The sequence below is a fragment of the Pyrus communis genome, chromosome 5 (genome assembly GCF_041283825.1).
Source record: "Pyrus communis isolate YQ-2024b chromosome 5, ASM4128382v1, whole genome shotgun sequence".
NCBI lineage: Eukaryota > Viridiplantae > Streptophyta > Magnoliopsida > Rosales > Rosaceae > Pyrus > Pyrus communis.
The window spans coordinates 14164984-14307720 of NC_142569.1; the positions used below are offsets into that span (position 1 = coordinate 14164984).

At 37.8% G+C, this 142737-nt stretch overlaps 11 protein-coding genes, 3 long non-coding RNA genes, 2 other non-coding genes and 1 pseudogene across 24 annotated transcripts; 6 read left to right on the plus strand and 11 right to left on the minus strand.

The window, feature by feature from the left end:
• The first annotated feature begins 3894 nt into the window (after positions 1-3894).
• LOC137724377 (tetraketide alpha-pyrone reductase 1-like) lies at positions 3895-5778 on the plus strand (annotated as a pseudogene).
• A 4603-nt stretch (positions 5779-10381) lies between these two features.
• On the plus strand, positions 10382-21236 carry LOC137724574 (phototropin-2). Of its 5 annotated transcripts, none has more exons than XM_068463339.2 (24): positions 10382-10796; positions 11192-11775; positions 12415-12597; positions 12744-12835; positions 12918-13206; positions 13349-13565; positions 14214-14284; positions 14574-14680; positions 14898-14947; positions 15050-15154; positions 15658-15717; positions 16001-16090; positions 16521-16597; positions 16795-16879; positions 17126-17206; positions 17918-18021; positions 18783-18832; positions 19172-19278; positions 19360-19482; positions 19831-19882; positions 20109-20221; positions 20369-20509; positions 20682-20800; positions 20962-21236. In XM_068463339.2, the coding sequence occupies exons 2-23, from the start codon at positions 11213-11215 to the stop codon at positions 20796-20798; spliced, it is 2877 nt and encodes a 958-aa protein (XP_068319440.2). In that variant the 5' UTR covers positions 10382-10796; positions 11192-11212; the 3' UTR covers positions 20799-20800; positions 20962-21236. The 5 variants fall into 5 exon arrangements, 4 of the variants coding, with proteins under 4 accessions (XP_068319440.2, XP_068319441.2, XP_088550623.1 ...); XM_068463340.2 differs by having other exon boundaries at positions 10405-10824; XR_011067459.2 differs by having other exon boundaries at positions 10428-10796; positions 19769-19882.
• A 312-nt stretch (positions 21237-21548) lies between these two features.
• Positions 21549-23385, minus strand: LOC137724575 (AP-1 complex subunit sigma-1). Its single transcript, XM_068463341.2, has 7 exons — positions 23247-23385; positions 22774-22860; positions 22515-22606; positions 22298-22406; positions 22178-22213; positions 21899-21985; positions 21549-21817 (listed from the first exon to the last, which is right to left on the minus strand). Exons 1-7 carry the CDS (start codon positions 23247-23249, stop codon positions 21746-21748), a joined length of 486 nt encoding a protein of 161 aa, XP_068319442.1. The 5' UTR covers positions 23250-23385; the 3' UTR covers positions 21549-21745.
• Positions 23386-31336: 7951 nt separating this feature from the next.
• LOC137724576 (putative L-type lectin-domain containing receptor kinase S.5) lies at positions 31337-34035 on the minus strand. Its single transcript, XM_068463342.2, has 2 exons — positions 32525-34035; positions 31337-32419 (listed from the first exon to the last, which is right to left on the minus strand). The coding sequence occupies exons 1-2, from the start codon at positions 33810-33812 to the stop codon at positions 31617-31619; spliced, it is 2091 nt and encodes a 696-aa protein (XP_068319443.2). The 5' UTR covers positions 33813-34035; the 3' UTR covers positions 31337-31616.
• A 2418-nt stretch (positions 34036-36453) lies between these two features.
• On the minus strand, positions 36454-38897 carry LOC137714834 (uncharacterized). The gene is made up of 3 exons (XR_015962781.1): positions 37847-38897; positions 36831-37204; positions 36454-36708 (listed from the first exon to the last, which is right to left on the minus strand). It is a non-coding gene; the product is annotated as an uncharacterized LOC137714834 (long non-coding RNA).
• Positions 38898-41087: 2190 nt separating this feature from the next.
• On the minus strand, positions 41088-42157 carry LOC137721107 (protein VACUOLELESS GAMETOPHYTES). The gene has a single exon (XM_068460223.2). It carries the CDS (start codon positions 42008-42010, stop codon positions 41285-41287), a length of 726 nt encoding a protein of 241 aa, XP_068316324.2. The 5' UTR covers positions 42011-42157; the 3' UTR covers positions 41088-41284.
• A 1464-nt stretch (positions 42158-43621) lies between these two features.
• Positions 43622-47391, minus strand: LOC137726256 (protein FAR1-RELATED SEQUENCE 9-like). The gene is made up of 3 exons (XM_068465153.2): positions 47174-47391; positions 44694-46201; positions 43622-44214 (listed from the first exon to the last, which is right to left on the minus strand). The coding sequence occupies exons 2-3, from the start codon at positions 46182-46184 to the stop codon at positions 44047-44049; spliced, it is 1659 nt and encodes a 552-aa protein (XP_068321254.2). The 5' UTR covers positions 46185-46201; positions 47174-47391; the 3' UTR covers positions 43622-44046.
• Positions 47392-51442: 4051 nt separating this feature from the next.
• On the minus strand, positions 51443-55785 carry LOC137725646 (protein FAR1-RELATED SEQUENCE 5). 4 transcript variants are annotated; one of them, XR_015962782.1, is made up of 5 exons: positions 55442-55785; positions 52978-55250; positions 52587-52762; positions 52031-52117; positions 51443-51863 (listed from the first exon to the last, which is right to left on the minus strand). XR_015962782.1 is itself a non-coding variant. In XM_068464404.2 (4 exons), the coding sequence occupies exons 2-3, from the start codon at positions 55174-55176 to the stop codon at positions 52589-52591; spliced, it is 2373 nt and encodes a 790-aa protein (XP_068320505.2). In that variant the 5' UTR covers positions 55177-55250; positions 55442-55785; the 3' UTR covers positions 51443-52117; positions 52587-52588. The 4 variants fall into 4 exon arrangements, 3 of the variants coding, with proteins under 3 accessions (XP_068320505.2, XP_088550626.1, XP_068320504.2); XM_068464404.2 differs by having other exon boundaries at positions 51443-52117; XM_088694500.1 differs by lacking the exons at positions 51443-51863; positions 52031-52117 and adding an exon at positions 52167-52309.
• An 18130-nt stretch (positions 55786-73915) lies between these two features.
• LOC137725594 (uncharacterized) lies at positions 73916-79339 on the plus strand. Of its 2 annotated transcripts, none has more exons than XM_088694502.1 (13): positions 73916-74098; positions 74346-76092; positions 76194-76233; positions 76667-76719; positions 76957-77002; positions 77109-77189; positions 77377-77502; positions 77603-77654; positions 77737-77812; positions 77922-77988; positions 78074-78124; positions 78319-78411; positions 78991-79339. In XM_088694502.1, the coding sequence occupies exons 2-13, from the start codon at positions 74372-74374 to the stop codon at positions 79093-79095; spliced, it is 2511 nt and encodes an 836-aa protein (XP_088550628.1). In that variant the 5' UTR covers positions 73916-74098; positions 74346-74371; the 3' UTR covers positions 79096-79339. The 2 variants fall into 2 exon arrangements, with proteins under 2 accessions (XP_088550628.1, XP_088550627.1); XM_088694501.1 differs by having other exon boundaries at positions 73964-74098; positions 77728-77812.
• A 245-nt stretch (positions 79340-79584) lies between these two features.
• Positions 79585-84825, minus strand: LOC137725593 (cellulose synthase-like protein D4). The gene is made up of 6 exons (XM_068464329.2): positions 84059-84825; positions 83504-83890; positions 82464-83268; positions 81580-81987; positions 81003-81370; positions 79585-80876 (listed from the first exon to the last, which is right to left on the minus strand). Exons 1-6 carry the CDS (start codon positions 84520-84522, stop codon positions 79910-79912), a joined length of 3399 nt encoding a protein of 1132 aa, XP_068320430.2. The 5' UTR covers positions 84523-84825; the 3' UTR covers positions 79585-79909.
• Positions 84826-90914: 6089 nt separating this feature from the next.
• On the minus strand, positions 90915-91011 carry LOC137727195 (small nucleolar RNA snoR27). The gene has a single exon (XR_011067765.2). It is a non-coding gene; the product is annotated as a small nucleolar RNA snoR27 (small nucleolar RNA).
• A 47-nt stretch (positions 91012-91058) lies between these two features.
• LOC137727194 (small nucleolar RNA snoR26) lies at positions 91059-91147 on the minus strand. Its single transcript, XR_011067764.2, has one exon. It is a non-coding gene; the product is annotated as a small nucleolar RNA snoR26 (small nucleolar RNA).
• A 2210-nt stretch (positions 91148-93357) lies between these two features.
• LOC148696839 (uncharacterized) lies at positions 93358-95084 on the plus strand. The gene is made up of 3 exons (XR_015962026.1): positions 93358-93426; positions 94109-94178; positions 94322-95084. It is a non-coding gene; the product is annotated as an uncharacterized LOC148696839 (long non-coding RNA).
• Positions 95085-98482: 3398 nt separating this feature from the next.
• Positions 98483-100234, plus strand: LOC148696840 (uncharacterized). The gene is made up of 3 exons (XR_015962783.1): positions 98483-98524; positions 99292-99353; positions 100036-100234. It is a non-coding gene; the product is annotated as an uncharacterized LOC148696840 (long non-coding RNA).
• A 46-nt stretch (positions 100235-100280) lies between these two features.
• On the plus strand, positions 100281-101186 carry LOC137724836 (fructokinase-like 1, chloroplastic). The gene has a single exon (XM_068463511.2). The coding sequence runs from the start codon at positions 100366-100368 to the stop codon at positions 101011-101013; it is 648 nt and encodes a 215-aa protein (XP_068319612.2). The 5' UTR covers positions 100281-100365; the 3' UTR covers positions 101014-101186.
• Positions 101187-101860: 674 nt separating this feature from the next.
• LOC137724837 (O-fucosyltransferase 19-like) lies at positions 101861-103996 on the minus strand (the record flags this gene model as incomplete). Its single annotated transcript, XM_088693385.1, is given in 7 exon segments — positions 101861-102455; positions 102565-103041; positions 103129-103361; positions 103453-103465; positions 103467-103580; positions 103693-103781; positions 103910-103996. Coding segments are annotated over 7 exon segments (1269 nt in total), but the record flags the coding sequence as incomplete, so codon positions are not given.
• Positions 103997-118206: 14210 nt separating this feature from the next.
• On the minus strand, positions 118207-123646 carry LOC137726269 (cellulose synthase-like protein D4). The gene is made up of 6 exons (XM_068465170.2): positions 122949-123646; positions 122249-122635; positions 121180-121984; positions 120313-120720; positions 119736-120103; positions 118207-119611 (listed from the first exon to the last, which is right to left on the minus strand). The coding sequence occupies exons 1-6, from the start codon at positions 123410-123412 to the stop codon at positions 118648-118650; spliced, it is 3396 nt and encodes a 1131-aa protein (XP_068321271.2). The 5' UTR covers positions 123413-123646; the 3' UTR covers positions 118207-118647.
• Between the last annotated feature and the right edge of the window lie 19091 nt (positions 123647-142737).

Consider the following 142737-nt stretch of genomic DNA (forward strand, 5'->3'; position numbering starts at 1 on the left):
TGTTGGTTCATCAGCAAGAAGCGAAACGGAAAGAGCATGATGGAGAGGATACCGAATGGAGCCATCATTCCAAGTCTTGGGTTTCCGCGTGCCGTCTTTGGATCGGGTGACTATGGGATGGGAGGGAAACATATGTGGCGGTGGCTATAACTGGGCAGTGAGAGGCTGCGCTGGAGACTTGGATGCAGGAGGTGGAGGACTGGGCCCAGTGTCGTGGGGCATGGACGGGCTTGCAGAAATGGGAGAGCCCACGGGGTTAATAGTGGCAGGAACGGGCAGTGGGTTACTTGGCGAGGGAGCAACGACGAGATGAATGTCGAGCTCCACATATGCATTTGGGTGCTGGCCGAGAGGAGTGGCAAATGGGAAAACTTCTTCGTTGAACACCACATGACGAGAAATATAGACACGACCAGTGGCACGATCAAGGCACCTGTAACCTTTATGAGAAGCATTGTAACCCACAAAAACACACTCAATAGAACGTGGCATTAGTTTATCATGAACATAAGGCCCAAGGTATGGAAAACATATACATCCAAAGGTACGCAAGTGGGAGTAGATGGGTGGGCAACCAAAGAGAAGAGTGTAGGGAATGGACCATTGAAGGGTAGATGTGGGAAGAAGATTGATGAGGACAGAGGTGAGCGCGGCTTTAACCCACAAGGTGAGCGGGGTAAAAGCTACGGCAAGCAGTGTGCGAGTCATATCAGCAATATGACGATGCTTACGCTCATCAAATCCATTTTGTTGAGGTGTGTGTGGGCAAGAAAGATGGTGTTAGATACCTAATTGGCGAAGAAAAATAGAGAATGAGTGATTAACATATTCAGTGCCGCCATCACTTTGAAAATATTTAATGGAAGCATTAAACAGGTTGTGAGCCATTGCAACAAATGTTTGAAAATGGGTAAAAACTTCAGACTTATTTTTCATGGGATATATCCAAGAATAGCGAGAATAATCGTCAGTGAATAAGACATAGTAACGAAAACCAGAAGTGGATGTAGTAGTGGACATCCAAACATCAGAATGTATAATAAAAATGGGAGAGGTAGTCCTTGTATTATTCAATGGAAAAGGAAGTTGTGTGGACTTGCCTAAAGCACAACTTGTACAAAAATACTTAGAAGAAAGCGACTTAGAACCTAAACTAGAGCTAAGACGAGACAAAACCGATGACGAAGGATGACTGAGACGTTGGTGCCAGAGTATGGAGGATGACGCAGTAAGGGCTTGGGGTGATGGAAGCGACAATGGATAATGATCATCTATACATGGGCCCTGAAACAATAAGGAACCAATGAGTAAATCATAAATACGATAGAAGAAAGGAAATAAACAAATAGCAACATTGTTGTCATGTGTAAAGCAAGCAACAGACAAAAGGTATCTATGGAGAGACAGAACAAGAAAAACATGACGAAGAGTAAACAGAATAGAGTTGAGAGAAATAAGAATAGTACCAGTGGATGTAATGTTAAGAGAATCACCATCACCCAATTGAATGGAATTAGGACCACGATGAGGTTGAGGATAGAGGAGAGCTTTGGGATCGCCTGTCATGTGGTGGGTAGCGCCGGTGTTAGGAAACCAAGTATTGGGATCTTGGTAGTAAGCCACCTGAGAGCCTGCAAAAGGAGGAAAGGAATCTGGGCCTCCATAGCGGTGTGGACAGTGGGTAGCGTTATGCTGCGAGGTGGAGCAAGTGGGGCACCACGGGCCGGGGCCTAATAAGCCTGAGGTGGGATGACTAGAGAAGCCACGCAGGTCGGCCCAATGGTGTTGAGCAGACGGCCCAGGCCAGGATTGCTGAGAATGAGGAGGGGGTCCATTCCAAGGTTGAGAATTACGGGATTGCTAATTGCGGCCAGGACGCCAGCCGAGTTGTTGACCACCGAAGTTGCGTTAGGAGCGATTGGTCCAAGTGCCACTGCAAGTACCAGAAGGTTGAGATGAAGCACGAGGTTGTTGGGTTGTGATGAGTGCAGTTTGGGTAGCGGTAGGAGTTGGGGAAGGGCGAAGGTTTTGAAGATCAAAGGCTTCAATTTTGGAGTGCAACTTTTCAAAGGTAGGAAGAGGAGTGACGTTGATGATGGCAGTGGTGAGGGTAAGGTAGTCAGAACCAAGGCCACGGAGAATGGCAGTGATGAAGTCCTCAGGGTCGACGGGACGACCAATGGCTGCAAGTTTGTCAGTGAGGGATTTGGCATGTTGGAGGTATTCATTAACAAGCTTAGAACCTTTGGAGAGATCAAGAAGTTGATAACGCAGGGCAGCGAAGTTGGTGACAGAGCCGTGAGCAAAGCGTCTTTGGAGACATGCCCAAACATCGTGAGCTAAGTCATGGCCAACGGTGAGAGCAAGAACAGGCTCCGTCAAGGTGACGGTGATGTAGCTGATGAACAATTGATCTTGTTGGTACTATTGGGCGAAAACAGGGTTGGGAGTGGTGGAAGCAGTGACAACCGAGGAACTGTCGGATTCAGAGGCAACAATGGGATGATGGATAGTGACGGTAAGGGTAGCCGCCGGGGGTGGGTAGGAGCCATCAACAAATTTCCATAAGTCATGGCCAATGAGAAAAGGGCTTGATTTGGCAAAGCCAGGTGAGATAGTTAGAATCCTTGAGTTTGAGAAATTGCGCTACAGCAGGGCCAGGAAGCGAGAAGGAAGAAGACATGAAGAAAAGCAGGATCGAAGAGGGTGGTTAAGCCGGGGAAAAGGATGATACCATGTAGAAATATATAATAAGAGGAAGAACACAGTAAGTATAGAATAATAATATTGATGGAAGTTATATTTTTCCACTGCTCATAATTAGGTATAAATATACAAGATATGCTGACGTTACATAGAGTCCTACAAAGACTGTATAACATCTAATACAAGTCCTATCATGTTTACAAAATGTAAAGATAATCATGCATCCTATAACTAAGTTGAAGTCAGAGATGACTCTGTATTAACAAGGTTTTTTAACACCGTGTTTCTTTTCAAGAAATTCAATGCCGTATCTACATATGGTATAATGGCAACAACTATCATTCATGAAATTTGGACTTACCATATTGCCTAACAAAGCTCATAATATGTATTATGAAACAAAATAGTCATCAAAGGTAAAGAATTTGGAAAGCTAAATAAATGAATTCAGTTTCATTGACTAATCAACTTAAAAGGTGTTGCTAGAAACATCTAGCATTTAGTATAGGGAATTGTTATTAGCACTTCAAATTTCTCATTCTACACTCTAAATTTTATATATTTAGAAAGAAAAATATACTTGTGAGGAGTGTAGAATGAAATTTTTAGAGTGCCAATAATAATTCCCTTTAATATAATAGTATTTCTCTCTCTAATATTTAAAAGAGATTTTGAGTTTGAATTTTGTCAGTCAAGTTCAAATTTCATTTTCATCTTTAATCTAAAAAGAAAGTGCCCCAAGAAACATGGGCCTCAGAGCAATGAGGCTTCGATATGCCTTATTGGGTAGATGAGTTTGGTCTCAATGACAATATAAGGTCAGGCCCACAGAATGATTTTTGGAATTAAAGTGGACCTAGTGACAATTTAGACATTTGCTGTTGTGGAAGAGGACTTACGTAGAAGGTATACAATTACCACCACGTGTTGTGCAAATCATACAAGTGTAAGTTTTTCTCCATATAACGTTTGTGATTAGGACTTTTGCATGACTTGCCTACTACTAACCATAGCTCAAGCTAAAAATCATTTCCCTCATGGCATAGGATGGCTTACCTAAACATTTCTTAGTGAGAAATCCTAATGCACATCCCATGTATGTTTACAATGTCAACATTTATACGTTCCTTATAAAACCTAGTGGCCTGGAATGCAACTGGACTAAAACACTGCTAAATTTGAACAGAGATGGATTGAAAACTCGAATCTAAAGGCAAAGTTTGCGTTACGGGGGCTTCTGGATTTCTGGCATCCTTGCTTATAAAGCGGCTTCTCTTGTCCGACTATCATGTAACGGGGACTGTAAGAGATCCAAGTAGGTACCGTAACCCCCAAGTCAATCTACTTGAAGTAGCATTGGATTCATTTTTTCAACACAAAACTTATGCGGTTTTCTCCATGAGTTCAAAGGAAACGAGAAGAAATTGGTGCATTTGTGGAGGTTAGAAGGAGCTAAGGAAAGACTAAGATTGGTGAAGGCAAATTTGATGGAAGAAGGCAGCTTTGATGATGCAATTTTTGGGTGCCATGGCGTTTTCCACTCTGATTCCCCTGTTTTAAAACCTTCGTCTGATCCCAAGGCACGTTGCATGTTTAACTTTTTCTCGTCAAATATATAATATGTTATGTTGTCACACCATCAATATAGATCATACATTTAAACAAAGTTTCGGCATACTAATAGCTGAGATTGATAGTCTAACACAAAGCATGCGGGACAAGAGAACGTTTTGCCTAAAATTAATAGTCTTCTACAAGAGTATTGCCCTTAACTCATGTCATGCATACACAGACAGAAATCCTGGAACCGCCTGCTGAGGGCACATTGAACATGTTGCGTTCGTGGAAGAAAAATCCGTCTCTAAGGCGCGTGGTTCTCACCTCATCTTCTGCAGCTGTAAGGGTGAGACCAGATGGGGATTTCACCTCCAATGTACCACTGGATGAGTCATCTTGGAGCTTGGTCGAACTCTGGGTGACTCTTCAGGTCTAGGTAACAATACTCTCCCTCTGTCCTTGTTAAGGTTTTTGCGTTGGTACAGATTGTTTGCTAACTGTAGTGTGTAGTCTAACCAATACAGATTTGTTCGGTGAATTCAGCATAACTTTGAATGCATCCCTTCTCATATATACTAATACCTAGCTACAAACCAAAGCAATGCCGAATTTTATTGATATGTGCTATTACATTTCTTAAGCTCAATGTTTTCTTTTTCCATGTGCATTATATATAATCTGTCCAAACCGTTTAACTGACAAATTATGCATCTGCACCTATTTCACTAGATTTGGTACCCTATGTCGAAAATTTTAGCTAAGAAAGCAGGATGGAATTTCTGCAAAGAAAATGGGATTGATATGGTTACTGTCCTACCCACCTTCGTGATCGAGCCTTGTTTGCCACCTGAGTTGTGTTCTACTGCATCAGATGTTCTTGGCCTGCTTAGAGGTACTACTACTACTACTACAGATTTATATTCATGATTTTTCGCGCTAGTTCTTCGTTTACTTAACTTCGATTTTAAGCACATTGCATGGTTATTTGTTTGAACAATCAAGCAGGGGAAATAGAGAAATTTAAGTGGCATGGAAGGATGGGATACGTTCACATTGATGATGTTGCACTCTGTCACATCTTAGTTTATGAGCATGAAAGTGCTCATGGCAGATATGTTTGTAGCTCAACAGTTATGGACAACACTGAGTTGGGTTCCTTATTATCTACAAGATATCCTTCCTTGCCTATCCCCACAAGGTTTGATATTTTTACAAGCTACAATTAATTAAGCATAATTTATTAGTTCGTGCTATGGGCCGATCCATTTTTTATGCTCCTAATTCCCTAAAAAAAAAAAAAAAAGCGGCATACGCTATGCGCCTCAGTTATATCAATGACTTTTAATCAAACTTTACATGAGAATTTTTAGGTTTGAGCAACTAGGGAGGCCACATTATTATGAGTTGAACACCTCAAAGATGGAGAGTCTAGGGTTCAAGTTCAAGAGTATCCAAGAGATGTTTGATGATTGCATTGCCTCTTTGGTGGAGCAAGGCCATCTTCCTGCATTGTAGTTAATTTATGCTCTGTGATTCTTTTGCCATATTGGCAAAGGCTGAATAAATTAATTAAGAACTTAACTAAATGTACCACCTAATCAATGGTTTGGATTCACACTATAACTACGTAGAATGTTTGGGCAAAAAATACTTCCTTTTTTTTTTTTTGGCGATACAAGCAATACTAAAAAAAAAAGAGGGATTTAAACTCAAAACCTCATACAAGCGATACTAAGGAATACCACTCTGTCTGGTGTGTACAGATGTTTGTTAATGCAGGGTCATTTTCAACCTTCAAAATAGTGCAAGCTAGGAAAAAGGCCACAAAAGGCCCAATAAAAGTTAAGCCCAAAGAAGAATAAGAAGCCCAAGGCTTAACAAAATTAAGGAGGCGGATCCCTCACTAGCGTAGTCCGACTGACCAACATAAAGTACTTTCCGACCCCCAGGACACGTGGGATGACCGACAACTTTATGGTACAAATCTTTAGGAGCAGACCTACTTAAGCACCACTCAGAGCACATGTCAAAAGTCTACGACGAGACGTAAAGGTGGTTAGGTTGCTGCTTGGAGTGACATGGTTGGCTAATCAAGACCGAGTAGGTTGCTCAACACACATTGATCTTGAAGGGCGTGCAATTCCGATTGAGCAAGTGTCTTTTCACTGCTGAATATCGACTGCTGGTCAAAAAGGTTCTTAGCACGCTAGCTGATGTGGGTGTCACATTAAATGCTAGAAAAATAAGACTAGGTGTGCCCAAGGCTTTATGAGTTCATGGAGGGCCTATATAAAGGGGTCGGAATCTCTTGTAAGGGGGTCAAACAACTTAAGGGAGATAGAATTCTAGTATTTAGCCGAGCGCTATTTGTAAACTTTGAAATCAATATAATCTGAGCAACACAGGGGATGTAGTCCTGTTTTGGGGTGAACCACTTAAATCCTGAGTCCATTTCATTTTAGATTCAATTCCAAGCCTACCAAGGGCTAATTATTCTACTTTTTGAGCTTTAACAAAGTGTCAAATGGACATCACGATTTCAAGTTGGAGTATGCGTGTTTGAGTCGTGCTTGAGTTGGCCCACTTAGTAAACAAGTTGGGTTGACCTGTTGGGCATAATCTCGACCTTGCACTTGTTATAAGCTAGGGCCACTTTTAAATGAATTGGGCTGATGATGCCTTAATTTAATGAGTTGATGTTGGCCTATTCGTTTGACACTTTTAAATGTATATGTTCTTACACCACAATTCTGAGCATGATTGAATACATAAAGATTCAACAACATAACATGCTTGAATGTTTGACATGAGAAATCAATCTCTGTCTACATATTTACTAATCATGAACTCGCAATTAACTAATAAGAGGCTTCGGTACTACCCCGGTACCGAACCGTGCCCAGGCCCATAAACTCAATTACTACTGAGAGCGAGAGGGAGGGGAAATATTTCCTTGAGATTGTTTGTTGCAGGAGTTGGAATGGACCCTCCCACCCCAACCCTAGCGGGTGGTGGATGAGGCCCCTTACAGCCACCACAAAAACCATGGTAGCTCTCCCGACCGACATTACGACACGAGTCCACGTGATCCTTGGGTGCTCATACGGCTGCAAATGCTGCCACGTGTCTCGTCGCTGCCCCACGTGACATGGACCTTCCGTTCCAGGCACACTACACTACATTACATGAAGTTTTGCTGTTGTTGTTTCCTCTTCGCGACGAGGCAGAGTGGAAAACTTGTGGAAAGTTGGCTAAAAAAACATCAAACGTGATTGGCTCGATGATAATTTGACGTATCTATCGCGTTATGTTATTAATTAATTTATTATAATATATGGATAGTAATTTCATATTTTTATAAACAAACATGTATTTTATAGTATGGTTAAATTTATAATGCAACGTAAAAGTAGTTGTGGTCACATTAAAAATATCTCGATAAATCAAACGAAACCTTCTTCTAAATCCTGCATTCACCAATAGGCACAACATGAGTTGCTAGACTTATAGATTTCAAACAACCGAGATATCAACAATGTCAAACATGAACTCATATCAGAATCTAATTTTTATTTGGTATACCGTATATACAATCATTTGAATTTCGTTGTTAATTTATAAATTTTTTAATTTAATAAAACTTGAGGAACATAAAAAGTTCATTCTAAAAAGTAATCATGCACTAATTTTTAGGATGGACATGAAGGAGTACACTAAATTAATCTAAATTGTAAATGTAGAGGAAAAAACACATTGTTCTAATCAACTTAATAAGAAACTTTATTTTTGTAATTTCTTTGACACTTGATTGGATGTGAATTCAATGTATTAATTCCTAAGCTATATATCCCTAATCATTAGTCAATTCCTTGACAAACAATAAGTCTAGACAACACCAATTTGGATGGAAATTTGTAATCAAACTAATTAATATAGCTTCAATGACTTATTAGTTCCAAGTCACATTGAGCCGAGTTTGTGGGTAAGGATTGATATGACAGAAAAATAAATGAAATGAGAGATATTATTTCATGTAATCAACCATACTGTTATCTTTATATTTCTCATCATCAGAGCCGGCTTTGAGGGGTGTAAATGGTGCCATTGTACAGGGCCCTCAAATTGGAAAGGCCTTGGATTTTTCAATTTTGCATGCATATACGTATATATAGTAGTATGTGTCTTAGTGCAAGTGGTATTATTGCTTCTTTACATTGGCCTAGGGGATGGGTTCGAAACTTGTGTCCATTTTTTTTTCAGATTATTTTTATTAAATGCATAAGCTTCCACAAAATAATATAAAAATTTCACACAATAACATGAAAATTCGAACACTGACCCTCTAGGAAAAACAATAAGCCACCTATCCACTTGTTGATTTGTTAAATTTGTTTGTGCTATTAGAATTTACAAAAGCTCAATTGAAAACTAACGTTTTTTTTTTGAACAAAAAAATTAACTTAGTACTTTGTAGGACCTCCAATTTTCGCGCATGGTCCCTGAAATCTCAAGGCCGGCCTTGCTCATCATGTGATCCGCTCACGTTATAATACATTAAGAAAAGAGAGATATCCCATTACATCCAATTTTTTTTTTTTTTCCTAAAACGGTTTTATATCCCCATGTTGTATCTCACTCTTAATATGAGATATAAGTCATGTGAAGAGTTGAGATGTGCGCGTACAAAAATGTTACTCTCTTATGGAAAACAATATGCTCGCTTTCTTTTTCCCTACGCTCATTTTCTTTTCTAGTAGTTAGATTTAATAAATTCAAAAAAGAAATTAAGAGACAAAACAAAGAAATAAGTGCAGAAAAAGAAAACGTCAGTGCTAAAATGATTTACTTTTTCTCCTCATCCGAGTCAACGTGTGGACTCGAATACGTGTATTTGTGGGTGCGTGGAAGCTTGCAAGCCCGTATTTTATACCGTGGTCCTTGGCTAGTTGGCGTAGCAAGCATTCTACGATGCCACACATTTTGTACACGAGCAAGCAAGACCACAAACAAATTTATAAAAATGATGGCGAAATATGTATATCCTTGGAGTACTATCTACACATTATTTTTTATCTTCTACTCGCATTTTTCAGTGTTCGGTTGTATGATCAAATAATTAAAAAATATCAAAAGATATAAATTAACAGAAAGTGTGTAAAAGGTAAAAAAAAAAAAAAAAAAAAATGTATGGATAACACTATCCTATCCTCAACTATATATAATACCTCAAAATTGGTCTGGCCCCATATTTCTTCACCTCTCACTAGCCTGTTCCCATCTGCATTTATCATTGAGGTCTCCGCGCATTTATAGTCTTTTACCCCACAAGGAAGGCAAATCAATTGTGACAAATCAACTTACATGTAGAAAAATGATTGGATAAATGGGAAAAAAACCTATGGTCTCTACACAGTCGTACACATATCCAAACTGTTCATATTGTGACAAAGTATTGTTAATCCACATGTTACGATATAACTGATATTTTATGGAAAAATTATATTATTAATAAACAAGGAAGTGATTTCTGAACGCCTTTGTTATTCTCATACACAATCATGTTTATTTTTGACATTTTAAAAAAAATAATGAAGGATCATAAATTTCAAAGATTAGAAACAAACAAAGGTGCATTAACGGAGAAAAATGGTTTCCCATAAAACATAAATGTGTTATGACACGACTAAATTGGTAATACTAAGGGCTGGTTTGGTATTGCTGTGCTTTGAAAAAAAGCTGCTTCTGCTGTGCTGTGAGAATAAGCAGCTGTGAAATAAAGCAGCATAGTGTTTGGTAAACTTTTTTGTAAAAGTGCTTTTGAAAAAAAAAAAAGCAGTATTAGAGTGTTTGGTAAACTTTTATGTAAAACAGATGTGAAAAAAAGCCGGTTTTTCAAAGCTAGGTTTTGCAGCTTCTTGTTTTTGGCTTTTTTCATCCAAAACTGTGAAAAAAAGCTGAAGCTGAGTGTTTACCAAACACAAAAACAGCTCCCAGCTTTTTTTGATAGTAGCTTTTTTCAGAATCACCTCAGTACCAAACCAGGTATAAATAGAGGTGTGAATATTAATAATTAAATAATATAAATGAAATAATAATATCACGTGACGGTATAAGTGTTACACAATAAAAAACAAAAGATGTAATGAAAAGCAGCTATCCAAGATCTCACCATATGCATGTTTGATACGGTTTGGGAAATTTGGGGGTCAGGTCCTTATTGAGCGATAGCCTCGGGACAAGAGCTCTATCTTCCTCTCTGTCTCTTTTCCTATCTTTGCGGCAATGCACCAGCCCCATATCTAGAAAAAAAAACCTACCACAAGTACGAACCTTTTTAGTTTTTACGCTATATCTGATACCGTACGGTAGAGACGATCGCAGAGGAACAGATCATGTAATTCATCAGGACTGGTGGTTCTTATGAAATCTGCCATTTTTGTTGATTTGTTGGAACTGGGCATGGCTGCCTTCATTGCTGTCAAAGCTCAGTGAAAACTTTCTATTCTGAGACATCAAACTCGATTTTCGAGCAGGTCCTTCCATGCAAAGTTTCCTTTTTCAGTTAATTTCTTTGCCTGCTAATCTCTAGTACTTTGAATTATGGTAATTGATGAATGATGAGTGATGTTCGATTGTTTTCCAATTCATTCTTCACTTGAAAAATAGCAAGTTCTTGATGAACTTTGGTTGCGGATTACTTTGCTAAAGTTTGAACAGTTTGACGCTGTTTGTGAGAAACGAGTTCATAGATTACGTTCTTAACTTGAGCAACTTATGTAATTTAACATTCTATTTGTTAACAATTTTTTTGTTGGTTTGTAAATTTTGTAAATTGTGAGTTAAGTGATATATGGTAATGATTACATTTACAAATTTGGGGTGGACCATTCTCCAACAATTTTTGAAAATTTAAATTAAATGATGACAGGCGGTGGATTTTCTGTTTCCAATGGAGGTCTTGAATCTGAAAGATGTTGGAGCAAACCCTAGCAACAAGCAAGCTGCTGATGTTGTGGAAAGCGGATCAGGAAGCACTTCTGCTCCAGCTGGTAGAAGGGATTCCATCAACAAGTGGATGGCATTCGGAACTGACCAGGCTTCGGCTGATCCTAAAAGCACTTCTGCCACTGATTCAAATGGAGGGTATGCTTCCAATTCCGGCAACAACCAGATTATCACAGAGAAGGAAACAATAGCAGCAAGAACAGCTGAGTGGGGTGTGGTTGTGAAATCATCAGCCATTGGAGAAGGAAGCTTCACGGGCATATCCGGAAGAAAAACTTCATCGGGGAGATTTGATTCATCTGCAAGGAGTTCTGAGGACTCAAATTATGGGGGTGAGATGGGAAATATTCCAAGGGTTTCTAATGAGTTGAAGGCAGCTTTGTCTACGCTTCAGCAGACTTTTGTTGTTTCTGATGCCACAAAACCTGATTGCCCAATTATGTATGCTAGTAGTGGCTTCTTTGGGATGACCGGGTATTCTTCGAAGGAGGTCATTGGCCGGAACTGGTAAGCTGCTAATTTTAGCACATTTTGATTTGCCCAGATGTGTTGGATAATTAAACGCTCACACAATCTAACATGTTATGTTGTTAAATTGTTAATTTAAACTACTTTGATAATTATGTGGTAATATAGTCTGATATGCATGGCCGAGTATCAATTTGGGCCATTTCTTGAATATATTATTTTTGTTTCAGTGTACGGTGATTTGACAACATAACATGTTGGAATGAGTTACTCTATAATTAGTGGTGGTGATGATAAAAGTCCTCCTATGGTTTTTTTTTTTTTTTGGTGGTGCTACCCACACACCACTCTTTAATATTGAGAGCGGTGTGAGGATAGAACCAACATTTTTTTCCGGGTGACTGTCATTTATTTCTTGCACCCCGGCCATCGTTTTGGGCTAAACCAAACAGGTGCTATAAATACACAGTGAGTTGAAATTAGGACATAATTACCGCGCAACCGCACTTCTTTCAGTTCATCCCCTTCTGTAATTTTAGGGTTTCGTTCAGTTTCGGTCCAAATTTCTCGTCCGAGTTTCAATTAGCCACGATGTGTGGCTCCACCTTCGCCAAGAAGAAGAGATCGAAAAGAAAGGAAACCAATTGGCGCCCTAAAATTGTGATGTTTTGGGTGCAGCCGATTTCTTCAGGGACCGGAAACGGACCGGAACGAAGTGGCGAAAATCCGAGACGCAGTCAAGACCGGGAAAAGCTACTGCGGTAGGCTCTTCAACTACAAGAAAGATGGAACTCCCTTCTGGAATCTTCTCACGATTACCCCAATCAAAGATGAGCAGGGAAACACCATCAAATTTATTGGGTCAGTCCCCAAACTTCTGAATTTTATGATTTGTTTTGTAATTTGAACGCTACATATTGATTTTAATAAGTTTGTTTGTTTGTTTTTTTTTTTCTTTCGAAGAATTTTGAGCATTCTGGTAAACAGTTTACTTATTGATTTTGCAGAATGCAGGTTGAGGTCAGCAAGTACACAGAAGGGGTGAATGACAAGGCACTGAGGCCGAATGGATTGCCAAAGTCGCTAATCCGCTATGATTGTAAGCAAAATTGGTCAATTTTCGGAGTTTTATATGGTTTTCTTACTTCATTTCTAATGGAATTGTGTTGTTTATGGATCAGCTCGCCAGAAGGAGACGGCGTTAGGCTCCCTTACGGAAGTTGTCCAAACAGTAAGACATCCACGTTCTCACATCCAGGATGTGAGTCATGATACTGCCAGCATTCATGAGGAGCAGGACAGCCTCAACCCTGATTATGTTCTGCCTAAATCTGCTGCAACTGCAAGTATGAGCACAGCTGGTAGACAAACTCCTCAATCGGATGTGAAAGGCGATAAATTTCACAGCATGAGCTCTCCTATCGATGCAGGCAAAATATCTCGAAAGTCAGGACGCACTTCCTCTATTGGGTGAGTACATTCTATTTTCAAATCCAAATTGTAATTGTTCACCAGTGTTTAATGCTATATTCCCCTGTATTTCAATATTTAAAAGTTACATTTAAAGTCAGTTTGACCACCATTTGATCAGGTGTTTGATGTTATCATGCAGATTTAAAACACGGTCTCTAAGCTCTGCAAGCAGGCATGAAAAAGAACCTATTATTGAACCGGAGGTTTTGATGACCACAGATATAGAGCCCTCTGACAATTGGGACAGTACTGAAAGAGAAAGGGATATACGCCAAGGAATTGACTTGGCAACCACATTGGAACGCATTGAAAAGAACTTTGTGATTAGTGATCCTAGAATTCCAGATTGCCCCATTGTAAGAATAATTATTTTTAATATGCAACTTTCTTCCAGTCTCACTCTCATTCAAATATATTCCTATTTTCATTTTCCACCTCTCTACATTGATGTTGCACTACCATATGAATGCACTTTGCCGAGGATCCCATATTATACAACCTCATGTAACCACTTAGAGCCATAACTAATGATTTTTACTCACATAGAGTAAGTTCAGTTGTTGATTTGTTGTTTTCTAGCGCCACCTTTTTCGGAATTTGATCTACAATTTTCTTGTAGTTTCTCTATCCAACTTATAATGCATCTTGCAAGCCAAACTCAATTTCAAGCATATAAGAGAGCATTTGAGTTGTGTAGTTCTTTTATTAAGATATCTAGCTGCAGACTGCGGATCACTGCATATGATAGGTGATAGTATAGTTACTTCATTTTACTTGCTTGCTTTCCTGTACTGGTAATGCGTGCCGGAACAAGATTGCTCACTGTCATTAATACTAATATTCCCAAGGAAGATTCAGTTCACATTTTCCTTTATTATGCACTTAAGAAGCATCATGATTTTCACTGAAAAATTACTCGAATTAAAGTGTATGGTTTATGTTATGCATGGTGCATGTTATATTTGAAAATGAGTTTAATAGTCCTTTGACTCTTTTCTGTGCAGATATTTGCATCTGATAGCTTCTTAGAACTGACAGAATATACCCGTGAAGAAATTTTGGGAAGAAATTGTCGGTAGGAAGTGTACTCTATTTATGCATTTTTCTTAACAAGGTCATTTACTTCCTGCTGTTTAACTTAAGCATGTTATATTGTATTCTTGTTATCCGTTTATAATTATCAATTAGGTAACTTAGAGTCTTAGTCCAATTTCCTCTATCTAACATGAATCGTATGAAATTAGAATTAAGACTTATTTTTCATTGTTGCTTTCTATTCCTCCTATCTAGTATATTGTTCTTGTGTATGAGAAACTATATTAGAGATGGCAATAGGAATTTAATCTTCTTTCTCTGTTTCATAGTTTTCTCCAGGGACCTGAAACAGATCAAGCAACTGTCGCAAAGATAAGAGATGCCATTAGAGAACAAAGGGAAATTACTGTACAGTTGATCAACTATACAAAGAGTGGTAAGCAGCTTTGGAATTTCTGATGCTGTACATATCTATAATGCCAGTTAATTGAATTGCTGGTTCATGCCGGCTGGAAGACAAGAATATAAATGACATTTGATTGCCAAGTGCCATGTGGTGTATAAATTCTTTTTCTGTTTAACTTGCTCCGTTTGTTTTGGAGGTTTTGCGTTACATCTTCGTTTCCTAATGGTTATCATTTCTTTAATTGCAGGAAAAAAGTTTTGGAATTTATTTCATTTGCAGCCCATGCGTGACCAGAAGGTAACTTTGTGATTCTTATTGTAGGTTCAAACTTGTTTCTGATCAAATTCTCCTTCATACCTTATTTTGGCCTTTATGTTGAGTTGATTTTAATTTTTATAGGGTGAACTTCAATATTTCATTGGTGTCCAACTGGATGGGAGTGGTCATGTGGAACCTCTGCGAAATCGCCTATCAGAGAGCACAGAGCTAGAAGGTTCTAAATTGGTAATTATTTTCCTATTATTTGGATACTGTCAATAGAACTTAATTATTTATGTACTGTTGTAGTCATGATGCTGATGCCTTCCTAATGTGACAGTTCTAAATAGTCAGAAGAATATCTTTTCAAAGCAATGCCAATTATTTTGGAAGTTGGCTAGAAATTGAATATATATTCCAATAGCCTGATCATTCAGCATATGGCCCAATTAATTGAGGGAGATAAAAAAGGAGAAGTAGATTGCTAGGTAACAAACTTGTTTTCACCTTTCAACATACACTGCATTTTAGAAAAAAAATACTTACGGTTTTGGGCATTTGATATCATGGACAAGATGAGCAATAAATAGATGCTTTTAAAACTGATGAACCTTTTGTTCTATGCACTCACATCAGCAAATTTTCAATCCATGTTTGGCGTACTCTTATCACTGGTCTCATTGATATATATTTAATACCTTTTTCATGTACTACTGCTGATGTTTAAGTGTTTTTCTCTATATTATCAGGTCAAAGCTACAGCACACAATGTTGATGAGGCTGTCCGAGAACTTCCTGATGCCAACTTGGTAAGGTACTCTTTTTGCGCTGAGTTAAAATGTCCAATGAGTTGATTGGTTGTATTTTCTAAATTAAATAAACATTTAAATATATTCTATTGAGATATTTCAGATTCAGATTTGGTTAATAATTGGTATTGAAAAATAATGTAAAATATCTGTGATTTTAATAATTTACACTTCATTTCATTTTTGGTTGCTACATCTTTTATGCAATCATAGGATCTAATATCTTTACGGCTATAATTTGGAACTATAGCTGATGCAACTTTTATATTATACAATTATTTAGAAACCAGAAGATTTATGGGCAATTCATTCTCAGCCTGTCTTCCCAAGGCCTCACAAAAGGGAAAATCCTTCTTGGACAGCAATACGAGAGGTATCAATCCATTTTTCAAATAATATTTTTGTGTTAAACTTCATGTACTCTAGGTTAAGAATTTTATTAGTCTACTTAAACTGGCTATCCGGATTCATATTTATAACTTCCTTTCTCTTGTAGCTGAGGTAATAGAAATACAGGCAATTTAGAATTAATTGTCAAGTGATATCACTTGGAGTGTTTTGACTAACATCGCTATTACTTATATCCAGCATTCAGATGTTTTAGCTTTCTTATTTACCATTGCGTTGCATTGTGGTGGTGTTGACATCTATTTTAGTTTCTGTAGTCTCTAGGCCACTACAAGTTACAGTTACTTCTTGATTGTGTTGAGAATCAAGATATAGTGTTTATGAGCTTCACAAGTTTTTGCATAAGCTGTCTCCATCACTAATGCCTTTTTAATAATCTTATTCATTTTCTATAGATTACTGCTCGTGGTGAAAAAATTGGTCTACATCATTTTAAGCCCATAAAACCATTGGGATGCGGTGATACTGGAAGGTACTGCAATTTTTCACCTTTGATGATGTATGTAATTGAGTGGTGTTCAGCTACGGTTATTGTTGTCATTTCTTTGTCTAAAATTGTATTTATATTCAGGTTATTAGGCAATTGTTTATACAATGCATACAAAAAATATTCATTATCTGGCTTCTGGATCTCTAATTTTCAGTTACGTTACTATGGTATTTTTGCAGTGTACATTTGGTGGAACTACAAGGTACAGGTGAACTGTATGCTATGAAGGCAATGGAGAAGTCAATAATGTTGAACCGTAACAAGGTATGTAAGTGAACAGCTGCATTCTTCAGCAGTGAATAAGCATACATCTCAGCAGTGTCCACAAAAGGAGCTTTGCAATTTTGTGCATGAATGTGTCACTTGCGCGCCTTTGCATGTCTGGCTCTTGATTGCACATGTGTGGTTTTTGCACGCATACACATATGGATGCCCATTTTTGTTTGTGCATAACCAGTATAACATCTTTATATATCTCTGAGGGTCACATATTGCTATTTTATATTACAGGTTCACCGAGCATGCATTGAGAGGGAGATAATTTCGCTACTCGACCATCCTTTTCTTCCCACACTGTACACCTCATTTGAGGTAATTCTGCATGTGAATATTTTGGATACATCCATGCATGCATATGCATGTGCACTAATAAGCATAGACATATCTGATTGGGAGTCAGTTCAATCCTCTACATTATCTAAATCAAATATATCTTCTTGTTAGTGAATACTATCTTAACCCCAAAAAGCTAAACCTATGTTGCGGCAACATTAGAGGACAGACAGACACTGTTCCTTCTAATGATTGTACATGTTTTACAAAGGAATTATTCTTGTAGAATTCAAATAAATGAAAGAGGAAATTGGATTTCTCTTTTTAGTTGGAGGGCCAACTTATACAGTTCATTGAACTTACAAGGCCAAGTTTAATAACATATCAGTATTTCTTCAAGGGGATTTTCATACATACAACATGATTTTTCTACTATTTTCGAATTGGTGTCTGTTATACAAGTAATCCAGCCATGACCTGTCATATGCTTGGCAAGCATGACAAGTAAAAATAGATATCTGGACTCCGTGTCTCCAATTCTACAATCGTTTATGGACTGCATTTGACTTTTAACTACGTTGGTGTTGGTTCTATAAATCCTATGGAAAAGAAGACCAAACAGGGTTCAAAGAGAGTTGTAATAAGTTGGTTAATTGTCTTCAAGCTTCATGTACGCAGCTTGAAATTTTCTAATTTACTGACTTATGGTATAAGTTCAAGTATACTGATTTTTTTTTTTCATCTCCTCAGACTTCCACGCACGTTTGTTTGATATCAGACTTTTGCAGTGGTGGAGAGTTATTTGCTTTACTTGACAAGCAGCCGATGAAATTATTTAAGGAGGAATCTGCGAGGTACTTTTACTTTTGTACTCTTAACATCTCTTGGTACCAAATTAAAGCTACCCACTATTGATTGGATTTAATGATAGGAAAACATTAATCTGATTTTGCTACTTTAAACTCTTGCTTGTGTGGGATTCAACTACAGTTCAGTAATTTCTAGGGAGAGATGCTGTGCTTTGTGTTGATTGACATTCAACATGAATCCAAATGCGGTTGTGTATGCTTTCTATTTTGCTAATGATGAAAGTTAATGATAACTATTGGATTTGTTTGTGATATAACTAAGGATCGAAAGTTTAGCTGCAGAAGATAATGATCCATGTTTTCTAGGAGATACATTGTACTATTTGGTTGATGGAAGAGATTTATTATAATTTCAATTTCCTCTTACGAAGTGGTACCAGTCATGGAACAAAATTTTCAGCAGCCTAAAACCTTACTTAGGTTTAAAATGTGACAAAACCATATGCACCCCAATTCTGTTAAGGTAGATTTCAAAAGATGGGTGGAGACAGGGCTACCCTTGGGCATAACCGTGTCCACCACTGCTGGTAGCTAACACTTTTATTCATTGTTGTGGACGGTGGACCTATGGTCATGTGAAGCAGAAATTGATGTTTGGTACATATGAATTGCAGACTTTTTACTATTAGGTTGATTGCAGACTTTCTACAGTCAATTTTTTAACTATCTATAAAGTAGATGTATTCTCATCTATGAAGTAGATGTATTCTCAAAACATTATTGTTTTAACTTTCATTATATGCCAGGTTCTATGCGGCAGAGGTGGTTATTGCATTGGAATATCTTCACTGTCTAGGTATTTTGATTAAATGATATGAACATTTTCTGTGCTCCACTTCTCTATTCAATATTCTTTCTAATTGTTTTCTAGTCTAATAAAAAATGGGAAGAAAACCTCGTGAAGTTATTGGTGTTCTTCGCAAATCCTGTGGTTAACATTTACTGTTTAGTTAATTTTCCTGACACTAACTATAATCAGATGGAACGTGAGTTATTCCCTGGGTATAAGGATTAGCATTTGAAGCATGGGAATCCAACCCAGGATTGACTGATTATAACATATCGGTGTCATTTATGATGAAGGACATCTCAGTCCTCTTGCTTTTTTGCTGACTATGCCTGTGGCTTCTTACAGGAATAGTATATCGCGACCTTAAGCCTGAAAATATTTTACTCCATAAGGATGGGCATATTGTCTTAGCAGATTTTGATTTGTCGTTTATGACATCATGTAAACCCCTGGTACAAAATCACAATCCTCACTTCTCTCTTTACAGACGTACTCTTCTTATTTGTTATTGTATAATTTTTTCCATTGCACAGATTATAAGGCATCAATCGCCTAACAAGAAAAGAAGATCGAGGAGTCAACCACCACCAACATTTGTTGCAGAACCAGTCACACAATCAAATTCATTTGTTGGAACTGAAGAGTACATTGCTCCTGTACGGTGATCACTTTCCATTATGGTTTTAGGTCATCCTACTTTCAATATTTTCATTAGCGTATTAGATAGAGGGGCATGCCTTGTTTTCGTATGGTTCCATAATATTGGTTAACACCTCAGAAAACATTTTCATGCATAGTCACTACATGGAACTCAGGATCAAAACACATCATGAACTTTTCATCAACAGTAAAATGTATGCATGTGCTTCAAACCATGCTAACTGGCGCTGACATTTTGTATGTCATGTTCTGAAATACTTGTATTACTACAAATCTGGTCAGCTATATTGTTACAGACTACAGAGCCTATATATTTTCAAAGTTCCTAAGGTGCTTGATTTCAGGAAATTATTACTGGTGCAGGCCACAGCAGTGCTATTGATTGGTGGGCTCTTGGTAAGCATTAAATTTCACCGAAATTCTTACTAATGCTTATGAAGGAATCAATTTTTCAAGTACCACTACTTTGAAAATTACTTTGGTATTCGAAAGTGTGCATATAATAAAAATTTCCAATCATGTTATCATGGAGTTATTCCCGCCCTACTGGGTAGCTCCTACTTTCTTTGTAGAGCTGCAGTACATTTTATCACCAATGCTTTTGTTTATGATTGGAATTCAGGTATTTTGTTGTATGAGATGCTGTATGGCCGTACACCTTTCAGGGGTAAAAATAGGCAGAGGACATTCACCAACATCCTGCACAAAGATCTCACGTTTCCAGGCAGTATTCCGGTATATCTAAGATTGAACTGTGCATCTATTCTGTCATTTTGGACCTTGCGATCTAAAGATGGATGAAGTTTTAATATTGCGTTTGTATAGTCATTATTTGAAGCTTTGAGCTAATTATGCACCCGCTAACATTACTTGATGTTCCAGGTAAGCCTTGCAGCACGGCAGTTGATAAATGCATTGTTGCAGAGAGACCCAGACGCACGTTTAGGATCCAATACTGGTGCAAATGAAATCAAGCAACATCCTTTCTTCCGTGGAATTAATTGGCCTTTGATTCGTTGCATGGTAGGGATACATCCATCATTGTTTGATGATAAATTGAAAATACCGGTTTCTAAATACCAATAGTGATCTAGAGAGCCCATCCAGGATTTGAATTCTTAGTAATCTGATGAAGGCATTAAGTTCTAGTTTTCCTGTCAATTACGTCTTGAAATTGTGTGTTTTCTGAACGCAGAGCCCTCCGCCATTAGAAGCACCTCTTCAACCTATTGAAAAAGATCCAAAGGCCAAGGATATAACGTGGGAAGATGATGGAGTCCTTGTAAATTTAGCGGATTTGGATATTTTCTAAAGGTCAGTTTAATATCTCTTACATAGATTACGTTTTTCTTTACTTGCTGCTGATTTAGTATAATTTTTTGTTAAGCCGTCACCGCAGACCTCGCATTAAAGACATCGGATGTATGGTATCTGGTTGTTATTACACTCTCATTTGTTTACTTTGAACTTTGCAGGACAAGGTCTTTTTCCCCAGTCTTCCTGTACAGCAAACCTCTCCTTCGGAGCATGAAATTCAAATCTTTCAGGCGGAAAGAAACGGATAAGAGAGTTCGTGTCTGGGATGGGTGCAGTAGAGTTGTATAAGAAACCAACAGAGAAGTAGAACTTACAACAAGCGAGCATATTTAACCGCGAATAAATGTTGTTAATTAGTTCAAAATTAATACAACTTAGATACGATGTTAATATGAATGCATGCCATAAACCCAGAAGTTCATGTTTAATTGTATATTGGACTCCATTTACATTTTAGTTTTCAACCCAAGGAAACATGTGAAACGTTGGCCTTCGTACTTCAGCCACTAGCATATCACAGTGACCCTGTCAATGCATACCATTGTCTGAGGGAGACCATAAACACAAGTATTGTGAAATTTTAGGGCCTTTGGTAAACGTTTCGTTTTTAGTTTGTCGACAAGCGATGCAAAAGAAATGTATATATTTTTCCTCCATCTCTAGTAAAAAACAATTGGGATGGATTTTGAGAAGAACGTAAGAATGTTCATCTCTAAAAAGCACAAAAAATACCTCAAACAGAAGCTATGAATAAACCATCCACGCAGGACATATAATCAACGACAATTCGGAGAACATTTCATTGTACAATCCTTAAACTGCATACGTACCCAAAAACGCACATCAGTTATTACAAAAAATTTCAAAATAACGATAACAATTTTAATACAGAAACACTTCAATGTGTATTGATACAACGGGTGACCATATGCTTGTTCCTCGTTACTTGGTTGCCTGCGCGATTATATTACTTATCGAACTAGCTTGCTCTTTTGCAGTCTCCACCAAAGAATCCTAGAACCAAGAAATATGATGCAATTAGCGAGGATGGAAACATTTGACAACAAATGGCACCGATCTAAGAATAACCTATACCTGTGCAGCTATCAATCGTGCAACTGTTTTCTTGCTCGATTCTTGAAGTTCACCAGCAATCAAAATTTCATCCAGTATATAGTAGGCCTACCATGTTGAACAGTAGCAAATGATCAAGCCAGATATCAACATAAATCAGAAAAATGTCGTATGAGGACTCTGGCAAATTTTAGCATTGGTATGGCAAACATGTGGACAAAAACAGTAAAAACCAACTTCTTTGTAATGCAATTCTGAAAAACAGAAAAGGCGACTCTTAGACAAGCACTAAACACATACCTTGTGGAAGTTAAATATCAAATCCAGTTCACAGACCTGTAAGTATAAACATATTATTAGTACACGGTACAACAACATCCTTGATCAAAATGAAATGAAGAATATAATGCAATCACTCACACTGCCAAAGTATCGGTCGAGAATCTCAACATAATGATGAATCATTTCAAGGACCTCTAATTCGTTATCTTCTTGATCAATACACATGCAGAAATACAGACTGGCATATCTGCAAAACACGTTCACAGAAATTCAGTAGCGGAAGTCGAAGACAGGCCACTCACTAATAATTCTACCCCTAGAAGAGCAAAAACAAAATCACATCTCTCTGCATCACCTTTTATAAACAACTTTGTATCCTCTCCAATCCACAAAATTACAGAGTTTGGGACCTCGCGCAAGAATTACTCCACTGAGCTCACGGAGAACCTTATCAAGATGCAAGATCATACACACACGGTGATAACAATGTGAGAATCGAAAGCAATTCTCATAACAAGAATAAAAAGGTGTTCATGTTGCTATTCTTCTTGGAATTATAAATTCTAGCGACGATTAAACAACCCAAAAAACTAGATGAGATTTACTGACAATACCTTACTTCTTTCCTTTTGGGTATAAGGAGAATACCATTTTGTCAACCTCACTTTTCCTTGTCTGCTTATTAGAAGCACAAATTGAATCTAACAACATAAACCATTATCAGATCAGTAACTAAACTAAAAACCCAAATAAAATTTAATCAATTTAACCCCAGTAATGCTGCAAAATCACAAATTTCTTACTGAAATACAAATTCCAACAAATTTTGCATCGTTTTGAGTAATGGCATGGCAAAGATGGATCACATAGTAATTTTATACAACTATAAAAACCCATAATTTTTTCATCACAAAACAAATCGAAACACGAAAAGAATCCAGATTAGTAATGATCGATTGCTAATTGGACCCAGATCTGAAAATTCTAATTTCTTGCAACCCAATCTAGGAAATTGAAATTTGAGGACGAGAAAAGGGAAAACAACTAATCGGTACATTGCGAGATTTGAGAGATGAGTTAGAATTACCATGGCTGCGTTCTCTGCGGCGATCGATTGCTTGCCCTGCTTCAAAGCTTGAAGATTTCACCAAAACCCAGCTCCAAGCTTCTATTAATCTCTCTCGCTGGTCTCAGGAAAAAGCGAGGCAAAATTCCAGGTTGGGCTGAAAACCAATTTCTGAGGCCCAAAATGCCCATAATAAATTCTCTTGCAATTTTAATATACAAAAAAAAAAAAAAAAAAAAACCCATAATATTTCAAATTGTAAATTTTGTCTTGTATAAATGTGTAACGGAAAAAATATATGTGGAAATCATTTTTCTATTGGAAACCGTTTAGTCATTTGATTTATATTGTAAAATTTTACTGCTTATCGATAATACTGTGACTGGTACCAAGTTGATAACTAAATGTTTCAACTACAACGATTTTTCATAAAGATGGCCTTTCAATGATGACCAATTGAAAATACGAGAACCAAATTGACTAGAGGGTAAAACATGGGGACCATTTCAATATACCAATGGCTACATGAATGTACAAAGAAACTTAGTAAACTCATGTATTTGTCAAAATGGAGTACACATAACATTACTAATAACACAAGTGTTCATAAGAAAGTTATTGCAATGCCAATTAAGAAAATTTTTCTTCTTTCAACTAATGGAAAACATACCAAACAAATCTTAAAATTACTTTTCCTTTGCTTACATTTTGTCGCGCAGTTAAGATAAATGTTTTTAAGTAGAGCATTTATAATTACTTGAGTCACAAGTCATGTTGTTAAAAACGTAATATGTTGTTAGTTTCTTTTCTATTGGAACTTTCTTTTAAACCCCCAGCACCAGCTGAAGATTAAAGCAATATATCCCTTAAAAATGTTAGATAGTTTTCATCTGCATCTAATCATAGAAATATTAAACCTAACAGTATTCTTTCAATTGAAGAAAATAATAATAGTTTTATAAATTTAATTAATCCAATAATTTCAATGGATTATTTGGTTGCTGAAAGATTCTTCGATTTTTCAAAATTTAATTGAACAAATTAAGATATATGCCTCGTGTTCTCGTGGACCTCAACAAAACATATAGCGTCAGATGCCTATGCATTTTCCAAACTAATTTTTATTGCCAATATTACATTTAGAAAGAAAAAAAAAAATCAAACAAGCAACAATAAGTATATGAATTGAATTATTGAAAGTTCGAGCAATGTGCTCAAACTTTTTATTTAAGTATCCTTGCAGTTAGTTGTAGACTTGTGCTTAGTTAAGTTAGTTGAGCAGTGTGCTCAAAATTTAAATATTTATTTATGTAGTTTAGATTAAATAAAATTATCGTTTAAATAAAAACAACTCATCGGACTTAGTCAAAGTGGTAGGGAAGGAGGGCAAGGGGTTTTCCAGGTGTAATGGTTCTCACCCCTATAAGGAATGGTCGACTCCTCACACCTGACCATTGTCGATGAGCTAATCTTGCTAAATCCTTCTTTATGTTTTAAAACAACAAAAAGGTATTAGTAGTTTATCCAAGTGGTAGGAAAGATGAATCAACGAGTTAAAATTATGATAAATTTAGGGTTCATTTCCCTCTACAAACAGAAACTGCATTTGCTTGATTAATGGTTGATGTTGCTTACTGGTTTTTCATTTCTTCTGCACTGTCTTATAAATGATTAATATCTATATGTATTTTTACATGAAATTAGAAATGTATTCATATAATTAACAGCCAATTACATGATTGCCTCCCTTTACATCCCCAGATCCTCTCTCTTCGAACAAAGAACTACTAATTACTTAATTAATCAAAATCAAATAACTAATAATACCAAGAAAAACCACCATTAATGTAGGAGGAAGAGATATTAACTTCCTCATCCAGTTTTGCATGACAAGTTTTGACCTTGAAGAACAGTGACCTGCAAACTGGGCAGGTAAAGTGACTGCTCTCAATCCACCTCTCAATGCAATCCACGTGGAAAACGTGTCCACATTTTCCCAATTGGCTCACCAAATCCTCCTCCTCAAAATCCACCAAGCAAACTGAACATGTCTTCTCCAAAACTTGTCCGCACCTTTTGGTACCATGAGCCTGCAAGTCCTGGAACCTAGCCACTGGAAGACTCGTACACTCCTCCTCTTCCTGCTGCTGGAAATGAGTGAAAAATATCACGCCAAAAAATAATCTGCCCAGAAACTTCTTCATCTGGTGAAATGGGATCCAGAAACATGTGTAGAAAAATATTACTGCCATGCCCAAATGGGACTGAGAAGCCATTAGACATATCATTTCCGGCAATCTTCGAGCTCGTATCGGAAACAAAAACAAGATCTTCAAGCAAAATTCTGAAAACCCAAGTGCCAGAATTTGATATTTTGTGTTTGTGAGTGCAATGAGGCTGCTAAATGTGTGAGTTACATGGAAGAACCCCATATGTAGCTGTTTATATAGGAAGAAAGTTTTTGAGTGTTATTTTTCGTTGTCTTATAAAAATAAAATTTAAATGTAGTATTATTTTCTTGGTTCTGACTTTTTAATTGTGTTATTTTATTTTGATATAAACGTGTTTGATATTTATATTAGGAAATTTCATTTTAATCCTTGTCAAATATGACTTTTAGATTAAAACCATGAGTAAGATCAAAATCTAATTTTAGTCCCTTAATACATTAATCATCTTATTTATTAATTATATTTTTGATGTTTTAATTATTTCTTTTTTCTTCCTAATTTTAATGTTTTAACTTTATTTCATTATAATTTTCATTTTCATTTCATTCATCGTAATATATTTTATTGTAAACATTTAGATAAATTAAGTTTTATTACTTTGTCTTCTTCATTTAGGTACATTAAATTCATTATAATACATTTTGGTGCATACATTTAGGTACACATATTCCAGTACATACATTTTGATACAAACATTTAGGTACATTAATTCAATATAATACATTTCGGTACATTAGTTTAATATAACACATTTGGGTACAAACATTTCGGTACACACATTTAGGTACCTTAGTTTAATATAATATATTTCGGTGCATATATTTTGGTACTAACATTTAAATACATTAATTCAATATAATACATTTCGGTACAAATATTGAGTTTTTCAAGTTTGAAGAATGTTAAATAAAATTAATAAATTAAAAAACAAACTTTTGTTTGGTCAAAAAATATATTAAAATGTGTACATTAATAAATTTAAATATTTAATGGGAGACATTGAATAAAATACACATTAATTATTTTGAATTAAAAACACATTAGAGGACTATAATCAATATGTAATTTAACATCATGTTTATTTTAAATTTCAATCCCTCTTCAAGGATTAAGGTTATAAAATCCTTTTTTATATGGTATGGCAAGTCAGTGACTTTGAAGTCGGCGGAGGAGGAGGGCCGGTGCCAACCCCACATCGTTAGAGTCTTTAATTAAACATAATTTTACTACTTAAACAAGTACAACTTGTATCTAATTATATTCAATAGTAATTAGTATATACTTAAAAATTGGATCAAACAATAAGTAATGGTTTTGTTTTGATTTATGGGAAAGTTGTTTGAAGCGCGAATAATGGTTTTCTTGTGATTTAATTAATGTCCGGTTAAGGATGCAAATGCAGGTTCAATTCGTTAGATATTGTTTATATTTAATTTTAAATAAAAATTCTAAAATAATTTTTAACCGCATGATGTACGATGAACGGACGCGATTAATTAATCCTTTGACTCCCCATAAATAGATTCGGATGGGATCCTATTCCATTGTTAATGGCATTGATTACTATTTGTCTAGCCTTCAGACCATTGCATAGACTTGTTAGAGTAATGTTAGGAAGACTAAATTTGTAGACAAAATATTGTAAACTAAATGACATGAAAGTTGATGACTAGATTATTACGTAAACATTGATAAATGTGCTCATTCTTATTGGTGACACATAATTTAATTTGTAAATTTTGTCTACAAATTTAGTCTCCCTAATATTACCCAACTTTTTAATATATGTTTTTAGATTCATCATTTACTTATCAAACAACACATCTGCATAAATTCCAACTCATGAGTTTTAATAAGATGATCACCACTCTATTTATTACTGTTAGATGAGTTTAAATTTCGAGATTTGTGTATTGAATATATACAAATTTCAAAATTTAAACTAATCAAATGGTGATAAATAGGGTAATGAACATTACCACTTGAGGGTGGTGAGCAAAAATTCATCCTATTGGATAGAACTAATGTGGGGTCGGGTAAAACCAAATACAGAGTCTTAGGCTTTGTGAGAGTTGTATTACAAATGACATGATGAGACACCCTTATCTAATTTTTTCCCGAATGTTCGAAAATTAATCAGAAACGGAATTTCAAGTATTTATAATGTTAGGAAAACTAATTTTTTAAACCAAATTCGCAAACCATGTGATATGTCACCAATTGAAAATAAACACGTTAATAAACACTTAAGTAATAATCTAAGTATCAACAATCACGTCATATAATTTATAAAATTTGTTTTCCCTCACGTTACTCCTAAAGAATTTGCTGATGCACGAAGTCCTATACCTGGTATTCAAAATCGAGGCTAGTCCCTCTGTTTTAATACCTAACAAAAGTACACACAAAACCAAAACGAAAGCTCAAATGACTCCGTAATCAGCTCCTTAACTCAGGTTGAACTTGTTTCGATGTTAGACTAGGTTAGTCAATGATTATCTGCACATGATCAAGTAGGAAGTCCTTCACAAACAATATTAAGAAAAAAGCTCATTAGTTGTAATCTTGAAAAGTATACACATAAAACAACTTAACAAGTTACAAAGCAGATGTTTCTAATTTTAATTTAGTTGCATTAACCCCAAGTTGTAGCATCCCTATATCTATATCTATTGTTTTCACATGCACAAAGCAACAATCGTGGGGCCTATTAAACACCATCACCATAAAACAAAATTAAAACAACATACTCTCACTCGAGAGACTACAAACTTGCACATCAAACTTGTTGATACGAAATGAAATGCTATCACATAAGTTGAAATATGGGGTTAAACGAAACATGCTACATGTAACCCCACCCTTGATGGGACAGTTCCCTCTAGTCTTTATCCTTAGGAATGACCACATACTACCACTACCTTAAAATCTAGCATACGATATGAATAAATAAAAGCCGACCAAATCACAAAGATCTTATAGATAACAGGGATTTTTTTTTTCTTTTTTTTTTTGTGGTTGCCGCCCCCGCAGGGGGGGGATGGGATTGGTGTTTGGCATTTAAATTAGAGAGTTTTAATAAAAAGCTCGCAGTATTGTTCATTTTAACGAAAAATTATATTTTTACACTAAAAAGTGAAACCTGATATTATTCACTTTACCCTTTATTTTGTCCTTATCGTTAAAACTCAGAATTTTCAAGTTTTTTTCATTAGTTTTCCTTTTAAATTAATTAGGAGCTAATCCAAAAAGTGGGTTTCAAGAGGAGATGTATGATGCATCTCTTCTTCACACTTTGCAACTCTTGGAGGAATAAACAATAACCGACCAAGGGAGAACGCCAAGTCGCCAACCCCCAATTCGCCTTCGGTTTTTGCCATACGCGGTTGCATGTTTTGAGGTTGTCCAATTGGCGCATACACACACTACTGCTCCTTCCCTCCACAAAGGCTTTGCGTTGTTGGGTTGGCCACAAAATTTAATACCACCAAGAGTATAATTGAAGCAACATATAATGTGAACAATGATCTTTATATTCTACAAGCTTGGGAGCCTTTGGGGACCCAAACAACAAGACAAACTTATCTATAGCACGGTCTATTACTTATGGTCATGCTAACTTTCTCACATGACAGTACATAATTTGTAAGACGCTACGCTGACATTTTTGATACATTAAAAGTAATTTTTCTAAAGAATATTGCTTTAGCTAACATGCATGTACAATAACCAACTTACCAAAAATAGATACCAACATTTAGTTTGATATACGGCAACAAATAGATACCAACATACTATATCACTTGGAAATTATACAGAACTTGCAATGTTTACAAACCATATTATCACGGTTCACTATCGAGCTTACTGACATAAGTTTTAACTGGCTCCAAAGGAAATTGTACCTTGCACTCAGAGAAAGGGGCGATCTCAAGCCCACAAGGCTCCTGACTTTGCGACGATCACCGGGGGTGGGTGTCATCGTACGAAGCCTTACCCTTACTTTACAAAGAGGCTATTTCCACAACTTGAACCCGTGACTTTTCAGTCACAAAGGAACAATCTTTGTTTTGACAGATTGAAAAAAAATACCACACAAGTAAATCAGAGTCAATAGAACCTCGTATGTCCATCTACGATCGAGCTTCCACAAATTTAAAAAAAAAAATAAAAAAGTCGACCACCCTGTACCGTTGCAACTCTAACACAGACTAGAAAACTGCACCAATTTATTAGGATCACTTATCAAAAGCTGTAGCCTCTACAGAGGGGAACTATCCTCTAGACACCTATGCAGAACCGTGTCAATCTTCACAATGCTTCAATTAATAACGTAGCAAATTCAACGAGTCAGTTTTATGTTTCACCTATTCAGAATATGGAGATCACAGCCATTCATAAAGGTAAGTCAACTAGGAGCGCTACTAATTCCACGATCACGACCTTAGTCACACCCTTAGCTTCACTACCTCCATGGAAGCTAATCTTCAAGTCATCGATTTACATAATTCCTAACTCTTAACGTAGAAATGTGTTACTGCTATTGTTGCTCTGCTACTGATATTAATACTAACTCATTCCTACCAATTATAACCCCTCAAGCCACTGATAAACTTTACTACTGCTGTCGCAATCTTTGTCTTCTCCTCTAGGCATTACCCACATGTACTACCTCTATCACAATCTGTGAACACACAACTAACACTAGCACCGGCATCTCCCGACTCCAGCCCTATTGTTCCGTCGGAAAGAAGAACCCCATAATATCCTACTCCGCGCTGAAAGAAATAGTGTTTAACTAATGGGAAGTGCCATGATAATGACCATGGCAAATGTAAACTGTAAGAAAATACAATAAAATAAAAAACATTTATGCTAACAGAATCTAGAAAACCATATAAAGCCCAAGGAATCGTGATCATTATCGACAGAGTGAATTTCCAAGGGTCTCATGCCGCCCCTCATGCAATGGGGCAACACACTTATGTAAAAATCTAGCCCAATTAGCAGGCTTATACAAAAATACTATTATTTTATAAATACAAAAATACTATTATTTTTTAAATACAAAAAAATACTATTATTTTATTGCTTATTGTCAGGGCTATTCAAGTGCAACGGTGGAGATGCAAAAAGCAGTTACTGTTCACTAGGTGGATTGAATAGTGAATAGCCTGGGGCAAGGGCTCCCACGTTGGAGTTGCTCTAACGGCTTTCGTGTCTGGTTATCCACCCATTCTGATCAAGAGCATCCACAACTCTTTAGAGCCGAGAATCAGGTACTTGGTAGAGGTAATGGGAAGACAAATTGATGAAGTCGCTGATTATCCTGACTTCTTCCGCCATGGTTTGAAGAAAAGAGTGGAGCGGCGACACAAGCTTTTGAAACAGACAACAACTGATTGTAGCTTGAGTGAAATGCTGGACCATAATCAAAACAAGTTCGTAACGAAGTTTGGTTTGGTTTGGTTTGAAGAACAGGCTCAAGGTACTTAGAGTTTCATTTTTCTATCCTTTGATATTCGTTTTCTTGTATTGTAGCTTAGTTTGGCATTGCATTTTCAATATATTAGGTGAATTGAACTTAAATACGGTTCAATATATAGTTTTTCTTCTATCAAGTGCCATCTGTTAGAACTTAATATGTTGTTTCATTTCTTCGTTTAGGAACCGAAAGCTACAAAATTAGGCCATAGTTTTATTTCTGCACGATTGATGAAACCGGTCCTCAGTTAACAACTTTTTTTGCAGCTTTGGCTGAAAATTACCTAATCTCACGGGTATAGCACTATTGATGAGATTAATTGAGAGAGTTTAGGTTCTGAAGGAACAGTTGATGCTGTAATTTTATTGATTTCAGGTAGAATCTTTAAAAAATTGTTAGCACAATTAGAAGGCTCGTTAAACAGAATATCATGAGGTATTCTGAACAACGGACTTATGTAAAAATCTAGCCCAATTAGCAGGCTTGTTAAAGAGAATCTTTAAAAAATTCTTAGCACAATTAGCAGGCTCGTTAAACAGAATATCACGAGGTATTCTAAACAACGGACTTATTTAAAAATCCTCCAATCTTAATGCTATGGCTGGTTAACCCCGCCTTCCTAGGACTTAAAAACTAGTCAGGGGATGAGCTGAAGCCATTGCAATGCTGTTACATTCAATGTTCTTCCGTGATTGAGGAAGACACTGTAATGCTAGAAAGAATGATGTTAGAAAGTGTACACGCGGTCTCAGTGCTGCTGTAGGCAGTAGCCATGGAAGACCACGTGAAAGCGGGCTTGAATGGAGGTACACTAGGGGCCGGCATGGTTCCAGATATGATCTGGCAAACCGCCTGTGTTTGAGGCCTCTCACTGGCAATCGGATGTGAACATGCCAACCCGAGAAGTAGAAGCTTAATTGCTTCATCAAACACATAATCGTTTCTGAGCAGCTCATCTACTGCTTCTTCAATACGCCCTTCTCGATGCAACATCCACACCCAATCGACCAGCGAATACTGCTGGTGTTCATGAAGAATCTTAATCCCAGGACTTCTACCACATACAATTTCAAGCACCACTGCCCCAAAGCCGAACACATCAGATTCTGGAGTAGCCTTCCCTGTGTGGAAGCACTCTGGAGCAACATAGCCCATGGTGCCCGGGACTCCAGCTAGTTCTAGTTCAGCATATGAGTTCCTCTCTTGATCCAAGGCTCGGGCAAGGCCAAAGTCTCCCAGCCGGGCATTGAAGTCTGAGTCAAGCATGATGTTGCTGGCTTTGAGGTCCCGGTGCACCACTTTTTGGTCGTACTCATTTTGCAGGTAATGCAATGCTGATGCCACACCAGCTAGGATCTTGCATCGTTGTTTCCAATTCAGTGTATTCTGGCTGGAAGCTTCGTAGAGGTGTTTATCGACGCTGCCATTTGGCATGAAATCGTAGACTAAAAGAAGTTTCCCTTTCTCATAGCACCATCCTGTACGGCAATACTTGTATTAGAACATGGTTTTCATTCATCTTGATTGAGCTGCATATGCAACAAAAAATTTAGGAAAGGCAGTTAAACTTGAAAATTACATACCTACTAATCGGACAAGATGTTTGTGGCGAAGGCGGTGAATTATGGTGAGCTCAGCCATGAAATCGTCTTTGCCTTTGATGTTGTCCCGAGAGAATTTCTTGACAGCAATTTCTACAGAGGTGTTGGTATTTGCTTGATCTTTATCATGCAGAGATCCTCTGTAAACAATGCCGAATCCGCCTTGCCCCAGTCTCATGCTCTCGTGGAAATTATTGGTAGCCTCCTTGAGCTCCTTGTACTTGAACTCCCTAGGCATCCCTGGCAACCTCTTCAGTTTCCCGAGAACATTGGACTCCTCCATCCTGGTTCTTTTCCTTTTGTTTGAATATCCGACTCCCAGCCAAACTGCAGAGACTAGTAGCAAACTCGTTACTGGGACACCAAACCCTACAGCAATCTTCAACCAAGTCAAATCTTTTGTAGGGTGAAATTCCTCCACCTTCAGATCCCATTTCAAAACGCAGTTTAGCTGAACTGCTGAGGTGCCCGTGGAACCAGCAAATCCGAAGTAGGACTCCTTTTTGAGATACTCCCTCAAGTTTATTGTCTCCCTTAGAAGTGGTGTCAGAGGCTTGGCTGCTGGGTTTGTCAGAGACTCATTAGCCATGTAGACTTCGAGGACTTTGGAACTACCATTGTAATCCACCCAAACGTTGTAGTAGGTGGGTGTCTCCGGCGATATCTCAATGCCCAAAGGTTTGAGAGAAACAGTCTTGTTTGATTTTACAGAGTTGATGTTGAGTCCAATGTGGTTGCCATCAGGATCGAAATCTTGCTTCTCCGTGTCGAATTCAACAGCAACGAAGTGGTTTGTGGCTTTACCATCGGTGCTGGAATTCGTGAGGCCTAGCCACTGCCCTTGACTTTGTTCAGGTACCTGAATATCCGAAGCTATAAGAAAAGCTAACCCCTCACCAGCGTCCCACTCTTTCTTGCGGTAGATGTTGATGAGGAAAGTTGAGTTGAAGGAGGCAACAACATCATCGTCGTTGTAGATGTCAGAAAGCCATAGTCTGTAAGGTCTCTTGTACATAATCCGACCAGACTTGTTTTCTTTGGGGTCTTGCGGGTTCTCGCTGTCTGGGGTTAACTGAAGCGCCCCCTTATCAATGGAAGAATGCTGGGTAAAGTGGAAGGCAGTTGAGTCAGTTTTTTCATCAAATTTAAGAAACGGGAAATCTTTCAGCTTGGCTCCTTCTGCTGCTGCGGCGCCTATGGCAGCATAATGCAGCTTTATGGCAAAAGAGGCAACTAGGAAGGTGATTAACATTCTTTTCGAACACCTCATTTTCTCGTCGATTTTGATTTACAAATCGGGCGCGGTAACAGGAAGATTGAACTAACGAAAGCCGAGAGGAAACGGATGCACATTAAATGCTTTTTTCTTTGCTTTCTACTTCCGTACATCGTAGCATGTATGTACTTATATACATACATTTGTTGACCCAGGAATCTGATAGGAAATTACCAAAATTAAAGAAAAGGGAATTTCAATTTTCCATCTAAACTGGAGTTTAACCTTATCTTCATCGTACAATGTTTCTATTTTGGTCTTCTTTTGTATTTGCAGGAAACTTCTCAGCACCATGAGTACCGTTTCATCTCAAAATAGAACCAGAAGAAGTCACTGCAGAAGGCGTCAAGGATTTTCACAAGGAAACTAACGAGGTTTAAAATTCTGAAGTAAGGAAATATTTGGTATTCAACATGGGCCGAACGAGCGAGTTTTTCTAGATTTAACAATGTTAAACAACCAAGATCAAACGTCTAGTTTAAAGCAAGGTTCTAAAAGACCCCAGGCGCTAGTCGGACGGCGAGCTAGGACCTAGCACCTAGACGTGGACTAGACGGATTTAAATAAATCCATTGTATTTCGTGTAAATAAGTGTATGTTTATATTTAAAATATATATAATTTTATCATAAACTAGAAAATAGAATGACATATACCTGAAAGCCCAAAACGTTTTTGGTCTTCTTTTGTATTTGTAGGAAACTTTTGGAGAACATGAGTACCGTTTCCTCTCGAATTAGAACCAAAAGAAGTCACTGCATAAGGCATCAAGGAATTTCACAAGGAAACTAATAAGGTTTAAAATTCCGAAGCAATGAAAAATTTGGCATTCAACATGGTCCAAACGAGCGAGTTTTTCTAGATTTAACAATGTTAAACAACCAAGATCAGACGTGTAGTTTAAAGCAAGGTTCTAAAAGACGTTAGGTGCTAGTCGGGCGGTGAGCTGGGACCTAGCGCCTAGGCTCGACTAGACGGATTTAAGTAAATTTATTGTATTTCGTGTAAATAAGTGTCTGTTTATACTTAAAATATATATAATTTCATCATAAACTAGAAAATATAATGACATATACCTAAAAGCCCAAAACATTTTTGGTCTTCTTTTGTATCTGTAGGAAACTTTTGAGCAACATGAGTACTGTTTCCTCTCGAATTAGAACCAGAAGAAGTCACTGTAGAAGACATCAAGGAATTTCACAATGAAACTAACGAGGTTTAAAATTCTGAAGTAAAGAAAAATTTGGCATTCAACATGGTCCGAATGAGCGCGTTTTTCTAGATTTAACAATGTTAAACAACCAAGATCAGACGTGTAGTTTAAAGCAAGGTTCTAAAAGATGTTAGACGCTAGTCAGGCGGCGAGCTGAGATCTAGTGCCTAGGCGCGGACTAGACGGATTTAAGTAAATTTATTGTATTTCGTGTAAATAAGTATCTGTTTATACTAAAAATATATTTTCATCATAAACTAGAAAATAGAATGACATATACCTAAAAGCCCAAAACATTTTTGGTCTTCTTTTGTATTTGTAGGAAACTTCTGAGCAACATGAGTACCGTTTCCTCTCGAATTAGAACCAAAAGAAGTCACTGCATAAGGCGTCAAAGAATTTCACAAGGAAACTAACGAGCTTTAAAATTCCAAAGCAAGGAAAAATTTGGCATTCAATATGGTCCGAACAAGCAAGTTTTTTCTAGATTTAACAATGTTAAACAACCAAGATCAGATGTGTAATTTAAAGCAAGGTTCTAAAAGACGTTTAGCGCTAGTTGGGCAGCGAGCTGGGACCTAGCGCCTAGGCCTGACTAGACGGATTTAAGTAAATCTATTGTATTTCATGTAAATAAGTGTCTATTTATACTTAAAATATATATAATTATTATGCAAATAGAATGACATATATATTATGAAGTATTGGAACATAATGAAAACATGGGGAGCAAACATATAATGTGTGTTTATTTAAGTGTTCAATAAGTCTCTTACAATTTATTGGAAACAATAAAATGCAAAAGGAAAGTTATCTATTTTCTATCTAAGTGATTCGCAATATAGGCAGATGCCTAGGCAAGTCTGGGCGGATGCCTAAGCAGTCTAGGCGCCCTTTCTTAGTTTTCAAATGCCTATGCATTAATCGGGGCGGTGCTCATCCACCTCGTGCTTAGGCAACGCTAGACGGGGATTTTTAGAACAGTGGTTTAAAGTGATTAAGAATATTCATCCCTCAATCGAACTTCTATGTTTAATTCATGCTCCTCTAATATCACTATTGTCACTTGAATGTAGGAGTCCTTTCAAACTTTTCAAGCTCCCTTTTTTAGTTCCCGACGTTAATATATTGGACTAAGAAAAGATAATTCGCAGACCTGAAATTAATCAAGTTGGCTAGAGCGATATGCTCTCTCTTCTGCACCTATGTTTAATCTCTATCTTGATTTAGACGAATTTAGTATAAAACTAGAAATCAATGCCGCGCGTTGCTGCGGGATTAAAAATTGTATGTAAGATTGTATTCCAAACATATGAAAGATTGTAAGATAGAAGATTAATACTATTTACATTCAAATTGTTAGAAAAAATTTATATACAAAATATTTAACAAATACAATCCACATACAACAAATCGTAGATTTTTTTAATATTTTCATGCATTATGTTTGATATATAGACAATACCTAACCTAAGTTCCAGATATAAGATGTGTATATCGAATCTAAATGGATCTTAATCTGTTAATCCTTATAATAATTGGGGTTACTAATATAGTGTCAAGAAATGATTGGATAGAAGAACATGGGTAAACCTGTGACAAAAGACATACTTACAATAATTCAGCCATCAATCTTAAGGTCTTTCGGATCGGAGAGCTGAATCTTAATGCAAGCTTTCTGCAATTTTCCAGAAATACAAATAAAAAGTTAAAATCCAAGTCTAAAAATTAACCGATATCCCAACTTTCTAATAAATTGTGATGACAAAATCAACAAAATAGAATGAAAACATGACTTACACATTAAAGGCATGCTTGAATCTTGATCTAAAGTTGGTGATGAGTCGATTGGTTGTCACCAACTCTAAATGAGAATTCATCAGAACATAGAAATTTAAATAAAGAATTTTACAAAATCAATATTTACTAAAACCCCAATTATTTTGTTTATGATGTATTATGGCTTGCCAAAGACTGAAAAATAAAAATAAAATAAAATAAAAATAAAAGCACAACAAAGAGTCAAAACTCAAAGTCAAAAATCCATCTTCAAAGTACTATTAAATGCCAGCATTTACCCAATTTTAAGAAATTGAATTGTTAAAATTTAAATACCATGATCATTTCACCTTCCTTAATATTTTCTAAAGTTTCCTCGCCCCCTTCTTTAACCGCTGCACAAAAAAAAAAAAAAAAAAAAAATAACCATATTACTCTTTAAATACTAAAATTGAAGATCTTAAATTCATAAATTATCCAAGACTCAATAAGCTCGTCAAAATAAGCATCCATCATAACAATAGCACTCAAATCGTGCTCCTTTGTTTCCCAACATTTTCTCATCAACCAAGCAGAGGAAAATTGTGTTCAACTAAATAGGTAGCAGTTGTGAGTTGGGTTTCACCTCTTTAAATTCATAATATTTTTAACATGCATGTCCATCATTATTTCTTTAATTTGCTTTCGAAATGGGGCAAGATCATGTTAGTTTAAAACTACTGTTAACATGTTATCATTCAATATAGTATAACATGGATCAAACAAATAACGTTCATAAACCCAAAAAAAAAAAAAAAAAAGATGAGAAATTAATGGAAAAATTATTAGTCTGACATGATAAGTTGCAAAACCTACATCACCAAATCGTTTTCGCTCAATGCTAATAAAAGCCTAACATGACTAAGTTGTAGTGCAAAGAATTTTAAGTCTCGACTCCCCTGAATGATGAAAATGCTTATAATCACAAAGTTCTCTGAATTTGCAGAAGATATATACCACATAATTAGACTGAAAAAAACTGATTTTCAAATACATACCAAAGTTGAACTCTTTCTCCAACCAGTATCCGATGACTAAAAGGCTCAACATATTAGCCAATAAATAATAAATAGAAAACACCCCATGTAACCAATTGCAAATGATGAGAAGCCACCCCTGGTGCCTGTCACCACCTTCTTTAAATCCAAAGCCCCCATCTTCTGCAACCTAAACCAACCAAAATCCAACACAACACCATGTTATACTTGTAATCTCTGTCAACTAACAAACTTCAGAGCAAAAAGAGTCTTCTCCAATTAGGACTAAAAACATCCACCAAATGATTTCAGATCAGTCCCCAAACTTGTAAAACATGTTTTTATGCAAATAGGACAACGAAAAGTACGAAAAACTTAAAACCAACCAAGTGGTTTTCTTAAAGCAAGAAATTGGAGCTACCACAAACAGAATGTATCAAATTAACAATATGCAATCAATGAACTATTTCATAACAAAAATAGCTAAAGGCTTAGACCCAAATGAGATTAAATGTTAGGAATTCAAAAAACAAATTGAAAAATCTAATTCCAAAATTCCAAACACCCACCAAATGGTTTCGGATAAAGTTCTAAAGTTGAATACATGTTACCCATACATCAGGGTACAAAAGAATGAGAAGTAAAGTATGAAAATTTTAAAACAAAGGGCCAATCGTGCTCTTTGGCAAATTACATTTTGAGTTTGGCTGTTTTTCAGTTTCACTCTACCCTTAGATTTGTTCTTCTTTATGAGTAGACCTTCCAACCCAACATCTATTCACATATATAATAGCCCCTAGCTACACCAACACGAATCCAAAATCACATGTATTCTCTAATGTAAACTAATTCATAGCTAATTAACATGTTCAAATCCTAATTTTCTCATATGATTATGTACCAATAGGATTAGGCGAATATGAAGAAACCCAAAATTTCCAGTCAAAGGAAAATTAATACAACCTCTGGAAAAAATAATCAGGGGATAAAAACTCAAATACCAAAAAATAGAATCAGCAAAATAATCATATAAATTGTGATTTGGATGAAAATATAGGAGGGTAAAGATTGGAAACGCACAGAGAGGGAGGCCTTGTATTTCTGCCAATCTGAAATGCAATCCTCCTTGTCCCATTGGCCCTTGACAAACTTCTTCGATTACCACCTACACAAAGAAACAATATCTCTTGAACCCTTTTCAGAAAATGAAAAATGGATTTGAGAGAGAGAGAGAGGAGAGAGAAATTAGGGTTTAAGAGCTAATTAAAGGAGATTGCATTGTGTTCATTTTTTCTTTTGTTTTTCTTTTAAAACTCACTCTTAATCAGGATTTCCTCTTTATCGTGTTTATAGTCTTTATTGTATATTATGCCTACATTATATCCCCATTTCAGTAAGAAATTGAAATCGGAATCAATATGCTTTTTGAGTAAACATGGTGTTTTCATTACATCTTTTTCATTAAATCTTCCATAGATTAATACACCCATGATCAAAATGGTCTACACGAATAGCCAAAGATTGACACAATTCACGTCCTCTCTCTAGCTAAAGAAAAACCTCTATATTTTTCTTTTAAAAGCTCCAATCACATTATCCAAAACAATACGTAAAAAAAATTAGAAGGAAAAAAATTCCAAAATGAATACAGGTGAACCACAAAAATAAAAACTGAAATTCAAATACTTAGAAACAATGAACTACATCCCCCATTCATGCACATAATCCACTTCTCTCTTTATCTCCCCGTCAGACTAAACCAAAACCCTCAAATCTCTTTTCAATACTGCAATAACATAACTCAACATAACATGGAATGAAAATCATTTACAACTTAGAACAAAAGAGACTAACTTATGCAACACCACCTAAAACACATAGAAAAAGGAAACAACATTCTCCAAATACACAAAAAAAAATTAAGAACAAATGGATTTGCACAGATTCAACGTTCACAATATACAAAATTCAACCTCCACAATATACAAAAAGTAAAAACTTTGTTACACAAAATCCTCAAAGGAAGATACTAAATTATTTACGTTGTGGACAAAGGGCTTCGAAGTCTATACACCAAAGCCCAAAAACAAACAGCAAGGTCTCCTGATCATACACCCAAGCTGGACCTGACAATATAAACAAACTCTCAAAATCACAAAATCAAAATTGAAACAGAAAAGCCATCTGTAAATTCAAAACAACATGCAAAATCACAAATACAAAATTCAAACAAAAAACCCATGTGAACATTGAAAACCACATAAACAAAATTCGAAACAGCCACACGGAGAAGTCACGAAACTCACCAGAACATGCTAGATTTCGTGGGTAAAAAACCGATCCTGATCGAATCGAAAAATTGATGAAATAGTCGATGAAATCTGTAGCCACCGAGAGGTTTTAAAATCACAAAAATTTGAACAAATAAAAGAAAACTAAAAAACAATAAGCTGGAGAACTCACCAGGAAACCCAAGGTTTCTGCAGGATTGACGATTTCCTCAAAACCATGCTTTTCTAGGTTTAAACTTTCTTCCCGAAGGCAACGGACCTAACATTATTTGGAAAGAAAATTCGATCACGAATTGAAAAAAAAAATTGAGAGAGAGAGAGAGAGACGAACCTGAGCTCGAGAGAGATCGAGAAATCCGTGGAAGCAAATGGAAGATCCCTGATTTTCCATCTTTCTTCCGTTCTTGGATGAGCAACACGTGTATAGCAGGAAGAAAATCCAACGAAAAGGCACACGGATGAGGACGCGTGGGCAACGCTGTGCACAGAGAAACAAAAAGCAGAAAAGCGAACGAAGAAGGCGGAGCAATGAGGGACGCATAGGCAAATGAGGGCAAAACCGCTTTTTTACTGTGAAAAAAAGCATAAAAAATGGCACAGAAAGAAGCATTTGGAGGGCGTTTTCGTCTGCACACTGTCCGTGAACAGTGCACTGGCGTTTGGGTGTTCTTGGATGAGCAACACGTGTATAGCAGGAAGAAAATCCAACGAAAAGGCACACGGATGAGGACGCGTGGGCAACGCTGTGCATAGAGAAACAAAAAGCAGAAAAGCGAACGAAGAAGGCGGAGCAATGAGGGACGCATAGGCAAATGAGGGCAAAACCGCCTTTTTACTGTGAAAAAAAGCATAAAAAATGGCACAGAAAGAAGCATTTGGAGGGCGTTTTCGTCTGCACACTGTCCGTGAACAGTGCACTGGCGTTTGGGTTTTAGTATAGAAAAATGTCGCTTGTGTAAAGATAAAAACAATTCAAATCTAAATATACGTTTTTATTTTTCACGGATAATGAAATATGCAGATTTGGAGGACACAGTCCTAATCATTCACACAGTACGTAAACTTAACATGTAACAAAGTAAAAGTAAAACAGAACAACATGACGAACAGATATAACATGTTAGGTGACATACTAAACATGTACTTGTTTTCCATTTTCTGCACTTTTCTATTTGGATATGAAACCGCCAACAGCGGCGCCTATTAGGGCAGTAGGATCTCCGAGTATGGCAGAGATAATGACGCGAACAGCGCCACCAGCTATCTCGCAACACTTTCTTACCTTCCCTCCTCTCCCTCCGCTGTCGTGGCTTTTCAGCGTCCCCTTCAGGCTGGGGATCCTCGTCTGCATTTCCCTAACCTTGTTCTTGTCCACGTTGAGATACTTGGCTTGCCAGCTCTCCACAAGCAGCTCCTTCACACATGACACATGAAGATTATACGTCTTGCATTCTGACCTATAACACCAACCATGCCCCTTGCCTCCACACTGGTGACAAGCGCTCGATAACTTGAGGTACAGGTAAAAGTTGCGCTCCCCGTCATCCAGGACTTGTGTGAGGTTTGCGCAACAAGGGTGCAGATCAAAACCACACCTCCTGCAGTGGTACACAAACCCTACAACATCCTTCCTACACGCATCACACACTCTCCTTGCAGCGCCCGGCGGGCTGTAAAGAAACTGAAACTCACATTTGTTGTAGAAGGGATGGGTGATGGTTGGAGAAGCCACAGCGCATGCCTTGTGCAAATCAAATTCACATTGCTTGCAGTTGTATTTGAGGCCAATTCCGGCTTCTTTGCACCCGTCGCAGTAGAACGGGATTTCGGTGTATTCGATCTTGAGCTTGTGTTTCAGGTGGATGGGGTGAGAGATTTCCTTGTCAATCTTCATGGTCTTCCCCCCAAAATTTTCTTGGTAAATCTCAAGTTTCTATGTTAGGGATGCTTATATGGAGATTAAAAGGGGGTTTTCAACAGTCTTGTGGCTAAGGTAAAGATTCTTTGCTTAAATTTCACAAGTGGAGAATAACAAATTGGTCACCTTGATCAAATAATTAGGGTGAGTTGGGACTTAGAGGGAGGGATCAAAGAAAGCATTCCCTTTGGAATCTGGTTCTGTGGAAGGATGCTGTTTTGGCTATTGCCTAAATTATTGGATTACGATTAGCATTCCTAGTAATGGAGTTTATTGACTTAAAACCCTAACAATATTATTATAAGAACACTCATCCACTCCTTACATGTAAAGAATCATTTCTCTTTATCATTAAATCACAGTCTGACACATATATAAAGTAGTTCGTTAAAACGGTTAAAAGACAAAATATGCATACACGTCAAACTGTGATTTATCTTCAACTTAAAGATTTAAAAATTGGTGCCTGAGAATAGGAAACTTGTAAGTGGTTTTTCACTTGGGGGATAATAATTCTAGAGTATCAAGGAATGCTCTTTCTTTCAGAAACTTCAAAAGAAGCAGAAGCATGGATTTCTATGGAAGCTTCTTTATTTTTATCTTTATAAAGACAAAGCAAAAAGAAGCAGAAGAAATGTGGACAAGTAGAACAACTGTCACAGGTGGCGTGGCCACTGTGATTTACATAGTTACGGGTCTTGTGAACATTTGTAAAAGTTGAAGCTGAGCTCGTCATTTTTGATATTCTAAATCTAAAACTTCTTACTTACAATTAAGTAAGCACTTACAAAAGTTATCAAAATCAAATTTCATTTTCAAAGTTCAAAATCCAATCTAATATGCCTCGCAGCACATAGTGTTAGAATATTTATAGGTATTAACATGAAGTGTTTAAAATATTGGTAGAAATATTGATATGCATATTTGTAAAAATATCGATGGATATGTCAATATAATCGATATTGGTTGCTTTCCATGAAAATGACGAAAATTTAACATGAAACTTTAGGTAATGTCAAACACTAGTTTAGACGAAATATAAGAATTTCTACGATATTTAACCTATATATCGAAAATAACGAAATCTACCGATTTTAGTTGAAATTCAAGAGTTTCTTCAATATGAAGTGAAGTTTAGACTTCACCCTCCCTTTCATATCTTTCTCCGATTTTTTCAGTTTTTAACACGGAAATATCAACATGGAAATATTGATCGTGTCGAAGAAATTTCAAACACTAATGATATAAGACTAACATACTTTTTTTTTTATTTTTTATAATTGTTAGTAAACGCAAAGGAAGTCAAAAATCAGAATGATTCAACACTCGAATAAAATGGTTAACTAGGAAGCAATCGACTCAAACTCAAACATCGCCACTTGCTAACTAAAGGCAGCAGTGCACGGAAATTCTTGTTGTGTTATGTAAGCCTCGCTTCTAGCTTTCCACCTTTCACTTTCATTTTTTTTTATTCCAAATTCTCTTTATTCGTTTTTCAACTTTATTTTCTCAATTTGTTTGTTCGTCCCTCTACGATCGTGGAAGGTTTAAATTGAAAACAGTACAAAAAGAAAAAGGGTTTCAAAGTTCAATTTAAAGTGGATGATTATTATCCAAAATCAAAATAAAGCAAGAATTTAAGAACTGTCACAAATGACTAAAGACAGTTAAGACCTAATGTTACAGCTTCCTGGCATTGACATTAGAGGATGCTTACCCGTGGCTAAGATGTTAATGAATGATCTTTTCCCGCAGCTAATGGCAGATCTTCGGTGCACGGTCCATCCAACGAAATCTCAACAATACTCAAAAAATTCTAGGGTGCAAGAGTAAGAGAAAGTTTCGGATACAACTACTGCCCACATCCGAGGGCAACCGGCCTCTAGACCCATCTTCCCGCTCTCTCCAAGTGACTCCTGGCAGGCCGGATGGATAAAAAGATGACAGTGGCTGAAACAGCAGGGTCTTGAGAAGGGAAGACAGAATGGCAGGGCTTCACCTGCAAATAGCAGTCACTCCTTCATACTTAGCCTTGCACTTTGAACCTTCACTGAAAGCTTCATCTTCTGCTCTTCCATATCTCGTAGAACAGCAAGCAGATTTGCTCGATAAACTTCACAGCGTTGGTTGGTGTTCTCCAACTCAGCAGACAATTCACGGATTTTCTTTTCCTTCTCATCCTGATGAAAATAACGAGTAAAGGATGAAAATAACAAGTAAACAGAAATAATGGCGTAGTATATCACTGTCATACTGAAAACACAAGCAGCATATATGTCATGATCAGATTCTAAGTATCATAATTCAAATCTGGGCCTCTCTGGCTACAGACATGAATCAACATGATGAATTGCCACGTTTGGAAGTTTGTAACCAGGGAACATGCAAAGATGCATTATTTCTTGATTTGTAGAGTTCAAAACCTACATGCACCTAAGCTACTGAATAAGCAAATAATTCAGAAAATATATCCACAATTTCCAGAATCCTGATTGGCAATACAAGATTTTGCACTTCTCATTATTCTATTCCATGTTCAGAAACTTCCCAACCCCGGTGTGTGTGAGAGGGAGGAAGATATTCTCGTAAAAAACAATAATTATAACCAAAACAACACCAACAACAACAATCACACCAGATTTTGAAGTGCAAGATTTACCGTTGGTTGATACCCTGCCATTTCATTTGCTTCAGTCGCATGAATTTCTTGGCTACCTCCATTGGCCAGCGAACTACCCTGTGTAGCTCCAGAACCTTTATTCTTTGTAGCAGCAACTTTCTTAGCAGCTTCCTGTAGAGCATTCATTGCTACATTGTATATGTGGATAGATTTTGCTCCCTCTTCTACATATTTGATTGCTTCCTGACGTAAATTGTTATACCCAACTGTTATCAATTCTCGAGAATTCCTTGGTGATTCAGAAGCACGTTCATCCAGCATAGCTCCTCCAGCTCCACTCTTAGCATTTCTTGTCCATCGCTTCAATACATATTGAGGAGGAAGTGTTAGAACATTCTCTGCTCTAAAAACTGCTAGTATGTGCCTACAGATTATCCCCGAATATTCAAACATTTGACAACTACAACTAGCTTTCATCTCAACGGAATTGAAGCTAACAGCATGTGCCTTGTGGTCTTCCCCAAATTTGGCCACTCGATAGGTGGCAACAGTTCCTGAGTCATTAATTTTGGTTGCAGGATTTGCCATGGTCTCAACCAACTCCTCCTGGAACTTCTTAAATACTCTCCTCGTATAGAGGTTTGCAGCTTGTTTTTCCATAGGAGACGGTGTCTTCAGAACTGGCATGGTATTAGTAGTGTCATAATCTGCTTTTAGTTCCATCTCATGCCAACTAACTAAAGCTTTCTCATACTGCTTAAGCAAAACCTGCACGGTAGTGGCTGCATTCACAAACCCATCAAAAAACAAGGCTAACCTTTCACTTCCCTCATTTACAGCAAACTCTCCAAAAAAGGTGTCCTTCATGTAAACTGGGACCCACTGTTGCCTGGCATTGTACATGGACTGAAGCCACTCATTATCCATGGTGTAGTATTTTCCAAGCAATGATTGCCAATGTGACTCAAACTCATCAATTGTCTCGCTCTCATTGATGCACTTCTTAAATTCAGTTTCGAAAGTAGGATGAGAATGATACAACTGAGCCAGCTTCTCTTGCGTTTCTTTAAATATGGCCCACTTACAGAAGCGATGGCGGGTTTGAGGAAGAACTTGCGCAACTGCAACTTGCATGTGCCTATCTGGATCAGTGGTGAAAGAGACAGGGAGGCGTCCAGCCATTGCATGAAGCCAAGTTTGAAATAGCCATACGAAGGAAGACTCAGACTCATTGAGAATTAACGCACAGCCAAACAACACCGGCTGGCCATGATGATTAAATCCAGCGAATGAGGCAAATGGTACCCTATAGCGGTTTGTCCTGTATGAAGTGTCAAATATAACGGCATCTCCAAAATATGTATAGTTCAACCTGGCTGTTGCGTCCACCCAAAATATATTACCACCAGAGTGATCACTATCACCCTGAACTGCATAAAAGAAAGTAGGATTGTCTGCCTGCATTCGTTTTAGATAGTCCAGAACATGCTGACCCCCACCCCCAAGGGTCTTTTGTCTGATGCCACTCATGTAACTTCTAAATTTATCTGTAATCAAGAAGGAAGAAAAAGAGTCAGAAATGGTTCCAGCAAAGTCTATGGTTAAACACAGAAGGTAACTCACACAAAGCAAGGTTCAAAACTTCAAACTAAAACTAAAGCACTGTATTCTGCTACAATCAGTGCAGTTTCACTAAAATTAAATGATAATCCTCACCGCCATCATCATGACCACACTCATCCGGACATTGCAAAAGTTTTCCATCCCTAATAAAATTCTTACAAGAAAGTCTTTAGCTTTATTCAGTAGAAAAATGCCACGATTGCATAGTAAAATTTATATTGGCTGTAAAAAGGCCACACTGGCCTGAATTTACAATGTTAATGTATTTAGAAGTTGGGAATTGTTATTAGCACTCCTCCCTAGCTCACTCTATTATTTTCTTTCACTAGGTGGGAGTGCATTGTGAAATTTTTAGTGTCAATAACAACTCCAATTAGAATTCAAGCTAGTTTTCAACTGTCAGTGCACGGATGCGGTATTAAAGCTGGATATATACACACACAAACATGTAAAATTATAAAATCAACCATTTTTTGTCAGAAATAATCAATTTACCTTAAGCATGGTTTTTTTTTTTTCCCCAGCAATCAGGAAACTTCAAAACACTATAAACAGTCCCAATCTTTGGAATTGCTTTCAACCAACATCATTAACATTACAGTTACTAAAACAGGAAAAGTAAAATCTTTACCAGTTAACACCAACCCGCAAACTATTTCACAGCACAGAGAAGAAACTGTAAATTTGGTGAAAATAAGCAGTTGGGTGGTTAAAAGAAAGATGCTTTAGCCTTTACGAAGCGGAAACTGCAACTAATTGGGTGTCCACACCCACACTGATCAATTTACACATAAATTTTATTTTTAAATCATTGGGCTTCAAAAAAATGCAGAGAAATCTGGAAGAAGATGAACAAATTGAAGCAAAATTATATGTAGGGGGCAACTGAGACTTACCCGAAACTGCTATCGAGCTCTGCTACTTGGTAGGAGTAGTGGGCCTTCGTCAAAATCAAAGGCAAGTCCCGATCGCCGTCGTCCTCCGGCGATTGTGTTTCTTGAGAGTTGAGAGTTGAGAGTGATGGAAAGGCCCGGGTAGACGCTCTCCCCCTTGTTTTTATTGGGATGAATTGAAACGACTTTCGAAGCAAAACCCGATCCTAGTGAATAGTGATACGATGTACTGTGAATTTAGTCTTTAAATTATCACCTTTCTAAAAAATTAGATTTCTAAACTATTTTTATTTTTCAGAAAAAGCAGGCATTAAATTATAAAAATTTGTTAATTACATGCATGATATTTTATTTGAAGCTACTATATTCAATTTTCTGTCAATTTAAGTCACGTTACTTGCATGTGATACACATTAAAGGGTAGATTGGAAGTTTTTCATAAAGAAATAATGTATGAAGTTAACTTTGGAGGATAAATTAGTGGTTTTCATAAGAAATAGTGTAAGTTAACTTCGAAGAGTAAATTAAACGTTAGATTTGCAACTTATATGAAATGTTAAAGGTTTATAGCCGAGAAAATGCCGGTATTACACTCTAAAGTGTGTCAAGTGACTTAAGTTGACGAAAAATTGGATAGCTTTGAATATAATAGTGCGGATGAAATTAGCAACTTTTAATGAATTTAGGGACTTATTTTATCAAAAAAATAATTCATAAACCTAATTTTCACTAACCTGATAGTTCAGAGACTAAATCAGCACTTTACTCTAGTGCTATAACCTTTTTTTTTTTTTTACATGGATTCATGAGTAGGGTTTTTCAAAATGCTATTTTAAAATTACATAAAAAGTCGTTTAATATTACGGTCTAGCGGCTTTTCTTCACCTATATAAAAAGTTCTCGACTATCATGTACATATATTGAACTTATAATCTATAACACTTGTATTCTTTACCAAATCTCACTTTACCGCCTTCACGAAGAAGTTGAGGTTCCACCATAAAATCAGTTGATAATATTAGAAGTAGCCCAACTATTTATAAGTACATGCAAGGTCCCTCCTCTCATCAATGTGGAATTCATTCACAACACGCCCCCTCATGTGTGGCGAATTTTCAAGCTTAACATGTGGACAACACAACTCGGGTGATGTGGAGCATGCATGGCAATTGGGCTTCAGACGTGGGACAACCTGCTCTAATACCATGAAGAAGTTGAGGTTCAACCATAAAACCAGTTGGCAATATGAAGACTAGCCTAACTATTTATAAGCACATGCAATGTCCCTCCTCTCATCAATATGAGATTGATTCTCAACACTTTATTCTACATTGTCTCACTTTACCATATGCACTATTCACTCGTGTTCCACTTTACCATATACACTCTTCCTAAACACCGCATGTGTGCGCAAGCCCTAGGAGACCTTTTCTTGGGCTTGCCGCACCTCCCTTTGCCACTAAGCTTTAGCCCGCTTCGCTCATATTTTATTTATTTAATTAATTTGGTAATTTTTTAGAATGATTCCTTATTTTATTTTAGTTCAAACAACTAATATAAATAGAAGCTCCAACCAATTAATCAAATATAAAATAAAACATTTAATATAAACAAATTATATTAAATTCAGTATCCACCGATTTTATCTTTCAATATCATGATATTGTATGTGACCAATGGATAATTTGGTTAATCTAATAATCTAATTTTACATAATTAGAAATCATTCTAATTCAACCTTGTAGGAATATCCACAAACCGAATAGTAACATCTAGCGGTGATTATCGATTACCTAGATTAGTTAGAATATGTTTGAATTTATACAACAAATATTTAGAACCTTAGTTATGTTACAATGCAATTATGTTCCATAGTCTACTATATTCCGATCATATATTATAAAGTATGGAACTATTGTCAAACTCTACATAGAATCATGTACGTTGTTTTGACCAAAGATTTCTAGAGATAGATTGTTGAGAGGCTTCAACAATATCTTCCTTCATGATTACATAGGAGGTGGCAAATTCCTTGTTGTGCATTCACATATTCCATATTAATGCATATGATCCTGATTCTCACACTAAAGGGTCCATTATCGTTTGAGAGCTTCAAGATGAGGCCAAATATCACATTTACTAACATGAGATAACTAGTGATGCCCAAGGTATAAGAACTAGTTGCATCCATAACTCAGAATTGTGATACAATTGACAAGTAGATAACCTTCCAATTATACAATTCTATGGTTGGTCAATGTTCAGTGAACACAATCTTATAGTCGCCTTTATGTCTATTCCACGTCACTACATGCTTAGTCTAAGACTTACTACTAAATACGACACAAACCGGCATTTGGGAACGTTCAATAGTCTTTTCAATCATCCGATGGCTAGGAACATAGTTTAAGACTTAAGATTTGTAGGGTACGTATCTTAGGATTGGAACTTATTTGCAATACTATTCCTACAATTCAAGGTATTCCTTGGTCTCATCCTAATCAACAAGGAACTTTCCTAATCCGCTATTAGGTCACGTGCTCGATTGACGAATTTGCTCATTTGCCTTTTTCATTGATGACTAGACATTGGGTTGCCATGAATAATCAATTACGTGTTGCCACGTCAATTGCTTTTTGGGTATACTCCAACAAATGAGAGATGGGTTAAACTCAAACTAAGCTTGATTTCTCCAGATTAAAATAATAAAACATCAGAAGAGAAGGCTGAAGTATAAGAAGAGAAGGTTGCATTTCAAGATTTGCGAATCAATTTCAATGTTTTCGGATCCTTTTGCAAAGATTCTTAGGGAGAATTTATACCTCTATTGCTTTCCTCTTATTTCTTTTTCTTAATCTAAAGACATCAAACCCTAGTTTGAGTTTAACCCACATCTATGCACTCATTGTTCGCACTACCATAGTTGAAAAGGCTAAACTGTCCATGCCATGTTAGCACAATTAACGGCTATTTTTAACTTATTTGAGAAAATAGGCCAAAGTAGGACATTAGGAAAGAATGCATGTGTTAAAATAGGACAATATAAAATATTAAGGTAAAGTGAGATACGGAATAAAAGTGCATGTGACAAAGTAAATCAATATATAAGATAGGGGCTAAAGTAAAAATTAATGAAGAGTATAGGTATCATAACTAAAAATAGATCTTTTCTCATTTTAAACCCCATGTAGCCTACATGAGCACCCATTAGTTGTTAGTTATGTGCTAATTGAGGTGGTGATGGATATGGTGGAGTATTCATGGGTATCCATTGCCAATCTTGAGGGTGAACTCTTCCACGCGGCACAACCTAAACGGCACCATCACAAGAGGAGTCACATGCGGGCCTTGGGGACGCACTCCCACCCAGATTTGTTATTTTCATGCAGGGTAAAAGACGGTAGTTTGCATAAAACAGGAGAAGTTTTGTTGAATTTTCGATAGAATTAACCTGTAATATTTTGTCCCTCGTGACATCAAGCATAAAATGGTTGCATCACGTTTAGGTGTCTGCTAGTACGAAGTTGGGGCATGTCAACACTAGGAGTCCTTAGTTTTGTGTTTGTGGTCGCATGAACAAGGTCGGATGACGACTATAGGGGATCCATAGGTTTCTCCTTCTCAAACAAAAGAAAAACTTCACCATGGAAGTGGGTCAGTGGGTCCCTATCTTGGGACATTTCTCTCTCAAACCTTGTTCCACTCGTGTCAGCATGATAATTTTTTAGTAACTTACCCTAAATGCTCGGCCAAATAACGCCTTTACCCAAACTTATCTCTCGAAATTGTTCGAACCCCGTCGAGATTCCTCCAACAATGCTTGAACAGTCGAACTCCCTTCGAGTAGCTAAAACTCTTCAACATGTCCAAACTAGGTTGTTTTTCAAAACTTGGTCTTTTTATAAAGTTCGTTTTTTCTCACTTCAACATTTTTAGAGAGGGAAAAATCCTCATCCTTAAATTTTGATTTCTTGAAACTTGAAAGCATCTCAACTCCAACAAGGTCGATTCTTTCCATTTCTTCAATTTGTTTTTTCAGTTTCAGTTATGTTGTGTGTATGGAAAAGCAACTCACACAACTAGACTTAAATTTGCAAGTCATATGTTAGATGCTCAAATCAAACAAGAATCTATAACACTTGGGGTCAGAAAAGTATCAATTGCTCGTGTGAAGGATTGTTAGTCGTCGATTGGATGGTCCCACATAAATTCACAATTAACTACCATTGATGATTACGACTGTCGATCACCCGAATCGTAGATTGAACTCTATTTAGGAAAATCATATCCTACAAAGTGTATACACAACATAAGAATATCACATTACATATCTCGCTCCAACAAAGGCTCGGAAGAACATAACATTCCATCCCCACTTTCCCACTCACCCGAACTCAAGCTTTCAGTTTCGGTGTCATACTACACCGTATTGCTTTCAATGCCAATAAAATGGGAATCAGCAAACTCCAATAAGCTTAACCAGCGAAATTGTTTACACATGTAATCAATACCGAAGAAACGGGGCAACGAAAGCCTAAAGATCGAAGCACGAAAAGTAAACAAAGTGTTGGTGCAGATACACTCCAGTGAAACTGTATTAACCTTCCTAACAGAAACCGCAGTTAATAGGTTCTGTACAGCCAATTTGCAAGGATGAGTGGAAGATGACTTGTCAAATCAAGGATGAATTTACCTACAAGCTTATACGAAAACTTAAAATTGAAGGTATTATTCGACAGGCACAGAAAATAACATCTGATTATTACCTTCGACAGCAAACAATCACCAAACGAAAATATATAAATACACACACAATGAGAAAAGAGCTACCGAACGATTTCAATTGCTAAACATCCATACCCCGATAAACCCTTCGGCTCTCATGCCTGTCTTCTTGTGCAACCATTCATACAATGATGTCTCCTCCCAAAAAGTTACTGTTGCAGACTAGAAGATCACAAGATTCACAACCCATAAAATGTCAGAAAAATATAAATCGTTTTAAAATAACATAACTATTAACTAATAACAAAAAGAAAACAAGTCTAACGAATCTGCCAATACAAGATTTACACATGAGGTATCAAGCCTGTAACGAGTCAAATCCGCAGCCAAGATCCATGATTTACAACATGGACCCTGCCAATTTCCCACATAAGTGGAGGTTATTTTCCAATTGATGTCAGACACAAGGCCAACTATCAAGTATCTGCATAGATTTTGGATCGTACAACTATAAATGCATAGCATTATACATCTACATAAATTCTATTTCCACATAGAACAACATTCACAGATTTCCAATTTCTACACCAATCATAAGTGAAGGAACAGCCTTATCCAAAGGGCATTGTGAAAGTACACCGACTAAAAAGCAGTCAAAAATAAAAGATAAGTACATGAGACTGTATTGCACCTTTATAGGCCGTCTTTCATGCCAATTTTAATGTTTTGTACTTTAATTGACAATTGTGACTTATGATCCTCTATATCTTTCAAAACTGAAAGCAGGTTAGCCCGATAAACTTCACATTTCCGATTTGCGCACTCCAGCTCATTCGTGAGTTCTCGAATTTTTTTGTCCATATCATCCTACACAATAACACCCATAACAACAAAGTTACAACAGGCTTGAACAAATCGTATAAGCAAACAGTCAAACACCATTTCATTAGTCAAACTATTTGACAAACATCAGCAAAGAAAGATTGTGTCAACATGGAACGCACCATCAAAGGTAACAAAAAAAGGCTAAGGCCTTAAGACAAGTAATCAAATAAATAAAAAATCGGAAAAATGACTCTAACCTCAGACAAGTGTTGGCCAGAACTTCCTTCATGATCCCCACTAGCACAACGTGCTGCCTGACTTGCCCCACCAGCCAAGTTCCCCCTGACATGCCCATTCACCATGGATTTCCCCTCATGCTTTGTGGCATGAGCTACTTTCTTTCCAGCTTCTTTCAAAGCTTCCACTGCAATGTCATAAGTTTCTGAAGACCTTGCTCCATCTACAAATTTAAAGGCCTCGTGACGTAGGGTATTGTACCGAACAGTATGAGATTCTAGATAATTGGTATATACATCACTAGAACGTTCTTCTAACATGACACTGCTCTTGGCATTTCTAGTCCATCGTTTCAATATGTAATGGGATGGGAGAGTCAGCACATTGGTCACTCTAAAGACTGCCAATACATGTCTGCAAAGAAGACCTGAGAACTCAAACATCTGGCAACTACAAGTTGCCATCATCTCCAAAACATTAAACTTAACATAGTATGCTTTATGGTCCTCCCCAAACTTAGCTACTTGATAGGTGATGATCTCCCCATCATCATCACCCTTAGATGCTGTGAGAGTTAGCGTTCCAACTAACTCCTCTTGAAACCTCATAAATATCTTTTTTGTATAAAGCTCGGATGCTTGCTTTTCCATTGGAGATGGGGTTTTCAAAACTGGGGCAGTGTTCATAGTTTCAAAATCTGCTTTCACTTCCTTCTCATTTCGACTCTCTAGAGCTTTCTCATAAAGCTTAAAGAACTGACTCAAATTTGTTGAAGCATTCACATATCCATCAAAATATGAGTTCATACTGTCACTTCTCTGAGTAATGGACATTTCTGCAAAAAAAGTGTCCCGCAGATATACAGGGACCCACTGCCTGCGAGCGGAGTATACCATTTGAATCCATTCATGATCTCTGAGATTGTATCTATCAACAAGAGACAACCAATAAGACTCAAATTCTTCTATGGACTCAGTCAAATTAACACACTTGTGAAAGTCTGCTTCAAAGGTCGGATGCTTAAGAAACACATGGGATAGCTTCTCCTGACATTTCTTAAAGATGTGCCATTTGCAGAAACGGAGCCGGGTCTGCGGGAAAACCTGCGTGATGGCTGACTGTATCACAGGATCCTGATCAGTTGTAATTGACACTGGGGGCCGGCCTGACATTGCCATAAGCCATGTTTTGAACAGCCAAACGAATGATGCTTCAGATTCATTTATCAGAAAGGCACAACCAAACAAAACAGGCTGACCGTGATGGTTCACCCCTGTGAAAGGTGCAAAGGGCAAACGGTACCTGTTAGACCTGTAGGTAGTGTCAAAAGTAACAGTATCACCAAAATAACTATAGTTCATCCTTGCCTTTGGATCAGCCCAAATGACATTTCCCATGGACTGATCGTCATCGCCCTGCACAGCATAGAAAAAGTTGTGATTATCAGCTTGCATTTGTCTCAAGTAATCCAAAAGCATCTGAATGTCCCCATCTAAGCTCTTATGGCGATTATTCCTCATGTAATTCCTACAATCCACCTCTGTAAATCCGACTTTGCTTATCCCACCATATTCCTTAATCAGCGCTGACATAATCCTCCTGGGACCCATTCCAGCAGCCTGCAAGGTATCAATCAAAGTCTTAGCAGGACCAGATATTTGCCTGTGAGAACGAAGACAATGCACCTGATCTGGCGGAACCAACTCATGATTATGATCCTTAACAAAACCAGACACCACCCATTTCCCCGAATCTTGCATCTTTACAGACAAGGATGCTTTGCACCCTACTCTAGTGATAGTCCGAGGGCGCTTAATCTCCCTATCCTTGGTGCGCTTCTCATTCAAATTCCGGAAACCCTCTTTAGCACAAACAAACTGTCTCTGTATGATTGCTCCATCGCGCCTGGAACGACGTGAGGAGCTGACACGAGTACTGAACCCAACCCGCCGTGCATACGAATTGTAAAAGGCCTTGGCAGCCTCTTCAGACTCAAATTCCATGCCGTCATATGGCTCAAGGTCCAAGAGATCCCCCTCAGGAAAGTAAATTTCACCACCACCGAAAACAATACCACCGCCACTGCCACTCCGCAGAAGAGGACTATCAACCATTTCCTCATCATCAACAGGATGCTCAATGTCTACAAAATCATCATCCCCATCCCGGCCTCCCCCTCCTCCCAACCCAATATCAAACTCAATCACCTCGTTATCCATGTCAAAATTTTGAAACGGTTTCAGATCAATTCCAATTGAATTATCTCAAGACCCAAACCTCACACTGTTATAATCTGTATAAATATAAAATGAGTATTATGTCTGTATGTATGTGTGTGTGTATATATATATATATACACACCCATATACAGAATCACTGATACATAAATAAGTTCATCTACAATCTTAGCGGGAAAAAAAAAATTGAAATTTCAAAGTAAATTCTAACAAATTTGTAAAAATTCTATGAAAAAGAAAGACTGACCCAGAAAGATATAGACTTTCACAAAGACTCGCATAGTCTTATTCCGCTGAGAAAGTGAACTCTTGTGAATCTTCAGCAATATTCAACCTTTAGCTTTAGCCAGTGGAGTGAGAGAAAAAAAAATGGCAAGTTTTAATTAGGGTTTTCGGAATAGCATAGAAACCCTAGAACCTTGGTCCAAATTTTAGTGGGATTAGGAATTCAGATTTAGGGTGTTGGATTCAAATTGATCGAATTGAAGGAAATAATTGGGAAAAATACGAATAAAAAATTGGGAGTACAAGGAAAGTGATGATGAAGGTAAAAGAGGGACGGGAGCTTCAGGAGGGTTGGGTAGGCTGTTCGTATTCTATTCTGACCCGGTTCCTGAGGCTCTGATCAACTACGTCACTTCGTCACTTTTACGAGCGCTCCTTCACCGTTGGATGTAAATGATTGTCATCATGCAATATGAACCGTTGATTGCAAGGAAATTGAATATTAATATCAATTTATCTGAATTCCAACTTTCTGCAGTAGACTTTTTGTTTTTGTCAAAATTTCTGCAGTAGACTTGACAGTTTAGATGATTTTAATTTTACAGGAAGGGATCCCTTCCACCTAAGCCTTATGATTCATAAATTCGGATTTTTGAAATTTAATCCAACGGTTACAAATATAGAATTTCATTAAAAGTTAAAATAATTTTAGCCGTTGAATCAAATTTCAAATATCCGAATTTGTAGCTCATGAAAATTCGGTGGAAGGGATTAAAGAGGATCCCTTTCCATTGTATAGTGTTTGTCCATCCACTCGGAGTCGGAGCCATTCAATTATTTCTCATCAAATGTCATTCGATTTGTTTTCTTTCATTAATCTAGTTTTCTTGTTTGGACTAATTATGTCTATTCAAATACGATTGTGGCCCTTTGCAAAATCAGTTCCAAACATACTCTTATGGAGATTATAAGGTACGTTACATACAGTCGAAAACAAAAGTGTATATTATATACAATGGATTAGTGGATATAAAATGGCATTTGTCTTCTTTTATGTTTTGGTCCTATAAATTAGAAAGCCTCAGTAGCGTGTAGACTGAATAAATATGATCTAACTACGTTCTTCTTGTGAAAGTGAGCGTGACAACTTGCAACTGAGCTTGGTACAAGTATAATGGAGGTGATGGTTGTGTCGGATGCACTACTTACTCTATATCGAAACGATTATGGTCGAGGAAGGAAAACGTCTTGACCTTCTGCTTTAGAACTTGAAGATAAGGTTACTGGATTACTGTAAAGTTCACTAATAAGTTCGGCTTTCGTTGTGCCAAACAAAGGATAACTGGAGAACACCTCACTTCGCCGAAGCTAATGAGATGACCTTTTGAGACAAAAGAATGAAGAATTCCATCCGCCAAGACTTTAGATGGATAACCAACAAAGCTAACCCTGAGGACGTGCAAAAGGTGCCACCGCACAGGCCCCCAATTTTCTTTACATGTAAATAGATATACCTTATATATATAAATGTGCAAGTTGATAATAATTTTAGTGCCAGTGCTAGTGGTGTAAGGCTTCAATCTTCTTGTACATGCCTGGGTTCAAGTCCACTATTTTAAAGTTGTGCAAATTTATTAACTTAAAAAGTTACAGGAAACACTTGTGTCCACTCAAATAATACTTATAATTTGTTGCTCAAATTTGTAGTATTTAAATTTTATAAATACAAATTGAAAAAAAAAATAACAAATAAAATACAGTATTAAAAAGGGTAAAGTACAAAAAACTACCTCAACTATTGGGGTCACGACAGTTTCATACCTCATCTTTTAAAATTGATAATGTCATACCGCATCTTACGAATTTGTGACAATGTCATACCTCCGTCAATTTTTCTATTAGTTTTTCTGTTAAGTGTTGACGTGGCAAGAGATTAGGACCACTTTCACCCCCCAGGAGAAGGAGGAAGAACCGAAGAAGAAGAAGGAGGAAGAAGAGGAGGAGGGAAAAAAAAATGGAAACTCCAACCCAGAACAAAAAGAAAAAAAAAAAAAAAAAAAAAAAAAAAAAAAAAAAAACCAGAAGAAGGAGAAGAAGACGGATAGGGGAAAGGGTCCCCGCACCCTTAGGAAATTTTTTTGTTTTATTTTTTTATTCTTAATTTTTTTAATATTTAATTATTAAAAATATATTTAATTATTTTTTAATCCAGCTGGATTAGTGAGTGGTCCTGTCTTTTGCCACATCAGCACTTAACAGAAAAATTAACAGAAAATTTGACGAAGGTATAACATTGTCACAAATTCGTAAAATGCGGTATGACACTGTCAATTTTAAAATATGAGGTATGAAACTGTCGTGACCCCAATAGTTGAGGTAGTTTTTTGTACTTTACCCTATTAAAAAAGATGAAGGGCCTCCGTCTAAATTTTGCACAGGGCACCTAAATTCTCAAAGCTAGCCCTGATAACCAACTAAGTGTTGTCATAGATCTAAACTGAATGTTCTTCTGAATTGTTTGGTTCTACCCCTCTAGTGTTGTTAATCCAAATTGAAGATGTTACAGGTTGTTAGTCCAAAGTGAAGATGTCGCAAGTTGTCAACACATTGTTGTTTACTTGTCCAAACTAAAGTTGTGTTGAATGAAGATGTTGCAAGTTGTTAGTCTAAACTGAAGATGTTGCAGGGTGTCAACATAATATTGTTTACTTGTATGAACTGATGATGTGTTGACGGAAAATGTTAGGATAGTTAGTGTGATTTTCGCTTAAAAAGAATTTTCGTGTAGATAATTTTGAATTGTTTATTGAGTTAAAGGGCCCATTCACGTTGTAGATCCTCATGCTAAATAGGCCTTGGATAATCAGTTGTCGACGCATCTTTGATTGCACCACGTCTCTGAAACTCTGGGGGCGTTTGTTGCGCTGGACTATCTCGGACTGGATTAGCTTCAAGGACTAAGCTGGACTGACTTAGACTAGACTAAACTGGACTAACTTAGTGAAGCGTTTGGTGCAGTATTGGACTAAGAAGCTGGATAATAACAAATTCTAATATTATATTATTTAATATTAAATTATTAATATTTTATTATGATTTTATCTTTTTCTCCATCTTTTCCTACCATTTCCGTCCCACTCTCTTCCTCTTCTCTCATCGTCCCTCCCTCTCCCTCTTTTTTTTCCTCTCAGACCTCTCAATTCATGTCTCTTTCTCATTCTTGGTCAAACTCCTTATTGATTCCAGTCTCTATTTCTCTGTCCTCCCTCCCTCTCTAACTATGCGTTGTTCGAACGGAACCTCACGGCTCCAATTTTCCCGACGAGTTGAAGGTTTCCCGATGTGTTTTCCAGCTAACCCTCGTTAAATTGGATGAAGTTAGTACCGCCAAAAAATTCATCACCATCCCTGGACCGAGATCTTAGCTTTGCATGCTCGAATCTGTCATGGATTTGAAGAAGCCCAAACAGCCCGAGACTTCCAGGCCATTTTCCGACCACATTTTGGCCTCGATTCAGGTAAAATCGTAATCTTCTCACTCCCAGCTTCAATTTGGTATATTTTATATGAAAGTTGGTTGTGAAATAGATCTAAAAGAGAGTCGGAAAGTTAATGATTGATCTAGGTGACCGGAGATTGATGCGAGTTTTATACGCGCACAAATTAAACCCTCTTTTTGTCAAATTGTAGTATAGGTGCAAGTAGGGATCGTTCTGGACCGGGGATTAGGAGGGATTGTTAATCTCTTGGAAACTGACTTAAAAACGTAAAAACAATATAAAACACTAAACTAGGCTCAAGGAATTCAAAAATACTTTAAAACATAAACTAAACAGATTCTAACAAGTTCAAAAGACTCAAAACTCTTAAAAACACAAACTAAATTGATTTCTAACTAATTTGACATTAAAGTAAAGGGGGATTTAGGTTTTGACAAAATTAAACTAAATGAACAAATTGCAATTAAAACAGAATGTAAATATGAATGTGAATAAAATATGGATGATGAAATAGCCAAGGGGTTCTTCTCCACACATGTTACACTTGCATACAAGATTGATTCTCAGTTGGTCTTTCGATAAATTATGAAACTCAACGCCCCGGGTTAATTAGGTCCGCTTAAATTAACCGTCAAGTTTTCCTTAAGTTAATGAATTGGATGGGTTAGCGCAACGCAATTCACCACATTCTCCAAAAGTCCTTTACGTGAACAGCACAATAAAGATACAATCAAAGATCATTAAGCATTATGAAAACTATAAGTGTTGACGAGGCATTTGTTACTATGATGAGCATGAAACTCGTGCCAAGAATTCATTTAACGCGATTGTTTATAAGCAACCTCCACTACTTGTGAATATAAGTTCATAACGATTAGGTGAAATTCACTTATATTCTAGCGTCATATTTATGCATGAAAATTAAGCGCGCATTCTTAATAAACATTCATAAATAAGTTATCAATCAAACGGTTAAACAAATTGAATCCACAACTTATGAAATTCCAACGAAAGTTAATCAATTCATATTGCAAATATAAACATAGTTTCGAATCACCCCCTAGCTAAAGGGGGTTTAGTTCCTCATAACTTTGAAATCAAAGAAACACCTAAACATTCCAACAACTCAAACTTGAATTGTATGAACGTTTAGGCACTCTTCTCTTCCATTCCTCATACGTACAAAACAAAGAGAATTGAATTTAAACTTTGAAATCAAAGAAACACCTAAACATTCCAACAACTCACACTTGAATTGTATGAACGTTTAGGCCCTCTTATCTTCCTCGTTGTTGTAGCACAAGGTCTAAGGTGAGGTTTGGGGGATTATGGAAATGGATGAGGAGTGGTGTTTGGATTATAAGGGAATGGATGGGAAGCTCACGGCTAGGGAAGGGAGAATGTGTTTGTAATGTGTTGTGTATGAAAATGAGATGTGAATTGAATGCAAGGGCATTTATAGGAGTAGTGGAGGGAACATATGGCTATGTCATTTGTAGGTGAAGTAGGTGGATGTTGTAGGTGAAGTAGGTGGATGTTGTAGGTGAAGTAGGTGGATGATATGTTAAGTGATAAGTGATAAGTGATAAGTGATATGATATGTGGTTATGATATGATAAGTGGTTAAGTGGTGATGATAAGTGATAAGTGATTAAGTGATATGATATGTGGTGATGATAAGTGATAAGTGCATGTGGGTTAACTAATGAAGGAAATGCATGTGCAATGACAATGTGTTAGAATGGATGTGTGTTATGCATGGCATGATTGGGATTAGGAAAGGTTCTAATGTCCTAAAACTAAAGAGAACAAGGTTCCAACACTTTGGCTCCAATTAGGTCTTCAATTTCGTCCAACACTTTGGCTTCAAGCATAAGCTATCCGTCCTTTAGCCCAAAAGTGCTCCAAAAGTCTCCAAAATGCATCTTTTTGCTCCTTTAGCCCTTTGGACCTACAAACACACGAAAATAGCTTAAAGTACTAAAATAACTAAAGAAACATAACGTAAATGTACGAGAACAAGCCATTTAAGTCGCATAAATATGCTCCTATCAAATACCCCCACACTTAGCTTTTGCTAGTCCTCGAGCAAAACAGAAAAACAAAACAAAAAGAACAAAACACAACCTACACCTTCCAACAATCGTATCAGGGACTTCCAATGCACATGACAAGTTAAAAATCATTATTCTCACAGATTTGAGCCATCTTTACACTTAAGTACATTCTTAATCATAGTCACCACATACTAGTTCACAATTAAGCATTTAAAACACATTTCGAAAGTAGTAACATGCCTTTAGAGAATTTCCTCAATTCCTTACTAGAATGCACTCTATTTTCACACAGATTTTCTGACTACACACCCTACACTAGTTATATGTGAGAGATTGATGTAAACATGTAGACGAACACTCACATATGTTATAATAAGGAAAGCATTTTCTGGAGTTAATAAGCATGTTTAGATATGATCTCATGAATGGAATGCTACTACTTAGACGCGAGAACCAGTGACACCATAAGCTCATACCAAGTTCAAACTCCACAATTGAAATACATAACACTCAAGATAGAAGTCAAGGGTTGTAACGGGGCTTGGGGTATGTGGATAACAAAGAAGGGATATGGAAAACAAAGGTTTTTAAAGAAATAGTGAGCAAAGCATTTGAATCAACTTAGAATTCACTTTTGAATGAAAACTCAACTTTTGAACAAAAAGGGAGAGTTTAGATAATTTACACCCAGAATTGGTGTTTTGGAACCTTTCTTCAATCACTTATTCTTTCATTTTTTTTTTGTCTTTTTTTTTTTTTTTTTTTTTTTTTTTTTTTTTTTTTTTTTCTTTTGAATCTCAAAACATCAACACTTAAACATTCTCTCCCCCACACTTATTTTCTTTCATAATGTAACTCAAAAGGAATTCAATTAAGTCATGCTCACTATCTTTTAAGAACAAGGGTGGGGATTGTCCTAAACTAGGCTAGGTGAGGAAAATGTGGGTAAACAAAGAATAAAGGCTAAACAAGGCTCAACGGGGTTAAAACTTACAACATATACGAAGTATGGGAAGTAAGGCTATTTGGCTATGGTGGTGGTCACTACACAACTTCTTCTTGAATATGTGTTATGCAAATCAATAACATGCTTTGAATGAAATGGGCATGAGTTCTAGCATTTGGAACTATATGATGAAACGCCTTCTAAGTAGCAACCAAGCAAGGAATAATGAGATCATGCAACAACTTTAGAAAACAAAGAATCACAGAATATAACTCTCCAAAGAACGTTATAGGCTCAAGTCTCTCAGGGTTGTAGCGTTTGTTTGAGTTCCTTCCTTCAAGCATGTTACATAACTAATTTTTTTCTTTTATGATTGCATGTGAAGTCATACATTATAACCATAACCAAGCATATACCAAGAGTAAATCAAACTTTTCTCTATGTTTATAACTCTTTTTAACAGTCATGCAATTAGAAACCAAATCCTTATCATTGTGTTGGAAGGTGACCTACGACACAAAAACGACTCAAAACACTCTTTTTAGGCTTTTCAAAACATGTTTTTCAAATTTTTATGTGATTTTCGAATTTTTAAGTCAAAACACACTAAACACGCTTAAAAACACTTAAAAACAGCAAGAAACAACATGTGAAGTAATGGGTGATAAAATCCCACGAATTTAAATTAACAACATTAGTTACCCCCCCCACACTTAAATCAAACATTGTCCTCAATGTTTTAAGCATAGATTCACACAAAACATAAGTAAACACACAAAAAGCACTTAAACATACTAAACATGACAGGATGTAATTAACAAAGAGAAGAGTTTAGGGACGCAAATCTGGTTATGGAGTGTAACTTCCATCTTCTCTTTGTTGATTGCATTGAGGCTTGATCTTGATGATTCCACAAGCTTACTCTCGAACTGGTTGCCACCCATCGTTGATTTTCCTTTGTGCTACTCTTGATCTGGGCAGCAGGATTTCCTTTAGGGTCTCCCCCGAAGGTCTGAGCTTCCTCCTGTTATCTGTTTCTTTGTTCAATCTTTGCAGGAGTGGTCCCTTCTCTGGAAGTGTAACAACCGTTGAAGATGACTACTCGAGAGCAACGCTAGGTAAGCAATCAGGAATAGATTCCAGGCAGTTGGCTCCAGATCGGAAGACTGACTCCAAGTGCCGGCTGATTGCTTCTTTTACTTTGCCATGCAAGTAAGAACAAGGACAAAGAAAAAGACAGGGAAAGAGCATGATATGAGATACTTTTGCTTTTGACCTTGATGATATGAGATACCTTTGCTTTGAAGAAGCGGTGAATGAATCAGCACATGCTTCAATCCGCCGTTTCCTCCTGGGTCATATGTACTCCAGGCATCTGGTATCATATTTGGGGAAGAAGAAAGAATTGAGTATTTTGAAAGGCTTTGCTGGGAGTGCGCCCTCAGAGGTGAGGGAGAGTTGGGCATTTTCTTCAGGTTTGCCCTGCCATAAAAGACGAAGGTCGACATATATAGAGATAATATCAAGTGGTGGTACTTTTTACCCTTGTCGACAAACGTTTTGATCCCGCAAATCCGGCTCTTTGAAATAGTGGCGCCTCTTCGATCTTTGAATACGCCTCTTCGATTTCTGAGCAGGCGCCCCTTCGATTTCTGAACGACGCCCCTTCGCTTTCTGAACGACACGTGGTAGTGCAGATGCGGCTCTTTTTGACAAAGCTGCACGCGTCTTCTGAAAAGCAGAGAAAGCGTCGCCGAACATTGCGCTTGTCGGCTAAAGATGTGTAGATGCGATGATGGCCTCCACGTGTTTTCAGCTTTGTCAGAAATCTTTTGACAAAGTTGAACGCGTTTTCTGAAAAGCCGAGGGAGCGTCGCCTAAATTACGCCGGAAAATCCGGCTCTTTGAATCGGTGGACGCGTCGTCTTGGCTTTTTATAGAGCTATCAATCACCCCAACACACACACTCTGAAGATTTCCCATTCCTGAAACTCGACTCCGGCCCTTTGTGAAATTTTAACTCCATCCACCCCTTCTCTTTGAACACTTTTGAAAAAAAAAAAAAAAATGGCAAACTCATCGAACCTTAGCTTAGATTTGAGCCTTAGCAGTGATACGGGCGCGCCGCGTCAAGGTAACGTATGGCGCCCTTCTTTCTTTTCTTCTAACGGTCCTCTCACAGGTGAAGACTCCGTGATGCAGGACGCCACAACAGCTACAATAGTAGCTAGGAACCTCCTCACTCCAAAAGATAGTAGGCTGCTGTCAGGATGGTCCGATGAGTTGGCCGTTCAAGAGTCCATCGCACTTAGTGTTCAGTGTGCGAGTTCTGTGTCCAACATGGGCCAACGCCTGCTTGCCCGCTCCCGTCAGGTGGAATCATTGATGGCAGAGGTGGAAAGTCTCAAGCAGGAGATCCAGCAGCTTAAGTATGAGAATAGAAGTTTGCATGTGCTTGCAAATAACTATTCGTCGGGCATGAAGAGGAAGCTTGATGAGTTGCAAGAATCTGAGGGTCGAATTCACAATGACCGTCAAAGGCTTGCGTCTTATCTCCAGAGGCACCTTTTTCCTGGGTCATCCAGCGCTTGGCCAAGTATTGAGGCCTGGAATGCTCTAGCTCCGATGCCTCCCGCTCCGATGGCTTCCGCTCCGATGCCTCCTGCTTCTATGCCTCCCGCTTCTACGCCTTCCGCTTCTGCGCCTCGTAGTGGGGCTTCACGTAAACAACCTTTGTGAAGCTCCACTTTTCTCCATGTTTAGTATCTTTTTTTTTTTTTTTTTTTTTTTTTTTTTTTTTTTTTACATAAATAAAATCAAACGGCATGGAATTTATCTTTGAATGGGCGGTGATACTTGAAATGATCCGGTAATAGTTTAAATTCCAGATTGGGTGCCTGAATCATTAACCACATGTTAGTATAAAAGAAAATTGAAATTCGGGGAGGCGGCTTACCTGTGTGCTCCAAAATGAACTCCAGAATAAACACCCCTTCGAAAGTTATGACTTGTCCCGTGTCATAAAATCCAACTTCCTTGGGACTTGTGGTTTCAAATATGTCCTCTTTGATGCCTTCTACATCTTCTCCAGCCACTACCTTCTCTTGAATCATTCTTCTTGGTGTACAAAGTCCTTTGAAGAATTCAACACCATCTAAAACTTGCTGTGTTGCACCAAGAATTTGAATAACATTTTGCTCTTTTGGGAAGGCTTCCACGATGTCCTTTTTACTCTCTTCTTGGTTGGGAATCAAAAACCTGCTAGGAAAAGGGACATTGGGTGGAATAACATCAGAATAACATGGAATTGGGACGTCCTTACTGGTGGTGGGTGGTTTAGAGGGCTTAGGAGGCTGCGGCAAGGGTTGTTCTACCCTTGCCGTGTGCATGTCTTCTTCCTCCTCCTCAATTAACAGCTCTTCATCCACTTCTAGGCTATGTTTGGACATTTTTAGGTCAGCTCCAACCTCCATAGCACTTCCCAAAGTGATAGCATTATGGATTTCAAAATCTTCCTTCGAGTTTTCAATAGTTGAGTTGGAAAGTTCACTTTGCTCTTGAATTTGTTTCATGAACTCCATAATCTGCCCAAATTGCTCGTCCAATTTACCCAACTTCTTGTCTTGATTTTGTTCGTCCTGCGTCAAAGAGGTTAGTAATTGAAATTTTTTATCATTATCCATGGACATACTTGAACTTGATTGGAATTGTTGTGGGGGAGGTTGTGGTGGCTGCATAGGTGTTGTATTAAACTCCTCATATGGTTGCCAATATGCTTCTTGTTGAGCCTCCTTGGCTTGATTTTGTGACCCCTGCGCCAAAGAATTTATTTCATTAAGAATTTGAATATAATCTATTGGCGAACTTGAATTTAATTGAGCATATTGCATATGAAGTTGTGGTGGCTGCATAGGTCTTGAATAGAACTCCTCATATGGTTGCCAATATGCTTCACGTTGAACTTGTTGATCTTCCCACCATATAGAGTTTGAATGATCCCTCCAATCTCTTTGTGGACATTGATTGGCTTGAAATCCTTGCCTATATGAAGCACCAAATGTAGGGACACTCTGCATTGTGGTCCTTTCGGCATACGGCGACAATTTAGAAGTAAGATTTGCCAATTGAGCTTGAATGCTAGCAAAATCCATATCTTACTTCTCTAGTACCTAAAATCAAAGAAAGAGAACTAAATCAAATATCAAAAGTAACAACAAACAAAGAAAACAACACTAAGTTTAGAAACTAAAACGAAAACAACTAAACCAAAAAAAAGAAAAGAACCAAGGGATTAGCAAAGTTGCTAATCCCCGGCAACGGCGCCAAAATTTGATGCGAGTTTTATACGCGCACAAATTAAACCCTCTTTTTGTCAAATTGTAGTATAGGTGCAAGTAGGGATCGTTCTGGACCGGGGATTAGGAGGGATTGTTAATCTCTTGGAAACTGACTTAAAAACGTAAAAACAATATAAAACACTAAACTAGGCTCAAGGAATTCAAAAATACTTTAAAACATAAACTAAACAGATTCTAACAAGTTCAAAAGACTCAAAACTCTTAAAAACACAAACTAAATTGATTTCTAACTAATTTGACATTAAAGTAAAGGGGGATTTAGGTTTTGACAAAATTAAACTAAATGAACAAATTGCAATTAAAACAGAATGTAAATATGAATGTGAATAAAATATGGATGATGGAATAGCCAAGGGGTTCTTCTCCACACATGTTACACTTGCATACAAGATTGATTCTCAGTTGGTCTTTCGATAAATTATGAAACTCAACGCCCCGGGTTAATTAGGTCCGCTTAAATTAACCGTCAAGTTTTCCTTAAGTTAATGAATTGGATGGGTTAGCGCAACGCAATTCACCACATTCTCCAAAAGTCCTTTACGTGAACAGCACAATAAAGATACAATCAAAGATCATTAAGCATTATGAAAACTATAAGTGTTGACGAGGCATTTGTTACTATGATGAGCATGAAACTCGTGCCAAGAATTCATTTAACGCGATTGTTTATAAGCAACCTCCACTACTTGTGAATATAAGTTCATAACGATTAGGTGAAATTCACTTATATTCTAGCGTCATATTTATGCATGAAAATTAAGCGCGCATTCTTAATAAACATTCATAAATAAGTTATCAATCAAACGGTTAAACAAATTGAATCCACAACTTATGAAATTCCAACGAAAGTTAATCAATTCATATTGCAAATATAAACATAGTTTCGAATCACCCCCTAGCTAAAGGGGGTTTAGTTCCTCATAACTTTGAAATCAAAGAAACACCTAAACATTCCAACAACTCAAACTTGAATTGTATGAACGTTTAGGCACTCTTCTCTTCCATTCCTCATACGTACAAAACAAAGAGAATTGAATTTAAACTTTGAAATCAAAGAAACACCTAAACATTCCAACAACTCACACTTGAATTGTATGAACGTTTAGGCCCTCTTATCTTCCTCGTTGTTGTAGCACAAGGTCTAAGGTGAGGTTTGGGGGATTATGGAAATGGATGAGGAGTGGTGTTTGGATTATAAGGGAATGGATGGGAAGCTCACGGCTAGGGAAGGGAGAATGTGTTTGTAATGTGTTGTGTATGAAAATGAGATGTGAATTGAATGCAAGGGTATTTATAGGAGTAGTGGAGGGAACATATGGCTATGTCATTTGTAGGTGAAGTAGGTGGATGTTGTAGGTGAAGTAGGTGGATGTTGTAGGTGAAGTAGGTGGATGTTGTAGGTGAGTAGGTGGATGTTGTAGGTGAAGTAGGTGGATGATATGTTAAGTGATAAGTGATAAGTGATATGATATGTGGTTATGATATGATAAGTGGTTAAGTGGTGATGATAAGTGATAAGTGATTAAGTGATATGATATGTGGTGATGATAAGTGATAAGTGCATGTGGGTTAACTAATGAAGGAAATGCATGTGCAATGACAATGTGTTAGAATGGATGTGTGTTATGCATGGCATGATTGGGATTAGGAAAGGTTTAAATGTCCTAAAACTAAAGAGAACAAGGTTCCAACACTTTGGCTCCAATTAGGTCTTCAATTTCGTCCAACACTTTGGCTTCAAGCATAAGCTATCCGTCCTTTAGCCCAAAAGTGCTCCAAAAGTCTCCAAAATGCATCTTTTTGCTCCTTTAGCCCTTTGGACCTACAAACACACGAAAATAGCTTAAAGTACTAAAATAACTAAAGAAACATAACGTAAATGTACGAGAACAAGCCATTTAAGTCGCATAAATATGCTCCTATCAGAGATGACGAGGAGTTTGTCGGGAGTGGTCGTTGAGCATGACGAGGACGAGAAAGAAAGGATAGTCTTAACTAGTCCCATGGTTATTGAGGGGTCTCGCTAAGACCTCTTAGTGAAGGGTTTTGTCCATGCTAGTCCCCTTTAGTCTCATTAATGTTAGTCCCAGCATGGAACAAACACGGTATTGGACTAATAGCTAGTCCAGTCCAGTCCAGTCCGACTTAGTGAAGGCAAACAAACGCCCCCTTATCTCATTTTCTGCATGTGAATTATCCCAGGCTAATAAGGGACGACGTGCAAACCTCTTGATGTAATCCTATCCTTACTTTACGGGAAAAAAAAAAAAAAATCTTTATCCAAAAGATTGAAAAGAATCCTCATTTGAATAACCAACAACAGAATGTTGGCATTCAATCCCAATTAGGCTTCCAATTAGGTGTATTTTATTTTGTTCCAACCGACAGCCTACCATTCCGAATCAATCGTAACTTATTAGTATTATAGTTTAGTAGTATTTCTCTTCATTTGTAAGTGAGAGATTTTAGTTTAATTCTTACCAAGGCGAATTTGATCCACATTTTTGTTAGCCCATTGTGAGGCTTAGTACTAATTTGATATTAAGGTGTTTTTATAAAAAATGGGTATCAAAAAAATCTGAGCTAAAAAAGGTGTTTGGTAAACACTTAAAACAACTTATTTTCATAGTTTTGGGTGAAAAAAAAGTGAAAACGTGAAGCAGCAAATATACGCTTATTCTCAAAGCACAGTAGAAGCAGTTTTTTTTTTCAAAACACAGCAATTCCAAACCAACCCTTAGCCTACCCCCTTCCTTTTTGTGTAGATAATATTGTTTGTTCCAAAATTTAAAAAAAAAATGATTGTATTCAAACATTTTGCCCAAGTAATTATCAATAAAATATCAGGATAATTCCAATTATTCGGAAAATAATTAATGGGGCTTTTAGATCCAGGTCCAAAAACATAAATGGTTTTTAGGAGTGAGTCCGATTACCTAATTATATGTATTTATTTTTTTAATGCTCATAATATATTTTCTAAAAATATTAAAAATCAATTAAAATCTTCTAATATTATGAATTTTCAACCCCAAAAAATATAATTAATTTCTTATAACAAAAAAAATAATATATTGACATAAATCTATCTGCAAATCATTCTACCCTAACTCAAGTAACAAATATATGAATGTATATTATACCTATAAGTAAGATATGAAACTTAACTAAAAGGTAGAAAAAAAACATAATATATCTACAAGCAAGACACATGAATCTTACTTGATTATAAAAAAGAATCTGTCATATAGGTAGATAAATATAATTAACCTATGATATAGGTTGATTATAAAAATAAAAACTAAAATCTATAAATGGGGTTTAAAACGTGATAAAGAACAAGAAAGAACAAAATAAATAAATAATCAAAGAGATAATTAGGAAGAAATTTGATTTTTATGATAAATCTTATCATTTAAGAGATAATTATTGATAATAAAATAATAAGATTTAAGGAATTGGACTTATTTTAATAAATTGGACTATTCCTACTATTGGCTCAAAAAATTGGACCTATATCAAGTTTCCCCATATGGTTATCACAACAACAGAATCTAAAATAATTGGAATTATATTAATGTTTTACTCATCAGACATTCTAAAACTTTGTCTATTCAACGATCTTAATTACTCAGATTGGTGACTTAATTTTTGGTCCAATCACATTCAGTTACAATATACAATATTGTTGAAACACATTGGTCTTCAATTATCTTTGTTTATGCTTTCTCTCAATCCTAGCAAATATCATATAAAAATATTTAAAATTAAATAGAAAATTTAAGTTATACCCAAGGACGGAGCTAGTATAGCCCTAGGGGGCGGATGCCCCCACTAAGGGTGGCGGTCATCTAAATTTTTTTGTTGTATAGTTTTGCATTCCAACCAACCCTAATTAAACTATAATAAAAAAAAGGTAGATAACTAAAATAAGTCTAGCTTTTTCATCCCAATGCCCCTCACAGGATGGCAATTAAATTAACAATTAATTTAATTGAAGGGCGTTATGCATTTTGGGCAAAACGGAGGGGAGGGGTGGCGGGGTTTTTGGAGTGAGCGAAGTTAACAAAGTGAAAATCTTAGAGGGGGTTATCAAATAAGTGAGCTAGCTGTCCATGACTCTTCAACCTTCAACGTTCAGTGTGCGAGCTCTGTTTCAACATAGGTCAGCATTTGCTTGCCCAAACTCACGAAGTGGAGTCACTAACTGCTGAGGTGACAATTTTTAGAGAGGAAATAAGAGGATTATAAGGAGTTGCATAGACTTACCGCAAATTACTCCACATCCATGAGAAAGAAACATGACCAATTACAGAATCCGAAAGTTAGATTCATAACGATCACCAAAGGTTTGTGGCAATATTCCGAAGGCAAACGGTACCTACTTTCTAGAGCCGCGAATGTAGCCAGTGGTGAGGCATAACTGCTGCAGTTTGTTGCCTCGTTCATTCAATTCTTTAGCTCTAGCCCTGCTTCTACCTATTGTGCATGATTAAAACTTTGTAGGTAGAGCGTAGTGCACCTAATTTAAAAGGTCTCTTGCACCCGTGGAGCAAAAAATGCAAATTAGGAGGGGCCTTAAGCCATACAAAAGAAATTAGATAAATTAATTGCAATTTTATTGAACGGGAGAAAAATTAAAGGTTTTGTTTTTTGTATTGGCATGAAAATTTTTAATCAAACAAGATTGGTAGAGCCTAATTTTTAGTATTGACATGATTATATCATAAGAACAAAACTCGTATATGACTTTGCCAAATAAAATATTAATACATTAGATTAAAGCAAAAAAATTTAAGTCAAGACTTAAAATTAGATCTTGTTCTAGATTGCATAGGTTTTTTATTTTTATTTTTATTTTTTTATATCAACTGGCCAGAAAAAAAGATTTTTTATATGGTAAAAACATAAGGCTTATTAATGTAAAAAAAAAAAAAATTAAAAAAAAATGTGGGCTTGGTTTTATAGGGTAAAATAGAAGGGAAATAAAAGGATTGAAAAAGGGCCTATTATCGAGTTGTTATAACTGAAAACAAACAACATGTGTAAAAAAAGTGGGGAATTGTTATTAACACTTTAAAAATCTCATTTTACACTTTAAACTTTCTATATTAGGAAACAAAAATACACTTATTACGAGTGTAGAATGAAATTTTTAAAGTGCCCAAGAAAACAAAATACTAAGCACCATAAATTACGGTTTGGATCTATTATGTCGAACCCAATACTCTTTTTTACTCTACTATAGAACAGAATAACATAGGTTGCCTTTGTTTGGCCGGTTCGATGATCTTTTCTTTTCACTTGTCCACTCCAAGGAGTTGGTAAAATTTGAACCACAATCAGGAACTATATGTATATTATCTTGTCTTCATCTCTCTCATCACGCGATTCACGTCATAAGAAAAATATAAACACATTCGCATCAAACTCCTAAAAGGTGGCAAAATTTAAGGCACATTCGCAATATATGAGTATATTATCTTGTCTCTATTTCTCTCCTATCACGTGACTTAGGTTATACGAAAGATATAGATACTTTCCCATCACTTTTGACCACTCTTGGAAGGTGGCAAAATTTGAGGCACAATCACGACCTATGACTATATTCTCTTGTCTCTCTCATTGCATAACTCATGTTAGGAGAAAGATAAAAATCATCACTTTTGCCCACTTCTAGCAGTTGGCAAAATTTGTGGCACAATCATGACCTACGTATTTACTCTCATTACGTGACATGACCTACTTTATTAAAAAAAAAAAAAAAAAAAAACTTTGAGATTTTTTTTTTTGAGATTTTTTTTTTAAATGGGAATTAATTGTGAAGCCCACATCACATCGAATTTCAACGATCTGAATTGTCTAATTTTAAGTTGCACCTTATAGATCATCCTTACAAAATATTAGTCAAATTCGAATATTTGAGGCATCTAACTGAGTTAAAAGAAATGGGTTATTATACAAAATGGTCTTTGAGATTTGCATGATCAATAGAAATGATTGCATGATCAATATAAATGGTTGTCCACTATCCATGATTTTGGTCATTCATTTAAAAACTCTTTGGTCAATTTTCAAAGCTTCGTAACTCAATCGATTTTTAACCAAATTCGACCCATAATACATAAAAAAGAAGATAAGAAAGTGTCGAACAAGATTATACCTATTTGGAAGTCCAATGATTGCCGGAGATGGGCAGAAAATAGCTTGAAAAGTGACTGGTCCGCGGGAAAACTGAAAAACTAGCCGGAAACTGGGTAAACTTTAAACATTCATAACTTCTTCAATACTCAACGAAATCAAGTGATTCAAAAACAAAAATCATACTTCTCGACGAGATGAAGAGAATGGTATCTTTATTTACTACTAAATCACCGTGGTTTGGCTGAAAAACTGCTCGAAAGTGGCTAACCCGAAAATGGTTAGCCACTTTCGGGCTGTTGTCCGACCAAACTACGACGAGTTAGCCTTCAAAAAAGGTATCATTCTCTTCGTCTTGTCAAGAAGTATTATTTTCGTTTTTGAATCACTCAATTTGGTTGAGTATTGAAGAAGTTATGAACGTTTAAAGTTTACCCAATTTTCAGTGAGTTTTCCAGTTTTCCGCGGATCAGTCACCTTTCAGGTTATTTTGCGGCCATCGCTGACAACCATTAAGTTTCCAAATAGGTATAATCGTATTCTACACTTTCCTATCTTCATTTTGATATATTATGAGTCAAATTTGGTTAAGAAACGATTGAGTTACAAAACTTTGAAAATTGCCCAAAATCGTTTTTAACTGAAGGACCAAAATCATGGATGGTGGACAATCTCAAGGACCATTTCTATTGATCATGCAAATCTCAAGGACTATTTTGTATAATAACCCAAAAGAAATTGATGAAAACTATGTTATAAGAAACATTGAAATTTATCGTGACAATTAAATAAGTAAATGATTTTAGATTGAATTGAATATGTACAAGAATGATCTATAAATCGAGATTTACAAAATGAATGATTTAGATTGTTGAAATTCGATATGAATTGGATTCCACAAGTAATCCTCATTTAAAAAAAAAATGGAGATCATTTCTCTTAAAGTGTATGTATAAAAAAAAATTTATCTAACATTCCAATCACATGATAGAATCTCCCATAGAAGTTACTAACAAAATCTTATCAAACTTAAGAGTTAAGACTCTTATATGCCTAAAGAAATTCAGCCACACCATCACCTAACCTAAAGTACCCACCCCACACCAATGACATCATATCAAGAAGTAAAATTAAGTAAAAACAATGATGTTCAGTACGATCTGGTGGTACTTCTTTTCACTTGAAAGTGAGAGGTCTTAGGTTCGAATATCTTAGATGGCGAATTCAATACCAAATTAGGCTGCCTATTGGGTGGTTTAGCCGAACTCTCCTTATTCTTCGTATAAAAATATCAATCCACTCAGAAAAAATTAAAAAACAAAAGTTAAAAAAGTAAAAACAAATAAATAACTACGTTACTCTATTTTTAAAATAATTTTTTTAAAGCACGTGACAAGAAAAGTAAGCACGCTGCCTAGAATCAATGGTAGGCAAAGAATTACTCATCCTGACACGTGAGAAGATAAAAAAAAGAGGACAATAAGAAGTCTTTTTGTTTTTGGTCAAAAAATAAAAAGTCCTAAATTTGGACAAACCATTTGCAAAGAGAGCAGCGGAAGCAACCGGCAGCCCAAAGCGTCAGATCAACCATCAACAGCAGACCACCAGAGGAAGAAGAAGCACAACGCCGGCACCCACCGCCACTTCACCATCCCTGTCACCAAAAACGGCAACTGGGTAAGCCTCTCTCCACGTCGTTTCAAGTTGTTGTTTTTCTCCCTCCTGGTTATAATACAAGCAGAGGTTAAACCACTGCATATGATACTCATTTTTGTTGTTTTTCATAACATTCCCACTTTCTATTTGTTTTCATTTTCTTCAAAATCCGTGCTTTCCTTTTGTTTCCGAGTATTTATTAGTTTGGATTTTGTTTAAAGTTTGGATTTTTATTTTATTTTTCGTGTTTTTGTTTGAATGTTTGAAGAAGGAAAGAAAAATATAGGGAAAAAAATGGAGGATGTAGAGAAAGAGGAGGGAAAAAGGGTTGAGGATGGAGAAAACAAAAGGGGGGCAGATACCCATGTTCCTGCACGTGTTGAAGGGGGAGAAGAACCAAACCCCAAGACCTTTGATGGTGTAGAAATGGAGACCCAGAAGAGCGTTGATGAAAATGGTGTTGAATTGCCTGGTGAAGACATTCCGGGTGCGGTTGATTCGGTTCCCTCTGTCCCTGAGACTCGTGAAGATGCTAACATTGCTAACAAACCATGCAATGAACTAGATTCCCGTAATGAAACTGATAAGGTTGCGAGTAATGTGGATTCTGGTGTGCATTGTGAGAGTGAGGTTTCTGTGAAGATTGTGAGAGAGGAGGGTGGTGGTGTGAAAGGGGAGGCACTGAAGGATGATTTGGGCAGCAAAGTTAACCCGTCTATTGAATTGGGTGCCAGTGGCAAGATTGATAGTCTTGTTGGTGGTGGGTCGCCTCACACTGAGGACCCCATGGAGATTGAAAGGGAAGTTCATGGTGTTGAGGAAGAAAAGGCACTGAAAGATGGGGTGAGCAGTGAGGCCAACCCTTCCAATGAAGCAGATATAAGTTATAAAACTGATGATGTTGCTTGTGAGATGGAGCTTGATATGCCTCATGATAGTGAGGCTGCAATGGAGAAACTTACAGATGAGGCGACCAGCGAGGCCAACCCCTCCAGCGAAACACGTATCAGTGATGAAATTGATAATATTGTTTCTACAATGGAGCCTGGTATGCCTTGTGATAGTGAAGTTGCAGCAGAAAATCTGATAGATGGGGAGAGCAACAAGGGCAAATCCTCCAATGAGCCAGATAGGACTGCTGAAACTGATAATGTTGTTCGTAAGGCGGAGCTTGATACACATGATAGTGAGGTTGAACCAGAGAAACTGAAAGATGGGGTGACCAGTGAGGTCCCCAATTTCATTGCTGAAGATGATAATGCTGCTTGTAAGGTGGAGCCTGGCATGCCTTGTGATAGTGAAGTTGCAACAGAAAAACTGATAGAACAGGCAAGCAACAAAGCCAAATCCTCCAAAGAACCAGATAGTAGTGCTGAAACTGGTAATGTTGTTGGAAGGGTGGAGGTGGAGCCTGATATGCCTTGTGACAGTGAGTGTGCAACTGAGAAACTGACCGATAAGGTGAGCAGCGAAGTCAATCCCTCCAGTGAACTGCACATCAATGCTGAAGCTGATAATGCTATTTGTAAGGCGGAAACTGATAAAATGTCTCATGATAGTGGGGTTGGTATGAAGAAACTGATAGGTGGGTTGAACATCAAGGCCAACCCCTCTAGTGAACCCCATATCAGTGCTGAAACTGATAATGTTGTTAGTAAGGTGGAGCCTGATATGCCTCGTGATAATCAAGTCGAAGTGGAGACTGAATCTGATGACGATGGTGAGAAAGTAGAGGGACTGAATGGTGGGGTGAGCAACAAAACAAAGTTTTCCTTTCATACTGACATAAACGAGCAACTGCAGAAACCCATATTTTATGTTGGGCGTAAGGTTGGGATGAAGAGCTTAGAACCAAAGAAAACCTTTCTCTTGGATCCAGGTGCTGATGAGGGTGGTGAGTCAGGGACTGAGGAGGAGCAAGCATCATTCACGAAGGAGGTGATAAATTTATATAAAGAGAAGAACTTGGAATTCAAAGCCCCAAAGTTCTACAAAGAGGAATTAAATTTGCTCAAGTAAATTCTTGGTGATTATATCTCTGTTGAATTTGCATAAATTAATTAGTTAGAAAACATTTTGGCTCGATGTTAACTTTGTTGTTTCTTCTTAAAATCAGGTTATGGAGAGCTGTGATCAAACTTGGTGGCTACGACAAGGTTTGTGTGGGATTGTTTATCTCTGAATCCTGAATAGTTTTGAATAAGGATTAGTAGATTAGGTAGTATTATGCACAGCTGAGAAAGAATCCCTCAATTCCCATATTGGTTAAATAGCATAAGACACAACTCCACATATATATGGATTATTACAAATTCCTATGCCGAGGGTACTATATTCACAAGTTGGGTGGCACACCTACTTCACCTGACCTCTCTTGTATGTGTATACACTTAGGTACCTAAAGCGAACAACTGCATTATTTGTTTCTCTGTGCAAATATGAAAACTTATCAAAAAGGAAGAAGAGAAAGAAAGAGAGAGAAAGCAAGCTGGCTGATGCACTTGCATAATGATTATCTTTTGTTAGACTGATTTTACTATATTGTTCTATTTGGTTTACTCCGCTTGGTGTTTCTGTGGGAACATGTAGGTTACTACGTGCAAGTTGTGGCGGCAGGTTGGAGAATCATTCAATCCCCCAAAGTAAGCAATACTGCTTTTCTTTACTTGATATCTCTCTTTAAGCTATCTGAATGATTTACCAGGCCCAGAAAATAAAATAAAAGAGGAAGACAACTTATTTTGTGGCGGTATCCAAAGTTATTATGTATATAATTACAAAACACTCCACCCACTCACCAAACAGAAATTCCATTTGTTTTGAGTTTATTATTCTTTTATAAACTTACATTCCAATGGCTGTTTTTTCATGGTGCACAGAACCTGTACTACTGTCTCTTGGACTTTTCGAAATTTTTATGAGAAGGTTATTCTCTACTTATAATTTTTTGAGTTTTTACTTTTTATTGTCGTCTTTGTGTTTGGTCTGTTTACCTGCGGGTTTTGGAGTCCCTAATTATTATTTTCTACAGGCATTACTTGAATTTGAAAGGGATAGACTGAATGGTGGTGAACTTCCTCTTCCTGCAGAGCCTACTAGAGTTGAGAATCGGGTAATTAGACTTAACTGATCATAATATGCTGCTAGTTGCGGTTCTGTATAAGGAATTGGAAAGGATGCTCAATGTTGCATGAGTAATATTAGTTTCTGGCACTGGACCTGCACAGACACAGAATTTTGGTTCTTTTTCTCTTTTGTTCTTGTGTTTCTTGGTGTCATCCTCTTGGGTTTGAATGCAGGCTGATGGCGGCCAGACTTTAGGTTCAGGCAGGGCGCTAAGGGATGCTGCAGCTCGTGCCATGCAGGGTTGGCACTCTCACCGCCATCATGGTAATAATGGTGAGGTTGGAGATGCAATTAATAAGGTCTGGAGAAATTTTAACCTCTTTATGTTTATTTGTTTTTATTCTCCGTTTCTTTTGCCATTTTCCCTCCCTGATGATTTTTCTTTTGTTCATGTATTAGGATAAGCACCTGAGTACCATGCCCAAAAGTGACAAACAACTAAAAAATTCTGGTATGATGGCTGATGAGTTTAAATTTTTGACATTTTTGCTGCCATAGTGATCTTCTCTATCTTAAAAATTTAGTTAACTCAGGTTTGCTAAAGCGGAAAAAGCCATCTCATATGGATTCTGGTATCCAAGTTGCTGACATGAAAGCTACAAAACCACGGTTACTACTTTCTCTTGGTCCCCTAGTGATTTTCCTGTGAATCTGTGATAATAAAGAGTACCTTTGATATTATTCCAGCTCAACATTTTTGCTTTCACCTTGTTTACAGAATGGATACAGTGGTATTTGATATTGGACCCCCAGCAGATTGGGTAAAGATTAATGTGAAAAGATTTGTAAGTTCCTCTCATCTCACTGTTCGGACTTAAAAATATTTCTACTTATTAAATCCATTTAGAACTGAAACTTGACCGTATACAGAATGATTGCTTTGAGGTATATGCCTTAGTTCCTGGGCTTCTGCGCGAGGAGGTTAGTCCATGAACTAATTATGTTATCATTGTTGTTTATAAGTTTGTCATTTTGGTTTCATAGCCAAGGTCGGTAGCTCTTTTCCATGGGTTTCAAATAGGCATGCTGCTTTTATGGTTTCCAAGAAATTATATACTGATTCTGCTAGTTATATTCCCTGTGTGTATTTGTCGTTAACAATGATTATGATTCAGGTGCATGTGCAATCTGATCCAGCCGGACGCTTGATTATATCTGGCCAACCAACACAACTGGATAATCCTTGGGGTGTCACACCCTTTAAGAAGGTGGGCATAACTTTATAATTATGAGATCGTTTCATAACTTGGACTGGAGTGGATAAATCATAAAACTCAAGATATGTTAGAGGTTAATGATTTTTCATTTGGAGGGGATTAGAAGGGGATTGCTTATTGAGGTAACTTTTCCCTTCCAATTTGAAGGGGGGAATTTCCTTCATGTCTAATCCCATTTTAATCCCCTCCAAGTGAAAATCATTCACCTCGATTCTCAACATCCATTGAATTTTATGATTTATCCACTCCATTCTAATCCTAGTTACCAAATGAGCCCTCATCTGTAGTTCTTTGCAATTTTCGCGGCATGTTTAAGCCACGTAGTCGGTGGTACTGTCATATTTAATGGACCTTAACACAGTTCATGTTAATTATTAATGACATATGGATAACCTATCTGAACTCTTGCATAGTTTACCCTTGCAGTTGTATCAATTTGTTTTCTGTTCAGTTGATGGAGCTACAATATGTTTTGCGTCTCACACCTTCATGTTCAAATCAAACTTTTGTTATGTAGTGTGACACTATCAAAGTATAACTGCAGGATTATTAAAGTGGTTTTCTTTATAGGTTGTCAGCCTACCGTCGAGAATTGATCCACATCAGACATCTGCTGTCGTGACCTTGAACGGCCAGTTGTTTGTGCGCGTTCCATTTGAACAGTCAGATTTCTAAACTGTAGTGACTAATATCGTGTGTCCCAGATGTACAGTGAGCAACGGTTATTCTTGAGAAGATAGAATACTGATAGTTTTGGTTTGTTCATACTTACACTTGTAGCTCCAGCCTATGCAGTTGGACGGATCTCTGATCGACCAACCAATAATTATTGTTGTCAACAGTTATAGTTAAAATGATTAGACTCGTGTAATGCAAATGATTTGGGTCCCCTGTTATAAAGATTTGATCCTCGACTTTACGGCTTCCCGCTTTCTGTTTTAAACATAGAGCTTAGAAGTGAATTCTCCTTCCGATTTTATACATAAAGGAATGAAACGATGTTCGATTAGCATTTCTCACTCGTTGCCTGCTAAGTCAAACGACGAGTGAGATAGGAACAACAGATGGATGCACTCGTGACATGAAAGTTTTTCTCTTTTGCTTATGTATATCCTCTGAATCCGTATGTTACATGCCCTGTACACCAGAACGACGCGGATTGATTATATGAGACACACAGTGAATGTTCACAGAAGGAAAAAATACGGTCAGTTTACAGACATTTCAGCATAACTCCAGTAAAAGATATACAAACTCCGCCCAGTACAATCATAGAACAAAACAACCTTCTCCCTCAAATGGCGGAGGACGAAATCGAAAGGTACCTGTAAATCCTTCTAGTTTATATTTCTACAGTTTCTTGACCCTAAAACTCTATAATCCAATCCGATCGGCTACGTCGTTCAAATGTTCTTTTCTTTTCATTTTACTTTCATATCAAAGATTTGAAAATCAAGGTCGTTAAAATGTAGTCAGTAACCAGACCAGCTCACGGAAATTGGAACCCGCCTCCTGCAGCACCAGCGACAACACCAGGGGCTGGCGGGTTAATGGCGACCCAGAGCAAGGAAAGTGTAATGGCAATGAGACCTGACCAAACAAACACAATGGTAGGCGTCTTCCTTCTTCTTCCCATTAAACCCTTGGCAAAAGGATACAAGTGAGCCAAAACCCAAAAGCTGAAGAAGGCACCGCCGATAAACCTCGCCCACTGAGGATTCAGAGCATAAACCTCCCTTGAAAATGCGACGATTATGGCTATTATGTTCACCATTCCAATCACAATTGGAGGGATCATGAGGGAAGTCCACTTCACAAGGTAGAGGTCAGCATATATATCATCGTTGTCCTCTCCAGCTGACTTGGCTGTCAAGGTAAAGGAAATTTCAATCCCTGCCATCACTTTTAGAAGCCCTTGCACCACAGCAGCCAAGTGAGCGCTGGTTCCGGAGATGAGCCAAAACTGCTCGTTTCGCCACCAGTCTTCCAACGCGACTCCCGACCACCTCACCTCCAGGAGGGCCAGAGCAATGAGGCATATGGTGATGGTTAGCAAGTAGATCAAAAACGTGATGTTGAGATTCGCCACAATGAACTGTCCAGTGAAGAGCGAGAGTGCTGGGAGGAAGCAGTACACGATGAGAAAGATCGAGGTGAAAGGGTAGACACCGACATTGACGTAGGCAAGGCGCTGTAGTAATTTGAGGCGCATTGAGGCGAGGAGGGCATTGTTCCGAGAGAAGAAAATTTCGACAGAACCTGTTGCCCAACGGAGCACTTGGTGAAGTCGATCAGTGAGATTAATGGGAGCTGAACCTCGAAATGCGTCACGCTTGGTAACGCAGTACACCGAGCGCCATCCTCGGTTGTGCATTCTGTACCCTGTCACCACGTCTTCTGTCACCGACCCGTAAATCCACCCCACACGGTCTCCCCATTCGGTCTTGTCCTCGTACCTGTCACGGAATGTTAATTTTATGCAAATGTACATTGCTAGCACTTAGATGAAATTATTTTGAGTGATCATATTTGAACTGATACATCAACTGTCACATCATGTTGTCAGTTAATTATATACATACCAGCAAGAAATGGAAGACACGGCTTCAGCAACAGTTGTGGCATCTAGCGGATCACGAGGAGCTCTGAGAATGCCTGGAGGCCGTCCAAATTTCACTGCGGGATGATCAGCTAGGGGTCGGCCTTGGTACTCAGCAACCGGTATGGATTCCGCCAGCATTGTCGAATTTCCAAAACGCTTGGGAAGTAGATTGGTGTCAAGATCCGCGTCAAAGTCACAGGCTGTCAAAGGTTCTGTATTCGACTGTGTCAAAGGCTCTCCTGGTGTCTCAGTATCCTTCTTCACCGGCAGCTTGTCAGGATTTGGTGGATCAAAACCGTACAAGGCAAACCGCCGGAACATGGTCCCCGTTCCCACGTACATCGGACCCTGCAAACCAATGATTCATGCATACTGATTGTATGTACATAATATGTGTGTAACTTAATCTCCAAGTTACAACTTGTATCACATGTGCACAAATCGAACTGTTCGCAATTTCCATATCCGAGTACAGAAAAGTGAACCCTTTAAAAATATTGTATGTCACACGAGTTTGTAACATAGAAATTTTCTTAGTTTCGAATTGATTAAGGTACCTGCAAACCATCAAGCGCACGCATATTGCCGTCGAAAAACACGGTGTTGTGATTGGCATAGCGATCAGAGGGATCAATTCCTTCGAATCTCTGAGGAAACTGAATGTAGCAGATGTTTTCACCGCCTCTGTCCATCATGAAGCACATCCCTTCACGGATAGCTTTGCAGTTGTTGATATAGTGATCACAGTCAAGGTTGAGAATGAAAGGGCCGTTTGACAAGATGGCGGATGCTCTCACCAGCGCATTCATGGCGCCAGCTTTCTTGTTGTGATCATAACCCGGCCGCTTTTCTCGCGACACGTAGACAAACATCGGCAGGCGTATATCCACATCTGTGAAATCTATGAGCTTGTCATCATCGGCACTTCCCAATAGTGAGTCAGGACTAGGAGGCTTCAACATCACCTATGCACAATGCGGCATCAAAGTTTGAGTAATATTGTTTCTGCCGTATTTGCTGACCGCATGCTTATCAACAACACTCAGGAGCTAACCAGTTAGTAAGTTAATATAATGCTAAATATTCGTTTGAATCCATTCCACAATATTCCCATGATATGAACTGATCATAAGTCATCATTGAGATTATCCTCAAAAAAAATTCACTCTAGTTGAAAATCGTTTAGCCCTTTTAACAATTTTCGATTAGGTTGAATTAATTTTGTGGATCTCGAACGAAGAACTACAAATTCAAAAAAGAAAAAAAAAAAAACTACAAAATCAACTGTTGAAGCCGAATAGTGGAGTGCACCCAAACAATGGTTAGAGTTGTATTAACTTACTAAATGGTTAGCGCTTGTGTGCTATATGATAGAGAATTTGAGAGGTAATCGGTGACCATGCAAATAGTTTTATTCGAATTTGTGAGAAGCTAATGTTACCTGAAGAATTCCGGAATGGTCACCTTTGGCATGGTCATGGGAAGGAACAGCCCAAGTACCAGGCCAATGTGTGCCATCAGCCATCCATGTAGCCTTGGGGACTTTGACTTGCTCCAAAGGGTCAGTTCCATTCTCCCTCATATTCTTCAACTGCTTCATTTCCTCCCTGGCATGGAAAGCATCAGACCGCCTCCTGATTGAATCCGGAAGCCCGTTGATCCTCACCTTGAACTCATCATACTCCCTCTTGATCTTCCTCCTATCCTTCACAAAGTCCAGGCTACTCTTGTTCTTTGTTGGGTCAACTTTCAACGCGAAGTAACTGTCAGGATTCCTCGGCTCAATGTCGTGCTTCCGGCAGAAGGGGACCCACAAGTCCGCGAAACTAGCAGCCTCCGCCATTGCCTCGAAGGTGAGGAGGGCACCTCCATCATCAGATATGTAGCATGCTATCTTTTCAACCGGGTAATCAACGGCTAGGATTGAAAGGATGGTATTGGCAGTGGTGAGAGGTGGCTCTTTGTCAGGATCAGCAGTCGATACATAGAAATCAATGCCAGGGAGGTCAGACCGGCCCGTTGGATTGGATGGTGATGGCATGTCAAACTTGTCGTGGAGGACTTCAAGATCGGTCTGACGATTAATGGGGAAAAACTTTGGAGTCTGATCAAGAATCCAAGAGATGGCGAACCATATTTCGCAGATAATCGACATGAGCCACAGCCATCTTGCATCATTGTTTGGATTGACTATTCTCCAATGCAGGAAGAATGATAGCACGATTAATCTAACGAAGATCAGTAACCTACAAGATGATGATCAGCATGAAATATATTTTAATTGTTAGTCATCTTAATTATAGTGCATAATAATACAATATGAACATTATCACTTCATCTTACAATGTTCTTATTGTCACTATAACTTTTGCGAAGCTTGTTCTATTGCGGAAGTACGATTTATGCATAACATGTTTTGTTTGCGTGAACAAATGCAACATGTACAAACTAAGTACTGAGCGAATGAATTTTTATGCTGACCTGTAGGGGCTGATAATGGCAGCCGGGATTGGCAATATCCTGCTGAGGGGCTTCCAGGGCTTGTCATCTGCATCCAGCGAGCCCCCTGGGAAGCCATCACCACCGCCATCACCATACCCGTCATCTTGGGGATTGAAAGCATTGCCAACACCATAAGTCCCCTTGGTCTCAAACAACCACCTATTGTGATCAAATTCTCCCGTTTGGTTCCTCTTCATCACAGACATGTTATCCCTTTTTCCGTCAGGACCAGGCAATTGCAGCGTTCCACTGTTGTAATCCGATGGCTCATCATATTCGTCTCCTACTCTGTATTGCTCCTTGCAGCCTGGACAAAGGCCAGTGTCCTTCTGTGCATCCAAATAGCAATCTCTACAGATTTTGAACCTACAAAACACAATTCCAAGAAAAAGTGAATGCGGAATTCCTATCCAAAGGTACTAGTTTATTTTTTATTTTTTTGGATTTCTGAGCTTGGCTTAGTACCCGAATATCTTAAGATCTTATTAGCATAGTAATCAAACTAGTAATTAATTCGAGTATCGTAGCTCATACCTGCAATCACAAGGGGTTATATCAACTCCTCTCTCATCCTTCATCACCTTACCATCACAAGCAGGCATCATGCATGCAGAGCCTTTGGCTCCAGCCATCTGAGGATGAGTCACCTCCGAATCAATCACCTTATCCATGAGATGTGCACGTGTCACGCTATTGAACCCTCCGGTAAATAAAGAATTCGAAACATATTGCTCCTCTGCCTTGACAGCCACGGATGTGTCCATGGGCTGGTTATCCGGGGTGGGTGGAATATGAACTGTGTAGTTCATATAGTCCCCAGATAATTCCCCGGACATATCAAGGTCTTCTCTTGACAGACTCACATATCGTCCACTTGAAGTCCTTCGCGCAAACTTAACAGTTTGGCCACTCGAATTAGTTTTGCCTTGAGAGCTACCAGAACCCCCAGGGCTTTTTATCGCCTTCTTCGACGGTTCTCTATTCTGGGAAGTTGCCATTGTCTCGCTATACCAATCTCTCTACTTCCCTTTCTTTTCGATTACCAAATTCTTCGATCCCTTTTTACAATTTTCGATCACCGTCGTATACAATGTAGCGAAACGAAATGGTTTCTCAGGAAAATAGTAATGTAATATGCCTCCATTGAATTGGAAAGGGCAGAAGTGTGCCCAAAGAACTGGATGAAATGGTGGGAGACATTGTTATTGGTACACGAAGAAGGCTGTGATCGAATGCCTCATGAGATGGGGGGTGTTTTTTTACTCCAATTAGTTAGAAGGAACAGATGGTTTTTGAGAGAGAGAGAGACCGGGTCTTTGCTGATATGCCGTTTTAAGAGAATCGCGTTACGAGTTTTGAGGAGTGTGTTTGTGGAGGGAAAAGGAGGGAGCTAGCAGCTGAGGTATTATATTATAAGTTATAACCATATAACTTCCTTCATGTCTACCTGGTGTGACTATAACGTTGTTATATAGTATTACCAATATTCTATTTATATATGTTCATATGTATAACAAGCGTTATCGTAATGTAAGAACTACCCATTACGTTGGAAGTTACTGGTAATATGGTTGGTTAGTTACCATTGACATTTCATACCCTTTAATTAACAAAGATATTTCTCTAAATATATATATATATATATATATATATATAATTCAATAATGCTTCGTTTAGGTATAAATATTTGAATATTTATACATTTATAAGTGGTTGAATTATTTCTCATATTGTTGATTGGTTTTTTTTTTTTTTTTTTATGAAAACACACTTGTATTTATTTTTAGTTTTTTGATTGAATAAAATAAAAAGAGTTGTGCAGGAAGAGAAAAGAAATGTGTTTAAACCAATTCTCTTTTATAAGGCCTTGTTTGGCAAGCCGTATTGCAAACTGGATAGGATAAATAGTACGGACCCAAGTGTTGGTGTAGTTTTGCACTAAATAGTATCCGGATTAATCAAACTAGACCCACATCCTTATACGGTATACACCTGCTAAATTATCCAACCCAAAACCTTTGTACTATTAGTCGGGTAGGAAAACCACGCTGTGTTCTCCCTCTCTCTCCCATCGCGTCCCTCTCTCTTGCATCATGCACAAGACTCATTCCCGTTACCTCGTTCAGCTATCGCCTCCGTCAAGATTTATTCTTCTTCTTCTTTCTGTTTTGCTCTAAATTTTTGGTGAAGTTATAGTTCCTTTCAAAATTAAGGTTTTGAACCCCAGAATTTAAATTATGTGAAATTAATTAGGGTTAGAAAAAAATTTAAACTATGTGAAATTAATTTGGGTTGGAAGATGAAGCTTCTTGGCTCAATTTATGCGGTTGCGACGATCCACCACGATGTAAATTCAACTAATCGATTTCCTTGACAGGATCTGCCCGACGACCTGCAAGTCGCATTTTCACCAGAATTTGGACCGGGATCTCACCGTCTGCGCTTGATTCTAATAGTGAAGATATTAAATTAGTTCAAAATATAAAGGAAGAAATTACTAAACTTAAGGCATTAACATTACCATTAGATAATAGTTACAAAATAGTTGAAACATATGCTTCATCATTAGGATGTGCAGGTATACTATACTAGAAAAGGCATAAGGATTCATCAAAGTCTGACGAACAAGTTTGAAGATATTCATCAGGAAAATTTAGTGATGTACAGTCAAGATTACTATTAACAGACTTCGAAATTTTAGGAATAATTAACTCACATCAAGCATTCTCTTTATTTTTACATAATCAAGTATTTATGATTAGAACAGATTGTCAAAATATAGTTTCTCATTATAACAAAATACATGCTAATAAACAGGCAGCCTGAAGATGAGTTAATTTTGTTGATTCAATTACAGGAGATGGTTTTAAACCAATTTTTGAACATATAAAAGGTAATGACAATACATTAGCTGATATCTTATAAAGATTAATTCTTTGAACATGAATGGAATATCGTGGACCATCATCCTCAAATAGCACAATATCACAAGGAAGAAGAGCACCTTTCAATAGCATAATGATGCACCATGGACCTCCACCATTCAATGGATTCCAAAATAGTATAAGCAGACCAACATCACCACCAGTACCCACTTTCAATTTTAATGGTAATATTGTTGAAGGCATCATAAATCCAATTATGAGGTATAGGACAAGGGTACCAAAACTCTCTGGTAAGCAACATGTTCTCTTAGATAATTTTTGGAACATTCAAATCAAACAGCCAATCATGAGGTTAGGTCATGAAAAACTAAGTAGAGCCTTAGAACAAGAGTTTGATAGTTTTAATTTCACTTTCCATCAAAGCCAGCATCATATTCATTCCCTTGAGCACAACCTTCAAGTCATTTCTAGAAAACATGAGTCATTACTTAGTAAGTTTACCAAAATGAAGTAAGAACTCCAATATCTTAGAATGCAGTAGAAGGCAAGTGATATCCTGAAAAGAGAATTGAAAATAGGTTTGGAAACTGATCAGCATAAGAATAAAGGAAAAAGGTTATTGAACCCATAGAACGAGAGACTAATGAGCCCATAGAAGAGATTAAAATTGAGCTCTTAGAAGAAAACATTGAAATGGAGCAACATGAAAATAATGAGCAGCATCAGCATCTGAGTAACAAAGAAAAACAAGAAAAATATGAAAGTTTTTTGAGAAATTTACCTTTAGACTTAATATTAGATGATATTTTATTAGAAGAAATTTCAAAAGTAAAATTAAGAATAATGCCACCAAACATGCAAAATGAAATCATGAGCAGTGCATCACAGTCCATGAAAGAATTACAATTACAATTACAATGTGCTTTATATCAGTTAATCTTTGATCCAAAACTAGGGATGAATATTATTATAAAGATGTATGCACCATGTTTTTGTGACAGTATATAGAATTGTATTTGTAAACCAGAGCTTAGCATAACTATGGCCAGGATTAACATGAGAGATTTTAGACCATGATATTTTAGCTATGAGCATCAGAAAAAACATAATGTGGTAGAAGTTACCCCTATTTTACTATTAGAGTTTGGCTATCTTGATAAAATATTCATTAACCATATTTCCCATCTAGAATTGTTTTCTCAAAAACTTATAAAAGTGGTAGAAGATTATCTAGAAAAGTGGAAGGAAATTTGCATAAGTTTTATTAGTAGTCATTCAGATTGGTATGTACATATACATAAGGAGAAAACTAAGCATATAGCCATGATTGATGAAGAGTCCTTTAGACTATCCTCTATCTCTCCACATAGGTGGACTTCTTCATACAAAAATATCCTAAAATTTCGAGGGATCCAAATGTTTGTCTTAGATGAGTTTGAAGATTTTAGGTATGATATGATATTAGTAGCAGAAGAATAAGAAATGCATATTTACAGCAAGTCGAAAGCCCGTCATCAGCCATACTGGAAGCTTCAAAATTTTAAAGGAGAAATAGAAGATATTTATTACAAGGTGACAGAAGATAGAGAAAGAGATGCAGAGTAAGTAGAAGGTGATGAATAGTACTGGAATAATTTGACAGAAGAAGAGCTACATAACATCGACAACTTGATGGAAGCATGAAGAGTTGACAGTAAATTAGCACAAGTTGAATAGCACTTATGTAAAATAATGCATTTCCAGACAGAAATGTCAACATCATTGTGGACCTCGCTACAATAATAACATAATGGTATAAGAGTAAATAAAAAAAGAGCTTGATCCATTACGGACTTTTCATACATAAAATGTCATTTTGGTTAAGAATGAATAGTGCTAGGCCATTTTCATTAAAACTCTCATTATTCTATCGATTTTTTTCCTTTCTTTTTTTCATTTTATTTACAATTTTTGACATTGCCTTTCATAAAATATAAGGAAAACTAATGAAAAAGACTTGAAAATTTTGAGTTTTAACGATAAGGACAAAATAAAGGGTAAAGTGAATGGTACCAGGATTGACTTTTTAGTGTAAAAATATGGTTTTTTGTTAAAATGAACAATACCTGTAACTTTTCGTTAAAGTTCCCTAAAATATAATGCATTATTGCATAGTCGGTTTTTAGTCTGATTCTACACTAAATGCCTGACTAATTTAATCAATACTATCCAATGTACTAATTATCTTATCCGACTGAAATAATCAGTGCTGCCATGCCAAACGAGGCCTAAGAGTGATTATATAGTACGAGGCGTCAATATGGCAGTGTTCCAAATTTATCACGTGTGCTGCCTAACTTTTTAATTTTTCTGTATAATGTGAAGTCACGATTAATTTGTGAAAATAACACCTTGACATCTCTGTTTCATTGAAATGTGAAATTCAAAACGGTAATTATTAATCTTGATAGTTTCATTAAGTTGCTCCTGATAGGATCTCTCTTCAACTTTCACTCAAATGTAAAGAATAGTAACTTTTATTAAACTGAACGACTTGTACAACCACCAACCTTTCTTCTACATCCTTGTAATAACTAATAAAACCACAAACCCAATAGCTCAACCAAATCTGTTACAAACAATTGACAAATGTACTGTTAGGATGATGCCACTTGGCATCATATCCATACCCCCTCCATGAAAGGAGCCTCGAGTCCAAGGCTTGAAATCTGGAAATGAAGCACAAGCTGTAATCTCAGGTTCAACAGTCTCTATATCACTAGGTTCATAATCTCCCAATCCGTGTACATCCAGCAAAAGTAATTCTTTATACACAAAAATGACCTTTAAAATACTTTTATTTTCAATGAAAACAGAGGATATTTTTCATACAGAATTCTAATTCCTCGTGAATTAATTTTTTAACATTAGGCTTAGAGTGCGTTTGCTGCACTTGATTATTTCGGACTAGACTAATTTCAGGATTAAATTGGGCTGACTTAGTAAAGGGTTTGGTGCAGTGTCAAACTAAGAAGAAGAATAACGAGATAACAACTTACAAGGAGAGATCAATCAATCAAGTAAACATTATGAAGTATTAAGAATCAACCAATTCCAAAAACAATGGTGAAAACTTCAAGCAAATAATCAACAATCACATTGGAGATATAGCGACATGTTGCAGAACAATCAGTGACGAATATCAACATTTTTTACACAAGTAGGCATTTAACGGAAGAGATTCCCATTGTTTATTTATTTATTTATTTTTTACACAAATAATCAATAAGTGAAGGCATAAAGGGAACAAAAGTGTCATTTCGATTGCCCAAGCATTTAACGGAAGAGATTCCCATTGTTTATTTATTTATTTTTATAAAAATGAGAATTAGTTAAGGGGTTCAAATCATATCGAACTTTAACGATTTAAACCGTCTATTTTTCAAGTTGCACCTCTTAGATCATCATTTCAAAATATTAGCCAAATCAGAAATATTTAAACATCTAATTGGGTTCAAAAAATTAACGAATACGTTGTTATATAAGAAACAATTAAATTTTTATCTTGATAATTAAATAATCAAATGATTTCGGATTGAATTGAATCTTGCAAGAATGATCTACGAATCGAGACTTACAAAATAGGTGGTTCGGATCGTTGAAGTTCAATGACCCTACACCTAATTTCTATTTTTTGAAAAAAATTAGAATCCATTTGCATAAAGAACATATATATCCCTCTGGTTAGGGTGAACAACTATCTAGCTTCATAATCTCGAATGAGAATTCTCTTTGTGAGGATTCTGAAGATCCTCCAATTATATTCGTTTATCGTAAATCGTGCAGTCAGAAATCATTGTAAATTTTTTTATATTTAAATTTAAATATAAACAATATCTAATAAAAAACTAGCATGATAAACGAATGTGATTGAAGAATACCTAAAATCCTTCCAAAGAGGATTTAGAGAGAATCCTCATTCTATAATCCCAAACCCATTACGAGTGGATCATACTATTCTTTGATGATCTTTCAGTTTTATGCGTTAAAAAACCGTTTGTTAACCCAAATTTCTTATAATAACCCTTCAACACCCATGTTCACTTCAATGCGGTAAATATGTCCAATGGGGGAAACGACATAAGCTACAAATAAAAATAAATTTGAAAAACCCAAAAAAACCCACTTCTCCCACAAACTCTTGGCTAATTTGTAGGAGATGAATTGAATCGCAGAGAAATTGAAGTTTGATTTGAAGCTATTTATTAAAATTTTCTGAAATCGGAGTAAAAATAGTAGATGCCCAATTCATTTTAATTCATAAAAATTCATTACACGCTTCAGAAAATTGCAATACAAACGAAGGATGAACCAATCTCTAAATTTGAGTAAAATTTTCATACAGATTTGAATCTCTTTCTTTTCCCTTGATTTGATTAGGTTTTTGGGTCGGCTGGGATGGGGTTCACTTGCAAATTAAGCAAAAGATACTCATACTATCAGATCAGAGGAATAAAAGAGTGAAAAAAAGATCTCAGTGACTTGAAATTATCTTCAAATCCCTCGAGGTCGAGAGAAGTTGCAGAAAGATAACGCAGATTTAAGTAACATCATTGATCCGCAGATATACACAAAACATATAATTAAAATAAAAACAAATTGAAAAGAAAAAGCATCTCAGATTTATATTCCCCATAGTTTTCTTCACAGGCAATCATAGTGCAAGGATAACGTTTCTAAGATTCATCACCGATGCTCCTTTCCAATATATTTCAATATCATCAAAGAATTAAAAAGGTCAAAAAAAAAAAAAAAAAAGAGAGAAATTGTGTACCCAAAACAAATAAATTTTTGCTAAATAATTGACATGAAAATGTTAAAAATAATTATCGGAAAAGATTAAATAGAAACACAAAATTTAATCAAGCTTGGATTGAAGAAGATGAAGACAGAAAGAAAAAGAAGGATCGTAGGCGGTTTTGAGAAGACGAGAGAGAGAGAGAGAGAGGGATAATATTTATAAGGGTGTGATTGGACTTAACCCTAATGACTGTCCCTGGTTTAATCTATTTGTGTTGTCCTGGGCTTGGCCCACCCCAAACAAGAACATGTTCCCCACAACCACCCAGCCCATCTAAATTTATCTGTTTTGACGTTTAAGCTCTTTGGAGACTACTAAGCAAGTAAGTACGAAACATTTTAAGTGATTTAATTAGAAACACGTTAAATTTGTTTGTGCTTGTTCATAAAACAATGGCTTACTTTTAGCAATGCTCCTTGTACTCTTCACTAAAGCTCATACACTATCTGTGCTCTTGTTACATGTCCTAATATTGCCCCATTTCATTAATTCCGTCACTTGAGTATCTAGAATGTTTTTGATAATCAATAACACTTTTATCCTTCTAAAAATAAAGGATAGTGCTAAAGCTTTAGTATACAATTAATTGAGAGTGCATCAATGGTTCGTTTGAGCACATCGTTTCATCACAAGGAAGTGATTTCCGCACAGTTGTATTGTTGTTGGTATGAATTCTTATGTTGTTGAAAAGGGGTGAGATCATTAGTATAATACATTTTAATGTCTTAATGCAGGCTAGAGTATTCCACTTCACTTCAGAATTGTAACAAACCGTTCCGGAATTTACGTAAGAAAATAGGTATTTTTTTGTATTTTTACTAAGTTAGGGGGATACCTTCCTTTTTAAAATTGTTTTTGAATCTTAATTGGTGAGCCCAAGGGGCCACCCCCTGTTTTGTTCCCGGTTCCCTTTTCTTTTCCCTTTCTTTTATTTTCTTCTAAAAGTCTTCTCTTCTCTCTTCTCTCTTTCTTTCTCTCTGTCTTTTTCTCCCTCCCTCCGAGCAGAACGCGAACACACCCACACACATACACACCCATGCCCACACCTATAACTCTTTTCTAACCCCGTGGATGTGTTTTGGACGTCAAACCACGAAGAAACCACATCGGAGACATTTCCCAGTTTTCCGGCGAGCACCGCCCCTTTCGAGGCAATTTCCGGTCAAACCACGGTGTGTTGGCCGGCGTGCGAGGTATCAATCTCTTCGTCTTGCTGAGTACTACAACTTTCCTTTTTGTTTCACCTAATTTCATTGAGTATTGAAGAAGTTATACTCATTTGAATCTTACCCAGTTTCCAGCGACCTCAGTGTTTTCCAGCCAAACCATGGCGAGTTACACGTCGTGTGAGGTACCATTCTCTTCGTCTCTTCGAGAGCTACGATTTTCATTTTTGAATCACTTGATTTCGTTGAGTATTAACAAAGTTATGGACGTTCGAAGTTTGTCTAAATTCCGGCATTCCGGCCTTCTTCTCCGGCGTGAAACCCAGCCCAAGAAAACACCCAGGCCTTCGGGCCATCTCCAACACCCACGGGCTTAGAGCCTGTTTGGTTTCGGGCCCAGTACACTCACCCTTTCTATTTTTATTTTTAGTTTTGTTTCTTTTAAAAACCCAAAAGGCCTTAGGGTCTTGGTTGCAGCCCAAACCCATTTCCCCTTTTTAATTAGGCCTTGGGCCGTGAGGTTCAAGAGCCCAAACTCATTTTCTGTTTTTACCCAAACCCAACCCACTTAAAACCCTAGCCCAAAACCCTAGTTGCAAGCCCAAACCTATTACCCTTTTATTTAGGCCTTTGGGCCGTATGGTTTCTAACATAAAACCCAACCCACCTAACACCTAACCCAATTATCCTAACCCAAAACCCTAAAGCCCAAGCCCGTGACCCTGACCCGTTGACCCGTAACCTTGACCCGGACCCGGTCAACGGTCAGCGTTGACTTTGACTTTGACCGGTCAACGGTCAACGTTGAATTTGACCGTTTACTTTTTAGGTTTTCGTGCGGGACCCCTCCTAGACTAATTTCGATGTTCTGAACTCGTTTCCGATGTCCTTTTTCCCAAATTCAATCGTTTGAATAGAGTTTGACTAAATGTACCGTTTATGTGTTTAGGGGCGTTTAATTGTGGCGTTTCCGTCTTCGCTAGTTGCGTGGCTCTTCGGCAGCTAAGTACTGTGAGTGGACCCCTTCTAAAAATGCATATTTTGATAGTATAAATGCATACATGAAAAACATGATTTGATGATTATGTTTTATGAACGTTTTACGAGATAACATGCTTATTGAGGCTAGTTTGAATTATTACTATTTTTCCTATAACCCATGTTCTTATAGAATATCTGATGGATGACGATATGATATTTAGAACATGTTTAGAACACTTCTTTATAGTATAGATGATGGATGACTTTATACTATGAAGTTGATTTTCAATATATGTATGTTCACTGGTTTTATACTTACCTAGTGGTCATTTCCGCTACGGGACGTAGGGATAGATCCGGTCCGTCCCGGGCGACGGTTTGGTGTTGGCATAGGGCCTGGAGTGTGTTTTCCTCTGACTGTCTGCTCAGAGACGGGGAGCCGGCAAGGGGCCTGAAGTGCATTTTCCTCTGACTGTCTGCTCAGAGACGGGAAGCCGGCATAGGGCCTGAAGTGTTATATCGGACATTTACTAGTGTTTATTATTTATGCGAATTATGATTTGAGATATTGCACGACATGCTAGGTTTCGGAAAACCTATGTTTACCATTATATATGTGTTTTCATAAAACATGGGGGTTAGTATGTTGATAACTGTTTATTTATATATATATCAACTTGGTCCACTCATGTTTGTTTTGCGCCCCCTTCAGGACTTAGAATCGAGGCATACAATCCCGACGTCCAGGCACTTCCGCATCGTCATCCTCGAGTCTTCTCGGTGTAGGACCCACTCCTTGGTTTCATTCAATTTTATATTATTTTCTTTTAGTATTCTAGATTAGAGGTGTGCTCTGAACACGGTCCTTATTTGCATATTAATTATTCTTTTATATTTATAAACCTTATTTATCCCTTGTTTTCAGCATTTGCACTCAATAAATGGCTTTCGTCACCTTCGGGTGTCGGCCAGCACGTGCCTATCCTGGTATTCGGGGAATATCGGGGTCGGGGCGTGTCAGATTGGTATCAGAGCGTGTTTTTGTTCAGAGCATACTTAGGACCTTCTGTTACTGTAGTAGTGTGTCTGCCATGACATCATTTGGATGTCATGACTTCCAGATTTGGTGTCATTCGACATAGTTGTGCAAACCTTTCTCTGTTTGAATTTTCACCTTTTGGTTGAAATACAAGAATTCGTGTCGGGATTGTGCCTCAGTAGTGATGAAGTGGATTGTTGGATGACTTTCGACATCGGATCGGTACTCTACATCATGCATTCCCTGGGAATTTTGGACATAATTGGATTTACCTAGGAGCGTTGGGAAACGGAAAAACCCTAAGTGAGTTGAATTTGGAAGTTATGAAGCGGTTTTGTACTCTACGACGTGCATTCTCAGGGAATGGTGGGCACAGTTAGTGTTACTTGGAAGCGACGTGTTCTAGAAATCTTAGTTTAAGGAAGTCTGGTCGAGATCAGCTGTAGATACGAAATGGCGATGCCACTCTGCGACATGCGTTCCCTAGGAATTGCGGGCAGAGTTGGCTCTACATCGAAATCTGGAGAAGCGGAAAAATCTTGACAGTACGAGTTGGTTGAGATTAACTAGAACCTTGAAACGATGACATCACTCTGCGACATGCGTTCCCTAGGAATGGCGGGCAGAGTCATATTGCAGTGGCAACCACTTGAAATATTCGAAGTGTGTTTGAGAAAGCGAGTAAGCGCTAGTGGTGACGACGATTAGTAAGTGGTAGTTGGCAGGAGAAAATCAAGGTTCTCAGGCTCATTACCACTGAAGAAACTCGTGTGAATCGGTAGAATGAATCTTCGATGATTGTTCTATCAGTAACCTCTTTGCTTACCTCAACGGTGAAGTCAAGTTCCTTAACCTTTGACCGTTAGCTCTACACTAAATTCTTCGGGCGTTGACTTCATATAAATTAGATAATTTCTTAAGTGACTCTTCGGTAGCAGACGCTATTCTCACCAATTTCCAAAAGCAGTTGCGATTATTCTTGTTGTAGTTGGTTTTGGTTGATGAAGATCCATACTTGTTTGGATAAACAGACTTTTTGAACTTCACCTGGGTTTGGCACTAGGTGGTAAATCCTAGCATCTTGTCCACATACTTTTCGGTGGAGGTGAACTTAGCCTCTTGCGTGTAGCCCAACTGACCAATGCTTTTATCCACTAACTGTTCAGCTTTGTAACTTTTCAATGTAATGGCTTGAGACTACCATATTCATCATTGTACGAAGATCGAGCTTTACTTTGAACTTCTCTGGACTCATTGAGCTTTGGTTTGCTCAACGGCATCACTCTAAGTTAGCCAATCGTGTCACTGCATGGTTACACAGACTGCTTTGTATCTTTCTTCTTCGTCATTCTGTTGGTTTAGAGGTTATATGTTTAATTTTTCAACTTTGAAACAGCTTACAACGTATTGTGAATTTCGAAATGTCTTTGGCCTTGCCAAACCTTATTAGCAGTTCTTGACTATTCTTGAGCTTATACCTATTTCCTTTTTTGGCTAAGGAACCAGTCAACCTTACTGTGTTGATTAACCAAATAATCATAAACAGTGATTTCTATTTTTGCATCTTTACCTTCTTTCGCTCGTTTGTTCTTGGCATGATTTCTCACTCATCCAGATATCTTGTACTATAGTTTTAATAAACTTGTTTTGATCCTCAAATTCTTGAGTGTTCTTTTAGCCTTCTCTACATGGTTTCTCACTCAATCAGTGAAGAATTCACGATCGATCAATTCAGTGGAAGTATGTGCCCAATTCTTATCTTTTCAGACAGAAATGTTGGGAGCATAATCTTTTCACAAGCTTACCCTACTTACCAGAAAGAGTTCCACGTGGGTGTGAGGTTAGAGTCGTCTTGTGGTAAGAGGTTGGTGAAGATTATGGTGCAGGTGAGCTGCAGATTGCATCATTATCTTTACGCTGAATTGAATGGTCACCACTCATTATCTTGCTACAATTCATAACCATCATATCGTACTTTGGTAGACCTTTTCGATGATGTGATGTGTTCGCCTCAACGTAGCTTTCCACTACCTTGACACCAGGATCCTTCGGTTTGTGAGCACGTGGACGTGATGTTTATGCGATCTTTTAGTAAGAGTTGGATGAAGGTTTGAGTACAGAAGGTCAGCGGATTGTATCACCATCTTACTATAATTCATAGGCATCACATCGGTTCTTTTCCAATGTTATGTGCCGTCTTAACTTATCTTTTCACTGTTTCACTCTAAGACTCTTTTGTTGGGAGTATGTGATCATTGAAACACTTATAGCAATTTGTTTAGTGCACTCTGGGTTGGTACCCTAGCGCGGTAGAGGCGAGAATCGGAAAATCTTTACACTTTTCTCGAAAGGTGTGTACTTTCATTTGTTTTAGGTTGATCACTTGAAAGTCCTTCTTTCTATCAACGTTGACCTTGTTTTACTAGAAATTTGCAACTAAGCAAAATTGGAGAGGTGGTTTGAGCACTACAATGTTTCCCAAGAGATACTGCTTGTTGGGAAAGGTGACTTCTCGTTTTCTGCTTACTTGGCTGGAGCTTTGGGGTCTACTATTAACATGATAGCCACTTCCTTTGAATCCCAAGGTACAGTTTTCAAATGGGTTCTTTGTTGGCAAAACACTAGAGTAGTTGGTCACATTTGGAAGAACCGAGGAGGATAGTGTGCTTGATACTGGATAGAGTTTATGACGACAGTTTCCGTTTAGTTCGGTTTGAGTACGCCATTTTTGCGACATGGTACGAGAGTTCTACAGGCAATACTGGTTAGCAGAGGAGTATTGTGAACTAGTATTCAAAGGATTGAATTTACGACGCGTGGAACTGTGCACCCTCAGCAAATTACTGCTTGCTTATCGAGACAACAAATGTGTGATCGATATCACGGGCGGCCGACTGTGGTATTGAAAACTTATTCGTTGTGTTCGTTAAGCAAGTGGGTAGGAAGATTCGTCTTTAGCAGTTGGTACTTGACCCAAAGACACATCTATTCTCGGAGTACGTGACGTTCGTATGCTTAGGCGAGACCCACTCTCATTTTTCAGTTTTGAGTTCAGTTTTGATTTTCAGTAAGTATTTTAACTTCCTTTTCTTTAATTATTTGTTTTCGACGTTACAAATGTTTTGGGGGAAGTATTTCTATTTTCAGTTTTAAGTTAAGCGTGAGTTTTCGACCTATATGTTAGTACATATCTATTTTGACTATTTTGACGCTATAGTATTTTGCGTACTTATTTTTGAACTTACGTCCATATATGTTTTCGACTTTATATCTTATTAAAGTATGTTTCTACTTTTACACTGATGGGGAAGAAAGTAAGAGTTTGGAGGCATGATAGAGGATTTGGCAACCCGCTCGCGACGGTGTGGCATATTCTCTTTGATGCACCCACTCTGACTTGAATTCTCTTTATACATATATTCTTCTTCCTATTTTCAAGCATTTTGGTTTAAGTTGTGATTTTAAATTTCGGGACGAAATTCTTTTAAGGGGGGTAGATTGTAACAACCCGTCCCGGGATTTACGTAAGAAAATAGGTATTTTTTTGTATTTTCACTAAGTTAGGGGGATACCTTCATTTTTAAAATTGTTTTTGAGTCTTAATTGGTGAACCCAATGGGCCCACCCCCTGTTTTGTTCCCGGTTCCCTTTTCTTTTCCCTTTCTTTTATTTTCTTCTAAAAGTCTTCTCTTCTCTCTTCTCTCTTTCTTTCTCTCTGTCTTTTTCTCCCTCATTCCGAGCAGAATGCGAACACACCCACACACATACACACCCATGCCCACACCTATAACTCTTTTCTAACCCCGTGGATGTGTTTTGGACGTCAAACGACGAAGAAACCACCTCGGAGACATTTCCCAGTTTTCCGGCGAGAACCGCCCCTTTCGAGGCAATTTCCGGCCAAACCACGGTGAGTTGGCCGGCGTGCGAGGTATCAATCTCTTCGTCTTGCTGAGTACTACAACTTTCCTTTTTGTTTCACCTAATTTCATTGAGTATTGAAGAAGTTATACTCATTTGAATCTTACCCAGTTTCCAGCGACCTCAGTGTTTTCCAGCCAAACCATGGCGAGTTAGACGTCGTGTGAGGTACCATTCTCTTCGTCTCTTCGAGAGCTACGATTTTCATTTTTGAATCACTTGATTTCGTCGAGTATTAACAAAGTTATGGACGTTCGAAGTTTGTCTAAATTCCGGCCGAATTCCGGCCTTCTTCTCCGGCGTGAAACCCAGCCCAAGAAAACACCCAGGCCTTCGGGCCATCTCCCACACCCACGGGCTTAGAGCCTGTTTGGTTTCGGGCCCAGTACACTCACCCTTTCTATTTTTATTTTTAGTTTTGTTTCTTTTAAAAACCCAAAAGGCCTTAGGGTCTTGGTTGCAGCCTAAACCCATTTCCCCTTTTTAATTAGGCCTTGGGCCGTGCGGTTCAAGAGCCCAAACCCATTTTCTGTTTTTACCCAAACCCAACCCACTTAAAACCCTAGCCCAAAACCCTAGTTGCAAGCCCAAACCTATTACCCTTTTATTTAGGCCTTTGGGCCGTATGGTTTCTAACCTAAAACCCAACGCACCTAACACCTAACCCAATTATCCTAACCCAAAACCCTAAAGCCCAAGCCCGTGACCCTGACCCGTTGACCCGTGACCCTGACCCGGACCCGGTCAACGGTCAGCGTTGACTTTGACTTTGACCGGTCAACGGTCAACGTTGACTTTGACCGTTTACTTTTTAGGTTTTCATGCGGGACCCCTCCTAGACTAATTTCGACGTTCTGAACTCGTTTCCGATGTCCTTTTTCCCAAATTCAATCGTTTGAATAGAGTTTGACTAAATGTACCGTTTATGTGTTTAGGGGCGTTTAATTGTGGCATTTCCGTCTTCGCTAGTTGCGTGGCTCTTCGGCAGCTAAGTACTGTGAGTGGACCCCTTCTAAAAATGCATGTTTTGATAGTATAAATGCATACATGAAAAGCATGATTTGATGATTATGTTTTATGAACGTTTTACGAGATAACATGCTTATTGAGGCTAGTTTGAATTATTACTATTTTTCCTATAACCCATGTTCTTATAGAATATCTGATGGATGACGATATGATATTTAGAACATGTTTAGAACACTTCTTTATAGTATAGATGATGAATGACTTTATACTATGAAGTTGATTTTCAATATATGTATGTTCACTGGTTTTATACTTACCTAGTGGTCCTTTCCGCTACGGGACGTAGGGATAGATCCGGTCCGTCCCGGGCGACGGTTTGGTGTTGGCATAGGGCCTGGAGTGTGTTTTCCTCTGACTGTCTGCTCAGAGACGGGGAGCCGGCAAAGGGCCTGAAGTGCATTTTCCTCTGACTGTCTGCTCAGAGACGGGGAGCCGGCATGGGGCCTGAAGTGTTATATCGGACATTTACTAGTGTTTATTATTTATGCGAATTATGATTTGAGATATTGCACGACATGCTAGGTTTCGGAAAACCTATGTTTACCATTATATATGTGTTTTCATAAAACCTGGGGGTTAGTATGTTGATAACTGTTTATTTATATATATATCAACTTGGTCCACTCATGTTTGTTTTGCGCCCCCTTCAGGACTTAGAATCGAGGCATACAATCCCGACGTCCAGGCACTTCCGCATCGTCATCCTCGAGTCTTCTCGGTGTAGGACCCACTCCTTGGTTTCATTCAATTTTATATTATTTTCTTTTAGTGTTCTAGATTAGAGGTGTGCTCTGAACACGGTCCTTATTTGCATATTAATTATTCTTTTATATTTATAAACCTTATTTATCCCTTGTTTTCAGCATTTGCACTCAATAAATGGCTTTCGTCACCTTCGGGTGTCGGCCAGCACGTGCCTATCCTGGTATTCGGGGAATATCGGGGTCGGGGCGTGTCAAGAAGTTTTGACACCTCCCTCAATGCGACCGACCTTATTCATGGCAATGTCTTCTTCCAAAAAGTTTGGAGGTCTTGTGTTTTTCGATGTGAATCTGTCGTTGCCTCTGTGGAAATCGCGCGATGAAACGAGGAAGTACATCGACAGAGCCTGGAACGAAGCTGATATTATCAAGTTTTCGAGGCAGGAATTGGAATTCCTTCTTGATGAAGACAACTATGCGAGGAAGAGGAACTACAGACCCCACTATTATGCTGAGGAGTTTGAGCAAACCAAGAAGCGGAGAGATTATTACCATTACACGCCTGAGGAAATATCTTCGTTATGGCATAAAGGACTTAAGTTCCTGTTTGTGACGGATGGAACTCTTCCAATTCGTTACTATTCTCCTTCGTTTCACGGTGTTGTGATTGGAACGGAAGCTGTGCTCATAACCCCATTCACTTGTGATAGAACTGGTTCTAGAGATGCAGTTGTAGCTGCTATCATGCGAAAGCTGACAACTCACCCCGAGATGTATGAAGACCAAGATGTTTTGGAAAGGGAACTTCGATTTGCAGTTGCAGCAGGAATTATATCGCAGTGGACGATCGATGCTGTTCGAGGTTTTCCGACGGAAAGCGCTACTCAAAATCTGAAGGAGCAGGTTTATGTGCCTTCGATGTGGTAGTAGTGTACAAAATTGTTCATCGTATCGTATGATCTTGTTAGCGTTGAAAATTTTGTCAATGTAGGAAGAATATGTAAGAAGAAAGATTGTATCCAGCGTACACTAGTCTAGCATTTGAATTCACATTACTCTTGCAATGGTAGCAGAAACCAAATACACATGGGCTTTAGAAATGGGAATTGCTTTTGGGGCAAATATATTCCTCATAATCCTCGTACTGTATAGCGCACCCAAGCAAAAGGAGCCCCCATCTAATCAGGGAGAAAAACTTGTGTACGGGTGCCTGGATCACGTCAATTGTAGGGCAGCTCTCACAAAAACATTAAACTCTTGTATTTTACTCACGTGTGGCTCCTTATTGGTCTCATCCAATGTGATAAATGCGCTAGTAGAGTAACTCTATCAAGGTTTCCCTCCTACAAACAATAATCACAAAGAAAGCAAGTAGTTCCACCTGTGGATCATCCCGTGCCTCACTATGAGCTTGATTTTTTTTAGCGCGGGGACGAATTTCGCAGGCAAAGCTATTCTATTTCCAGTAGGCAAAGAAGAAGAAGAAACTCCTCAAGAAGAAGAAGAGGAAGAATTTGAATTTGAAACCTCCGCTTTCATTATTAGCGAAAAGAGTACCGTTAGACCAAAGCTGCTTGAATCTCCTCACTCGAGTAAGGCTGGGGGCCTTTCTCCAATATGTCCTAGTTAGTTTCAATAAATTGCCTGCAGGACAACGACAAGTGAAAAATCCACTTGAAATGTATGAAACTTCTTTCAATTGGAGGTTGTGTAAGAAAAAATTACTTTCAAATTCATCGCGGATCTCTTTTTTTTTGAAGACCAAATCAAAGAAAAAAAATAATTGAATCAATGAATTACTATAGCAGCTCCATTTCTGACAACGGCAAGAGGTCTCTGTGCTAATCAAACTACCCGAAATTTATCCTAAAACTATACTCGAGCTCCGGCTTCTCTGCAATTTCAGATGCCTTGTCAATCTGATTTCATCATAAACCGAAACTTGCATTGCGAATCACAACTTTTTGACCCTGTACAGCAAGCACAATCTCTGAGACCGAGAGAAAAAAACACTTCTTTCAAAAGCCCACCAATTCGGGCTGCCATTTTGAGCAGTGGTATTGTGTAGTATTTTCTACGGCTTGAGCTAGCCACATGCATATGTCCGACTTCATCATCTTTGCGATGAAACAGTCCTACTTCGTCTCTCATCAAACTTCACCCTAGACATTTGCTCCTGCGTCTTGTTACAGATGCAACCGGGAAAGGGATTTGCATAAAAGTTCTCCTCCAACCTTGGTGACTCACCGATCTGTCTAGCATATGGTGCTCCAAGCCTGTCAGAATGCAGATTTTTAACCCCAGACGAAAGAAGTTCCCATGATATTGCTCCCTTATCCAACAGATAGACAAGTTGAACAAAATTTTGTCTGAAATGAAAATCATAACATGTCAGAAAACTAGTTCATGATAAATCTTCCAACCAAAAGGTTGGGAATTTGAGGAGCAAAATACTAAATGCCTGGTATGAAAGCGAACCCGTCAGGGTTGATAGTCTTCCGGAACCCTTCAAATCTCCGATGTCCCTGCACCGCCTTGGCCATATTTCCATCATACGTATAAACAAAGGCATCACTCTCCATTGGTACAATATAATCCAAGGCTGCAAGCCGATTTTGGTAAGGCTTGAAGGGCTCCAGCTCTTCTTCTGTTGCAAGAGTGTTATGAGAGAAGACATTTGGATACTCAGTGCGAAAAGCAGCCATGCTGTTGCTACCATATATCTCGCCAGCAACAATGTAGATTGTTGTTGTGGAAGGGTATCCCATGGCTTTTAGGAACAAGGCTGCTTCTCGTGGGGAAAATAGGCATCCGCCTTGGAGCCTTCGTTCTACACTATCGATCTCCTTCTCCTTCCAATGTTTGATGCTGTACCTCATAACCCGAAGCTCCTCAGATTCCTCAGCAGTGAGGTTGTGGCTGCAGCCAATGAAAGCGAGCATGTCTTTTTCATATCTGCAATCAAGAAGAGTTTCTTTACTTAGTTCCACTATTTCCGAAACAACACAACACCCAAATTATCAACCAAAACAAAAAAAGTACCTCAAATGAAGAGCAATATACGGATTGCTATTGTTCCTCAGTCTGTCAACCAAAACTCTCCCAAGATCCTCGATCTCTTTCGCGTACTGGAGAGCCTCATAATTCACACGGCACCTCAGCTTTTGGATGGTGGACGCTAGTCCGTTGTTAGCAAGCTGAGAATCAGTGTGCGTAAACTTTATAACCTAGTGCTTTTTCAGCAAGGGGATCATCTCGCTTCTGTAATAGCTCGCCTGCACACGAATCATCTTTAGATACAATTCGAAGAACAAAACCAATTCGAAAGTCCCTACGCATCTGAAAATTTATTAACACGGATCGCACCTTCAACCAGGAGAGCCTTCACAACAGGCTTCACAGCTGCATATTTGGTTGGCAAATACTCGATAATATCAATAACATCTTTCAATACTTTCATGAAGTGTCTCCAGTCAAAAATGTCTGTAAAATCACTGCAAAATACATGACAGAGTTCAATTAAACATAATAAAACAAAATTAATTAGACAGTTAGCCACTCCTAAATACAATCCGACAACCTCATCATTTGCTATGAAAATCTAACCTTGGATCCGTCCAAAAAGATTGATGGTCCATCAGTGGAAGAACCAGGGTAGCATTCATTATCTTTGCAACGGCTACCATATCACATATCTGCACCATCAATTGGGTTGCCATGTCAGCTTCCAGAACGTGTCTAAAATTTACTTTTTTGACAAGGCGATATTGTAAACTGCTCTAAATTATGGGAAAGGAGATTCGAGCACACGATTTGTACTTACCCCTGTTCTCATCTGATTCAATCCGCCATTGGCATGAACAAGCAGATAACCATTTGTTTTCGATCCTGTCCCTGTTGGAAATGATAAAAATGTTAAGAAATTCAAACATTAAATTACCGAAATTGACAAATTTGGATAGGGAAACAAATGTAGACGTACTTATACGGTTCTTGGGTTGAGCTATGCATTTATCAAGATTGTCGCTGTTGGGTTTCCTCTAAATCTTTGGGGTCTGGAAAAGAAAGCAGATTAATGTTCATTGTTGTTGCTGCCTTGTTCGCTTCTTTCTTTTGCGTCGTTGGTGAACCTCCACATTATTGTTGGTCGGGCGAAGATTTCTCTGGAGAAGGATCCTCGGTCCTCAGCATAGCTCCCAGGGATTGACACTTTGGATATGTAGTCAGGCTCTTGCTTGTCGATGTGCTACAAGAAGAGGACAAAATTAGTTCTGAAATGTGCCTTTGTGGGGCCTTAGATGTAGGCCTTGAGGTTTGCAATCAAAACTAACTAAGTGCTAGGCGTGCCACTGCTATCTCAGTATAGCAGATGTAGAACAAGTGTGTTTAAGTCGATTACTTGCGCCCCAAGTTACTTAGACTTCTTATTATCAAAGGATTGTCATGAATGAGTTAATTCCACATTAAGTTCTTTTTCTTGCCTTGTAAATAAGGACTTTTAGTTCATAGTCTTGTATGCTCAAATGAAAAGAGACCAGGTCCCTTTAAACCATTTACTTGGTTCTTAATTGATTTTAATGATAACATATCCATTAAACTAATTAGATCCAGATGCAAATGGAACTCTTAAAGTAGGAAAATTGATGGAAATAACTTGAATACATACTGGAGAATGCATCAAGTATTAGATCTATAAACTTAGGAAACAGATAAAGAGTCTCGGGCAAGATTTCACCTTGTCTGCCAAGGTTGAACCTCTTGCAATCTCTTATCTCTGAATTGACCGGGGTTTATATGCTAAAAAGTGATGGATGGTAAACAAGTTTACACAAGGGAAGCGATACTACGCCACTAAGGGAGATAACAGAGCTTTGAACTGTAAAAGAGATAGCTTGTCGCTAAAAATAACTGAATCTGGGTTGATTTCAACTTTTGAATGCAAATCTGGCTTGAGAGCAGAGTTTGTATGTTTGTTTGTTTGATTGATTGAGTGTCATCGCCCCCATTGTCTCTTCTTCCTTTTATAGGCAATTTAACCCGACTGCTATGACTTTACTCTTGCCCGAAAGTATTTGGAGGGTAGTGAGTCATCACCCTTTTTACTTGAGTGCCACTGGAAAATGCTTTTTGGCTAGTAGTAGGCTGGTCTTCATCACTTGTCACTTCTACAATGTACATATGGCTTGTTCCTTGGCTGAGAAAGCTTCAATTGGCTTCTGGGCTCGGTGCTGGGCTGCGGGCAAGTCTCCTTTAATTTGGCACCCTTGGGCTTTCCTTCATCCAAGTCTATTATTCAAATATTAACCCAAACAGTGCCCCTTTTAATCATTGTTAAATCTTCAACCTAAGACACTAATAATGATTAAAAAGCCGTTGCACGTCTTTACTCGAGACTTGCACCATTTAAAATAGTCATTGTTTATCGTTTAACCAGCCACTACTGTATAATCCCTACTTAAATTCCTCGGCCAAATACCTTAGCAATTTCAAACCCTCGAATTTCCAGAACTTTCAGTATTCTCAAAACCTTTCTAGTACGCTATTACTTTCTTGAGTCCAAGGGAGTGAAAGTTAAATGGATCCTTCTAGTGGAAGCTCTGCACAACTTTGATGAAGTGGCAACGAGCCTCTTTCTCCTTGCTTATCTCTATCATCTCCTGTATGAAATTACCAAGAGTGAACCATTTGAAGCCAACCTCAATGGTCCAACTTGGATGATTCAGCTTTAGCTTCAATGGTATTTCCTTGAGCTTCGGGCTTTCAGCCTTGAATTCCCCGAGGGTGTTGCTCTTGCCCGAATTCTAGCTGAAGCTTCTTCAACCAATCACTCTACATTCCCTTGTCTCTATTTCTTCAGAGTCTGTAGGACTCAGGAGGACTTGGAGTGTGGAGCTTCAGTTCTTAGGAGGTATCCTTGGTTCTTTGACCAAGCCTTTTAAGATACCTTTGGAGAAGACGCTAATGCCTTTTACAAAGAGAGATTTATTAGTTGTATTCAATCAAGGGACCTAGCTTGGGGAGTAAGGAGTGATCGCTATGAGCGTGGGCTGGAGGTGTACCACCCTAACTTCTGTGCTAAATAGTTGGGGTTTAGACAAGCTATCCCGGTGCCATTCTTCGACTCCGTTCATTGCAACATCTATTATCGTCTTCACTCTCCATAAGAAGTCACATTCCAAGTTGCCTGACGAAGTCTTAAGGTACTGAGCAAGGTTGCCCAAAAGCCTGTAGCACTCAATTTTGAATATACCTTAACCTTTTCTTCTTGGTGGGAAGCAAAGTGGACTAAGAAATATGAAGGAAACCTGCGCGAAGCCCATGACCACCTCTTCAAGCAACTCTCCATCAAGTCTTATCCCAGCTCGGGTGAGCTAGAGAACTGGAAGGAGATGATTCACCACAAAAACCAGCTCATTCTAATAGGTATTTATTATTTTCTTTAACCTGTAATTTTATGAAATTTCATGAATCTGCCTTCTTCTTGGTTTCTTTATACCTGCAGCCCAGGGCAACCCCGCAGAGATGGTTGTCAGGTAAGATGAAGAGGTTGGGGATACCTTTGTGTTCCAAGAAGCCACAGCTGAAGCAGAGAGACAAGGTGTTGGAGCAGGTGGGGACGTCTTCGAGTTACTTGGAGACTCTGAGGCGAGGCAGAACTTGTAGTGGAGTCTCGGGCAACACTTCAGATTCGGGCAATGGTAATGGAGACCTCAGACTCAGAGCCCGAAGAGTGGCCTCGTGTTCAACTCTCGATCTCTGGTTCGCAGGTAGCCTCTACTAAGAAGAGGACAAGAGCTCAGACTTCCAAAGCCTCTAAGTCTTCCACTTCAGTAGCTGAGGCTGGTAGGAAGAAACAGAAGGCTTCCAGTAAATGAATCTTGCTTCAACCTTTTTTTCTTTCGTAGATTTTCATGTTGATAGCTAGCAACACCATTTCTTTTGGGTTTAGGGCCCCAAGCAACCAAAAAATCAACTATTGTTTCAAGGGATGATCCACTAGGGGCCGAAATGTGTCAAAAGGCTAAGGATTTGCAGGATTTCACTCTTAAAGCTCTGGAGGTATAGCTTGCGTCTTAAGTTAATCTTTGTAATTTTCTCCGTTTTCTCTTCAGTAAGGTTTTGCTTGATCATCTAAAATAGGAAATTAGGGAAGAAATGATCTCCCAGCCTAAGGCTTCTGCACCTTCAGCCCAAATGTTACAAATTTCCCCTTCTCGGGCTAAATCTTTGAAGGTACATCTTTTTTCATTCTTTAAACTTGTATTTTCAACCATTTTAGAGTTGTAATACCTAACTTTTCTTTTTTTGTAGGCTAAGGTTAGAGTAGCTGCATTCTCAGTCGGGCAAAGTTCTACCTCCATTCCTTCAACTTCTCCTCCATTGGTGGCGACTTCTACTTCTCAATTTAACTCGTCAATTGGGGAGTTGATACACTTTGTGGAAGAGGACAGCAATTTGGTGAGTACTATTGGCCTGAATCTTTTCGTTTTAACCACCCTTTTTTATTTATACTTATTTTTTGTCTTATTTTTCCTAGCCATCCCCGGCGTAGGAGTTCTAACTAGTATCAACAACCTTTGGAGAGCCTACAGTCCCTCAGATCCTCGTGGTCTTAGAGGCAACTAGCCCACAGGCTTTTCCTCATCCAGCAACCATTATAGAGGAGCTTCCTCCTTCTACTCAAGACCCTGCTCAGGTATAGAAGTACCTTTACTTTTGTCTTCTTTTCCATAACTTAGTTACTGATATTTGCTCTTTATCTTTGATATCTATAGGCCTTTGGTGAGGGTTCTGTCACAATTCCTAATTCTTTAGTCAATGAGAGTGATCCCCCCAGTAACCAGGAGTCACCACCCCTCATTCCAAGGCCTCGGGCTCCATTCAGGTATATTGACTTTTCTCATCTTACCTTTCTTTATTCTGAATTGTAGTCCTTCTCCTAACTTTGTTTTTCTCAGTTTACAACAGGGACTGGAGAAGAGTTAGGCCAATTTCCTCTACGCCTGGTGCGCACAACAGAACCCCATCGGCCTCCTCTAGCTTCTAGGGTCATATGGATCCTTATCCCAAGGCCTAAGAAGAAGATTAAGGCCACCATTGCTCATACTTCTCAGGCCTCTCCCCTTATTGAGATCTTTACCATTGCTGCGCCTTCTGAAGAAGTTGGAGCACTGCCTTCTTCTCCTACACCCATTTTTACAACTGCAGCTTTACCCGAGCTGTTTAAAGAGTTCGGGCAGCTCAAAAGGCTGAGATCCTCAAAGCATCCCTCTGAGTCTTTTGGCTTTCAAGAGCAACGTCGAGTCTTTTAAGAGTGGGCGAAGAGGGATTTCTCAGCTTCCTTCAGCCTTAAGGCTCTTCACGACGTAGAGAAGGCCATAACAAATCTGTTCAAGGTTGATCAACTATTAATAGTTCAGCATGAGTCATTCTTCTCAGATTTTGAGAACTTGAGGGCTCTTAGGGATTAGCATCAGAGGGCCAAGAGGCAAGCTAATCGGGTGAGGTGCTTTAAGAAGAAACAATCCAGTACTTCCACTTATATTCAACAATTGGTGGATGAAGGTTCAGTGACAGAGGAGAGGATCAAGGTGGTGACTTCTGAAATCCAGAAGTTGGAAGAGCAACTTGTTGTGCTAAAGGTTGAACATGCGAGCACTCATTAGCACACTCAAACAACAGATCGAAGAAGTGAAAAAAGCAAATCTGGAACTGGAACATGTTGAGTCTCAACTTGTTAATAGCAGCACTGTTTTGGCCGAGCCTACCAGAATTTTTATAACTTTGCAGACTTACTACTTCAGAATAATCACTCTGGATGAAGATGTAAATCTGTTAGGCTAGGGCCACTGTAACTTCCTTTTTATGAAATAAAATATTCTTTGCCTTTACTTGCTTCATTGCTTGCATTACATTGAAATTCTTACTGCACCATCTAACTTTACTTCTCTTTGAAATCACTAACTTTCTTTAATATAACAATTTTTAACATTCTAGAGAGTTGGATCATATTTCTTTAAAAACTTAGCACTAATTAGATATCTTTGCAAGTTTTCCTCCAAATCTGTCAAGTAATATCCCCTTTGGCCTAGTACTCAGTGGATAATAAAAAGACTTTCCCGAGTAGGACTTAATTTCCCAAAGCCTCTTACTTAAGCTCCCAAAGGTAGCACTGCTTTTCATACTAATTCCTCTTCCTTAAAGGCCTTTAACTTTACCTTCTTGTTGGGCAACAACTCTCTCTTTCTTATTTTCTCTCTCTCCCATACACCAACAATCTTTTGATTAAGGACCTGACTGCAACTACCTGGTCCCTTCTCCTTTGCTCTGACATTACTGGTCTTAAGGGTTTAGGATAATATGGGGTCTATCCCATTCTTCCCTTGTGAGAAACAATCCTTGTTGAAGAAGTTTTTGGGCCGTCACTTTAGTCGGGCGACCGTTTTCATTAACTTCTAAGCACTGGAGAATTCCAATACTATGATTGTAAAAGCTGGCTTCCGCAACATTGGCTATGGAGAGGAATGGTCGTGACTCGGCCTCCATTATCTCCCAAAATCCTGGTCCCATGGCTCATTCCTCATGGTAAACTGCTACTTGTTGATGTAAGGTGGAAGGTATAGAGAGACTTTGATGAATCCAATCTCGGCCTAGTAAAGCTCTATAGGTGGAAATATTGTCTACAACAAAGAATGCTAGCATGATTTGCTTAGACCCTAAGTCAACTTCCAATGGTAATATTTCATGGGTTCTAGTGATGGCTCCAATGAAATTGGAGATTGTCAAATTCGTGGGGATGAGATCCTCTTCACTTCTATATACCCTTTTCATCTGCTTATACGGTAATACATTGACCGCAGCTCCACCATCAATCAAAACCTTCTTGAAGGGTACTCCATCCAGATGAGCAGTTACATATATGGGCTTGAGATGGTTAGCTAGGGCCAAGCTCGGGCGACTGAAGATCATCTTGTTCGAGTACACTTTCTTGAGTTTTTTCTTAGAGGCTGTGAGCAACTCTGTTTTGCCCGACTTTCATTTTCTCGCTTCTTCAACACTAACATGTGCCATTATAGGTTCTGCTGCCAAGTAATCACCCTCTATTGTGGCAGGTTTATAGGGTTCGGCGTAAAAACTGGAGATTGTCAAATCCGTGGGTATGAGATCCTTTTCATTTATATATACCATTTTCATCTGCTTATACGACAATACATTGACTGCAGCTCCACCATCAATCAAAACCTTCTTGAAGAGTACTCCCTCCAGATGAGCAGTTACATATATGGGCTTGAGATGGTTAGCAAGGGCTAAGTTTGGGTGACTGAAGATCATCTTGTTTGAGTACACTCTCTTGGGTTCTTTCTTAGAGGCTATGAGCAACTCTGTTTTGCCTGGCTCTAATTTTCTCGCTTCTTCAACACTAACATGTGTCATTATAGGTTCTGTTGCCAAGTAATCACCCTCCATTGTGGCAGGTTTATAGGGCTCGGCGCAAAAACTGGAGATTGTCAAATCCGTGGGGATGAGATCCTCTTCACTTCTATATACCTTTTTCATCTGCTTATACGGTAATACATTGACCGCAGCTTCATCATCAATCAAAACCTTCTTGAAGGGTATTCCTTCCAGATGAACAGTTACATATATGGGCTTGAGATGGTTAGCTAGGGCCAAGCTCGGGCTACTGAAGATCATTTTGTTCGAGTACACTCTCTCGGGTTATTTCTTAGAGCCTGTGAGCAACTTTGTTTTGCCCGACTCTCATTTTCTCGCTTCTTCAACACTAACATGTGCCATTATAGGTTCTGCTTCCAAGTAATCACCTTCCATTGTGGCAGGTTTATAGGGCTCGGCGCAAAACATGGCAGATAAAACATATGCCATGTTTACGTGGAAGTTGCTAGGTCCAGGTAAGTCCTCATTCTTGCCCCCAATGTGGTTTATGAATTCATCTAATCAGGCTTATGCCTCTCTTGGCAACATTAGCTTGGGCAACATTTCTTCCCGAGCTATACCAAAGTTTGGCATTTGTTTTGGAACTTCGCAAAGAATATCAACCAACAAAGGTGAAAGCATTCTCCTTTTCGGTGAGATAGTCCCAAAACATATTGGCTCCGGACTCTATCTTGGTGTCGGCATCATTACCATGTCCTCTTGAGCTCTCTTCAGGATTATGTACTTTCCTGGATGAAGGCTTTGCGGCATATGGTCTCCTTCCCCCTCAATCTTCCTGTTTGCCTTTTCTACCTTCTTTTTGCTTCTCCAATGAAGTTGATTTCTTCCCTCATAAGGTACTTTCTCAAACTTCACATTTTCAGAAGTTTCTGAGGTAGTAGGGATTTTTAATGAGTTCATGTGGGCTTTGTGCTGTCTCTGAACTCACCTAATTATATAGGCTCCTATTTCATTGACAGGTTTTCCATTGTTTCCAACTACGTACCATTTTTGCCCGAGTCGGGCAGGATTCTTTTCCGTGACTAGATTCACTACCTTTTCCTTTACTTTAACTTCTACACTGACATAGCTTGGTTGGGGAGGTTTCACATCCACCCATTTTGGTACTTTGGCTTCTCTATCTTCCACTTTTTGAGAGGCTTCGTGGTTTCTGAATACCTCTGATAAGCCCTTTGGTTGAGAATCTTCTCCCAACCATTGGAAAACATTTCCTGGAGGTCTCTTTCTCAATTGCCCATATGATGTTTCTGCGGGCTTCCTGCTTTTCTTTTCTCTTCTTCTGATCAACTCTTGATCAATAACAGCTTCTGATGCTGGTACTTCTAGCTCACATTCACACTGGCACTTGCTACACAACACTATCCCTTTAATTATGGCTGCTTTGGGTCTTTCGGGCAACTTGATAGCTCATTCTGTAGGTCTGTCAAATGGCCGCCTTTCATGCTTCACTTTTTATGTTGATTTTCTTTTCCACTTCTCTACCCAAGTTAAGTTGATCATGTTAATTGGGGCTTTCAGGAAAGGATTTGTGTAAATCATCATATTAGCTTGGGGCTTTTCCAACAACAGTTTTCCCTTGACTATAAGGTATTGTATCAAATCCCTGAACTGGACACAGTTGGTTATGGAGTGATTGAAGGTATAGTGTAGCTTGCAATACTTATTTCCTCTTAATTTTTCTGGTTTAGGCATATTTTTGGTGTTGTCGGGCACAATCACTCTTGCCCGCACCAACTCTTTATAGATCTTCAAGGCCTTGGTTAAATCAAAAGAATGAATAACGCTAGTATTTAGGGGGCTTCATAGGGACAAATCCATCATCAATCATCACCACTTTCTGATCATTGACTGGCTGGACTAAACCCTTCACTATTAAAGGTTTAAAAGGAATGGTCATTTTTGCTGCACACATCTCTATCCCTTTTTTTCAATGGTCATTACTATCTTCAGGCTCTGCTCCTTCAAACTCCACTTAGTGAATTGCAGCTTTATTTTTGTAAAAAGAAGGGACTTTAGATGAGTGCTTCATTTGTTGTTCTTCAAGCAACAACTTTTCATACTTTGTGGTAGCGATTACCAACTCTTGCAACTCATTGAACTGTACATCATAAAACTTCTTTCTCAAAGGTAACCTTAAGGCCTTTTGAGCAATGGATACAAGTTGGGCATGATATTGACAGGGAATTGACACCTCAATCTTATCCTTCTAAACCTCATCATGAAGTCTTCTGTAGACTCATGTTTATATTGCTTCACCTCTACTAGGTCATTAATAGACATCTCGGGCTCCATCCTATAAAACTATTCATGGACAACCATCTTTATTTGCCTCCAGTTAGAAATAGAATTAGGACCAAAAGAGAGTACCATTGAGATGCTAGACCCACCAACGAGTTCCCAAACAATCGTAACTTATAATTAGGATTATCTTCAAATGCCACACAATGGTTGGAGAAATTGAAAATGTGATCTCTAGAGGACATACTGCCATCTTCTCCACTAAAAGTGGGGAACGCATGCATCTTTAAGTTGAGTGGAAAAAGATTATGCTCATCAATATACTCGGGGTATGGCTTCTGGTAGGTCATCTTGAACAGCGGACGAGCTTGGGGTTGAGCATTCTGAACCACCATCATTCTTAACTCAGCTAACTATTCTCTGAGTTGCTGGTTGGTTGTATTATCATGTGGGGGTATGAAGAGGTTCCCATTTCGGGTTACGATCATTGCCCAAGAAAGTCTCATTTCTTGGTTCGGGCTTCCTCCATTTGGGCCCTTCTCCCTTATTAGCCAATGGTGGTGGCCTATAAGGGGGATGTTTGTCCGTAGTTGTGAGCTCATTTTTCCCACTGGATTTTCCGATTACTTGGGGCATCCTATACTTCATTCTTTTTTTCTCGCTCTATGCCCTACTATCTAGTGAAAATATTAGGGGGTCGGGTAACTCCGCTTCTAGGATCTCTTTCAACATTAACTGACTAGCTCCTGGTCCTTCCTTGTTTTTCCCTTTGTCTTTCTTTTCCTCAAGCAAATGTAATAGGGGAATAACTGGTTTTTTCTCTGGGCTAGCTTATCTTATCATTTCCCTGGCATAACCATTTTTTGGAGTAGAGTCTGCTTACTTCTCCTTTGGTCTCTAGAGTGATATTCTCCATACTTTTCAATACTTGTACCATGGTGGCTTGCAAATCTTCATTGGTCAGCTTTCCTCCTGACTTCTCAGATGAGGTTGGGCTTTCCAGAATATTTGACCCTTGCAGGGAAGGAAAATCCTCTAGATGATTTGTCATGTTTGATTTTGGAAAACATTGGGATGGCCCGTATTCTGTTTTCCACCTGAAGGTTTTCTCCTTCCTTCTTCTTCTTGGCATACAAGGCTAATGTGATCCCACTGGGGTGCTAAAACTATTTTCGGGCGAAGATTTCTCTGGAGAAGGATCATTGGTCCTCAGCATAGCTCCCCAAGGGATTGTCACTTTGGATGTGTAGTCGGGCTCTTGCTTGTCGCTGTGCTACAAGAAGAGGACAAATTTAGTTCTGAAAGGTGCCTTTGTGGGGCCTTAGGTGTAGGCCTTGAAGCTCGCAATCAAAACTAACTAAGTGCTAGGCGTGCCACTGCTATCTTAGTATAGCAGATGTAGAACAAGTATGTTTAAGTCGATTAATTGCGCCCTAAGTTACTCGGACTTCTTGTTATCAAGGGATTGTCATGGATGGGTTAAGTCTACATTAATTTCTTTTTCTTGCCTTGTAAACAAGGACTTTTAGTTCATAGTCTTGTATGCTCAAATGAAAGGAGTCCAGGTCCCTTTAAACCATTTACTTGGTTCTTGATTGATTTTAATGATAACGTATCTATTAAACTAATCAGATCCAGATGCAAATGGAACTCTTAAAGTAAGAAATTGATGGAAATAACTTGAATACATACTGGAGAATGCATTAAGTAATAGATCTATAAATTTAGGAAACAGACAAAGAACCTCAGGCATGATTTCACCTTGTCTGGCAAGGTTGAACTTCTTGCAATCTCTTATCTCTGAATTAACAGGGGTTTATATGCTAAAAAAGGGATGGATGATAAACAAGTTTACATAAGGGAATCGATACTACGCCACTAAGGGAGATAGCAGAGCTTTGAATTGGACAAGAAATAGTTTGTCGCTAAAAATGACTGAATCTGGGTTGATTTCAACTTTTGAATGCAAATCTGGCTTGAGAGCAGAGTTTGTATGTTTATTTGTTTGATTGGTTGAGTGTCCTCACCCCCGTTGTCTCTTCTTCCTTTATAGGCAATTTAGCCCGACTGCTGTGACTTGCTATTGCCCGAATGTATTTGGAGGGTAATGAGTCATCACCCTTTTTACTTGAGTGCCACTGGACAATGTTTTTTGGCTGGTCGTAGGTTGGTCTTCATCACTTGTCACTTATACAATGGACACATGGCTTATTCCTTGGCTGAGAAAGCTTCAATCGGCTTATGGGCTTGGTGCTGGGCTTCGGGCAAATCTCCTTTAATTTGGCACCCTTGGGTTTTCCTTCATCCAAGTCCATTGTTCAAATATTAACCCAAACAATGCTGGGCATGGTAGACCGACACTGCTGGGTTCCTTTTCTTCCCCTGGGATTTTTGACTTTGTGTGTTTGGTGATCTCCGGAAGAGGGTGAGAGTTAGGGAAACGATTTGGGGTTGCTTTTTTAGAGTCCCCACCTCCATTTTTGTTTCGTGGAATGGGAGAGGATGAAGAAGCAAAATGCTTATTTTTCTACAAAGTAAGGAAATAACAACGAAAGATAAAGGAAAGATTAACCCAAAAAAATATATATACCTTTCGAGTCCTTGCCTTTCTTTTTGTCATCCACCCCTCCTCTGTATTCTTCTGTTCCTCTTCCCATTTGTTCTCTCTGTACCCCACAATTTTTGCAGCGTTTTTTTGTCTCTCTTCTGTATGCTTTTCCCATGTGCCCTCCCTTTTTAGTAGACGCAAGGAGCAGTTCCATTAACCCCTTCCATTTTCTGTTACATGTTCTACGTTCCCAAGGTGTGGGGGAGGTTGAGGAAGACCATCACTTTACTGAGTTGAGAATGTGGGAGCATAGGAGAGTTCTGGATAGACAAGAACTCTATTTTTTAGTTTGTGGGCTGTTGAGGTTTTTTTTTTTCTCCTTATATAATATATATATATATATATATATATATATATATATATATATATATAATGTGAACCTTATTTCTAGTCGGTTCTTGTTTTGGACTACTATTTTTCTAAAGTGTCCCCATCTTTTTATAAAACTTGCTAATATATTTTCTCTATGCAAATATATGGCTTAATACACACGTTGTAATTTTTTTGGGTCAGATGTGTGAACTTTATGCGCGAGTGGGAAGAGTGAGCAACCAAAAGGTGTTGGTTAGGACCCACGCTCAAGCACATTCAATTCTTTTTAAACGTGGGCTGATGAATTTCTTAAACCATTTATTGAGGGGACGATGGTAACATTAAGAGCTCAAGACTTTTATGGTGCGTTTACATAACTGTAATGAAAATAGGAGGAATTGAATTGAGGAGTTGGAATGGGAAGAAGTCAGAATTAGATTTCTGTTGAAGCTATTTACTTAAATGTTCTAGAATCGGAATAGAAATGACACTAATTCCATAAAGATGTTTAAAAATTTAGCAGAATCAGAATATAAACTAGTATGATTACTAAAATGCCATTGTCCCAAATCAAATATTTTATATTTTTTTTTAATAAAATTTGATATAATATATAATAGTAAGAAAAAAAATTAAATTGCTTTTTTATTTCATAGGCACATTAAAATGCTTTTGTTAATTTTTTTTATTTTATAAATTTTGAGTATTTACTTTAATATTTAAATTTTCTTGCGCAAGTTGTAGTTTCTTCTCTTCGGCATATGCATGGAGTTGTGCATAATGTGAATGAGCATTGAGTTGTGCATAATATGAATGAGCATGGAAATAAAAAAGGGAACTTTAACGAAAAACTCTTAGTACTGTTCACTTTAACAAAAAACCACATTTTTACACTAAAAAGTCAATCCTGGTATTATTTACTTTACCCAGTTATCGTTAAAACGCAAAGTTTTTAAGCTCTTTTAATTAGTTTTCCTAATAAAAAAAAAGTAAGGAGTTGTGCATAATTAAACTAGGGTTAATGAGTTTATAAAGGATAGTCTTGGAAATAAAATAAAATAAAAGTAAGTGAGGGCATAAAGGAAACAAAAGTGTCATTTCGATTGCCTAAGCAATCAGGAATTGGATTACCACCTACATTTAAGGAATCCAATTCCACCAATATAAGGAATTGAATTCTAAAATTTATGTGGGCTCCACTGTTTTTTTGATTCCTTAATGTTTAGTAAACATCGGAGTACTCCATAATTGGAATTCAATTCTACATTTTCATTCTGATTATGGATACGTAAACACGTCATAAGAGAAATAAGGATGGTACTAGTGTGGGTAATATTCATAGTATCACCATTACTCAAATAGTAAAAGGGCGGCATAGGGTTGCATATGAGGAACCAAAGAAGATTGACCCGTCATGTGATGAGTAGAACCAGCATCAGATGCCAAATGGAATCTGGTTGCTGTAAAAATTGGGCACTAACAGAGGGTGGTGCCTGATCAGACATGCTGTAGCGATGCGTGTTGGGTGTGTTGAGAGGTGTTACAGTTGTAAAACCAAGCTGGACCAAGTAGAGAAGGGGAGGAACTGGAACCGTAGGGGCGCTATGCAGGCTGCTGGGCAGGAATGCGAGCCACGGGTTGGCAGAAGAGGGACTGGTGGCATGGGGCTGGTAGGAGGGAACTGGGTAAGATGGATAATTGGGCCGAAATGACGCCATAAGGAAAGGGAGAGAAGTAAGACAAGAAATTGAAAAGCCTATAGAATTATGACGGCAACGAAGACAAAACCCAAAGGGTGGATGTGTGCCGTTTTTCTTTTGTTGATGATGGGACAGCAAGGAAGAAGAAAAGGGATGATGCAACATAGAAGAGGGGAACATCCTAAGGAGAGATTTTTCAATATGAGTGGTACACGGGTGTCATTATATAAATGATGAGATATGTATGCTAAAAAGTTAATGACTTAAAAAAAAAAAAATTTCCCACCACTTCTATTAAAACACGTGATGTATCACTTGTGTTCCTATCACAATGAAAAATTTCTCCATCCTAAAGGTTGTTTGGTGGGGTGGATGAGATTAGATTTTAGGGATTTTTTTTTTGTTGGTGTCTAGAAGAGAGGAACATCGTAAGGGCTGTTTGGTGGGGTGGATGATATTAGATTTAAGGATTGGATTGACAGAGATATGTAAGACATGACTTGTAACTCATGTACATGGATAACCTATTTATTGCGGATTCATAACTTATCATGTTCAGTCTAGTCTATCTGACATTTTGACACAACAAACAACGGACTAAAATTGCAATTCAATTTAATTAGTCATAACCGATCTCAACCAGCCTACCAAACAGACCTGAAGGACAAAACCTAATTACTCCTAAACCTAATATGGCGTACGACAAGAGGTTGCTATTGGTGTCGGTTTTGTTTTGGGTTAGACGAGAGAAGAAATAAAAGAAAAGAAGAAAGAGAGATACATATAGAGATACTTAGACAAGTGACGCAACGTAAAATTACAACTCTCTGCATTGATGTGTGAAAAACATTATCATATATAGGGTTATACTAATTCCTATTCAGATAAGAATCTTATACTAATTACAAATCAAACTATATTTTTATAATACATGTTACAGTCACGGACAGAATCCCGAATTATAAAGAATAATCTAACACCTATATACACACAACACAACAATTCTAACCGTAAAACTGTCGTGTAGTTTTACCACCGAGTATAATCATAGAGCAAAACAATCTTCTCCCTCAAACGGCGGAGGGCGAAATCGAAAGGTACCTGTAAATCCTTCTAGTTGATATTTCTACAGTTTCTTGACCCTAAAACTCTAAATCCAATCCGATCGGCTATGTCGTTCAAGTTTTCTTTTCTTTTTACTTGATGTCAGAGATTTGAAAATCAAAGTCATTAAAATGCCAGACCAGCTCACGGAAATTGGAACCCGGCTCCTGCAACGCCAGCAGCACCAGGAGCTGGCGGGTTAATGGCGACCCAGAGCAAGGAAAGTGTAATGGCAATGAGACCTGACCAAACAAACACAATGGTAGGCGTCTTCCCTCTTCTTCCCATTAAACCCTTGGCAAAAGGATACAGGTGAGCCAAAACCCAAAAGCTGAAGAACACACCGCGGATCAGCTTCGCCCACTGAGGATTCAGAGCATAAATCTCCCTTGAAATCGCGACGGCAATGGCGATTAGGTTCACCATTCCAATCACAATTGGAGGGATCATGAGGGAAGTCCACTTCACAAGGTAGAGGTCAGCATATATATCATCGTTGTCCTCTCCAGCTGGCTTGGACGTCGAGGTAGAGTAAATTTCAATCCCTCCCATCACTTTTAGAAGCCCTGCCACAACCGCAGCCAAGTGAGAGCTGGTTCCGGAGATGAGCCAAAACTGCTCGTTTCGCCACCACTCTTCCAACTCGATCCCTGACCACTTCACCTCCAGGATGGCCAGAGCAATGAGGCATATGGTGATGATTAGCAAGTAGATCAAAAACGTGATGCTGAGATTCGCCACGATGAACTGTCCTGTGAAGAGACAGAGCGCAGGCAGGAAGCAGTACACGATGAGAAAGATCGAGGTGAAAGGGTAGACACCGAGATTGATGTAGGCAATACGCTGTAGGAACTTGAGGCGCAATGAGGCGAGGAAGGCATTGTTCCGAGAGTAGAAAATTTCGACAGAGCCTGTTGCCCAACGGAGTACTTGGTGGAGTCGATCAGTGAGATTAATGGACGCTGATCCTCGAAATGCGTCACGCTTGGTAACGCAGTACACCGAACGCCATCCTCGGTTGTGCATTTTGTACCCTGTCACCACATCTTCTGTCACTGGCCCGTAAATCCACCCCAAATGGTCTCCCCATTCGGTCTTGTCCTCGTACCTGTCACGCAATGTTAATTTGAAGCAAATGCTTAGCTAGTACTTAGATTTAATTATTTTGATCCATCATATTTCAACTGATACATCAACTGCCACGTCATGTTGTTAGCTAATTATGTAAGTACCAGCAAGAAATGGCAGAGACAGCTTCAGCAACAGCAGTGGCATCGAGCGGATCACGAGGAACTCTGAGAATGCCAGGAGGCCGTCCAAATTTTACTGCAGGATGATCAGCTAGGGGTCGGCCTTGGTACTCAGCAACCGGTATGGATTCCGCCAGCATTTTCGAATTTCCAAAACGCTTTGGAAGTAGATTGGTGTCAAGATCCGGATCGAAGTCATTGGCTGTCAAAGGTTGGGTATTCGACTGTGTCAAAGGCTCTCCTTGTTTCACAGCATCCTTCTTCACCGGCAATTTCTTAGAATTTGGTGGATCAAAACCGTACAAGGCAAAACGCCGGAACATGGTCCCGGTTCCCACATACAGCGGACCCTGCAAACCCATGATTCATGCATACTGATTTTATATATATAATGTGTGTAACTTAATCACCAAGTTTCGAACTTGTATCACATACGCACTAATCTAACCGTTCACAATTTCCATATCCGAGTATAGAAAAGTGAACCTTTTAAAAATGTTTGTTTGTTGCATGAGTTTGTACCATAGAAATTTTCTTAGCTTCGAATTGATTAAGGTACCTGCAAACCATCAAGCGCACGCATTGTGCCATCGAAAAACACGGTGTTGTGATTGGCATAGCGATCTGAGGGATCAATGCCATCGAATCTCTGAGGAAACTGAATGTAGCAGATATTTTCACCGCCTCTGTCCATCATGAAGCACATCCCTTCACGGATAGCTTTGCAGTTGTTGATGTAGTGATCACAGTCAAGGTTGAGAATAAAAGGGCCATTCGATAAGATGGCGGATGCTCTCACCAGCGAATTCATGGCGCCAGCTTTCTTGTTGGGATCATAGCCTGGCCGCTTTTCTCGCGACATGTAGACAAACATCGGGAGGCGTATATCCACATCTGTGAAATCTATGAGCTTGTCATCATCGGCATTTCCCAAGAGGGGGTCAGGACTAGGAGGCTTCAACATCACCTATGGACAATGCAGCATCAAAGTTTTGAGTAATATTGTTTCTGCCGCATTTACTAACCAGATGCTTATCAACAACACTCAAGCGCTAACGAGTTAGTAAGTTAATATTATGCTAATTATTCGTTTGACTTCAAACCACAATATTCCCATGATATGAACTGATAATCGGTCATCATTGAGAGTATCCTATTAAAAAATTCAATCTAATTGAAAATCGTTTAGCTATTTGAGAACAATTTTTGATTAGGTTGAATTTTTTTAAGGTTCATTTTTGAATGAAGAACTATAAAAAGAACTGTTCAAGCCATGGCCAAATAGTGAAGTGCGCACAAGCAAACAGCTAGAGTTGTATTAATTTACTAAATTGTTTGCGCTTCTATGCTATATGATTAAGAATGTGAGAGGTGATCGGTAAACGGGCAAATAGTTTTATTTGAATTCGAGACGAGCTAATGTTACCTGAAGAACTGCTGAATGGTCAGCTTTGGCATGGTCATGTGAAGGAACAGCCCAAGCACCAGGCCAGTGTGTGCCATCAGCCATCCATGTAGCCCTGGTGATTTTGACTTGCTCCAAAGGGTCAGTTGCATTCTCCCTCATATGCTTCAACTGCTTCATTTCCTCCCTGGCATGGAAAGCATCGGACCGCCTCCTGATCGAATCGGGTAGCCCGTTGATCCTCACCTTGAACTCATCATACTCCCTCTTGATCTTCCTCCTATCCTTCACAAAGTCCAGACTACTCTTGTTCTTTGTTGGGTCAACTTTCCTCGCGAAGTAACTCTCAGGATTCCTTGGCTCAATGTTGTGCTTCCGGCAGAAGGGGACCCACAAGTCCGCGAAACTAGCAGCCTCCGCCATTGCCTCGAAGGTGAGGAGGGCAGCTCCATCATCAGAGACGTAGCATGCTAACTTTTCAACCGGGTAATCAACGGCTAGGATTGAAAGGATGGTGTTGGCAGTGGTGAGAGGTGGCTCCACGTCAGGATCAGCAGTGGATACAAAGATGTCAATACCAGGGAGGTCAGACCGGCCCATTGGATTGGATGGTGTTGGCATGTCAAACTTGTCGTGGAGGACTTCAAGATCGGTCAGACGATTAATGGGGAAAAACTTTGGAGTCTGATCAAGAATCCAAGCGAAGGCGAACCATATTTCGCAGATAATCGACATGAGCCACAGCCATCTTGCATCATTGTTTGGATTGACTATTCTCCAATGCAGGAACAAACATAGCACGATTAATCGAACGAAGATCAGTAACCTAGAAGACGATGATCAACATAAAATATATATTAATTGTTCGTCAAGTCATCTTAATTATATTGCATAATCATACAGTATGAACACATAATCACTTCATCTTACATTGTTCTTGTGTCATCTAACATTGAACTTATGTTTTATTATTTACGCGAAGCTTTTTTTTATTGCGAAAGTACGATTAATGCATAACACTTTTTTGTTTGCGTGAACAAATGCAACACGTGCAAAACTATGTACTGAGCGAAAAAATTTATATACTAACCTGTAGGGGCTGATAATGGCAGCTGGGATCGGCAATACCCTGCTGAGGGGCTTCCAAGGCTTGTCATCTGCATCCAGCGAGCCCCCTGCAAAGCAATCACCACCTCCATCACCATACCCGTCATCTTTGGGATAGAAAGCATTGCCAATACCATACGTCCCGTTGGTCTCAAACAACCACCTATTGTGATCAAATTCTCCCGTTTGGTTCCTCTTCATCACAGACATGTTATCCCTTTTTCCATCAGGGCCAGGCAATTGCAGCGTTCCACTTTTGTAATCTGATGGCTCATCATAATCGTCTCCTACTTTGTATTGCTCCTTGCAGCCCGGACAAAGGCCAGTGTCGTTCTGTGCATCCAAGTAACAATCTCTACAGATTTTGAACCTACAAAACACAATTCGAATACGATAAAAAAAAAAACGTAGATGTTTAAGACTCGTTAAAATTACACAATGCAAAATCTAGCCCCCGTCCAAAAGGGAACCGATTTCTGCACTCACGTCACGTTTTCTGCTCCCTTGATTGTAATAATAGGAGTAGTACAGGGGGAGAAAAAGTGACTGAAAATCCTATCCAAATGTACTAGTTGATATTATTTGTTTTGAATTTCTGAGCTTCGCTTTAGTACCCGAAGATTTTAAGATCTTATTACCATAGTAATAAAACTAGTAATTAATTTGAGTATCATAGCTCATACCGGCAATCACAAGGGGTTATATCAACTCCTCTCTCATCCTTCATCACCTTACCATCACAAGAAGGCATCATGCATGCAGAGCCTTTGGCTCCAGCCATCTGAGGATGAGTCACCTCTGAATCAATCACCTTATCCATGAGATGCGCACGAGTCACGCTATTGAACCCTCCGGTAAACAAAGAATTTGAAACATATTGCTCCTCTGCCTTGACAGCCACGGATGTGTCCATGGGCTGGTTATCCGGGGTGGGAGGAATATGAACTGTGTAGTTCATATAGTCCCCGGATAATTCGTCGGACATATCAAGGTCTTCTCTAGACAGATTCACATACCGTCCACTTGAAGTTCTTCGCGCAAACTTAACAGTTTGGCCACTCGAATTAGCTTTGTCTTGAGAGCTACCAGAACCCCCTGGGGTTTTTATCGCCTTCTTTGACGGCTCTCCGTTCTGGGAAGTTGACATTGTCTAGCTATACCAATCTCTCTACTTCCTTTACTTTTCGATTACCAAATTCTTCGATCCCTTTTTACAATTTTCGATCAACGTTGTATTCAATGTAGCGAAACGAAATGGTTTCTTAAGAAAATAGAAATGTAATGTGACTCTATTGAATTGGGAAAGGCTGAAGTGTGCCCAAAGAATTGGATGAAATGGGAAGAGACATTGTTTTATTGTTACAGGAAGAAGGTTGTGTTCGAATGTTTCATGAGATGGGGGGTGTTTAGAGAGAGAGAGAGAGAGAGAGAGACCGATCTTTGCTGATATGCCGTTTTTAGAGAATCGCGTTACGAGTTTTGAGGAGTGTGTTTGTGGAGGGAAAAAGAGAGAGCTAGCAGCTGAGGTCTTATATTATCTATATCTATATATATAGTGAAAGCATAAAAATGGTGAAGCTTTCTTGGATGCCAAAAATGCTCACTTCACAAAAAAACAGCACAAAACTATCCCAATATAAAAGGTTTAACTTATATTCGTAATACACAAATAAAAGTGTTAAAATCGAATTCAGAAAATAGAATATTTAGATATGATTCTATTCCGAGTTCAGCTCATAGAGCTCTTCTATTGGATTGTATTCAAACGGATTTTACTCGTGGTCATTCTTTTTAATCTTATAATCTTATTGCCTTTGCCATCACACAAAGAAAAAAACATTGCGAACAATGTATGCACGCACATCAAGAATGAGAGGTTACAAGCTTCAGATGAAAGGCACCAATACTTTTAGATTAATTCTGACCCTTTGATTACTTAACCCACAAATGCTGATCACATTCTTTCCTTCCAAAAAAAAAAAAAAAAAAATAGAGAGAAGCACTCCAGATTGAAACCACGCTAAAACCAGCGAACTCCCCACAGGCAGCTGTACGGTTGCAGAGTTTGCACGATAGAAACCGCAACCTACCACACGTTTAGAGCACCACTACGGGTTACTCAGTCCCCACTGTTCATACAAAAGGGAGAAACCAACTCAACCGCACAGACCCCTCACTCACATCGTCTGTTTTTTGTGCTTCTTAGAATTCATTTTGCTGGGGCAGTTATGCCACAGCAGGTACTTCAATTTCAATGCCAAAACTGTTCATTTCTTTTCCATAATTTTGATCTTCTGATGATTTCGATTGACTTCCAAGAAATGTTTTATTTGCTTGTAGTTTTATTTGTAGTTGTTCAATTGTTACGAACATCCGTAAATGTGCACAATTACTGGAATTTCAGATTTCAGGCTCTTTGCAGATTAGAGGAAACAATTAACCTAACACATCTTAAGAGTTATTAACGCAAAATTATTCAATCTCTTCGCACGCTCTCTCTAGTCATCTACTGGAAGGCAGAATTTTCTAGGCTTCAATAAAGGAGTTAAGATTATATATCATAATTTTCTCTAGAAGAGAACCAGGAAGATTTTTCCCATAAGATAACCAAGAAGGTAAGTGAACCGCTCAGTTTGATTCTTACTCCCATTTACTCAACTTTTTCTTTATTGTCTTTTATTTTTTTTAGGTTTTTTTTTTTTTTTTTATTAGCACTCCATGTATTGTTGAATACACTTCGTATTAAATTCCGTCCCCGAATGTCACTATTTATATTTCATATCTTGTAGTTACGACGTGTTTGTATATACAACATAATTTTTTTTTTTGGAAATTTGTAAAAGGACAAAAATGCCCCCCATTGGGCTATGCGGAGCTTTAAGTTGATGTTTTAGATCCTTTCGTGTTTTCCCCATATCTTAGCATAGTTGGATAGTACTTGTCGTTACGAACGTGCGAGCTCAAGTAGAATGTAATTAGAAATTAGATTAAATACAAACTACATGGGGGTGGAGAAAGCGATATAGAGAGAAAGTTGAAGTAGGCCCCAGAGACAATCAAATACTACACAAATTTGAGACAAGTTGATGAGTAAATGACTATTTGTTTTACATTTTTCCCTTTGGTAAGCTATATGTAGTAATAAAAATATGCTAGAGATTATTTTTTATGTGTCACATCATGTAGCAATCAATAGTTGGAATTTTTTAATAGAATAATGCTAGAGAGATCAAAATTTTAAACCAAATTTACAAACCAAATGATGTGTTAGCAATATGAAATAAACACATTAATCAATGCTTAAGTAATATTCAATCATCAACAACCACATCATTGGTTTGTAAATTTGATTTAAAAAATTTGATCTTCCTAACATTATCCCTTTTAATAAGGGAGTTTTAACGAAACACTCCCAGTACTATTCATTTTTAACAAAAAACCATATTTTTACCTCTTTCTAGTACTATTCACTACACATTTATTTGTCATTTTTTTATTAAAACTAGAGTTTTTTTAGACTTTTCATTAGTTTTCTTTTTTAATAACATTTATGTGTAAGACTTTGTCTACATAGCAATGCATTATTGAACTGGATGCCCACTTTTCATACTGAAGGCATTAAATTTTAAGGTAATTTAGTCAAAAGTCAATAAAAATTTTACTATTAAGCCATATATCAATGACATATTTCTGTTTTGGACTCAATCAATGATATATTTTTATTAATTAGGCATAGATCAATGATGAATGCCCTTAGGCTTTAAGTCATTATAAATAGTTAGTATTTGACTATTATATCATTCTCTCTCTCTCTCTCTCTCTCTCTCTCTCTCTCTCTCTCTATAAATGTCATATAGGCTTAAGCTACTATAAATACGAACTTAGATTCTCTTCGGATCAATTTTGTGAGATCCTTCAGACCAATGGATCTCATCCATTGATAGAAATCCAACGGCCAAAATCTCTTATCTTGCCTCTTTCCCCCTCAACTCTTCTTTTTCTCCCTCACTTCGAAGCTCTCAACCTCGAACCACCAACTCCCTAAATTTCAAATTAATTCAACCCCGCATCAAAATTAGCCCTAATACTTCCACAACCCATCCAACCCACAACCACCAATTGTAGGTCCCTCACCTTACCTCTCCAAAATCAGTCCCAGCACCGCCACATTCCTCAATTACAAGTCTCTCGACCTTAAAATCTCAACCGATGTTAACGAAACAACAAAGAGAGGGGCCGTACAAACCAATATCTTTTGGTTGAAAAGATCTTTTTATAACTATGGAAGAATTATAGAGAGACAAATCTCAAAGATGAAAAAGAAAGAGATGACAAAAAAGCTAAAATAGTAAGGGGTAGCGAAAAAAATAAATTGGACTTAGAACATAGATGAACTACAATTGAATTTGGGGTTGGTTAACACCGATGGGGTGTGGGGGTGCGAGGGAGAAAGAGAAGTTGAGGGGGAAGAGAGGCGAGGGAAGAGGCTTTGGCCGTTGGATTTCTATTCCTATGGAACTGATCTTGAGATGATCTGAATCTGATAAATAGTTAGAACATGTATATTCTATCACACTCTGCTGCCTTTAGTTTACATGGAGGAGTCTACTTAACTAAAAAAAAAAAAAAAAAGGGAACCAAGAAATGGACATTGCATTGCAGTGTCCGAATCCAAATGTAAAAAAAAACAGAACCAGGAAATAGACACTGCATTATAGTGTTTGAATCTAATGTAAAAAACAAAGCTAGGAAACGGACATTGCATTACAGTGTTTGAATCTAAATGTAAAAATCAGGAGTCGCGTGAGATGTGAAGTGTAGGAGACATTGAGTGATGAAAAAAATAGAACCATGAAACGAACACTGCATTGCAGTGTCTGAATCCAAATGTACAAAGAAACTTGCATAAGGCGTATGAGTGATTTGGAAAAAACGAAACTAGTAAATGGACACTGCAACGCAATGTTTGAATTCAAGATTCCAAATGTCAAAAACTGAATCAGGAAATAGACACTGCAATGCAGTGTGTGATTCATATTACTTATTCTAAATATAAAAATATGAGAAATAAAATGTTAGTTGAAGTGGGTGCCAGCTGTATTGGTAGATTTTGTAATTTTTGTTTATTTTAAATGCATTTAAATATCACAGTACATGATTGACCTATTTATAATTAATATAAATTTTGTTGATCTATTGTATTGATTTTTCACAAAATCACCCTAAATTTTATACACTAATTTATCCTCCCTAATAGCATTGATATTGTTCCTATTTAATCACCCGTACAATCAAAGGAATGGGGTTGTGTGCAAAAAGGTCTCGGTATAATCAGAAGTGCAAACATTTTATATAAGTTGTGATTTGTTATGTGAGATGGCCAACGTGGGACATTTTGCTTTATTCAACAAGGGTTTCACAAATAATCCTTGAAATTGACCTAAAATACAATCCACGTAACATCGTATTTTCAGAGACAACATTGATTGATTTTAAAATTGAAGAACCAAATAAGGAGTTACTAGGAGTGGGCACGGTTTGGTTCGGTGTGATTTGGGTGAAACCGAAATTGATTTTTCTTTTTGTGGTTTGATTCGGTGCGGTTTGAAGCTGAATCGCATTGGAACCAAACCATTTAGTTGCGGTTTGGCTCTGGTTTCAAACTATTTGCAAACTTAATGCTTTATGCCATTAATACAATCCAACCCAAGTGCAAAAAAACTAAAAATAAAAATTCATGATCAATATACTAAGAAGAAAATCAATCAGGTATAAAATTTAGGAAAAGCTGAGCTCATGAAAATGTTAGTTTTTACTACCCGTAAACAAAAACCGAAATAATAAAGGATTTTTGTCTCAAGTCCGTTTGTCCTACATAAATGCTTCTGGTGAGTGGGGTGCCGTTGGAAGTTAAACAATGCTGAACGCGAATGGAGAAAAGAATTTGCAGGAAGAATCACATGGTGGCAGAGAGAAAACAACTTACTGAAGAATGAAGTCTGAAGTGTCGAGTCGAGAAGGAGAGGCGATAGTCGAATAGAGTTACTGAGTTAGAGTTGAAGAGGTTCTAGCAATGTTACGATGTAAAATGTATAGACTCGACTAAATAATCAATTAGAACTCAACACTTAATATTAAATAACGTATTTATTTAATTTTTACAGTGCAGTTTGGTTGCAGTGTGATTTTGAATGTTCAAAGCCGAAATCAAACCGTCTTTCACACTGCAGTTCGGTTTCAAACCGAAACCATTTCAAAACAGCACAAACTGAACAGTTCAGTGCAGTCCGATTTGATTGTGTTTCGGTTTCAAGTGCTCACTCCTAGGAGTTAGGTCAATTTTAAAGACCATTTGTGATAAAAACTATTTGATGATGATGACCTTTTATTTGTTGTACAATCTTGTGTTGCTAATCATGTCATGGTAGAATATGGCCCGTGACAAGAAGTGAGAGCATTTCCACCCCAGTTCAATTGCTAGGGCAATTGGGTGATTCAATCCCGAGCACATTATCCGGTTCAAGGACTAACGGACAGTGTGAAGTTGACCTTCGCAAAAGTTTTTAGTCTGTGGACTGAGATGCTAGGTAATCTGGAAGGATACGAAGTTAGGTATCAGAGGGCACCGTTGTGGTAGTACTAGTTAGATTGGGTTAGATTCCTAAGTTAGCAAAGTATGTTTGAGGTGCGATGTGAGCAATGTTTAGTGATGGTATACTGGTGATTAGTAATCAATGTTTAGTGATAGTATAGAGGTGAAGTTGGGTAAACGTCATGGAGTTGATCAATGGTGGATTGAAGGTTTAATCTAGTGCTGACAGTTGTCGTGTAAGTTGGAAGGGTGATAGGATTTTTACCATATGCAAATGTAAGGATAAAAACATTTAAAATACTTGCAAGAATACAATTTAATCGTATTATAGCAGCTCTAGTGAGACCATTCTCTACATGAATTGATTGACTAATTTTTATTTAAACTAATTCTTAATTAATTATTTCAAATAAAGTTGGGAAAAGATTGATTTTGTGATTCAAAACAATAAAAATGAATTTAATAGAAATAATTAAATAAATCGGCATAATAAAATAAAGTAAAAGAAAACGGATTTGAAAATTAAATTATGAAAGCACTAGGGTTCCACCATCACCTTAACAATCTTGTGTAATTCTTTCAATTACTTATGACTTACACATGCGTATATCAAATATGCAATCCGTCTGTGGTATTCAGATCAAATCTAAACATGCAAGACTCATTAAATTTTGCGAAACCTTATGAAAAACCATGCAACCCTTAAGACGTAGTATTCATCCTAAGTGAACATGCACATATTAACCATAAGAAGCTTTCGTCAATTTCAAGGATTGACCTTTGACCAAAATTGCATTAAATTACTTTTCTAAAAATCCTAAGGGTGATCAACCATTAAGACAAATAGATAGTTTAAACACAGTGATTAATAATTCAAAATCTGCATGCATAATATCATAAGCAAATTCAAAAGAAACTACATATTCTTGTTAAGACTCGTGACCTCGTCCTAGCAAAAGAAATTAGTTACAAACAACCATAAAACAAAATATTATTAAGAACAAGGATAGAAAGCACCTTGAAAGAAGAATACAAATCCTCAAAGTCTAGCAAAGTTCTCCAAGTTGATGCGTCCTTCTCCCTAATGGCTAATTAGCCTAATTTATAATACTAGAAAATAAAATCCTTCCTAGAAAAGGTCTTCCAAAAACTAGGAAATTTAATTGTGGAGCCAATAATAATCAAGAAAATTATGGAGGTGACATGTGGACTTTTGGGTAAAAAAGACAAATTACCCTCGAGGAACACCGGGATTCCCACGCGCATGCAATGGACAATAACGGCTCAATCAAGGAAGAGTCAAAGGTGATCAAAATGATATTTATTCAAAACTCTTTCATCACTCCTCATTGAATCCTCACCCAAAAGGTAACTCCCAATTATTCTATTTAAACTGGGATTGATTACCAAGTTAATTGCAAGTTATTATTTCACATAATATCTTGCAATTAACCTCATAAAACCACCATAAATGGCAGGTCCCTATTCCCCAAATAGAGCTGGCCACACCCCTATAAATAGTCCAATTTTTCTCCAAAAAGTTAAGTTGATTCTCTCCCTAAAATCCCCTAAACACTTTCTCTCTAAAATTCTAACTTTGACATCGGATATTCTTCGGCTAAAGCCCCCCCCCCCTCCCCCAAAAAAAACAATTCATCTTGGGCGCATGAAGCTCTTGGCCATAATCTTAGGTGTTATTATTTTGCAAGTGCATTTTCGTCAAAGGAGAAGAAGGTGGAAATTTGCATCCACACTAATCCTAATCAAATATGTGAAATCTGTCCAACCACAAATCAGCCACGTTTCTAGATCTTCAAGGTTCCAAAATAGGCCCAAAACGACTTGAATTAAAGAGATGTCCCGAAAATAATTGTAGAAGGCCTTAAACCCAAAAGACATCATCTTGGACCCCAAAAGGCCCAAAACGTCACTGCGAGATGCTCCTTTATTTCATAGCCATAAATTATTGTCTTTGTAGAAAAATATGAAACTTTGAAAGGATCAAGCTAAAAAAATAACGAACATCCTCCAATTACAATCCTTTCAAAATTCATCCGTTTGGCCACTTTTTACTCAAGAGGGAGTCGAAAGTCTTACAGTGGAAATATAATTCAAAGTATCAAAATTCTCACAAAATAATAAAAAATTATTACCAAGAATATGGTAGAATATATAATATAAAGGGACTCATCAAAGGGCCTCTCCCATTGTTTATGTGAATAGCCAATAAGTAGCTGCCGTGTGTTGTGGCCCCCACTTGTTTTGGGTTGGTTCACATGCTTTGGCATGAATGCCTCAGCAGGTAATCGGTGCATTATTTATGATACAAATGAGACCCATACCTACAACTGCATCAATAACTGTCTGGCGAGCAATGGGTACCCACGAATATTGAGAGAGTTAAGAAACGGCTGATGTACGGCTTTCACATGCATGGGCCTGATTTCCAGCTCAAAATACCCCTTGAGCTCTACCTGTCTCTATACAATCCATATTTGTGGGAACTTGCCTTTTGTACCTAGTGACTTGATGAGTCACTTTTATATCATATATTTTTCCCTAATATTAGTTTATTTTGGTTATTATTTTGGAAGAAGTTTGATACTTTGAAGTGTATTTTCAATATAGGACTTTAGATTTCCTTTGGGACGAAATGTAATCAAATGGATGAATTTTGGAGTAATTCGAGCTGGAGGATGTTCATGAGTTGCTGAGCTTGATTGTATCAAAATATCATATTTTTCCACCATGCGGTTATTTTATGGCAACATAAAAAAGGAGCAGTGCGCGATGCTGGAAAGTTGACATTTCTGGCTTGATTGTGAGTTTTGGAGCCCAAGATGACCTATTTTGGATTCGGTGCCTTCTGAAGATGTGTTCAGATTGTTATAATCTTTAACACAAGCTATCCTGGGCCAGATTTGGAGGAGCTTTAGGGTTAAAACATGATTGGACAGTTACAGTACAGATTTTCCTATTCTAATTGGATTTTTATTTCTAGTTTAGTTTATTATTATTTGGTTTCCTAGTCAAACCCTAAGACTTTTATTAGGGATAATTGGAATGCTTATGTAATACAAATAAGGTTTTTAGCCTGCCATAAGGAGAGTTCCTTTATGTGACAACCCGTCCTGAATTATGTTATCCTCAATGGCGTGAAGGACTAAATTGCCCTTCGACGTTGTGTAGAGTCATATGGTTTTACTTTGGATGTGGACCATTTATGTTAAGTCCCTAATATTTTGAAACCAATTAGGAACTTAGACTTATGTTTTGGGTTGGATTGCACTTAGGCTATTTATGCTTTGATTGTGTATTTCACACTTAATCTTGCACTATCACCTTATTTTAGCTAGTACTTTTAGTAGTTTGGTTTTATTTATTCGTATTTACCTATATCATTTTGCTTCCACACTGTGCACATGGTTACGTCACTTTCACGTGACGGTCAACATGCCCTAATTTAGGTCGGGGTGTGTCACTTTATGCGCGTTTGGGAGAAAATAACTTTGGCTAGGGTTCTTGAAGATTTTTAGACTTTCAGACTTTTACTTTAAGGTGTTTTCGATCTATTTCTTAATAATAATATTTTCTCTAGTATTATTATGAGTATGCGTAACTAATTTTCTTTTACTAGGGTTAGGCCATAAGCCTTAGCATGAATATGTGATTTTATTCATTTGCTTATGAATGGATGCATGTTTGCTTTGAATTATTAATCACCGGTATAAACTATCTAATTGACTTAGTGATTGGCCACCATTAGGGTTATTAGACAAGTAATTTCATGCAATTTCTGTTAGAAACATGGGTAATTAGACAAGTAATTTCATGCAATTTCTGTTAGAAACATCACCCTAAAATTGAGGAGGGCTTCTTGTGATTAGTAATTGTAAGTTCATTCAAGGCAAACATCACGCTCTTAATGGTTACATGATTTTTCAGAGGGCTTTCACAAAACTTAATGAGTCTTACATGTTTATATTTGATCTGAACATCACAAATGGATTGCATGTTAGATATACATTTTCACTTGAGCATCATGACGAAAATATGCATGAGGAAAACCTAACCTTCAAGGCATGTATGTGGAAATTCATATGTAGTTGATAGAATTGCATAGGATTGTTAATGGTATGGCTAAACCCTAGTCTCTCTCATAATCAGTGTTCTAAAAATCGGCTTAAGTGGCCGCCTAGGCACTAGGTGGTGAAGGCCTGCCGCGATTCAGGGCAAATCATTTCGAAAAATTGATCTAGAGCTAGGCGGCTCCTAGGTGGTCCTAAGAGGTTTTTTTTTTTCTTTTTTTTTTCATAAATATTTATTAATTGTGTGTTTTTTTCGTTTTTAGTTTCATGGTGGTATACTTATGGAAATGTTGTACCTAATTTGCATACTTATGGAAATGTTGTACCTAATTTGCAAAGGATGGATTGACTACAAGTTCATCCAATTGTGAAATGAATTGACCACTTTTGAGGGGATACATACTAAGAAAAGAAATAAACTAGATACAACAAGGTTAAATAATTTAGTCTATGTCCAATCCAATGCAAGGATCATGAACAAGAATAATTTAGTCTATCATCCAAGAATACTCCTCATTATGATTATATACTTATTAGTTTTTAAATATTGAACTTGTTGGATGGATGTACTTTGTATATTCTTCTACTTCTATTTTTGCATTTTATCATTATTTTATTATCCATACAAGTATAGTTTTTTGTTTTTTAAGTGTAAATGGACACTTATTTACCAAATATATAATAAATTTACATAAATCCGACTAGGCGCTACGCCCCTGCTTGCTGCCCAACTATCGCCTAATGTTTTTAGAACCCTGCTCATAATTATTTAATTCTAAAAATGGTTTTCTTCTTTGCTACCATTATTTTTAGACTTTTAGATTTCTTTTATTGTTAATTTAATCTTTTAAAATCCTAAAATCTAAAATCTTTGATAAAATTCTTTTTAATAATCAATTAAGAGTTAATTTAATTACAAATTAGTCAAACAATCTTTGGGGACAACGACGCTGCAAGAGTAATTATACTACGATTATCTTGTATTCTTGCAAGTATTTTCATTGATTTTAACCCTATTTGCGCAAGTACTAAAAATCCTATCAAGAAATTAGAGCCGACGCTGGGGATTGTTCTAACTAATTTGTTTTTATAATATTCTTTATTAATGCTTTGTAAAAAAAATTAATCTTAATTTTTGTTATTTGGCAGATAGCTGAAATCATTACATGGTCAGCACTAGATCAGAAACTGCCCAGATTGCACAATTTGTTCCAGAACTAGAATGCACATTGCGTCGTCAGCGACGAGAAACTAATTTTTTGTGGGACTATTCACTGCAGGGCACTTTTCTACATGATTTGTTTACTGATTTTGTGGACAAAAATGTTACAATAGCATTGCGGTAGCCTGAAGCAAGTAGGCCACTTAGAGAGTCATTGGCTACTCATGCAAACGATGTTCGAATTGTAGTATGTATCCCGCACAACAAGAGGGCGATGACTTTGAGATTAAGCACCATATGATTGAAATTTTACCAACTTTTCGTGGGCTACCAAACGAGGATGCAAACATACACATCGCATTGCGACTACAAAAATATTTTAATCAGGGGTTTTTCTGCCAAGGCCATCAAGCTACGTCTTTTTCCTTTCACTTTAAAGGATAAGACGGAAACATGGTTATTCACTCTTTTAGCTAATAGCAGTACTACTTGGAAACAATTATATACAAAGTTCTTGAACAAATATTACCCAGTATCCAGAACATAGAACTACAAGAGGAAAATTATGACATTCATTCAGAAGCCGAATGAAGAGTTTCATGAAGCGTGGGAGAGATATACAGAGATGTACACAAAATGTGAAATTGGGTACTAGGTAGATTATTCTGCAAATAAAAATTTAACTTTGCAAGTAGACTAGTTAAATGAGCTAGTTAACTAGTTACAAGTTAGTAAATGAAAAAAGTGCAGTTGCAAGAACAAAACCAAACTGACCAATATGCTCAACTAACCAGAGTCTGCCCAGATTAGTTTCACAACTATAATTGCTAAACTTGAACACATTTACACATTAGTTAATTATGTGAACAACAATGACAAGGCAATTATGAATTAAAGTATGCTGAATTGACTAGTCAAGCTCACCAGTCAACTAAGTACAGATTCGTCAGTTAATCAAATGCAAATCTACGAATCAAACTTAGTTCACTACAACTTGTCCTAGTCAACAACAATTCAGTTCATTGCTCATAATATGTAATGTGAACTTAGTCTCTAACACATATCAAATAACAATTCAAATGATTCACGAAGCATATGCAAGTAAACAAGATATGTGAACAAGTTTAAGAGACAAAGAATACAAGAAGTTTTTGATTGGAAAACCCCACCTCTGGGTTAAAACCGGGGACTTTCCATTGAGTCCAATCCACTAGTGTAAATAAGGTTCATAGAAAGATCACACAAGCTCAATTCCTAGATCCCTATCTACGGAGCAGCTTTACCTTTGTGCAACCTTGCCTTACACAAGATGGGTTCCTTCGGTTTTCACGAAGTGGCAACTGCTCTTGAGCTCTTCACTCACCATGTGGCATCGAAAATGTGTTGTTTTTAGTCTTTACAAGATGGCAGTTCCTCCTGAACTCTTCACCTTGTAGCACTGAGACCAACACCAACAAATGCACATGATATGAAACGATGATACTGTGCAATATGGATTCAATGACTAGTCAGTTTCATCAGTCAAACAGTTCAAATACAAAACTGATAAGAATCCGATAATGGGGCCAGTTTAAAGATTTCAAACTTGAAGAACTTGACCCCCAAAATAAAACAGAAGCATGAAGACAATGCTACCCCAATATGCAATGATTGCGTGTTTGATGCATGAACATGGTTTTGTGGCTAGGGGTTGAATGAAGAACACAAGAGGTAGCTTAAAGTTAAAATCAACTATTTTCTGAAAATTTAAAACTCCTAGCCAAAACAAATGAGCATGTAAAACGAATTTCAGCAAGCAATTTTAAAGATAGATTTAGAAATATTCGATGAAGAACATTACCCATAAAATATGCCTTATGCTCCTAGGAGATTTGAGATGGAAATGAAAATAAAACTCTCAAAAAATTTTCCAATCTCAAACCCCAAAACCCAAATGAACCCTAGCATAATCTTTATAAAAAAGGGCTGAGTTTCAGATAATAAAGGGGACAAGAAAAGCCATGTGTCATGTGTAAAAGCAATTTGAAAAGATCTAGGTTTAAAAATCCATTTTCAGGAAAAAAAAAACTGTTAGATAACCCATGTAGGTTGTCTTAAAGTAAGTGCCCAGCTCATATGAAAGCAGCGAGAAGTTTTGACTAGATAGAACCATTTGACAGAATCAACTAGAGATAATGGCGTGAATTGCATATGTATGAACAAACCTTTGTTGTAAGAAGTTAAGCTCTTGAAATGATATATTTCTAGCAGCAAGATCCCAAGGTAGCATTTTAACCCTGAATCTAATTAGAGCGTATGTGGTACAATTTACAACATTTGACAAGGGAAGCCATACAAAAATCTAGACTTCACAAAATGTCCACATGCTAATATTGATTCTGATGCACAGATGAACATTTTTTTTTGATGGCCTTAATCCTACATCCAAAAGTCATGTTAATGCATTAGGTGGGGATCATTAGCAAACAAATCAACTAGGAGGCATTTGAATTATTTGATAATTGATATGATGGCCATTGAATCTCAGCAATGGGCAGTCGAGAATTCTCCAAAAAAAAGGGGTGTTTTCAAATTATTAAGTGGATATCCACACATGTCAGCCCAAATTGAGAATATGGAAAAAAAAAAAAATACGATTCAAGATTTAACTTGCTTATGCAGCAGATTTCTGCACCTATGCAGCAACAACCACTTACTGCAGCAGTTTGCAGCATTTGTAACTTACCCACACCAAATATTTGGGATGCCCACATAAGAATGTATATCCATAGCTTGTAGCAAAGCAAGTTAACACATTTAATAATTACCAAAGGCCCAGAAATGAGCCATATTCAAATTTTTATAACCCAGGTTGAAGGGATCACCCAAGTATGAAATGGGGAGGAAATCAGCAGCATCAGCCAGTTGTGTAGCCCAAACAGTTATTGGAGGACACATTTCAAATGTTTATACAGTTTACAAAAGCATACACAGACAAAAATGATTAGAATATGCATAATGTACAAGCTTTAATTCAAAATTTGGAAAAACAATTTGGCTAGTTAGCAAGTCATATCACAGGAAGAGAGAAAGGGAAATTTACTAGCCAAATAGTCCCTAATCCACAGGGTTCAGAAGAATGCAGTGTTATCAGAATTTTGCATTGTGGTGAAAGTTATGATAATTATGAAAATGCAAAAAATGAAGAAAATTTTGCAAAAAATTATGCAAAATCTGCTGCAAAATATGCAGAAAATTCTGCAGTATCTGGAGCAAAGCTTGCATAATTTGTTATTGCATAGCACAACAAGCTGCCAAACACAATACATCACCAGAAAAACACCCATAACATGTTTATGAGGCCCTGATTCCATATTCGGAACGTTTGAAACCTAAAGCAAAGGACAGCAATTGTGGGATTTCATGCAGACTTTAGCTAAAGTTCAAATTAACCTTCCACTACTTGATGCAATAAAAAACATTTCGTCATACGCCAAATTTGTGAAGGATGTTTGCACACACAAAAAGAAGCTGGTTGATTTTGAAAAAGTTGTTCTTACTGAACAATGCAATGCAATTCTACATCACAAACTGCCACCCACAAAGAAGGATCTAGGAAGTTTTACAATTTCTTGTACTATTGGATATTCTGATTTTAAACGTGCATTAATTGATTTAGGTGCTAGTATTAATTTAATGCATTATTCTGTTTTTCAGAGATTGGGACAAGAAGATCTAAAGCCTACATCAATTATTCTACAGCTAACAGATCGTTCCATTACTTATCCAAAGGGAATCATTGATGATTTAATTATCAAATCTTCGACAAATTTTATGGTTTTGGACATGGATGAAGACTTGCAAACACCAATTATTTTGGGAAGACCATTTATGGCTACAGCCCGAACATTGATTGACGTGGAGTTAGCACTTTAACTTTGAGGGTTCAAGACCAACCTATGGTTTTTAGCCTATTCGAAGCTGCAAAACTCCTAGAAGGCCATCAAGAGTATGTGCGGGCAGATGTGTTATAATGTGTTATTCATGCAGAAATTATGACCAGATTGTGATTTGATCCTTTATTGAGTGTTTTACATGGCTTAGATGCAACAGAAACAGAAGATGAGGACATTTTCGAGTATGTGATAACATTGGACAACATACCAGCCTAATTACCACATTGGAGGCATGTTTACGAAAGCCTTGGAGAGCCAAAAACGCCCCTAAAGCCTTCTAAATTGCAGCCACCAAAACTGTAGTAAAACCATTACCAGAACATTTAAAATATGCACATCTTGGAGCTGATGATAGTTATTGTTGCTTCAGATTTGACAGGTACACAAGAGGAAAAGTTGCTACATGTTTTGAGAAAATACCAAGATGCATTGAGGTGGACTATTGCTGGTATTAAAGGCATAAGCCTAGTAATTTTGCATGCACAGAATATTGATGGAGGATGATGTTAGGCCTACAGTTGATGCTCAAAGACGGTTAAATCCTATTATGAAGGAAGTGGTGCGCAATGAAGTAATGAAACTCCTTGATGTAGGTATGATTTAACCAATTTATAATAGTAAATAGGTTAGTCCTACACAAATTGTGCCTAAGCGTACATGACTTATAGTGGTGAAAAATGATAATAATGAGTTAGCTCCTATACAATTGACTAGGGATTGGAGAATGTTTGTGGACTACAGGAAGCCTAATGTAAGGAGTACTAGAAAATACCATTTTTCATTGCCTTTCATTGATCAAATGCTGGAAAAGATTAGCTGGGCATGCATTTATTGTTTTCTAGATGGGTATTCTGGGTATAATCAGATTCCAATTGCACTCGAGGATCAAGAAAAAATAGTTTCACTTGTCCCTTTGTTAATTTTGCGTATAGGAGAATGTTAATTGGGTTATGTAATGCACCCGCAACATTTCAATGGTCCATGATGAGCATATTTTCAGGTTTGGTTGAAAAAATTGTTGAAGTATTCATGGATGACTTCTCTGTTTTTGGGGATTGTTTTGATCTTTGTCTACAAAATTTATCTCACGTTCTTGAAAGGTGTCAAGAAACAAACTTAATTTTAAATTGGAAAAAGTGTCACTTCATGGTAAAGCAAGGCATTGTTTTGGGACACCTAGTTTCAAATAAAGGAGTTCAAAAGCATTCGATCATTCTTGGGGCATGTTGAATTTTATCGACAGTTTATCAAGGATTTCTCCAAGATTAGCCATCCTTTGTGCAACCTTCTTGCAAAGGATGCCCCATTTAATTTTGATGCATATTTTTTAGAGGCAGTCAACAAGTTGAAGACATTCTTAACTTCAGCTCTTATCATTGCCGTACCTAATTGGAGTTTGGCATTCGAGTTAATTTGTGATGCTTCTGATTATGCAATTGGGGCAATTCTTGGATAGAGAAAAGATAAGTTTCCTCAAGTCATCTACTATGTTAGTAGAGCCTTAAATGATTCACAGTTGAATTATGCAACCACTGAAAAGGAGTTATTGGCAGTTGTATTTGCATTGGAAAAGTTTCGATTCTACTTGGTTGGGGCTAAGGTTATAATTTACACAAACCACGCTGCATTGAAATATTTGTTGTCTAAAAAAGATGCTAAGCCAAGGTTAATTCGTTGGGTTTTGCTTATGTAATAATTTGATTTAGAAATTCGAGATAAAAAGAACAGCGAAAATGTTATGGCTAATCATTTATCCAGGCTGGTTAGCACCAGCTCTGTAGAGGAAGATTTACTTCCCTTCAATGAGAGTTTTCTCGATTAACAACTTATAGCCATTAGCAGTACTACTCTGTGATTTGTAGATACTGAAAATTATTTGGCTAAGGGTATTTTGCAGCTAGATATGACTTTCCAGCAAAAGAAAAAGTTTTTAGCTATCATTAAGTATTATTTTTGGGATGAGCCTTACTTATACAAGTATTGCCCAGACCAGATTATTCATAGGTGCATTACTGCAGAAGAACATGAAAGTGTTCTGACGTTTGCGCATCAGCATGCTTGTGGTGATCATTTTGGGGTAAAACAAATAGCAGCTAAAATATTACAATGTATTAGCCTACTATTTACAAAGATGCCCATGTTTGGTGCCATGCTTATGATAGATGTCAACGAGTGGGAAATCAGTTTAAGAGGAATGAATTGCCACAACAAAATATTTTGGTGGTTGAATTATTCGATGTTTGGGGCATTGAATTTATATGACCATTCTCATCATCCAATGGAAATCAATACATATTGGTGGCAATTGAATATGTTTCTAAGTGGGTTGAGCCCATCTCAGCACCAACAAATTAGGGATTTGTGGTACTGAAATTCTTCCAAGGCATTATTTTTCCACGTTTTGGGACACCTAGGCAAATTATCAATGATGGGGGAAAACATTTTTTAAATAAACAGTTTGCTGCACTATTTATTAAATATGGGATTACTCATTGGGTGGCCACTGCATACCACCCTTAAACTTCTGGGTAGGTTAAAGTTTCTAATAGGGAGATTAAGTGCATTTTAGAGAAAACAATCAATGCCACATGCAAAGACTAGAACTTTAATTTGAATGATGCTTTATGGGCTTATATAACAGCGTTTAAAAGGCTGATTAGGATGTCTCCCTTTTAGCTCGTTTATGGTAAGGCATGCCATCTACCTATAGAGCTTGAATATAAGGCTTATTGGGCTATTAAGGAGTTTAATTATACGTATGATATAGCTGGAGAAAAAATAAAATTGCAGTTGAATGAGTTGGAAGAACTCTGGAATGATGCTTATGAGAGTGCAAAGATATACAAATAAAAAACAAAAGCATTCCACGACAGCACAATTCTTTGAAAATCGTTTTAGCCAGGTCAGAAGGTTCATGTTTTTGAATTCAAGGTTGAAGTTGTTCCCTAGAAAATTAAAATTTGGAAGGTAGGGTCCCTACTAAAGTTTATCCATATGGAGCTGTGGATATTAAAAAAGGGGAGACATGTTTCGAGTTTAAAGTAAATGGCCATCGACTCAAACACTACTTGGAGGCACTGTTCTAAAAATTCCCACCTACGGCCACCTAGACCCCGCCTAGGCGTTAGGCGGCTGACCACCGCTTCGATTAATGCCTAGACATTTGAAAATTAAGAAATGACACCTAGACCTACTGAGGTGCTCGCCTAGACCTCTGAGGCACTTGCCTAGACCACCCAGACACCCGCTTAGGTTACGACTCACTTAGACAGAAAATAGATAACTTTCATTTTGCATTTTATTTTTTCCAATAAATTGTAGGAGACTTGTTAAATACTTAAATGAACACACATTATATGCTTGTTCCCCATGTTTTCATAAAAATTTTTAGCTCATAGTATATATGTCACTCTATTTTGTAGTTTATGATGAAATTATATATATTTTAAGTATAAACATACACTTATTTACACGAAATATAATAGATTTAATTAAATCTGCCTAGTTTGTCTAGGCGCTCGCCTAGACCTCACTTACTACCTAGGTGCTAGGCCCCAGCCCGTCGTCCAACTAGCGCTTAACGTCTTTTAGAACCTTACTTGGAGGTACCGTTTGACATTGCAGAAGGCCACAAACCCAAAAGACATCATCTTGGATTAAAGAGATGTCCTGAAATTGACTTGAATTAAAGAGATGTCTCGAGCATAATTGCAAAAGGCCTCAAAAGACATCATCTTGGACACCAAAAAGCCCAAAACATCACTTGACAACACTGCGCGCTGCTCATTTATTTCATAGCCATAAATTATCGACTTGGTAGAAAAATATAAAACTTTGACATGATCAAGCTAAAAAAAAAACAAACATCTTCCAATTGGAATTACTCTGAAATTCATTTGTTTGGCCACTTTTTGCTCAAGATGAAGTTGAAAGTCCTACATTATGAATAGCCAATAAGTAGTCGCCATGTGTTGTGGCTTCCACTTGTTTGGGGTTGGTTCACATGCTTCAACAGGAATGCCTCAGCAGGTAATCGGTGCATCATTTATGATGCAAACAAGACCCATACCTACAACTGCATCAATAACTGTCTGGCGAGAATGGGTACCCGTGAGTATTGAGAGAGTTAAGAAACAGCTGATGTACGGCTTTCACATGCGTGGGCCTGATTCCCACTCAAAATACCCCTTGAGCTCAACCATTTCTGTCTCTATACATTCCCTATTTGTAGGAACTTGCCTTCTGTACCTAGTGAGTTAATGAGTCACTTTTATATCATATATTTTTCCCTAATCTTAATTTATTTTGGTTATTATTTTGGAAGAATTTTAATACTTTGAAGTGTATTTTCAATAGAGGACTTTCAACTTCCTCTGGGGCGGAACGTAGTCAAATGGATGAATTTTGGAGTAATTCCAGTTGGAGGATGTTTATGAGTCGTTGAGCTTGATTTTGTCAAAAATATCATATTTTTCCACCATACGGTTATTTTATGGCAACAAAATAAATTAGCAGTGTGCGGTGCTGGAAAAGTGACATTTTGGGCTTGATTGCGAGTTTTGGAGCCCAAGAATACCTATTTTGAATTCGGCCCCTTATGGAGATGTGTTTAGATTGTTCTAATCTTTTAAAAAAAACTATCATGGGCCAGATTTGGAGGAGTTTTAGGGTCAAAATGTGGCTGGACAGTTATAG

Bases quoted from the DNA above. Each gene is read 5' to 3' on its own strand.
- LOC137724574 (XM_068463339.2), top strand. From the start codon at position 11,213: ATGGAGGTCTTGAATCTGAAAGATGTTGGAGCAAACCCTAGCAACAAG. The intron at 13,207-13,348 runs GTGAGTACATTC...GTTATCATGCAG, and splicing joins GGACGCACTTCCTCTATTGG to ATTTAAAACACGGTCTCTAA. The intron at 13,566-14,213 runs GTAAGAATAATT...TTTTCTGTGCAG, and splicing joins GAATTCCAGATTGCCCCATT to ATATTTGCATCTGATAGCTT.
- LOC137724576 (XM_068463342.2), bottom strand. From the start codon at position 33,812: ATGAGGTGTTCGAAAAGAATGTTAATCACCTTCCTAGTTGCCTCTTTT. The intron at 32,420-32,524 runs GTATGTAATTTT...ATTGCCGTACAG, and splicing joins ACATCTTGTCCGATTAGTAG to GATGGTGCTATGAGAAAGGG.
- LOC137721107 (XM_068460223.2), bottom strand. From the start codon at position 42,010: ATGAAGATTGACAAGGAAATCTCTCACCCCATCCACCTGAAACACAAG.
- LOC137726256 (XM_068465153.2), bottom strand. From the start codon at position 46,184: ATGAGTGGCATCAGACAAAAGACCCTTGGGGGTGGGGGTCAGCATGTT. The intron at 44,215-44,693 runs GTAAATCTTGCA...TATTTTCATCAG, and splicing joins TGGCAGGGTATCAACCAACG to GATGAGAAGGAAAAGAAAAT.
- LOC137725646 (XM_068464404.2), bottom strand. From the start codon at position 55,176: ATGGATAACGAGGTGATTGAGTTTGATATTGGGTTGGGAGGAGGGGGA. The intron at 52,763-52,977 runs GTTAGAGTCATT...GTTATTGTGTAG, and splicing joins CTGGCCAACACTTGTCTGAG to GATGATATGGACAAAAAAAT.
- LOC137725594 (XM_088694501.1), top strand. From the start codon at position 74,372: ATGGAGGATGTAGAGAAAGAGGAGGGAAAAAGGGTTGAGGATGGAGAA. The intron at 76,093-76,193 runs GTAAATTCTTGG...TCTTAAAATCAG, and splicing joins GAGGAATTAAATTTGCTCAA to GTTATGGAGAGCTGTGATCA. The intron at 77,655-77,727 runs GTATGATGGCTG...TTAAAAATTTAG, and splicing joins CAAACAACTAAAAAATTCTG to TTAACTCAGGTTTGCTAAAG.
- LOC137724575 (XM_068463341.2), bottom strand. The intron at 21,986-22,177 runs GTATGTGTTTAG...TCAACATGGTAG, and splicing joins TGATATTTAACTTCCACAAG to GCCTACTATATACTGGATGA. The intron at 21,818-21,898 runs GTATAGGTTATT...TCTTGGTTCTAG, and splicing joins CACGATTGATAGCTGCACAG to GATTCTTTGGTGGAGACTGC.
- LOC137724836 (XM_068463511.2), top strand. From the start codon at position 100,366: ATGCGACCGACCTTATTCATGGCAATGTCTTCTTCCAAAAAGTTTGGA.
- LOC137725593 (XM_068464329.2), bottom strand. From the start codon at position 84,522: ATGGCAACTTCCCAGAATAGAGAACCGTCGAAGAAGGCGATAAAAAGC. The intron at 83,269-83,503 runs GTCAGCATAAAA...ATCATCTTGTAG, and splicing joins GCCATTATCAGCCCCTACAG to GTTACTGATCTTCGTTAGAT. The intron at 80,877-81,002 runs GTATGTATATAA...ATTCCGTGACAG, and splicing joins GTGTCTTCCATTTCTTGCTG to GTACGAGGACAAGACCGAAT.
- LOC137726269 (XM_068465170.2), bottom strand. From the start codon at position 123,412: ATGTCAACTTCCCAGAACGGAGAGCCGTCAAAGAAGGCGATAAAAACC. The intron at 121,985-122,248 runs GTTAGTATATAA...ATCGTCTTCTAG, and splicing joins GCCATTATCAGCCCCTACAG to GTTACTGATCTTCGTTCGAT. The intron at 120,104-120,312 runs GTACCTTAATCA...ATGGGTTTGCAG, and splicing joins GTGCGCTTGATGGTTTGCAG to GGTCCGCTGTATGTGGGAAC.